The 144,179-nt window shown below is 29.9% G+C and overlaps 5 protein-coding genes across 10 annotated transcripts; all 5 read right to left on the reverse strand.

The window, feature by feature from the left end:
- Positions 1-5,318: 5,318 nt before the first annotated feature.
- Positions 5,319-38,325, reverse strand: LOC107440794 (choline/ethanolamine transporter flvcr2a). Of its 3 annotated transcripts, none has more exons than XM_043040617.2 (11): positions 38,123-38,321; positions 35,615-35,990; positions 25,588-25,766; positions 22,185-22,329; positions 18,091-18,219; positions 16,671-16,738; positions 12,405-12,508; positions 10,419-10,529; positions 8,636-8,741; positions 6,156-6,267; positions 5,319-5,588 (listed from the first exon to the last, which is right to left on the reverse strand). In XM_043040617.2, the coding sequence occupies exons 2-11, from the start codon at positions 35,961-35,963 to the stop codon at positions 5,506-5,508; spliced, it is 1,386 nt and encodes a 461-aa protein (XP_042896551.1). In that variant the 5' UTR covers positions 35,964-35,990; positions 38,123-38,321; the 3' UTR covers positions 5,319-5,505. The 3 variants fall into 3 exon arrangements, with proteins under 3 accessions (XP_042896551.1, XP_042896552.1, XP_042896553.1); XM_043040618.2 differs by having other exon boundaries at positions 35,615-36,014; XM_043040619.2 differs by lacking the exon at positions 10,419-10,529 and having other exon boundaries at positions 38,123-38,325.
- A 6,113-nt stretch (positions 38,326-44,438) lies between these two features.
- On the reverse strand, positions 44,439-69,094 carry LOC107440791 (choline/ethanolamine transporter flvcr2a-like). 2 transcript variants are annotated; one of them, XM_043040616.2, is made up of 11 exons: positions 68,943-69,094; positions 63,604-64,066; positions 60,967-61,145; positions 58,781-58,925; positions 58,530-58,664; positions 57,979-58,046; positions 54,153-54,256; positions 52,110-52,220; positions 49,031-49,136; positions 47,049-47,160; positions 44,439-45,453 (listed from the first exon to the last, which is right to left on the reverse strand). In XM_043040616.2, the coding sequence occupies exons 2-11, from the start codon at positions 63,938-63,940 to the stop codon at positions 45,362-45,364; spliced, it is 1,389 nt and encodes a 462-aa protein (XP_042896550.1). In that variant the 5' UTR covers positions 63,941-64,066; positions 68,943-69,094; the 3' UTR covers positions 44,439-45,361. The 2 variants fall into 2 exon arrangements, with proteins under 2 accessions (XP_042896550.1, XP_071034796.1); XM_071178695.1 differs by lacking the exon at positions 68,943-69,094 and adding an exon at positions 66,987-67,107.
- Positions 69,095-73,537: 4,443 nt separating this feature from the next.
- LOC107440790 (choline/ethanolamine transporter flvcr2b) lies at positions 73,538-98,992 on the reverse strand. The gene is made up of 11 exons (XM_043040615.2): positions 98,904-98,992; positions 94,570-95,011; positions 90,340-90,518; positions 84,826-84,970; positions 82,880-83,014; positions 81,621-81,688; positions 80,083-80,186; positions 79,860-79,970; positions 77,878-77,983; positions 76,120-76,223; positions 73,538-73,767 (listed from the first exon to the last, which is right to left on the reverse strand). The coding sequence occupies exons 2-11, from the start codon at positions 94,898-94,900 to the stop codon at positions 73,725-73,727; spliced, it is 1,326 nt and encodes a 441-aa protein (XP_042896549.1). The 5' UTR covers positions 94,901-95,011; positions 98,904-98,992; the 3' UTR covers positions 73,538-73,724.
- Positions 98,993-101,381: 2,389 nt separating this feature from the next.
- LOC107446231 (choline/ethanolamine transporter FLVCR2-like) lies at positions 101,382-128,036 on the reverse strand. 3 transcript variants are annotated; one of them, XM_071178696.1, is made up of 11 exons: positions 125,705-128,036; positions 114,443-114,912; positions 111,267-111,445; positions 109,660-109,804; positions 109,401-109,535; positions 107,698-107,765; positions 107,383-107,486; positions 105,894-106,004; positions 104,528-104,633; positions 103,833-103,944; positions 101,382-102,717 (listed from the first exon to the last, which is right to left on the reverse strand). In XM_071178696.1, the coding sequence occupies exons 2-11, from the start codon at positions 114,774-114,776 to the stop codon at positions 102,659-102,661; spliced, it is 1,353 nt and encodes a 450-aa protein (XP_071034797.1). In that variant the 5' UTR covers positions 114,777-114,912; positions 125,705-128,036; the 3' UTR covers positions 101,382-102,658. The 3 variants fall into 3 exon arrangements, with proteins under 3 accessions (XP_071034797.1, XP_042896548.1, XP_042896547.1); XM_043040614.2 differs by lacking the exons at positions 103,833-103,944; positions 125,705-128,036 and adding exons at positions 104,340-104,451; positions 122,966-123,381 and having other exon boundaries at positions 114,443-114,916; XM_043040613.2 differs by lacking the exon at positions 125,705-128,036 and adding an exon at positions 122,966-123,380 and having other exon boundaries at positions 114,443-114,916.
- Positions 128,037-128,157: 121 nt separating this feature from the next.
- LOC122268330 (choline/ethanolamine transporter FLVCR2) lies at positions 128,158-143,133 on the reverse strand. The gene is made up of 6 exons (XM_043040612.2): positions 143,020-143,133; positions 140,458-140,561; positions 138,954-139,064; positions 135,399-135,504; positions 133,113-133,224; positions 128,158-128,699 (listed from the first exon to the last, which is right to left on the reverse strand). The coding sequence occupies exons 1-6, from the start codon at positions 143,080-143,082 to the stop codon at positions 128,623-128,625; spliced, it is 573 nt and encodes a 190-aa protein (XP_042896546.1). The 5' UTR covers positions 143,083-143,133; the 3' UTR covers positions 128,158-128,622.
- Between the last annotated feature and the right edge of the window lie 1,046 nt (positions 143,134-144,179).

Genomic DNA, 144,179 nt, shown 5'->3' on the forward strand with positions numbered 1-144,179 from the left:
CATTAGTATTAAACTGTAAGTCAGATATGCTAATTGCACAGCTTAGGTAAAACTCTACCCCAGCAGCCAATTATCTGTCATGAATGTTATGAACGTTATGTGTTCACAATTTTGAGACTAATGACATGATAGGCAATGAGGTCAGCATTAAGCACCGGCCACCTTTACCGCCATAAACGCACTATTTGAATGGCCTTTTGAACGCCACCAAGCTGTTTAAAGATCCCTCAGATGAAACTGAGTCTGCTACAAACTGCTTCAGTAACCGAGATTCGATTTTAGCACTTTTTAGCCCTATTAAGCTTATATACTGTAGCCTTATTGGTCGAAATTAGTTTTTGTTATACAGGCATAATAGGACGGAGAATGAAGAATAATAATTGAGAAGAACAAAACATTATCACACTTACAACACAATTCATGAAATAATATTTTGAATTTCCATCAAAGTATATTGACTTGAACAATATTGTTCAATATTATAAGATCCGAATGGTTCTTTGGGAAATGAAAGCAGACGTACGACAAGAACAGTTAAAAAAAAAAAAGGCTAGGGGGCCTAGAGCAGACATTCGACTTGAGTTGAAAAAATGGTGAGAGTAGACTGTTGACTTAAACGGTAAAAAAAGTTTTCGTGGCTGAGAGCATGCAAATGACTGCCACAGTAAAAAGCAACTTTTGGTGCCTGAGAGCACACATACATCTAGAACAGTAAAAAACAGTTTTGGTTGCCGAGAGCATACAAATGACTGGAGCAGTTAAAAACCAACTTTGGTGCCTGATGGTGCACATACAACTAGAACAGTAAAAGATAGCTTTGGTGGCTGAGAGTAGATACACGGCTGTAAAAGATTCAGCATTTCGCTTCGCTTTTATTGTTTTTATCTGAAATATTTATCTCAGTATTTAAAGTATATGTTTTCTCACACATGACAGAATTTCGTCAAAACTTATGGTTTACCTTGGAAAGTATGAGTTTAAAAAGTAATTCTGATGTACGACTACTTATCAATAAACGCTGACAATTCATATCTGCTTTATAACCCTTTTATTTTAAAACTGCTTATATAACAAATGTTAGGACAGTAAGTTACGTAAGCGTGAAATATTACACGTTTTTCATGACTAAATTCGCCAAACTTGTCACTATAAATCAAATAAAAGTGATTTATTTCTATTTCAAATAATTTTTTTGCATGGATACAAAAGAACAAAGAAGTCTAACAGAAGAAAAATAGATTTATTTCGAAAAGAAATTTTGATAAATAAATTGTAGTAGCAAATAATCGTAATTGATTTAATGTAAATGACTTGAGCGAGTCTTTTATTCGATAGTACGGTCTAGAAACATTGATTTCTAAATTCAATTTTTGGAGATTCTGTAAAAGGTATAGAAAAAGAGAAAAAAATCACTTTTATTTAATGTTGAATACTTCTTAAAACATTTCAAAGTTTAAAACTTATAAAATAGTTTTTGTATTGACTAAAGAAAAAAATTCATATATTTCGATACTACCGGTTATTTAAAGCAGATTTGATATTTTGTTTAACTTTTGCAGCATGCGTTCCTATTCTTTATATCGAAATGTAGTAGTATCTCGATTATCCAAATATTTATGCAAACCTAAATCGTGGTCGCTCAAAAATTAAATTTAAATGTTATATAGAACTACCATAAAAATTTAAAATTCAAGAATCCATTCATGATTTTGTCTTTTTCTACCAAAAAAAACTGTCTATTTTAAAGACGAATAAGTTATTAAAAATATTACGAATTTGCATAAAGCTTGATTTATATTGTAAAATAAATTGTTCCTGAGTCTAATTATGCAGTAATTACTGTCAAAAAAAATTGTTTTTCTTATTTTTTAAGTAAAAACTATCTTAAATATATACTGTCCCCTCTGTTACAATTATTCTTTTAAGTTTATTTCATTCACTACACAAAAAACTTTTTAACTTATTATTTGGTTTTTATAATAAAGTCTATTAGTACAATCGTGTTATGTTATGTTTTTGAAAAAAAATTTTAAATTTTAAAGTTTCTCATATAACAGAGGGGACGTAACAGAGAGGACAAAACTAAATGTTCCCTCAGTTGCACAAAACTGATAGGTTGGCCATTAGAAAGAAACTGTAGGAATGTATACAAGTGCTAATGCATCCTGATTCAACTGGTTTAAACCAGTTCTTCCACTATTAGAGCACACTTTTTGTACAAAGCTGTGCCATTTTTTTAAATAGTGTGTTTAGTTTATAGTTAAAAGTTTTTTAAGAGAGTAACCAATGTGGGGAAAAAAGCTGCAGAAAGAATGAAAGAATATAGAACTGGAATGTTCCAGAAAAAAAAGATATTTGTAAGAAGAAAGATAAAGAATAAAAAACGAAAGTTTATGATAACAGAAATATTTTGGAGAAAAAAAATTTAACAGAGAAATAGATAAATTTAATAAAAAAGAAGACAAAGGAAAAATAAAAAGGCACTGATACAAGCAGTGCAAATTCAGGAAGGATATTCTCTTTATAATATTCCTTAGGCATTGGAGAAAATTAAAAAAGCAAACAGTGCATTACCTGTATCTCCAAGAAAACGTTGTACCGTTCTATGCATACCCTGTAACCTTGTTACTAAAACAAAAGAAATAGCCTAGTAACAAAGTTTCTGATGAAACAAAACAAAAAACTTGTAATAAATGTCTTCTCACCTGTTAAACTTTCTTACCACACTTCTGGTGGAGCTGAGTGCGTGATTGTCAAAGAAAATGGACAGAAAATCCACAAAGCCAAATGTGCATCATGATGGAAGCATATTAAGTATCAAAGCAGATGCATCCGAACATAAAAATTGGCAAATCTAAGTTTTGCTGTACTACGACCTATAAATATTTTATGCGTAGGTAAAACACCATATAAAATATATATATGCTATTGACGAAAACGTGAATTTTCTATTAAAATCACAGTTGTTTGCCTAATAATTATATATAATTACTAAATATAACGACTTGCGACAATCGCTCAATTGACTTTTTATAACCGTCGTTGAACAGCCGACCCAAATTTGTGACCCAATGAATGTCGTTGAACAGCCGACCCAATGTTCAACTCCGTAGCCTTGTAATTTTGAACCCAATCCAAAAGACATGGAAACTCCTCGATCAGTACCCTCAGAGGTATTGATTTGTTTTGAGAACATGGAGGACTTTGGGACCTGACATATTTAATGTACACCATTCACCCTTTAAAACACTGGGATTCTTTTGATGTTGCTATAGATAATTTTGCAAGCATAAAAAGTTCTAGGAAAAAATTGGATAGCTAATTTTGTTGCCCAAATAACTAAAATTGAGAAAGAAACAAACAATGCACTTGTTTTTTTAAAACAGGGTCTGGTAAAATAAAAACTTTCAAATATAACTACAGAGATGTAGCACGGGTTTCAATAATAGCAGTGCTGCTAACTCCAACTTTAAATACCAGAAGAGTCACTTTTAACAGTGATATTTCCCTTCAACTTTTTGTCCTATTCGTTACATTCCATGTCCTCCCTGTTACGGCGTATTATTTGTACTTATAAAAGGGGGGCTGGAATTTTAAAAGTCTTATAATAATTCAATTTACCTTGAAATGGGATAATTTAAAAAAATACTACACATAATGCTTAGGATGGTTCAAATCACAAAATTTAGCAGAAATAAAAGTGCATGTCAAAAATGATGGATTTCATTTGTCCTCTTTGCCACAAGTACTTTTAAATAACTTGCAATTTAATTATGAGGCTCTTTTATTATTTTATGCCAATTAATTAAGCATTGCACCCTAAAGTAGCATATTCTAGTAGAATTTTGTTTTCAAAAATATTTAATATATCTTTTAGAACAAAATACTTGTGTAATTTCCCCTCTGTTGTGCGTGGAATTCAACATAATTTTTTTCCAACTATTTAATTTCACTGAGGATATTAGGAGTTCAATTTAAATAATGAGATATCTAGAAATTCAAAAAACGGTTCATTATCTATAAGATTTACAACAGATAAAGGGTAGCACTTTTGTCTATTTTTCTGCATGATTGCCATTTTAGTCAATGCATTTTTGTAGCGGGAGTTTTTGCATGTCCATGACGTAACTGCTGTCCAACGCATTCTTCAGTTAGCATGCTTGATTAGGAGTGGTTGAAGCACAATCACAACTACTCGCTTACACTAAAAATTTCCCGGAATAAATTGCTGTAAAAAGTACCTGCACTCAGTGTTCTTGTACTTTTAACCGGTGCATGTTACGGAATAAAAATTTGACGCACCTTAATTTTTACAATAATAATTACCGTGAGCCGAGATGGCTCAGGGGATAGAGCATTCGCCTTCTAATGAAGTAAACCGAGTTCGATTCCCGGCGATGGCTGGTCGATGCGAATCAGCATCCGGATCGCACCGACCACAGTGCTGACGGTAAATAGCCTCAGTGGTAGACGGATCATCAGTTAGAGTCCCCTTTCCATCAGGCTAACCGTGGGAGGCTCTCGTGGTCTTCCTCTCCATGTTTCGCAAATGCGGGTTAGTTCCATCAAAAGTCCTCCACGAAGGTTCTCCCTATACTTGATCCAGGAATTTCCTTGTCTTCTGGATTGTGTTCAAAATTACAAGCCTACCGAGTTGAACATTAGTAGTCGTAAACCCAAAAATTGGGTCTTCTGTGCAACGACGGTTGTAAAAAAAATACTAATAATTACCTTCAAATCAATGAATCACTTTAATCAAATAAATATTACTGTATAATAATGAAAGGTAAATTGGATTTTACGTTAAAATAGATTTTACGGATGATGCATCTAAGGAGCTGGTACTTTATATCGTGGTTTTATCCAAAAGTTTCTACTGTGTACGTCAAGAAGTCGTTCTCCTGCTGCGATTTCAATCAGATATTTCCCCAACCCACCCAATAGTTCGATCAGAAAACCTAGTGATCTTTCTTTAAATTGGCTTTAACAGAAATGTGATTCAGCTCAGGTGACCAGGTGAAGAGGAAAATAAGTTCAATTCTCGCTTAAGAATATGGCGGGGAGCTGGCACGACACGGGCATACACTAACTGTCACAGAGTCTGCAAAATTACTTCGAATGGTAATTATGTAAAAATTTAAAAACTTGCTTATTATTGCATATTGTAAAAAATAAATACATTTTTTTTATCTTTCTAAATTATAATAAAAATAATAATAAGGTACCTTATTTCATTGCCCTAGTATAAGAACACCAATAAAGAATCATTTTTTGTATAAAAATCCTTATTATTTATTATATAAATAAATATAAGTTACTGAATGATATTTTATTTATTATATGAATAAATACGATTTCAATGACAGTATATTAGATTATTAAGCATGTTTTATTTACAATAAATGAGGGATAAAATCAGCATAACTTAATAGTGAATATTTGAACCAAACAAATTCAATATTTAAATTGAAATAGTCGTAAGTTACAGAATCTTGTTCTAAATGTTCAATGATAAGTCTTTTCTTGTTCATGTTTCAAAGAATCTTTGATGGGACGCTTATTTCTTTTATATTCTGATGAGATGAAAACTAAAATAAAAAAAAAAATTACATTGAACAATTATCATTTCAAAATTCAATAGCATACGAAATATATCTCTATATAATGCGTTTCATACTATCAATTCAAAATTTATCTAACTATTACTATTCAAAACAACGATATTTATTTACGTTTACTGTTTACGACTATATTAATTTAACAATTGCAAGAATACAAAACTTTTTGTAAAAAATTCTTCACAAAATTTCGGTATAAATTATCCAGCTCTCACAGTGCCAGTACTTTTTATCGTGAAATAAATTTTTACCGTAAAGTTTTCTTTAAAAAAAACCCATACTTTAAGTACTTTTTACAGTAATATTTGCTGAATCACTCTAATTAAGTGAATACTGTAAGAATTAAGACAAAGATTGTACTGTAAGATTTTACGGTAAAAAGTATTGGCATTTAGGACTTTTAATCATAATTTTATGATGATTTTTTTACAGTGTACTAACATTAAAAAGTGATGACTGATGTTAGAAAATCCAGAAATTCGTAAATTTAAATTACACAAAAATTGTTTTACAAGAAGGTAAAAATAAAGTACCTACTCGTTATTAATGAACTCATAAATAGGAATACAGCAATGGCAATATTTGATGATCTCTGTCCCCAAGCATCCAGCAGGCGGGAAGCAATTTCAGTTAATATAAGACCAAATAACTGAAATAAGAATGTATGTAATCAATTAAAATTTTCTTTAATGCAATAATAAGTAAGAATATAAAAATTTATGTGTTCCCACTTTGCGCAAAAAGCAGTTATTCTGCAAATTATCTAGATCAGCGATTCCCAAAAGGTGTTCCGTGAAAGGATTACATAGGATCCGAAATTTAGGATTTTTTTCTAACCAGTAATAAGTATACAATTTATGTCTAATCAATTATCCATTATTTATTTAATATTTCGGTCGCAAAATGTCAATTAAAAATAGCAATTTTTTAAAAAGAAAACTTTGGTAATCTATTGAATAAATTATAGAAAAGACATGCATTTATAAAAAAAAAAGCTTTCCAATTCAAAATAGAATAGCTAAATTCAAGAATAAGACATTTATAATATTAAAATTTCTTTCATTTCATTATTTCCAAACTAATTAATAGTCTTATTTTTTTTTTGGTTAGTATATTTACAGCTGCTAATGAATTCTCGCCGTATCGTTTCAATACCGTCCATCCTTTACGATTACACAGTCGAAAAAAATTGAGAACCGATGATCTATATAATGTGCAGATTAATTAGGGTGATCACGCAGTGTTTCCCAACCCTGTAAGGCCGCTGACCGGTCAACGTTTGATAACTTTACCACTGCCCTCTGAGTTGGGGGGGGGAAGACGTTGATTGTTAATGCTATAGATTGTTTTGATTTAATAACTTTAATTTTATTGTACTTAAAAATTCCCTTAAAATAAAATACAATTAAATGAGCAGTACCAGTGTGTGGCTTCAAGCAACGTCTCTCAGCCTTCGCTCAGTACCATTTGATCCACGAACTGGAGCGGGGTTTGGAGACCACTACATTAAAGTAACGAGAATTATTTCGTTTCTCATATTACCTTAGTAATCAGCATATTTTCTGATCACTTGAGTAATATAAGCACTCGTTAAAGTGAAAATAAGATCTTAGATGAAACAACAGCAACGTTTTGTATGTTTAAATTAATATAATTTCCTTTAAATATCTGCTGAATCAAGTTAATACAATCAACCAACCAGAGGATTAATTGATGAAATCAATCAGCTATCAATTTGAAAACCATATTACAAAGAAATAATTGGTTTAAAATGTTATTAAAATTATGAATGTTTGAAAAATGCTGAAAACACTCGATATCGCACTTCAATGGATTAACCTAGTTACCTTGCAGATAAGTTAGGTAATGTGCACATTTATTTATTTCGAGCTTATAATGGTAGCTTAAATAGTAAATAAATGTCCTATTTTTAAATGCAAGAACACTAATAAAAAGTAAATAAAATAGTAAATATATCATATAAATTATTAATTTAAGTTATGAGGTTTTTAATTGTTTATCTCAATATTGCAGCACTCGAGATATAAATGAATCAGTCTTGATTGATTTGTCTAAAATGATTATGAATATAGTAATTTACGGTATTTTTGTTGAAATAAATAGAATTATTGAAAAAATGGCTCATGTTTGAAACAACTCGCAATTTTGAAACGCTCAAAAGATATATTTCTCATAAACTTTCTTTTTCAAAAATATTTACGTTAAAAGCATTTTATCAACTTTTTTTGTCAGTTATATAAATTATTATTTCTTCTTTTTAACTTTTCTTCAATGTTAAAAAATTGTAACTGCAACTGTTTTAGGCTTTCAATTTTTAGATTTTCAACACTAAGAAACGTGTAAATATCAAGAAGTGTATAAAATGTATAGGAAGTGCAACGAGATAATAGCAAAAACTAACGCAGAACATACTGCTGCCCAGAAAAATGCAACCAAAGAGTTAAATTTGTCACCTTTCATACGTATCAAATATGTAATTTTTTCAGTCTCTCACTCAAGGTTATTTGTATTTATATTTCTTAATGCAAAATCCATTACTTTATATTTTAACATCTTTATTCATTTACAGTTGCCGAATAATATTTGTAATCATGAGGGAAAGACGCTTTCAATTTCTGACCGATCTTTATTGAGGTTAATAAGAGCAAAGGTGGGACAAAAATATTCTAATATTGCTTATTAGAGGATGTAGCTTAAACACGGTTCATAGGGAAAATTAAATGCTTTTTAATTGTGCCAGGTAAATAAATTAGTTTGCGATAATTTTAACTATTTTTTTACCTCAATCATAAGTCTGTTTTTTTACCTCAATCATAAGTCTGTCTCAATCATAAGTCGGTCTGTCTTCTGGAATTTTAATATTATTATCTTAAATTGAAAAAGCATATTTTTTAACAAATTTTTCTTGAGGGGTTTTAAAGCAATGTGAAATAAGTGTGGTCCTTACATATTCTGATTCCAAAGCAACAAAGATTATGTTACATAATGGTACTTACATTTGAAGAAGCATTCAGTAATGATGCACTTATAATTTCAGGCTCTGGAAAAGTCAATTCGATACCATACTCTAAACCAACTGGTAAAAAGCTTGTCAGAAAAAATCTGTCAAAAAGAAAACATGTTTCATTACTTATTTTTACATTATTCTAATGTGAAGTTTGACATCGTCGAAGATTCATGTACCATGCGAAATTCATTTACGCAGTTATTCTAACATTTTTCTCAGTATGGGAGATAGCCTAGCGTCTTGATCTTGAACATATCTTTTTTGTTCCTTAAGAGGAATTTTAATGCTGAATTTATTATTTATGTATTTTATATATCATATATTTTTATACACTGCATTTTATATGCTATTTTCTTAACTGATGTTTGCAGTGGCCCCCACCCCCCAAGNCCCCCCCCCCAAAAAAAAGGTCCTGAAAATGGCCAGTTGCTTCTTTTATTTATGTACTTTAAAAAAAATTTTCTCGTCTAAATTCCCCCCCCCAAACTATTCGTATTATTTAGTGTAAAAATTCTCCCTCCCCAATCTTTAAGTGGGAGCATCGTGTTCCCACCTTCCCCCCTAATGGGGGCCCCTGGACGTTAGTTTATAACAGTTACTCATTTACTGTTAGGTCAAGTTTAGCCTATCTTAAGCCAGCGCTCCCTAAGTTTATTCTGAAAATGGCGCAAAACGTCAAAATAGAGAAAAGCCACAGTTTTGAGAAAATAAAAAGCATTTGTGGTCTAATTTTTTAATATTTTGAAACTTACTCCAACGCTGCATTATCTCAGTTCATGGGAATAAGACATTGATTTTGATGATTTTCATCCAGATGGAAAAGTGTCGCCAAATTGGCGATTTTTTAAAAAGTTAAATAACTTCTGAAATATTTTAATTATTTGTCCGTTCTAAAGCCCAAATAACTCTTTACAACAAGATGGCACATACAGTTAAAAACTATAGGTTTGCTATAAGTCTTTTAAATTTTCCTTGGCGAAAGAACTTCGAAAAACCCTTCGACAAAAAGCTAAGCCTGTCTTATCCAATATGCACAGGATATGGCGGTGATAAGGAATTTAAATATCCCAGATATTATAATCAGAAATAATGTTTCTTAAGGTTAATGAAATTTAGTGTGTAAACTGAAGAATAAACAGCAAAATCAATTTCTAATTTTGATGTAATAACAGGAAGTAATCTAATTAGTTCAATTTGGATGAGATATTTTATGGAATTGCGAGAATACTTTTCTAGAGAAAGAATTAATAATTTACTGAAGGAAACTGATTATCAACAGTGAGTGCCTTTTTAATGAGATTACTATTGGAACGAATTCGAGAGGCAATGTGAGCAACCTTACGATAGCCAGTCGTCTTTTGATATGGGTGATTAAAGAGGGAATAAAACTGCAAACTGTTAACCCTAAATTTAACTCTGAAATTAATTAAACTGTTTAGCTGCAATTAAATAGTTGAAGACATAGCAAAAATGAAATATTTTAATTAAAACTAATATCGTTTATTCTTATTGAATTTACGTTGCTGTTTTATTAATTTTCCAAATTATATTTCTTAAATTAGTTTAATTCAAAACTGAAAAAAAGTAAATGTCTTATTCTTCGACATATTTTTAAGCCTGCGAAGTAATAATCGAATAAAAAAAATGATTATTAAACATTTAGCACTAAAATTAATGCTATTATGCATATAAAGTTAATGTTATAAAACTAGATTGTATGAAAAGAAAATCAAAATGTATCCAAATTTTATGGAGAAAAAAAAAACTCTTACCCAAATATGCCAATCGTCAAGAATGTGACCCATAGAGATTTAATCACCAGTAGCGTACAAAACAAGATGAAAGTAAGCATACTGGCAATGCATATTCCCAAAGTAGTTTCTCTAATTAAAGTAAAATAAAAACGATCAGACTTTTAAAATTTCAATAAATAAAGTTGAAGATGAGTGCAAAAGCGAGTAGTTGCGTGTCGGGAGAATTTTCAAAACAATAATTTTCCTTTACGAAATTTAATACTAGTTTATTTTTTTAGTTAGTAATACTTGTTTATTTTTTTATAAAGTATCACGAAAAAAAAATATTTTTAATTCAGTTATCCCGTAATAATTATTATATAAACATAAAAAGATTTAAAAAAAATAGAAATGTGACAAGTGTTTTAAAATGCAACTTAAGAAATCATAACATTTTAGATTTAATAATAGTTAACGATGATGACAATGGGCTATTGAACATGACATATTTGAATCCTTTGCATTAGTTTAAGTTATTTATTTTTTTACAATATTTTTTTTTATAAAAAAGTATTTTTTTAAAATTTTTTTAGCAAATTTAAAACAAATTTTTTTTTAAAGTGCTAAATTTATGCCACAAATATTTTGACTAACAGGTTAATTTGAATGTATGTAAGGTCACATCTGGAACCTTATAGATATTAAGGCATGCTATTACATGACATGCTAATTAAATGTTATACATTTTGTTTATGCTTATTTTTATTGCTAATTGTTAAGGTTATTAGAAATGAATATCATATTTTTCATTACAACCTATTCAAATTTCAAAATTCGCAAAAAAGAAGGAAAAAAACTTAGAGATACTTAATGAACTTAATAGAGTGACTTAATAAACTTTAAAGCTCTTTAGCTTACTGCTTCATATAATAAATATTATTAAATTGACCCCTTGAAGATTACATAGTATTGAGCCAAAAACAAATGAATAATTTGTATTACTCTTTTTCCGTCATATACAGGAGAAATATGAAAAAATTATGTCAGCATAAAATTACTACCCCTCGAAAGTATTTTTTCTCTATACGAAGAATAGAAGTCTAAGTTTCAGTTTTTATTTAATTTATTTATTTGTTTTCTCACGGTGAAAAAGTATTCTGGGGAAATTTCCAGTAAGAAATCGATTATTTTTATTGAAAAAACCCAAAATATACGGTAGTTAAACCATTAATTTTCTAATCTTTTTTTTATATATGGTTACGGGTATACAAGAAATTATACTTCTTATTACCATGCATTTATTAAAAAAATACAAACTGAAAAATAAATTTTGCCGAATAAATGATTTTTATGCCATGCTTTAAGGTGTATCATAAAAAAATTAACTCGTATACCAAATTTTACCAATTTTTTGTTGCTGTTAATTTGACCATAATCATCATTTGTCCAAGTAAGCAATTCAGTAAAAATTACCGAACTTATTAAAGTTTCCATAGAGAAACAAGGTAAATTTTGCCATATTCTGAGAGTTTTGACTATACCTTTTTACTCAATACAGTAATCAATTCTTTAAATACAATATTAAAAGCAACATATCTTTTCTGAAATTTATATTTTGATAGTTTTTTTATTATTTATTTACTAATTTAGTTTTTTTGGGGGGGGGGGATTTTACATTGCATATCTAAATTTCGTGAATTTTTCAATTTTTTAGAAAGAAAAAAAAACTTAAACAATATTTTTTAATTAACTTATCGGTTGATTTATATCCAGTAAATATAAAGAAACAGTAAATACAATTTTTTTGAAAAATTGTGGCTTTCAAACTTAGATTAAGATAGAAATAATTTTAGTTAATCTTAAGACAGGAATTAATTTTTTTACAATTTGATTTAAAAATATGTATTAATAGCGATTATAATAATTTCTCGATCAATGTGAATTTTTCAGGGAGAAATTTCCAACGATAAAAATGCTTTTATGCTGAGTAAGATATTTTGACTTTCATGGATTTGATTTACTCACTTAAACCTATGGGTGTAATCAAGAATCGTACCAGCAATCATGGAACCTACGAGGCCAGAAATGATAAAAAGAGTACCCATCCAACCAATTTCAACTTCTCGGTGCTAAAAAGTTAAAATTTAGTCAATTTAGAAAATTAAATGAAAATATTATGCATAAATTGAAATTGATTTAGAAAATTAAATGAAAATGTATTGCATGATTGAAAAATTCTAAGAATACTAAATAAAATATAGAGGAGAGTCGGGTAGCCCCGCCCACCTAAGGAGTTTTGCTTATATTTCTGTATAATATTGAGTAATAATCAATATTTTTGTATGTTTCTATTGTTTTACCATCTAGTTAAATAATGCAAAAAGAATAAACCAAAAAAAGAATAGTTTAACTTAAAAAAATAGAAATTTAAAAAAACATGTTTTTTAGCTCCTTTCAAGATGTGTCGGGTAGCCCCGCCCAGNTTTTTTTTAATCGATCGATCCAGCCATTTGATGCACTGAAGCCTTGGAGTTTAAGCCTTTCAGCAATTTCAAGCGCCTTTTCTCTCAGGATGGATCCATTTATAGGAATCTTTGCTGCTCTGGCTTCCTTGAACCAGTTCATTAAAATTTTTTCTAACTCATCATACGGAGATGTTTTAAGGGTTTTTCTCTTCTTGGCATATTTTCCGAGTTTTTCAGCGTTCAGTTCTACTGAAGCTTCTTGCTTTAAAATCGTTTGCAAAGTTGAATAAGCAATACCCAAAGATTTAGCAAGATCAACTTTAGTGCCATGAAATTCTTTAGCTTTATCGACGATTTCAGCCTTTTCGGCCAGAGAAAAGCATTTTCGCTTTGACATCTTCTTTCGAGAAAAGAACACGATGACTGAGTTTTCGAAAATGAGAAAAAATTCTATGGCTTTCAAACTCAAACAAAACAGACTGAAAATCTCATTTGGTATGCTAGTACGGAAAAATGGGTGAAACCATTTCTCATGGGGGAGAATTGAAGAAACGACCACACCTCTCTATTCAAAGTGACTTATCTTCGTATCGCAAATAAACAGCGTCAGTAAGACGTCTGGAGTACATATGAAACTCGATCATTACTGACAGTTGTCTCTTTAATCCCCCCTCTTTTGTCCATAGGAAGCGGGGGGGGGGAGAGTAGAAGGTGTAGATGTCATACTTCCATCACTTGTGGTTTTAGGGTTCCAGTGAATTGCGTCTTCCCCAACCCTTCCGATAGTGACCAGAGAGGAAACTTAACCCCTCCCCCCTATTGACAAATAGACAAAACGGAACAGAAAGAATGCAAGAATTGCTCCATACAGCTGAAAAACAAGTCTCTCTTGATCAAAAAACTAGAAAAATATTTGTGTGAGAATTGTAGAATAAAAAAATTATTTTGATCTGTTTGTAGAAAAACGCATCAAGCGGGATTTTCATAAAAGGGGTTACGCAAAATCCGGGATTTTTTAACATTAACGGTATAGGCAATTTTCACGGATCAGCAGAAAATGACGTAAGAAGCGGGATAACGTACGAAACGGACAACGTAAAATCGGGGTTCCACTGTATATTGAAAGAGACACTTTCAGTTTTTTCCCCTCCAATTTCTCACTTAATACTAGGGTTGTTTTTTAATTAAAGGCCGTTTGAAAATCAAAACCAAATGGAAGAAAATGTTCCAGAAGCAAATTTATTTTCAAATTCTTCATACGTTTATCTTTTTTTTCCCAGCATAGTTGCCAAGTTTGTTTAAACACTTATCACACCTTACAGCTAGATTTAGAATACCCTCTTCAGATAAACCTTTTGCCAGCTCCGGGAATCAAGATATCACAGGCATTTTCACGTATTCGTCATCCTTGTAGCGATTGCCCCCAAAATGATGTGTGAAATATCATAAAAGATGAAAAACACTCAGCGCAGGGTTCTGGCATTAGAGAGGGGTGGTCCAAAGCCTTCCAATCAGAAGAGTCCAATAAAGCTGGGATCTGAGTTGCGGAGAGAGTTAGACAGGTTTTTTACCGACTAAAATCACATCACTGACCGTATCTCGAGAGTGGTTGGTGATTTGTTAAATTTGAACATTTAAAGATACAGAACTGATCATATAGTTTACCCACAAAGCTGCAAATGATCACAGTTGTTCCCAAGGAATGCCGGGACACGACACAAGCAATAAAATTAAACAAAAGCTTCGGGGAAATTTTTAATGAATAGCAAAAATATCATTTTATAACTCGAGAAACAATTCCTTAAAAGTTGTGCAAGATATAAGAACGATTTTAGAATGCGCATGCACGGGTAATATGAAAAATATATTTTGTCATTATTTTGTTGTGAATCATACTTGAAAAATACCGATTTGAATAACTTGAAAATGTAAAAAGTTTCTAGCAATTTTCCAAGTAGCTTTTGTATTTTGATAATGATAAAGAGTTTTCCACTACTTTCGTTTTGCATTCGTTTTGCATACAAAACAATATTTAACAACAGATGATTATACCTTATAATGATTGTCTGTTCAACAAAATGTGATGGTATAAGGAATGAAAACATGTGAAATAAATCATATTTTAATAAGGAATGGACCTCTATTGTCGGTGTCTTTTTTTAATTTTTTTAACGGTTCAAAAAGTGGGGAAAAACCATTATCATTTAGAACTTTCTTTAATAATTTTCAAAAACTGCTTAGGAAATTGCTAGAAACTTTTTTAATTTTTCAGCTAATCAAATCGGAATTTTTTTCATAAGTTACCAAACACGGTAACAATATTTTCCAAATTTCAGAATGATATTTTTGTTATTAATTAAAAAGTACCCTAAATTTTTTTAAAAATTTTATTGAATATTTCTACTCATTAATATTCTTTGTTCAGGCTTCATATTAATATTCTATGCTCATATCATTAATTCTATTAATGATTATTCCATGCTCATATCATCATTAATGCTCTATGGTCATGATTCATATTAAAATCGTATGCTTACATCTTGCGTAAATTTCAATTGGTATTTTTTTCAATTTTCCACTAATTTTATTTATACTATTAAACAAGATTTATTAGAAAGTACACCAATATTATAAATGACGATCCTGTATTAAAGTATGTTTTATTTCACGCGTTTTCTTTTATAATACCATCTCATTTTGTTGCCTGGACAATCATTGTAGGATATTATGATTTGTTGTTATATTTTGTTTTATGTTACAAAAAAAGTAAATTTGCGAAAAACCACCTATCATTTTGAGCTTTTCTTAAATAAGTACAAAAGCTACTTAAAAAATGGCTGGAAACTTTTCACATTTTCAAAATATTCAAAGCAAACTTTTTTCTAAGTTATAAAATACGATTCACAGCAAAATTATAAAACTTTTCTTTTTAAATGTTTCCTGTGCATGTGTAGTATGAAATACTAATTTGAATGCTCCTATTTTGAGCAATTTTTAAATTTTTTTTTTCAAATCTTATAATGATATTTTCGTTATTAATACGAAATTACTCCAAAAATTTTGCTTAATTTTATTGAATGTTTCTACAGTTTTTATAAGAAAACTTACGGCAAAAAAATTGTTTAAAAAAATGCTCTTATGGCCACTTAAGGCGACATTTACAAAATTTTGTGCAGTAATTGAATTTAATAAATAAAGTAGTTGATACAAGTTTCATGCTTATTGCAACATTTTTCGGCATAAGTTGTTCAAAAACACTCTGTTCCACTCGTAATTTATTGCCAGTGCCTCAAAACGCTGAAAGCTTTTAACTTCATTGACACGTATGAGAAATTGCATGACCTAAATACCTCAAAAGTTTTAAAATAATTCTCTAAGTATTTCTTGAGAAATTCGAAAAAAAATACCAAAAACTGAAAGTGTCTCTTCCGTTATTGTAAGGTGATGTATGTTACTTAACATGGGAACTGACTTTCCTTTTATTAAAAATTTCTTACACAAAGCTTTTTTTATGTTAATAGTGCTCGAACATTTTCAAAGATAATGAAAAAACCTTTAATATAAAAGTTTTTTTTGATTAAATATTTTTTCGCTCGTTATAATAGTTTCATATTTCAGGTAATTCAAAATATTCTGCGTCTATGAAAAATGAAAAAGATACTTTATAAATTTTCTTTTATCTAAAGCTAAATAGTAACTAATATTAAAATAATAATTTTTCAGATATGATTCTATTATTTCCAAATGTTATTTAAAACCATTTTTAAGGAAATAAATTGTTTTAGCAAAATTTACTTTTTCTCTTCAAGGCAGTTGCTATACTCACTGGGAAATATCGAAGTATTAAATTGTTCAGAATGGTGGTAATAGCAAAATAGGTTCCAACAGTCAAACCTAAAAAGAAATATTAAAAAAGTATGTTATTTGTTTGGATCAAAAGGGTAAAAGGAGAGAACGAAATTGACTGTTTATTATTGAACAACTATGAATTGTTTTTTTTTCTTTTACTTTATCTCTTTCAATATTAACATTAATATTAATGTAACTTTAAATATAACTTTAAATTCCTTGCATAATATATCTTTGTAGTCTTTTTAACTCTTTTTTTAAATAAATAAATTACTTTGATTCTCACCTTAAAGTTTTCTTTTAAAAGAAAAACAAAGGCATTTGGCTACAAATTTTCTTAAGAGATTATATTACATATCAGAACATATTACATATCAGAATGATTTGATCATGATAAAATGGTATTCTTCGTATTCAATAAAGAATATTTGGGAGCTTGAAATTACTTTTTTTTTGCATCCAGTTTAGTTAACGAAACATGAATGCTAACTCAGAACTGCACTCATTAGCTTATACTAAAATTATTATTTTTAGATATGTTAGTGACTTCATCGAATAGCTTCGATTAAATTAATATTCAATACCTTTCCTAACGATAATTGTTTGGAGGTTAAAGTAAATGCATATAAAGATAGTCTATGTGAACAATGTAACTTATTTTGTTTCAAGTGTGAACTATTCATAGAGCAATAAAAAATGTTGTTACAGACTAGATAAAGTGCTTTATCATTTAATACATAATTAATATGAGTATCGCTAACAGCATCTCTTTTAAATATATAAGAATTAATGTTACAGGGTGACATTAATTCTTATATATTTAAAACTTAAGTAACTTAGACACACAATACACTCTATTTTTCTTATTAATGCCAAACTTTCAAATAAGCATGAAAATATTACTACTTGTAGCATTTATAAATTTTCGACGTAAACACGTATGGCCACAATAAAGAGCCGCAAACAAGTCACAAAACTTTCTGCTATGAACCCCGATTCGCCTACTGATATTTTATCATATTCCTTGATGAAAAACTACTTTCAAGATGTCAAAACGTTATATGGCTTAGCAGAAACTTTTGTCTCCATGATAGACCAAGCAGTTAAATCCATTCGATTTCAAGTCTGGTGAGTAAAGTGGCTGTAAAAGAGTCGGCAAAATATGTTTAGATCATTCTTTCGTGGCTTTATGTGAGTGTGCTGGAGCTGAATCCAGTTGAAATGATCATTTTTTTTTGGTTTCAAAAGGACTTGAACAATAAAAAGGAGTTGAAAGCATGTTCCGGTAAAAATATTTTGTTTTAAGCATTGCACAAGTCATTTCTTGTTGCTCTCTAGTTATAAAATTGCTGATATTCTTTTTAACTGAAATCATAAATGAATATTTGTATACTTACCGTACATAATGAACAGCAATACGAAATTCAAGTTCTTAAACATAGTAATCACACTCTTTGTATGTGACTCTGAAGGCTCTTTTTTAATTTGTGTTTGAGTTGGTGGAGACTTTGGCGCATTTTGGAAAGCTGAAAAATTACAGGAAAATATACAATAAGTTACTTGTAAGAAAAACAATGAAAATAAAGTATGCCATCATAAAAAGGAAGTTAAAAACTAGATGATTATTATTTAACTGAAAACACTTTATAGATTAGGAAAAAACATTTCAGCTATATGCAAAATTACTGCAAATAGCTGAGTAATTGACCATTTAATACATGAAACTACTCAAAGGGATATTTTTGGATTACGCTAGGATTCGTCAAGTTGTCAAAATTTTTTGGATTATTACATTGAAGTTAGATAACTGAGAATAAACTCACTAAAAATCACCTAAAATTGCAATAACTTTCAAACTAATAGGAATTTAGAGAAAAAAAATTACGTTTACTTCAGCAATAAAACAGCCTTCTTCAGCATATCAAATATATATTTATATATATATATATATTTTAATTTGTTAATGAGANATCTATATATATATATATATATTTTAATGGCGGGCACTTGGGATGTATTGTCCTATTGGCCAGGAGTGCCAGAACTACTTCTCTCTTTTCGTTACCCAGTGGGCACCAGTGGCGAAGCCACGGCTGTGGAGCAGCGTCACCCACGTCACACAACCACAAACACGTTTATAGGACGGGTCACATTCGCACAATCACACACAGGAGAAAGGACATAGAACACAGAGAGAAAGAAACAGCCATGTCCTGAGCGGGACTCGAGCCCGCAACCATCGGATTCGGCTCATCAAATATAAACTCCGTATTTGCGTTTCAGTGGGCTACAGATTGAACCACATGGTATTTTTAACTTTTAAAAGTTGAACAGTTAATAATTCCCGAGCTAATTTTCGATTGTAAAGCTCTTTTATCCCATCGTATTCCCCGTACATTCTCTTACATTCCGTCGTAATTTCAAGTTTTTAAGTCTTATAGTTTTGGGGTAGCAAAATAAAATGTAATGCAAAGGAAAAAAAGCAACAAAGAAAAATCTCGAAAAAAATCCTTTTAAATCTTTGTAACTTTTGAATAAATTGCAATAGTTCAGCAATTTTGAAAAAAAAAAACTCGTTTCAAGTTTACAAACAAATAGCTCATGGGCTGTAATAGCGGCACAACTCAAAAAATCATGTTTTGAGATAAGTGGATTTAAAGTTTTCATTGCTTAAGAAAATGCATAAGAAATCCTTTCGTTTACTTAAACGAAGATTACCTTCAAGTTGAATTATGAGTTGTTGAGTATTGCTACTGAAAAGAATGCATATTTTCCTATTTACGCCTGCTCTTAGTCCAAACCCGTGTTTTTTGAGTTGTGCCACTATTGCAGCCCATGAGCGAAATAAGACCTCCTTTCAGCTCTTCAAATTTCCCCACTGTAGTTGCAATTCTGCGGCCTATGAGGCAGCTCTCATACGATTCTTTGTAAGAAGTTTACTAATTAATTTTTCATTGTTTTCTTGATTTATTTTTAATTATAATTCTATAACTAATTATCGAATGTTATTTTTTATTTCATCGTATTTCTTGTCTTTTTTACACACACTTGCGTTTTTTTTAGTTCATTAGTTCAAAGACATTTTTTGCATCGAAAAAAATTTAACGTTGAATTAAACCTCCAAACTGTTTCAACGACACATACGATTTCTTAAGATAGATTAATTATGGGGAAAATGTTAAAAAATAAGAAAGCAAAATAATTAAAAAAAAACTGTAGAGAGAGGAGAAATGTATTATCAGAAAAAAAAGTTGTTAGTGTAAATAGGTTTCATCTTTAAAAGTTTCTAAAATTAATTCTTAATGGTTTTTTTGTCGGTTTATACATAATTAATAATTTTGAGGACTGAGTTTGAATATATTATGACTTCAAATTACAGGTTTAATAATTATCGGTCCTAAAAGTTTGAACTGAAACTAAAGATATTATTTTGAATAACTGTGGCAAAAAATAAAAAATAGTAAGTTTTACGTTCGGTTGAGCTAAAAATGAAAAATATCTTTTCTTAATTACTGTATTTTTCATACCTTTTTTATCATCTTTGACTGCTTTTATTGTAAAAACATGCAATAAACGTCGTATTTTCTCTTCAGATAAACTTGTTATTACGTAAAGAAATATAAATGTGTTGCCTTCTTTTTTATTAATTCTGAAAGCATTAAAGGAAAGTTTTATGAGTCATTTTTAAAATAATTCTACTTTTGATGATGAAATAAGAAGTAAAAGTGAAAGAAAGAAGGTTTTGAAAAATAACAAATATTTTATGACATTTAACCGGGGAAAAGACAAAATATAAAAAATAAAATAAATCCCAGAAACTAATTGCTGATAAATCTCGAAGGTGGCATTTTTGTCAAACAGGTTGTGGTTTCCATTTCACTATTTTTAGAACTGATCTCTCTTCTTTGAATATATAATTGCGAAAATCATACCCCATTATAATACTTTTCTAAGTATCCTGAATCAGATGTAATTCACTTTTGTACTCAATCAGCTGTTATTGTGTCAAAAACATCTTTAATGGAAAGGTTAATGTTTTTCTTTCTTCACATAACTAATAATGTGCGAACCCTAATGCGAATAGTTTTTCGACTTCATATTTTTTAATGATTCTAAAAATATACATTAAAAACAGTCATTCTGGCAGTCATGAGTAATAATCTCTGCCCTCCCAATAAATTTGCAGGTCTATACTCTTATTAGACAGTAAAATTTGTCAATGATATCCTATGTCAGAATGATATCATACAGTTAAAATTCTTTTTGTTGTCTTCTTATGCCATTTGTCAATACTCACAAGCCTGTTTTTAGCAGAGCGGTGAACTTCTTCTTAATTTCCAGTGGCGCCATATATGGCCAAGAATTCGACTTCTACCTCATGCACGTCATAGCCCATAGGAGACATTCACACACCATCCATCTATTCGCAGGTAGTAATCTTCACCTGACCCAGACCTCGATCGATTTCCGATTCAGTACCCCCAGAGGTATTGATTTGTTATGAGAACTTCGAGGACTTAGTGACTCCAACAAATTTGGCGTGTACCAGTCACCATTTTGCACACGGGAAGTCTACGGTCAGCGAGAATCGAACTAATGACCTCTTGAGTATGGGACCAATGCCCTACCAACCAGGCTATCCCGGTTCTTTTAAAATTCTTAAATAAATGCCTAAGCTATATAAATCTGATACAGATTTTCCGGCATTTTTTCGCCATTCGATCTGAGGCTAGTTCTTTTAATGCCCCTAGCCTTAAATGAAATAAATTATTGATTTTAAAGATTTTAACTTACATCACAATTTTTAATTAAAGGGGTGAGCTGGTAAAAAAAAATCTGAAAATAGAAATACAAAAATGCTATGTGCAAAACACATTTTGAATACCTGCAAAAATGCCTAGAATTTGAGAAAAGAAAATGAATGAAGGAAGAATATTATAAATGTTTTAACAAAAAATATCGATGCGTGATTTTTTATTATTATTATAAGTGAAAGTTGTGAATACGAATCCCGATTCATTGATATTTCTCAATCGCCCATTGATATTTTTTAAATCGCGTAAAATACAAATTCTGATACCAGATTTTTAAATTACATGAACATGAATCCAGATGCGTATTTTTAAATCTCATGAATACGAATCTCTACTCACGATTTTTAACTCACGTGAATAGGAGTCTCCATTTTAATCACAGTTTTAAATCATGGGAAAACGAATTAACTATGTTTAACTTTAAATCGCGGGATTACGGATCGTGTGTGTGATTTAAAAGCACGTGAATACGAATTACGATGTGTGTATTAAAATCTCGTGAATGAAGTTTAAAACCGCATTTACATAAATAGGAAAAAGCGAAAAAATTTTTTTTTTGGAATAATTCGAAAAACTTAAACTTTTTTTTTTGAAAAGACGTAAATATTCTTCTTAATAAACAAAATCATCCTGGTAATTACTAAAATGTTATATTGAATGAATTGAAAGGAACATACTGAAAAGAACAAGCATCAACCAAATCAAATTTAGTATCGTCAGAATTGTTGCCACTTTGAACTTTCCATTTTCTATCAGAGGTTTATCTTCACAGTCGTTAGAAACCATTAGAGGGGAGAAGAGATAGCCCAGCGCTATTCCTAACTTAAGTAATGTTTTATATTAGTATAAAAAAAATAACAAAACAAGAAAATAGAAATCTATACTAAATAGAAACATCCTTGATTGATTCAAAAATTTTATTAGCTTCAAAAATATGCAGATGGTAATAAAAGTCAAAATTTTTCAAGTGCTCAAAAATAAGCACTCATTCCCCAAGGCTTGCTGGATGTGAATGTTAGTTATAAACTATTAATAAAGCACTGTTTTTTTTGTCTAGTTTGGCAAGTCCAGAGCATAATTGCCTATTTGTAATCACTTGTAACATGTCTGTTATTTTTCATCTGCATATTTTTTTTAACCGAAATAAATTATTATTAACCGGGATTCGAACCCGGTTCACCTCATTGAAAGGTGAACGCTCTATCCCCCGAGATATCACCGCTTATACTGACGATTTAAAGCAAATGAAGATTTCTCTAATTCTTGATAACGGACATAGCAATCGTGTTCCTTATGTCTAAATTTTAAAGCGCGTTTAGTATGCTCGATTTAGTCGAGATAGCAGTGAGAAGGAATGTGGTAAATACCCTAGCGATAATTAAAGCCAATAGGATTTTAAAGAAACTTCCATTTGAATTTGCTAACAGTTCTGTATATAGCTTTAAAACCAAAACGATAGAGGATGTTAGTAATTTTAAAACAAAAGGGAGAAAAAAAAAACAGTAAATTGCCAAGTGAACTGTATGGATTAGAAGAAGAGAGGCGATGGGGTTTTGTGAGTTAAGCAAAAGCTGAATAAACTATAGAAGGCTTACATCCACTGTTAGCAGCAAGTGGGCGGAGAAAGTTAAGTTTGGAGTTTAAAGAAGAAGAGCCAGAGCAACGGAAAGCGAAAGTATGAAATACAGACATTTTCTGACCATAGGGTGATTAACATGAGGGGACAAATTGTTTATGATAAACAGAGGTGGAAAAATGATCAGGGTGTTTGGTAACAAGGACATCTAAAAAAAAGGTAAAGTAAAATTAATTTCAGTGTCTACAATAAATAGAACGTTGGGATCAACTGAGTTGACAACAGAAAGTAACTCTTGAAGATTAGTATCGCTGTCAACCGAGACAAACTTATCATCAGCTTATCTTTTCCATCATGAGAATTTGAACAATTTAAAAACTTTTTCTTCGAAATGATGCATGAAAATGTCACAAAGAATGAGCAAGAGTGATTGGTCATGGCTCATGGCTTGTAGAATTTGCGAAAGCAGTTTGCTAAATACAGGAATTCATAAAGAAGATAATATCTTGAACCAGGTATTTGGTCCAGGTACCTGGGTCAAGCCCCAATACAAAGTTACAAGTTCAAGGTTACAGAGTTTGACATTTCTAGTCGTAAACCCGAAACTAGGTCAGCTGTTTAACGACATTTATAAAATAAAATTATTTTAATTGATCCGTGGAGGCTCGAAGGATAGAGCGTTTGCATTCCAATGAGGTGAAGCAGGTACAAATACCAGCGATTGCTGGTTGATACGAATTCCGCACCTAGCTCGCTCCGACCACAGCGCTGATGTAAAACATCCTCAGTATTAGAGAGATCATGGGTTAAATTTCCTTTGCCGCCAGGCTAACCGTGGGAAGATTTCGTGGTTTTCTGCTCCATGTAACTCAAATGCCTGCTAGTTCCATCACAAAGTCATCCACGAAGACAAATTTTCTCTAATACTTGATCAAGAAGTTCCCTCATCTTCTGGATTCGGTTCAAAATTTCGAGGCTGTAGAGTTGAACAATAAGTCGTAAACCCTGAAAATTGGGTTGTCTGTTCAACGACGGTTATAAAATAAAATAAAATTGCTTGAATCTTGGCTATAAAGTCGATTTCAGCAATGCTAAACTTATTCCCCCCCTAGTCACATCAGCACACTTGATATCCTGGAATTTTGTTTTATTCCTTTGATTGCTGATTCCCTAGTTAATGACACCTCTCCTAGTTACTCCACCTCTCTATAACGCGTGGAGATGCATTTTCCCTGACTTGCTTTATGGCAGCTGCATTTTTCTTTTTCCTGTTTTATTTTTCATCCTTTTTTCTGATCCTTTCTTCTGTGTTTTTTCTTGCTTTGTTTCTCCCTTTTACTTTTCTACTTTTCGTTGGCGACTTTGCATTTCTTCATATCATTTTGCTTTCGAAACATTCATATCTGTCAAGTGTCACAGATTGGCGCATATTTTTGATGCGTTTTAAACATGTCCTTTGAAACATTTTTATACAGTTTTGAAGCGTATGAAGTTTTCTATCAGGTAGAACTATATCAGATTGACCACAACCAAATTTTGTATATGTACTCTCATAGGTAAAAGAGTTCATTTTTTATATAAAATGAATAGGAAAAGAACAAAAGCTAAGACGGAGAAAAATAGCACTGCTATTCTTATATTTTGCTGTAAAAATTTCATGAACTAATTTTTTCCATTTTCCTGTGATTTTTGGATCTAGGAGATGTATATACAATCAAATAATAATAAAAATGTACTTTAGAGAAATAGCATTACTTTTTCAGTCTCCAATATTGATTTTTAAAATCTTAAATTCGTTGTAGCCTGTAACGACGCAGCAATGACAAATGTTTTTGGACAGTTTTAAATAATAGTCTATAGTCGTTTTCATTAAGTACAAAATGATATTTTACACTGTGAATATCTTTCAAATGAGTATTTTGAACTTTAACCAAGGAAAATGAAAAAAAATCTCTAAATTCGAAGCAAATTTTTTACTATGAATTATGCATCATCTTGCTGAAAAGAATGGGCTGGAGTTTAAAACAAACAAATATCTTAAAGTTTTTAAATAAAATTATTAAGCTTTTAAAAAAATAAAATGGGATTAATAGATTGAAAAGATTAAAATCAACGAGGCATCATCTATTTTTGCATATTTTTTCAGCCCAAACAATATAACCGTGGTGTAATTTTTCCATATTATAAACTAAAATCACAACTGTCATTCTTATATATTTTTTATTTTTTGAAACTGAGGTTTTTTTCCCAATTGACATTTTGTACCATTTTTTATATTAGCATGAATTGAAATTAACAGTCAGGAATAATTGACACAAACATACAACATACACAAAAATGCCATATCATTCTACATAATTTGTTATTTTACGTGATGACTGATCATCGAAGAACGAACTCATCAAACCGAATCAGAACTGATCGATGTGCAAAAAAAAGCTAATGTGATGATCATGTTTTGTTTAACAATGATTTATCCTGCATGCATAAATTATTAAAACTACCTGATTGCCAAATACTCCAGCCGAACAAGCGCGCGATAGCTCATTACTCGGAAACCATGTGGCAGCCAAGAAAGGTGGAACGGCTAAGACTAAGATGTTTGATGCAGAGGTGAATGCAGTACTAAGTAGAATGAATGAAAATCCATCCGGTTTTAAACCAGTAAACTGTAAGGCACAAGCTAAGCAAAAAAGCAAAAGAAAAGTATAAATTTCATCAAGTTTAAACATTTATTTTATAGAACTTTAAAGTGTTCCTATCCGTTAGTGAGTCAAAATGTAAATTGCGTTTAAATCTTATAATATAGTTCATATCAAACTTTAAACTAATATTGTTTTGTTTCCTAATTAGATACTGTTCTTACAATTTACATCATTTAGATGTAGTTAGTTAAGGTAAGTAAACTTATCGTGACATTCTAAGTAAGAAAAATTGTTGCCGAAATGTGTCAATCATTAATTAAAGAGGCTAACCAAATAATTCTTTTTAACAGGACAAATTTTGTAGATGAACTACATTCGTGTAAGGAAATAATAAATCTTTGCACAAATCGGATAAACTTTTCCACCTTTTACAAATTTTTATAGCTTTTGCTCCCTTTTTTTAATTTCCGTATCCGAGTATAACAGACTCCGGCTTATGAATGTTTCCTTTGTTTTAACATCATAAGCTTCTCTTACGCAAAGTTTACTTTATTTCATATAGCATTCATTACCCATGTACTTTATTTCATATAGCATTCATTACCCATGTACTTTATTTCATATAGCGTTCATCATCCAAATAAATGACAAATAAAGAGAGGAGAAACATATTTCAGAGCAAATTTTTATCAGTTACTCTCCTGAAATTAAAAAGCAAACGATAATAAATATGAATAAAATTTTTATGTTTCTTCGATCTAAATAAGTTATGTTCTTGCTTCTATTTAACGTTTAATTTTTTTCTTGCGAATATGTCGATCAATATTTTGAATCAAGAAGAACTAAAAGATCTTTTAATTAATAGCTGCATTTCTGAAGAAGATGCTATTTTACTTTTTGGTAAGTAAATATACTTTCTTGTTCTTATTTTTAAAATACTATTATTTAGATTTTGTTATATACACTTTCCATTTAAATTAGCTGCTTTTAGCGTATACACTGAAAAAAATTCCTGCTAAAATTAATTATATTATAAGTAATGTGTATTATTACTTGTTAACACACTAGTTTTAATCAAAAGTAATGTAGATAAAATCCAGAATTTACCACATTACTTTTCACCATAAAATCCATTTTCATCTGATCATGTATGGAACAAAAAGCTTGATATATTGTAATTTTTACAGTATATCCCTAAGTTTTCAGCATTGATCTGTAGGTCATTGTCTACGCACAATAGATAATATTCAAAGTGAGGTTTTAAAAAAGTTACTGTGGTAAAAAATCCTTGAAAACAAATTATTGAGAATCAATCATGTTTGAAAATCAGGGTTCTGTGTTCAAAGCGATCTACCCAAGACGTATGGCATTATTACAAAAGTACAACGATGGTTGATATTGTCACTCATATAATATAGATTATCTGAAATTTTACACCAAAAACAATAAGCCCAAGTGATATTTGAAACAATTTTCTCAATTATTACCGTGTTGAAAATCATTAAAAAAGATAACACAGTAAAGGGAATGTTAATTCCATAAGTTGATGTTAGTTTTGTTTTTAGACAATTAATATTTTTCATTGAAAAGAAAATGAAAACATGATATACTGTATTTTAAATTTTAAAGCAGATTCAAGAGTTAAAATATTAGTGAAAGTTCAGATATAATCAAAGATTGATCCAAGTAAAAAAATATACCTGGTGTCCCGTAAAGTCCTCTCTTTATTATTTTTTTTCTTCTTTTGAATTCTTGTTAAAAATTAAATCTTAAAAAGTAATCACTTTAGTGGTTAAAACTCATTTTCAAGGAAAGAAAAACTTCATAAAATCACTATTGAGGAGGGTATGACTAAAACATTAAAACTCGTTTGATTGCCCAAGAAAACATAGAGAATTTGTAAGCGGATTAGTCAAATACCTCCAATCAAACTGGTATTTATTTTTTCCACCTCAACTTTACCTTAATTTTTAACAGGTATTCTAAAAGAGCCCCGATGGCTCAAGGTATAGAACGTTCGCCTTCCAATGAGATGAACCGGTGTTCGATCCCGGTGATGGCTGTTCGATAGGAATTCCGCATCCGGGCTTGCATGCTGACGTGAANCACATTCACAGACCATCCATCTATTCGCAGGTAGTAGTTTTCACCTGACCCAGACCGCGATCCATTTCCGATTCAGTACCCCCAGAGGTTTGATTTGTTATGGGAACTTCGAGGACTTAGTGACTCCAACAAATTTGGCGGGTACCAGTCACCATTTTGTACACGGGAAGTCCACGGTCAGCGAGAATCGAACTAATGACCTCTTGTGTATGGGACCAATGCCCTACCAACCAGGCTATCCTGGTTTTTTTAAAATTCTTAAAAAAATGTCTATGCTATATAAATCTGATACAAATTTTCCTGTATTTTTTTGCCATTCGATCTGAGACTAGTTCTTTTAATGTCACTAGCCTTAAACGCAATAAATTATTGCTATTAAAGATTTTAACTTGTATCACAATTTTTAATTAAAGGGGTGAGCTGGTAAAAAAAAAATCTGAAAATAGAAATACAGAAATGCTATGTCCAAAACACATTTTGAATACCTGCAAAAATGCCTAGAATTTGAGAAAAGAAAATGTATGAAGGAAGAATATTATAAATGTTTTAACAAGAAATATCGATGCGTGATTTCTTTTTATTATTATTTTAAGTGAAAGTTGGGAATTCGAATCCCGATTCATTGATATTTCTCAATCGCCCATTGATATTTTTTAAATCGCGTAAAATACAAATTCTGATACCAGATTTTTAAATTACATGAACATGAATCCAGATGCGTATTTTTAAATCTCATGAATACGAATCTCTACTCACGATTTTTAACTCACGTGAATAGGAGTCTCCATTTTAATCACAGTTTTAAATCATGGGAAAACGAATTAACTATGTTTAACTTTAAATCGCGGGATTACGGATCGTGTGTGTGATTTAAAAGCACGTGAATACGAATTACGATGTGTGTATTAAAATCTCGTGAATGAAGTTTAAAACCGCATTTACATAAATAGGAAAAAGCGAAAAAATTTTTTTTTTGGAATAATTCGAAAAACTTAAACTTTTTTTTTTGAAAAGACGTAAATATTCTTCTTAATAAACAAAATCATCCTGGTAATTACTAAAATGTTATATTGAATGAATTGAAAGGAACATACTGAAAAGAACAAGCATCAACCAAATCAAATTTAGTATCGTCAGAATTGTTGCCACTTTGAACTTTCCATTTTCTATCAGAGGTTTATCTTCACAGTCGTTAGAAACCATTAGAGGGGAGAAGAGATAGCCCAGCGCTATTCCTAACTTAAATAATGCTTTATATTAGTGTCAAAAAATAACAAAAAAGAAAAATAGAAATCTATACTAAATAGAAACATGCCTGATTGATTCAAAAAGTTTATTGCCTTCAAATATATGCATATGGTAATAAAAGTCAAAATGCTTCAAGTGCTCAAAAATAAGCACCCATTCACAAGGCTTGCTAGATGTGAATACTAGTTTTAAACTATTAATAAAGCATAGTTTTTTTGTCTAGTTTGGAATGATTGCCTATTTGTCATCACTTGAAACTTTTATTTTCCATCTGCATATTTTTTTTTAACCGAAATACATTATTAAATAAATAATCCCAAAGAAACAGAAGCGGTAAGCCTATTATGTAAGAATTACCTGATTGAAAACTTCATAGGCTTCAAAAATATGCAAATATGAAATGGCTATCGAAATGTTTCATGGTGCTCTCATTTTCAAGATTTGACAGACGTGAATGTAACTAAACAAAATTGATTTGAAAAAACGCAAAGTTACCCCCCTCCCAAAAAAAAAAGGAAAAATAAAAGAGAAAAATGAAACTTGGAAACCCACAGAAGCCGAAATCAGATGAAAAACAAAACACACAGAGACCGAGAGGCATCCGGATAGAATGCTTCTCCACGCATTATGGAGAGGTCGGGAGGAACTAATATCGTTAATTAGTGATTCAGCATTCAAAGATATAAAACAAGATTCCAGGGTATCAAGATGAGTTGTTATGACCAGGGTAGAAATATTTTCAGTATTGTCGAAATCAAATTTATATGCCCAAGATTCAAAGAATTTTATTTTAATTTATTACCGTCGTTGAACAGCCAACCCAATTTATTGGGTTTACGTCTACTAATGTTCAACTCCGTTGCCTTGCAATTTTGCACCCAATCCTTAGACAAGGGAGTTTCTGGATCACGTATAGGGAGAAATTTGCCTTCGTGGAGGACTTTTTGGTAGAACTGATTCAAATTTGCGTTACATGGAGAGAATTCCACGAAAACCTCCCACGGTTAGCCTCACGGCAAGGGAACACTAACCCATGTTACGTCTACCCCAGAGGATATATTCTACGTCAGGATTGTGGGCAGTGAAAGCCGGATGAGAAATTTATGTCGAACAGCCATCCTGGGATTCGAACCCGGTTCACCTCCTTAGAAGGCGAACGTTCTATTCCCTGTGCCATCACGGATAGATTCCAACAATTTTATTTTATTTTACAACCATAGCAGAACAGCCGGCCCAATTTTGGGTTTTAGACTACTAATGTTCAACTCCGAAGACTTGCAATTTCTAACCCAATTCAGAAGGCAAGGGAACTCCTAAATCTGGTATTAGGAGAAATTTGCCTTCATGGATGACTGTTTGATGTTACAAGCCAGCATTTGCGTTACATGGAGAGGAAAAATAAGGAAAACCTCCCATGGTTAGCCTGGCTGCAAAGGGATTCAAACCCATGATTCATCTAACACTAAAGTCTGATGTCTTAAGTCAGATCTGTGGTCGGTGCAAGTCGGGTGGGGAGAGCGTATCGACCAGCTACTGCTGGAATTCGAACATAGTTCACCTCATTGGAAGGCAAACGTTTTATCCCCAGAGCCATCACTGCTTATTCTAACAGTTTTGTAATCGTCGTTGAACAGCTGACCCAACTTTCGGGTTTACGACTTCTAATGTTCAATTCCGTAGCCTTGTAATTTATAACCCAATGCAGAAGATAAGGGAACTCCTGGATCTAGTGTTGGGAAAAATTTTGCCTCGGTGGAGGACTTTTTGATGGAACTAACCCGCATTTGCGTTACATGGAGAGGAAGACCACGAGAACCTCCCAAGGTTAGCCTGACGGCAAAGGGACTAACCCGTGATCCGTCTACCACTGAGGATATTTCACGTCAGCACTGTGGTCGGTGCGGATGCGGATTTGTTTCGACCAGCCATTGGTGGGATTTGAACCCGGTTATCTTCATTGGAAGGCGAGCGCTCTGTCCCCATAGCCATCACGGCTCTATTCCGACAACTTGAAGCAAATGAAGATTTTTTCTAATTCTTAATAACGGACATATCTATCGTGTTCTTTAAGTCTAAATTTTAGAACGTGTTTAGTATGCCTGATTTAGCCGAGATAGCACTGAGAAGGAATGTGGTAAATACCCTAGTGATAATTAAATCTAATAGGATTTTAAAGAGACTTAAATTTGAATTTGTTAAAAGGTCTGTAAATAGGTTTAAAACCAAAACGATGGAGGATGTTAGTAATTTAATAACAGAGCGAAAAAAACCCAGTAAATTAATAAATTAATTGTAAGAATTAGAAGAGAGGCTCTTGGGTTTTGTGAGTTAAGCAAAAGCTGAATAAACAATAGAAGGCTTACACCCACTGTTAGAAGAGCCACAGCAACGGAAAACGAAAGTATGAAATACAGACAATTTTTTGACAATGGGGTGATCAGAATTAACATGAGGGGGCAAAATGTTTATGATAAAGAGAGGTAGAAAATCAATCTGGGTGTTTGGTAACAAGGGCATCCAAAAAAAGGTAAGGTAAAATTAATTTCACGGTCCAAAGTGAATGGAATGTTGGGGTCAACTGAGTTGACAACAGAAAGTAACTCTTGAAGATCAGTATCACTGTTAATTGAGACAAACATATCCTCAGCTTATCTTTTCCATCATGAGGATTTGAACAATTTAAAAACTTTTTCTTCGAAGTAATGCATGGAAATGTCACAAAGAATGAGCAAGAGTGGTTGGTCATGGCCCATGGCTTACAGAATTTACGAAAGCAGTTTGCTATATACAGGAATTCACAAGGAAGATAATATCTTGGCCCAGGTACCTGGTCAAGGTACCTGGGCCAAGTCCCAATACTTGATCACGGAGTTCCTTTGTCTTCTGGATTGGGTTCAAAGTTACAGAGTTTGACGTTTCTAATCGTAAACCCGAAACTAGGTCAGCTGTTTAACGAAAGTTATAAAATAAAATTATTTTAATTGATCCGTGGTGGCTCGAAGGATAGAGCGTTTGCATTCTAATGAGGTGAAGCGGGTACAAATACCAGCGATTGCCGGTTGTTACGAATTCCGCACCCAGCTCGCTCCGGCCGCAGTGCTGACGTAAAACATCCTCAGTGATGGACTGATCATGGGTTTTAATTCCCCTGCCGCCAGGCTAACCATGGGTGGTTTTCGTGGTGTTCCTCTCCATGTACCGCAAATGCGTGCTAGTTCCATCAAAAAGTCATCCACGATGGCAAATTTCCCCCTATACTTGATCCAGAAATTCCCTTATCTTCGGGATTCGGTTCAAAATTACAAGGCTGCGGAGTTGAAGATTAGTGGTCGTAAACCGAGAAATTGTGTTGGCTGTTAAACGACGGTTATAAAATAAAATAAAATTGTTGGAATATTGGTCATAATTTCAATTTCGACAATGCTAAAATTATTTCCTCCCTAGTCACATCAGCTTATCTTGATATCCTGGAATTTTGCTTTTCCTTTGAATGTTCTAGTTAATGACATTAGTTACTCCACACCTCTCTATAACGCGTGAGCGTGGAGATGCATTTTCTCTGATTTGCTTTACGGCCACTGCATTTTTCTTTTTCTCGATTTATTTTTCATCCATCGAACAATCTATCGAATCCTATTTTTGCACATTTTTTGAGCTCAAACAATATAATCGTGGTGTAATTTTTTCACTATTATAAACTAAACTCACAACTGTCATATTTTTTTTTTTAAACTGAGTTTTTTTTTTCCAGTTGACATTCTGTACCATTTTCAATATTAGCATGAATTGAAATTAATAGTCAGGAATAATTGACCCAAACATGCAAGTTATAAAAATGCCATATGTAGTTTGTTATTTTATGTAATGACTGATCATCGAGGAACAAACTCATTAAACCGACTGAGAACTGTTCGATGTGCAAAAAAAAGCTAATGTGATGGTCATGTTTTGTTTAACAATGATTTATCCTGCATGTATAAATTATTGAAACTACCTGATTGCCAAATACTCCAGCCGAACAAGCGCGTGATAGCTCATTACTCGGAAACCATATAGCTGCCAAGAAGGGTGGAACGGCTAAGACTAAGATGTTTGATGCAGAGGTGAACACAGTGCTAAGTAGAATGAATGAAAATCCATCCGGTTTCAAACCGGTAAACTGTAAGGCACAAGCTAAACAAAAAGCAGAATAAAAGTATAAATTTCATCAAGTTTAAACATTTATTTTATTTGAACTTTACATTGATATAATATGGATAACTAAATCATCGTATTTATCAGCTAACACAACAAATTTTTTAAAGTGTTCCTATACGTTAGTGAGTCAAAATGTAAATTGCGTTTCAATCTTATAATATCAAACTTTAAACTAATATTGTTTTGTTTCCTATTTAGATACTGTTCTTACAATTTACAACATTTAGATGTAGTTATTTAATGTAAGTAAACTCATTGTAACATTCCAAGAAGGAAAAATTGTTGCTGAAAAGTACCAATCATTAATTAAAGAAGCTAACCAAATAATTCTTTTTAGCAGGACAAATGTTGTAGATGAACTACATTCGTGTAAGGAATCTTTGAACAAATCAGAGAAACTTTTCCACCTTCTGCAATTTTTTATAGCTTTTGCTCCCTTTTTTACTTTCCGTATCCGAGTGTAATAGACTCCGGCTTATGAATGTTACCTTTGTTTTAAGATCATACGCTTCTCTTACACAAAGTTTACTTTATTTCATAAATCATTCAATATCCAAGTATCAATGTAAATCCAATAAATGGCAAATAAAAAGAGGAGGATAAAATTTCAGAACAAATTTTTATCAGTTACTCTTTTAAAATGAATTCCCCTACTCAAAAAAGTGTGAAACTTCCAAAAAAGTATGATATGGAAAAGAACTCAACTTGAGTTTAATACACCTATGTTGAGTGAAATACTTGCTCTGCGTTAAATCGAACTTGATTATTTAAGGGATACTTGAGTTGTTTTCATTCAAGCATGATTTTATTAGTGCGTTAGTTACTATTTAATTGTGTGCGAGCTATAAGCTGGAGTTTGTACCGTTTTATTTTAAAAAGCAAACGATAATAAATATGAATAAAATTGTTATGTTTTTTCGATCTAAATAAGTTATGCTCTTGCTTCTATTTTGCGTTTAATTTTTTTCTTGCGAATATGTCGATCAATATTTTGAATCAAGAAGAACTAAAAGATCATTTAATTAATAGCTGCATTTCTGAAGAAGACGCTGTTTTACGTTTTACGTTTTGGTAAGTAAATATACTTTGTTGTTCTTATTCTTAAAATACTATTATTTAGATTTTGTTATATACACTTTCCATTTCAATTAGCTGCTTTCAGCGTATACACTGAAAAAAATTCCAGATAAAAATAATTATATGATAAATAATGTTTATTATTACTTGTTAACACATTAGTTTTAATCAAAAGTAATGTAGATAAAATCCAGAATTTACCACATTACTTTTCGCCATAAAATCCATTTTCATCTGATCATGTATGGAACAAAAAGCTTGATATACTGTAATTTTTGCTGTAATAATTTCCTTAAACTCACTGAATCACTCGAATTAAATATTACTGTAATAACTGCGGTATTATATTTAACACTAAACACGGATTTTAAAGTAAAAATAGATTTTACGGATGATGTCCACAAGTTGATTTGTAGGTCATTGTCTACACACAATATATAATGTTCAAAGTGAGGTTTTAAAAAAAGTACTGTGGTAAAAAATCATTGAAATACAAATTATTGAAAATCAATCCTGTTTAAAAATCTGGGTTCTGTGTTCAAAGCACTCTACCCAAGACATATTATGGAATTATTACACAAGTACAACGATGGATGTAAGTAATGGTTGATATTGTCACGTATATAATATAGGTTGTCTGAAATTTTACAGCTAAAACAATAAGCCCTAGTGATATTTGAAACAAGTTTCTCAATTGTTACCGTGTTGAAAATCATTATAAAAAATAATGCCGTAAAGGGAATGTTAATTCCATAAATTAGGGTTAGTTTTGTTTTTAGGTAATTAATATTTTTCATTCAAAAGAAAAAATGAAAACATGAAATACTGTATTTTAAATTTTAAAGCAGATTCAAGAGTTGAAATATTGGAAAGAGTTCAGATATAATCAAAGATTGATCCAAGTAAAAAAATATACCTGGTGTCCCGTAAAGTTCTCTCTTTATTTTTTGAATTCTTGATAAAAACTAAATCTTAAGAAGTAAACACTTTGGTGGTTGAAATTCATTTTTAAGGAAAGAAAAACGTCATAAAATCACTAATGAGGACGGCGTGACTTAAACATTAAAACTCGTTTGATTGCCCCAGAAAACAGAGAGAAGTTGTAGGCGGATTAGTCAAATACCTCCAAACTTTTCGAGTCAATCAAACTGGTATTTATTTTTTTCCACCTCAACTTTACCTTCATTTTTTACAGGTATTTTAAAAATATATATTTATGACGGTGATTACAGAAAACCCTTAATTGAAAAATACTCACCTATAGTATTAGTCACAGATACAGCTATAATAGTCCAACGGAGACCGATGTAGTTCATCAAATAGGACACAGGAAAAACAAACACAACATACACCACCATCAGCATGTATGCTGTCCAATTTAACATGTTCATAGAAATGTTATAATAACACATATTGACATTGGCATTTGACACATATTGGGGAAAAAGCATTCCGCATAAAAGGGAGAGAGAACTGAAGAGAAACAATATCCAGTACCGTTTACGGTAAACTTTTACCGCTGATTCTTTTTCTAGATTTACATTAAGATGTGTTGAAGGTTCAGTTTTGGAACATACAAGTTCAGAAATACTTTTATGGGATGACATTGTGTTTTCACTTCCTTTACACTTCACCTGAAGAAATAAAATGTTCTTTATCTATAACAAAAAGATAATGTATCAAAAATTTTGAAAACAAATATTAAATTATAATGCATATTTGTATACATTATTGTCATTTGGCTGAATTGGGATATTCGTGTACCGGTATCTGTTCGTGCTGAGACACCAAAGATTTTTGTATAACTTTCCAAAAAGTTAAAGGAAATTTTTTTTCGTGTGTACGGGGTTGTGTGTGGCTACGATTTATACCTTTCGAGCTGGTCCCCTTTTATAATGTTTTTTTTTTAAAGTTTCTTTCGGGGAGAATTTTTCAATTGATAATTGTATTCTCAGTTTTTGCAGATTTTTATGAGCCCGGGAAATGCAGCATTGAAGTAAGTTCTTAAATATTAAAAAATTAGACCACAAACGACTTTTATTTCACAAAACTGTGTCTATTCACCATATTGACGTTTTGTGCCATTTTCAAAATAAGTGTAGACAGCGCTGGAGCTAGATTGGCTAGACTTCGTTAGAGAGGCAAACTAGATAGGCAAACTCACAGCAGTTATAAAAGGAGCAAATTATTCGCAAAAAAAACATCAGCTCATAAGCCTTCGAAAACCAGCCTTAAAGAAATAAATGTTCGAAATCTTTGATACAGTGTCAGCATCTCCTAGAAGAGACAAAGCCTTCCCAATGGGTTACCATAAACGAGAAACAATACCTGTTAGTAGTTGGAACATCTCTCTAATTTACACCCCATTTGTGCAGCTTATTTTTGGCACATCGGAGTATGAAATTGATCCGTGTGGAGGCCCTCCCTCACTTAAGAACCGTTGGTAGAATGCAACCTAAAATGCTCCAATTTTTAGAATGTAAATAATAGTTGGACTGCTAGCTTTTTGCTTAATCTAGCTTTCAAATCCCTCATAACAATATAATTCTTCATTTAATAATAGTCACTTTATCAGTTTTTTCAAATAATTTTATTAAACAAATATAAACTATATAACAGAACAGATAAAAATATTAAATGATAGTATTTGATGCATTTTTTTAAACTTATGAAGCATTCTGACTGAATCTGGCTCGACCGGTGTACCGTAATTTCTCTAATAGATTTCCAATTTCCAATGCATATTTTATGTGAATTTTCGCCCACTTATAACAACCGAGCATGCATCTGTTTTTAATATATACTATTCAACATTTCTGTATTTTGATTGATGCACCATTCTCCTCTTCACTTATTCGTATTATTTAATAACTAATTGTGATTGCTTAATCTCGTTTTAGCTTATCTCACTATTTATCAGCAACTAAGAAAAATTTATTGGAGTGATACTGTTTCATTTATTTAAATTAGGTGAAGTCATTGGTGATTGCATGTGTGACGTAATATCGATCATCTAATTATTTTTTTAAATATATTTTAGATAGACAAAATGCTCAAAAATTACCAATTTAAGAGGAAAATTCTTAGAACCATTATAAATGGCGAAGTGAAATATTACCGATATTTTTCTGCGTGCTGCGATTCAAATAACATTTTTAAAAAAACTCCGAAAAGTTTATTGTGAAATTAATTATTGAAAAATATATCTAACTTCTCAATACAAGCGAAAATTTTATTCCTTTTTATTTCCCTACGTTGTTAAAGCTTCGAAAATGCCTCTTTAAAGTTATAGCAATTCTTTAAACTTAATAAGTTCATAATTGAATGAAAAACGCTTGATTAAATAGCACTTTTGAAGTTCATTTAAAGCAGAAAATTTTATTCAATTTGTATTATAGGCTGAAAAAATGTCCTTTAATTTCTTTTAAAAACTTTATAGCAATTTTTAAATCCAGAGGTGAGTATACCTAAGAATTATAAGTATTTGACCCGACAGAAAATGCTCCATTTTAAAGCACTTCCAAAAAATTTATTGTAAAAATAATTTTTATAATACAAATTTAACTAATTGACACAATAGAAAATTTTATTTAAATTAATTTATGACTTAGAATTTTTTTAAAAATTAGCTATAATTCTCGATCTATTCACTAATTTACTATATCTAAAAATATGTCATTCCCCAAAAAAGCGATCGATTAATTAAATGTTTTGAAACATTTCGAAAACGTTAATTACAAACATGAAAAATCAAAATAAATCTTACCTCAACAGTTTTAAAAGCTCTGATTTGAATAAAGCAGCAAAGAGTTTCTTCTAAGTCTGAACTTTCTTTGCAAACATAATGTAAGATACGCAGCCCAGATAAGAAATAGCATTCGTGAAGTAATTACTGCTATTATACTTTACTATCAATGCTGGAATGTTCTGAGAATTTATCACTTTTTTGACTCATAAAATTGAATGAGTTTTGTACGAAACAAAGGGAAAAAAATTATTTTCCTCACGTTTTATTCTGATTTCCTTACAAAATTCTATAGTTTCAAATTTAAATTGCAAAACAATTTTATTGCTATTGTAGCGTAATATAACTAGCATAATTCTTTTACTGTTGACTTATCCTCAATACTTATCATATTTTAAAAATTGAGAAATGAGCTTTACATAAATTTTATAGCATTTTTGTAATAAAATATTTTTGTTACTCAAATGTTTGTTTACTATGTTCCGAAATGTATTGTCTTTAAATTTATATTTTAATCTAAATTGTGGATTTCTTTTATGTATAAATATGTAACAATTGATATTTTTATTATTGGCAACTAATTATCACCAACATTAAGTGAAATTGACATTATGTAGACGCTCGTAAAATGCTAAAATATTTACTTTAAAAAGAACTTCAAAAAGATTGAAGAATTGTTTTTGAAATCGAATATTTCAAATAATAAAGGATTTAATTTTGAAAACAAAATCTTGTTTTTAAAAGACAGGAAAAACTTCACTTAAATAAAGGAAATTTATAAAAAATTAGAGGAAACAAAAAATTGATCTCGTTTTGAAATTTTAATGTTAATAAAAAACTGATTAACCTGAGATAAGTAGAACCTGAATAACATAACTGTTTACCCATTAAGTTTCAAATTACATGCCTGAAAATTTCCATTGGAGCAAATGTATTAATATATTTTAAAAATATTAACATTTATCTGGGTAAGTTCTTATTCTAGTCTTAATTAAAACTATAACATTCGTTTCTATTCCTGAATCTATTTGTTCCAAAGATACTCCGTGGAAGAACCAGATAAGGAACATATTTAAGTATTCTTCGTGTGGAAGTGATTTGGCAACAAATAGTCCATAAGTAACCTTTGAAAATCACTCGCTGGGCATTGAAAGGACCTTGGGAATAAAATTGAAAACGTGAAACATCAGCTATCATATATTAAGTTGGAATTTAAAATGCTTTTTTACGAATCAAAACTAGAAGGAAAAAATAACCCTTAAATTGTTTTAGCGCATAATTTGAATGTTTAAATGGCACCCCTTACCATTACTCCAGGTGATGGGCAAGTATGACAATGTCAAATGCAAGTTGCCAATAGGCGTTCTCCACGATCTCACCAAACACGGATGCGGTCATCATGATGCTGTATACAGAACCTGGATTCGTCTGAAATGACAACTTCATGCCATTCCTGCTTCCAGGTTCGTCGTTGATCACACTATTGGAGGCACTCCTGCCTGTGATGCAACGTCAATGGTAGCCGACGCCATGGTCGCCATGCTGACAGTCCATGCTGCTGCAAACGTCGTCGAACTGTTTGTGCTTATACTGCTCACTTGTCTTGCAAATGACCTCATTTGTTGACTCTGGGTTCGTGACGTAGCTGTACGATCCGTTAAGGCCATGTGAATAACATGTCTGTCTTCTCGGCTGTTAATGATAGGAGGGAAGTTGAGATCCTGTGCGGCGTTCCATATGACCGTCATGAACCCATCGATTCCATATTCTGCTAACAGTCATGGGATCTCGACCAACGCGAGCACAAATACTTCGGCATGATAAACCACAATCCCGGTAGGCCACAATTCGACATCGATCAAACTCGGACACGTGCTCGGACATTTCTCCTTCTTGCACGAGACATAACAATAACTTTTTTACCCAAGAACAACGTTCAAATTCAATTTCTGTATAAGAAACTTACTGTCAAATCTCTTCTTTTATACACATTGTAGGTGTCGCTGCTGCCGCCTACTTTGCATGAATGCGCTGATAAGCTAATTATTTGCATGCTTTATCGCTTTCCTGGTGTAGCAATTTTAATTGCTGGTAGTGTATTTATACAGTACCTTCAGTAGGTATCGTGATACCTATATTAATATATATAATACATATTAAAACATTACCAATTAAATAATATTTTAAAAGCCCATTACAAAGAAATGTTTTTCGTATTATTATTTTTAAAATGACCTCATTCGCAATTTTAAGATGTGTGCTCACACTCAAAATATTAATTGTTAAATCCGAAATATTAAGTGTGCATCTTATATATCTGGCAAAACTTATGGCAACTTTTTCATAAAAATCGGCATTACTAAATGTAGACAAATTACGTGTACATACAAGTTAAGTCTGCATAAACGAATCACAGAGATAGATGGTTAAACTTCATTTTGTTCCCCTCAAGCAAAGATTGCGGATGCAAATTCTCCTTCTTACTAATCATTAGAATATTATTTCTTATCAACAGAATAATATAAATACTTTCATTATTTATTTAAAAAAACTGCACATTAATTCAAACATATCAGATATATATTATGAATAAATCATAATATATCTTGTAGATCAGATCAGGGGCATTTTTCAAAAATCTTAACTTTAAATGTCAGAAGAAACTTTAATTAAATAAAAGATTTAAAAAAAGGGAAAAATAAAAATAAAAACAAAAGATCGATACAGCCTTGAAACCATACTCACAATATAAAAACTGATTGTTATGAAACAAACATGCGTCAATTCATCTGCACAAAAAATATGCATTTAAGAAACGAAAATGTGTTATTTTCGTTGTGTTAAATTGAACGCAAATTTATAAACAGAATACTATAAGTACTTACGGCCGTTATTTAAACTTCTCACCTTATCAGAAATATTACATATGAAAAACTGATATCCATCTTATAAATATTTTTTTTTGTTGTAATGCATTATGAGTTATAAATGATACACGCAGTTTAGTGACTTAATCATGTATATTATTCAAGTAGGTGCTCCTTAAGTAGTTTTTCTATTGTCTTCTAGATTGAAAAAAAGTTTCATATGAGTTGAAGAATAAATGTGGGATTAGGCTCCTGAAATCTAAACATTTCTGATGTGGTGAATTAGAATATGAAGAAGTTGAGAGTCACGTTATTAAACATAAGCGTGTAGTTTAATACAAAACAAAATAGCCAAAAAATTTTCTTAAATATTTTATAAATTACAAGAAAATGTCTTTCCTACATGATACTGCCAATTTTTAATTAAAAATTAAAAATAACTAATTTTCTTTAACTATATCTATATATTTCTATAGATATTTTTGCATTAAAATGAATAAAAAATTTTTTATTCAATTTTAGACTTACCTTTAGAATTTATAATATGAGCTATTTATAATATTTGATTACTTTCACCTTAGTGGAAAAATGTCGCAAAAGCAACAATTTTTTAAAAAGTTTAATAACTTTTAGAATATTTAACTTATTTGTCCGTCTTTAACTAAAGCCCAGATAATTCTTCATGGTAAGATGATATATATAGTTTGCGATTAATGCTTTGCTTTATGTAAGGCTCTTAAACTGTAGATTTTTAATTTTCCTTGGCGATAGAGCTTCGACAAACCACGTCAAATAATTCTTTAAATCAATAATGACCTAATTCTCTCCAATTTAAGCGATAAATGTGGGTAAAGCTTCCATTTCTCGAAAATTGAGCACACGCTACCTCCGTATCACCTTTGGACAGTTTTCAGACAAACAAGGCTTGATAAAATTTGATTCCAGATTGTTACGAAGTGAGGTTTCTAAAATTTTATTTCATGAATATAAGCCTAAATACATGTATATATATTTTAGCTTTTGAAATAATATTCGTTCATAAATATTAAAAAATCTTCATGAAAGTAATCAGATGTCACGCACAAAAATTATTAAAAATCTTTTATTAGAGAGATAGAATCAAAACAATGAAAAAAAAAATCAAAACAAAAGAAAAGTTAAAACAAAAGATCTATATAGTTTTAGAACTATACTCATAATATAAAAACTGATTATCAGGAAATAAACATGCGTTAATTTGTCTTCTTAAAGACTTTAAATATGCATTAAAGAAAATAGTTTAAAGAACAAAAATGTGTTATTTTCATTTTTGTGTTAAAGTGAACACAAATTTATAAACTGAATACTATATGTACTTACGACCGTTATTTACACTTCACGCTTTATCAGAAATATTACGTATGAATAACTGACTATATGTACTTACGATCGTTATTTAAACTTCACACTTTTCCAGCATTTAAATAAATCTTTTTTTGGTTGTAATGCAGTATGACTTATAAATGCTACACGCAGTTTAGTGACTTAGTTATGCCCTAAAATTTCATAAAAAACGCACATATGACATTGAAATTAATGGTAAAAAGTAACTTTGAAATAAATTTGTCAATTATATCCACGGAGAAAAACATTGTGACTCAGTTGCAGCTCATTCGATATCATGATAAGGAGGAAATTAAGGAAATAATATTGTAATTAAACAAAAACTGACAAAATTGCTAGATAATGTGTACGGAAGGGATATTTTATAAAAAAATACATTACAAATTTCAGTTTTTGGAAATAAATAAAAAAAAACTATCAAAAACAGGAAGAAAAATTTTTGGTTAAAGTACAATACTGTATGGTAATAAAATTTTTTGTAAAAAAAATAATAAAAAGAAGAAGAAAAAACAGAAATTCTTGTGGATAAAACCAAAAGAAATCAGAATCCATTGAAAGAAAAAAAGGTATATTTATTTTAAGAAAGTACGTTTTTGATTCTGTCTTCGTAATTTAAAATATCGTCTGCACTATTTAATTAGCATTGTTGAGGTCACGAACCATTGAGATTGAGTCCTAGAACTTGAAGATCCGCTCAATAGATCAAAAGTTATTCTGGTTGGTCAGTTTTTTTTTTCTTTCGCACTGTACTTATTTTGTTTCAGAAACCTTTAAATAGTTCTTAGATAAAAAATTAAGATTCTATATTCAAATAATTCTAGGAAACTATACAAATCTTCGAAAAACAGTTTCGACGCAAGTTGATTAAAAGTTGTTTCAAACCTTGAAAAAACTTTTTTAATGAGTTCAAATCTGTTACCTGATATTTTTTTTCCTGCTTTTGGTTAGAATTTTTCTGTATCAAATTTTATTATACCTGAAAGTAACTTAGTGATAATTATACTGTTCTTTAAAAGAAGATGGTATTTATGTTTATATTTCATGTTGACCTAAAGCTAACGACTAGCTCGCTCTGCCGCGAAAAAATGTCTAGACAAACACAAAATTGAGTCTCTTTTTTTCTTATTCTGTAAAGAACCTGCTGGAAACTGCTCCGATGGTAAATAAAAGGGAGCTTGGAGTACCAAAATATGTATTCATCTGAAAATTGGCATCTGGTAAAGTTAGTTCAGAGAATCAAGAAGCTGGACGCCGAATTACTTTAACAGCGATACAAGAATAGAAACTTATGGAATGCTTATTGGATCATGCATAAACGAAAATTCAATTTCCAATGACTTTTAAGATGACAAATCGGGGTCCGAGGTGATTCAGGGATAGAGAGTTCAACACTCAATGAGGTGATCCAGGCTCGAATCTCAACGGTGTCTGGTTGAGGCACATTCTACTCCCGGATCACGCCGACCACAGTGCTGACGTAAAATATCATGAGTGATAGACTGGATCATTAGGTAGAATCTCCTACCTTAGGCTTAACGTGGAGTTTTTCATAGTTTTCATCTTCATGTATCACGAATGCGGGTTATTTCCGTAAAAAAGATGCAGGATTTCCCTAAGTTGGGTTCAAAATTACAAGAATATGGAGTTGATCATTGACAGTCATAAACACAGAATTGGGTTGACTGCTTACCGCTGGCTATAAAATGAAAAAAAGAAGGCAAATTACTGAGAGACTGGTATATAAACTTAATGAAGAGACATCCTCACTTATCATTGGAAAAAAAAAGACCGAGCATCATCTGTTTTTGAGTAGATCTAACAAAATTCAAGACATTTTCTACGGCTGTTTTTTACTTTTTTTTGAAAAATTTTTTAAATTATTTTTTAATATCAGTGTATAAGGAGAAGAAATTAGTATTATCCGATGAACTGTAAGATTGTCTGCTTGGGGTTAATACAAATGAATCAAGATTCATTCAGGACCCCTCTTGTATGCGTGGACTAGGTGAGAAGGAAAAATCACTGTTCAGGATGTCTGGTGGATTTAATAAAATGAATAATGAAAACAAAGCAAAAACTGAAAGAAGTCAGATTTAATAATTCTTTTTATTTTAGAGTTGATGATATAAGCTATACGATGGAGTAATACTATAAAAATAAAATAAATAAATTATAAACTAATATTTATAGCCTTTCTAAAAGGAAATGATAAAAATAAATGTACGATTCAATCTACATTAAAACTTATGTGAAAATATATTCTAAAAACGTCTTAATCCATAAGGGCGATTCCACGGCTTTGGTGCATAACTTATGCAATCAACTAATACAGGTGCTTGTTGAAAAATATTCTGTGAGTATGTATTCATGTAGGTTAATCTTATTACCAGGAACGAATACATAGAAATAATTTTACTCATAATCATATAAAAGCCGGAGTAAAATAATAATTTCTAACTGCCCCTACCTCATAAGTCCATTGTTCTATTGTATATAATTCGAGTTTATAGTTAAAATCATAAATTTGCATTTTCAGATTACTAATATGGCTGTAAAACTATTATCGAAGTATCCCAGCCATAACTACAAACATCAAAGTTTTACAGCCAAAATTTTACAGCTCGCAAATTTTTTTTATCGAAGTTTCACAATAATAAAGTTTAAATTGTAGTGATCCCACAAAAAAAAATTTTCCGCATGAATAATTATACATTAAGTTTATAATATATCACTAAATTGCTTCATCCGAATGAATATTAAGATGAATTATCCATTAAGATGAATTATATATGAATTATTAAATGAATTATCTGTTAAGAATTTTAATCCGTTATTAAAATTAACATCAGAAAGAAATTGAAAAAAAAATCTCCATATTAAAAAAAAGTGGCTGCAGCTCTTTTTCAGGTTGACTATCCACTTTATCCATGGTAAAAAAAAATTTTATACAAATATTTATTAAATTCTTTTTACGAAAGCACATAAATAGAACGATCACGTATATTTAGTTTCATGGAGAAGAATTAGTTTGGAAGATCTCATTTCTGCATTCCAGTTTCTTTTCGTTATCTTTTGTTCGTTTGTAATCTCTAGTTATGAAGCCTGTAAAACATAAAAAAATGTTACTTGTTTAACAAAATAATAATAACAATAATAATAAAATTGAATAAATAAATATAGCTTTAGCTGCAGTATTTTAGATTAATTTTCTTATATTTATAAGAATTTAATTTTTATTAGTCGTCTCAGGGGAGTTGTTGGCTCATATTTAAAGTATGTTGAAATTCTTCGACTTTCTCAAAGTCAGAAATTTTTTCGTTTAACCTTCCAAGCGTTGGTAAAATTGTATGGAAATTTGCTCACTATGCACTACTCATCCATTGAATAATATGGTAGAAACCAGCTTTTTAATGCACGTAAGCTTGCAGCAAAACTTTTAGGAAAAGCCGAGACTATCCCCCAGAGAGTTGAAAATGAAGCTGTAAACAGGGATAGCCTAGTTGGTAAGACGTTGGACCCGTGTTCGTGAGAACGAGTATGGTAAAATAAACATTTGTGATGTGACAAGGCTTCTCATTGCAACCATTAGAGATGTAGTTCAACAGATTTTGTTCAAATATTGTTTAGGGTGAAACAAACTCTGATTTTTTTTGGTTGTATAGTAAAAAAATAAGAGTATATAGAAACAATGAATAATATTCACGTTATACCAAGAGAAATAACCAGTTAAACATTTATTTCATTTTATTTTATAACCGTAACTGAACAGCAAACCCAATTTTGGGTTTTCGACTACTCTTATTCAACTTCGCAGGCGTGTAACTTTGAACCCAATCCAGAAGAAAGGAAATCCTGGATCAAGTATTGGGAGAAATTTGCGTTCGTGGAAGACTTTTTGATGGAACTAACTCTCATTTGCGTTACATGGAGATGATAACCACGAGAACTTCCCACGGTTAGCCTGACGGTAAGGAGACTTTAATCCCTGATACGTCAACCACTGGATATTTTACGCCAGCACTATGGTCAATGTGAGACGGGTGCGTAATTCGAATTGACCAGCCATCGGTGGGATTCAAACCCAGATTATTTCATTAGAAGGCGAGAGCTCTATCCCCTGTGCCACCACGGCTCAACCCGTTAAACAGTGTTCTTAATCTTATTTGGATGCCTGCAGGTGACTTCATCGTAGGTGAATCTTGGCATTTGTCAATTCAGAAGCCAATCATGTTCGGCACACACGCGTGATGTCACTTACAGGTATCCAATTAAATTTGATTTCAATAAGTTAGGCGTTGTCACTTTATTTCTTCTCAAGTTGCAAGTATCCAATTACAAGTAGAATATTGTGGAGAGCTAAAAGTATACCTGCATAAATGGGAGATAACGTGGGCATGCTACCCCGTCTTACATGTAAAGTATGAATGGTGAAGAACCAAAATATGTTTACATTAATAGGAGGCGCATCTTAAAAGCAAGACACTTCGTAGTAGGTTTTTAAAGCATTATAAAAAATAACACTGTTTATTTTATAGCCAAATTACAAAACATCGTTCAAAATAATTGATCGTATTGTTAAAACTACACGTAAAAGTTCTTCGGTAATAATTGTATTATAAAACTATTCTAAAACAGATTGTATACTAAAACTATTCTAAAACTGAATGTATACTAAAACTGCAAGTAAAAGTTCTTACTTGATATAATGCAGCTAATGAAGAAAATGATGCAAATAAAAACATTTGACCAAATTGGCCCTTTCGTATCTAAGATTGTTGAAATAATTTCCGTCAGAATAAGACCAAATAGCTGGAAAAAAATCGAATTTTTCACTATATATGAATAAAAAAAGAGCATGAAAGATTTACTAAGGAATTTAACTGATTTCATAGTTTAAAAAAATTGATAAATATACTATATACAGAAACTTAATGCAATTTAATTACATATAAGAAAAAAAATTTTACAAATAAGAGAATTTTAACTTATTGATTGAGTTATAGGTATTTTTTAAATGTTTGGCTCTAATTTTTAGTATAAAACACTGATCGATAACATATTTAAAAAAATTTAAACATTTAACATTTAATTTGGATTTTAAGATGATATTGCATCAACAAATAAAATGAATGAAACAAATGAACATGTTTTTTTTTTGTTTCTGTTGGTTGAGGAATATGTTTTTTTTTTGTTTTTGTTTCCGTGGGATGAGATTTTTAAACAGATTTTAGATAACAGATTTCGCTGCATATTACAATAATAAAGCCAAATTATTAGACAAACTATAGTTTTTTAAAAATTACATGTTTTGCACGAGTTTATATGCAATGCTTTTATATTTAAACATACATGTAATGGGTGCTTACTGATGAGATTTTTTATATACTTTCAAACGTATTGTATTACAATGTTAACCAATTAATACATGGACGTAAACAAGTGCAAACTAGTTTCAGTCACGTAAAAACAATAAAGCTGTATAGTATCACCTGATAATTAAGATTTTGCATAGAATCTTATAGTGCGTCTAATAATTTTGCCAGGGACTGTATAACAGAAACTCGAGTAAACGTTTTCGATTAAATGTTTTATATGGAATTAAGTAAAATAATATTCGAGTTGATAATATATTTGAAATAGTTTAAGTTATATGGGTTTTCTTCATAGCAAGTGCATTTCAAAACTAATATGTTTATACAAAAAAAAAAAAAAAAAAAAAAAAAAAAAAAAAANAAAAAAAAAAAAAAAAAAAAAAAAAAAAAAAAAAAAAAAAAACTTTATTTTTTGAAATATTAGCTTTTTTGAATCATATTTAGTCTCATAAGATAAATGAAAAAATGCATAGGAAACAATACTTCAATTATCTGCATAGCAATTTAAAACTCGCAAAAATTTCTACTTTTTGTACATTAAATACTACTTTTTGTAAAAATTCTACTTTTTGAAAAAAATTCTAATGACAAAAGTCGATTTCTCGGCCATAGATGGCGCTACTGGAAAAAAGAACAATAGCAGTTCCATGCCTTAATGGCCTACGACAACAAAGGAAGTACTTTTTATATGTAAAAACTCTTAAAAACTTTTGAAAAATATGTAAAAACTTTTGAACTATTTGTTCTCTTTACTTGTCCATAGTCAAATATAATTTAGTTTATAAATGTAGATAGGAAACATTTTGTCATTTATTTAGATAGCAATATCAGATGCTTAAATTGGTACAAGTGCAAATTTGTACTTCTTGTACTTAAAACTCTCTGAACTTTTAAACTATAATTTTGATCTTCTCAGGATTCGTTTATGTCTGCCAAAAAGAAAAACATCCCAATAAATGTCTATTTTGAATAAATACCCAAAAATTGCCCAATAAAAAATTCAATTCTTCCCCTAAAACCATCCCCATTTCCGTCAAAAAAGGGAGGAACTTATAGAGGGGAGTTGAAGAGTTCTTAGGTATCATTTACAATAATACAACAAAGCTTTCTATTTAGAAAAAAAAAGGATTTTTTGAAGAAAAAGTTTATTTTTTCTCGATTATAAATATCTTTACATAAGATTTAAATATAATTTCGAGAAAAAAATAAAGATTAAAACTTTCCTAAATAGTCTTAAATCTATTTAAGCATATTTTATTTTGATCAAAGTATGGGAAAATAATATTAAAAATAATCATAAATCTTACGTTGGTCGAAGTCATCAATAAATTTCCTGATATTACTTCTGAATCGGGATATGTAACTTCAATGCCATATTCGAATCCAATGGGTAATAAACTTGTGAGGAAAAAACTGAAAAGTAACTGTTCGTTACTTATACTATTTATAATTTTTCTTAGATACACTATAAGTACAACAAAAAGAAAATAAAGTTGAATTATGTGACAAATTGAGATATAAAAAATAAAAATAAACCGTCAGTTCATTTAATTCATTCAAATCAAAAGGTTCAATTTAAATTTAAGCTAATAAAGACAGAAAAAATTTAAAATTTTAGGTCATTTCATTTTTTGAAAAAATAGTCATTTCCCACTTACTTTTTAAAATTTTTTTGAAATCTACTGAGGTAAATAATTTGTAAGGACTGAGAAAAATATATGGTCAAATCCATCAGGATTTGGTAAATTTTACCGTGTTTCTGGTTCTATGGGAACACCATAGAGATCGGTAATTTTTACCGAAGAACTTTAGTAATGATTTCTGAAAAAATTAACAATAAAATATGGTTTTATAATATGTGATAAAATTTCATAAATTTGGTAATTTTATCATGAAACTTTAAACCAAGTCTTTAAAAACATTTACTCTGTTAAATGTACTTTTCAGTTTTGTATTTTNTCGATTAAATAGTCTTTGAGCAGAAGTGATGTACGATATTGTGGATAGATCCCGATTACAATATTAAAGTTCAGTTACTATTATTATTCAAATAAAAACATTAACAGACTGCAAATTTGAAGGAGATTTAATTCTTAAATTATGAATACACTTGCTCTCAATTTTGTTCCAGGTTAACATGTAAGCAACCTATAATTTAATATCAATCTTTGATCAATATTAATGTTTGTGTATTATATGGTTGTCTCAAGTAAATAATGAACTTATTATTGTTAGAGGATTTGGAACAGTTTCGATTTTCTATTTCTCATTTACCGTTTGAGAAATAAAACGATTCCTCCTTTAAAATCCATTTTGTTATTCTTATTATTCATTCAATTATTCTAATTTGTTTTGGCTAATATTTTATGCTTCATTAACTAAATTCTCTTAATTTTTTCATGATTTTTTAAAATAATAATCATTTGCTTAATTGTAATCAAGAGGTTTATTTTTAAAAACTCACATAATAGTAAATAAATTCAAACATATATTAGTTACAAATAAGAGATAAAATATTATTAATTGCACTGAGAAGAATCATTATTCAGAATATATTCCAAAAAGAAAAGCACAATTTTGTTACAGTATTATTAACTATTATTTTTATTAATAATACTGATCCTTTCTAAGTTTTGACTACATCTAACTATCCATGCATTTAATAAAATAAAGAATTTGTGTGTCTGCTTGTTGGTATATCGGATTGCGCGTATATCGTAATCACAAAAAATGCAGCGTTCAACATGAACCCCATTGAGAACAATTGTAAACAAATAACAAAGCCCGTTTTTTGATTTTTATTTCACAGACATTTTAAAAAAAATGGAGTTTTCTCATTGGCTTAGCAAATTTCATTGTTTTAAAATAAACAACAGACGATTCAGTCTGGTCAAATATTTTAAAGATAACATCAGCCATGCTTGCTAACTTATACCTCTAACCAAAAACGTCATTTAAGACTCTTTCTAAAATACTTAAATAGTTTTTGTTCGTAATGCTAGTTTATATAAATGATCAATGGGATGCTGGAAGCATAGATGGAATACGTCATCTAATTGGTATTTATAAAGTTATCTGAAACCACGTGCTTATTTTGTTCATAATTTATCCTTTTAAAACGTGTTACTGTAAAACGAAAAAATTTAAAATCAACGATAATTGAAATAAAAAAATAAGTTTTGAACTGAAAAGCAAAATTAATTTAGAAAGATGACTAATTCATGTAACATAAAGAAAAACACCAATATTATTATTGGCTCTATTTTGGTAATAGTTACTAACTAAATAATAAACGATGCACTGAAAAGGAAAAATAAATGGAGAAGTAAATGGAGAAATGGCATTTAGTTTAAAAGAGCGTAATTTGTGCAAATTTAATTGTTAATCCAAAGCAATTAATTGTTGTCAATTAATTTTTCTGGAGTTATATTACTTTATTTTCTAATTTTGCTTGATTTATTGATTTTCTATTGTTAATTATTATTATTATTATTGTTATTAATTTTGGTAACAAGTACTAATTGAAATGAAAAAAATAAATTATGAAAAGCAAAATTAATGAGGAAAATGTACTTATTCGTTACGGAGGATCATTAAAGGTCGCCATACTATTATTGACACCAATAAGGCTTAATTTTAATAATCGTCTCTACTGGCCTCATGGTAACTGGTGCAGTTTCAACAGGTAATAGATATACTTTATGTAGGCGCAAAGTAGTTTAAGAGTAAATTTGGTACCAACATCAACACTGTAAATTTTTATTATAGATTTTTTCGGCCCTATGAAGAAATAAGTACAGGTGTAAGAGGCTTGATTGTGATTAATATTAAATATCCTGAGTTGCCTAGAGCAACAGCATTATGCCGGATGATACTGAATACAGTTATTCTTTAATTTCATAGAAGAAACTGCCAAATACGTATTTTACTTAATCTAATACCGTAAAGCTAACGAGGGGAGCAACAAATAAAAATAAAAAAATATTTAAAAAAAATATGTAAATTGTTTTAGCTTTATTATTTGTCTCTGATTTTGTTTCAAAGTTTTGTATACGATTTTGTAGTGTAGTTCAGTACTGCTTGTTGATGCATATTTTTTTACCCCGTGTGAAGAATGGGTATTCGTAAATGTGCGTCACTGAAAAGAAACTGATTTGGTATTATTCTTCTACAAAAAAGTTTAAAGTTTAGAATTAGAAACATATTTCAGTTACCTCAAACCAATTCTTTTTACTCACCAATGGTTCATGACAATCTACCATGAAACGTTTTAGTCATTGGTTTTTCATGATTTACCAAATTATGAAGAACACAAGCAAGTTTTTATCATTGCTGAATTTTAAATAGAACTAGAACAAGTATGTAATGTTTCCAAACTCTACTTACCCCAGTAATCCTATCATCAGAAACTGCAACCATAAGAGTTTGATAAACAGTTGTATACTGAAAACGACATACAATACCAGAGAGAAGGTGCATATTCCTAAGTATGTTTCTCTGAAAAAAGCAATGTATAAATGATAGTATGAGAAAGCAATAAAAATACTATATTGCTAATCTTAGAAAATGACACGTAGCTTACCTGCTAAGAAAGGAGATCCATAAGAGTATTACTACTTCATTATTTATAGTACAGTTAAGATAACTGAGATGTGGTGACAAGACGGGTCTCAATAATTTCTGCGACAATCGCTTCATCAACAGGTCGTTTCATCAACACCTCTTCGATGAAAGGCCACTTCATCGACAAGGTCATTTCGTAGATAGACCAGTTAGTCGACAGGGTTGTTTCATCGGCAGGGTCCTTTCGTCGGCAGGGTTGTTTCTTAGACAGGTTCCTTTCTTCGACAGGCTGAAACGAAACTGTTGATCGACTACCTTGACGACAAAATGTCATGCCACTAAAAGACTTTGTTGACGAAATTGCCTGGTCAACGAATCACCACTGTCGACGAAACGATCCAATCGATGAAATGACCCGTCGGCAAACCGAGTCTGTCGACGAAAGTACCTTTTCGACGAAATGACGTAGTCAACGAAATGAGCCAGTTGACGAAATGACCTGTTGGTTTACCGACCCTGTCGTGGAAATGGTATGGCGATGAAAGGGCCTAGTCGATTAAATAGTCTGACGATGAAGTGATTGTCGAGGAAATGAACCAAACCCGAGAAAATTAGGATATCAAAAAATTCTACTGAATACTACTAAAACTTTAAGCAGCCTCTTCTTAGTAAACTGTAAAAGCTGCAGAACTTTTTACGTCGTTTTTTGGTAAGAGGAGGAGAAATGTAACTATCACTGTCTTCAGAGATGAGAAATTATTTTTGGTGTATTGTCTCATTCTTAATCCACTGAAACTCAAAAAGTAATATTTTCCAATTGTACATGTTTTCATCCTTTTTCTAAAGTGTTTGTTTTTATTCGATTCAGGATGAAGAGATACATAAGGAACAATGCCTCACCCATCTGGATAACGATTAGATAGCATTGACAAAATTGTGCAAAAATAGACAGATTTAAGTTATCTCCTTTACTACCCATTCTTCCTCCTCCAAAACATGAAGTTTGAGGTAATGCATCTTTTTATCTCTACTAAGAGGAGGGTACCATCTTATAGCTGGGTGGAAATGGGTTTCTTAGAAGCCAGTGCTATAAAAATTTATTATCAACTTTTATTTTCCAAAACAAATTTAACTCTGAAGAGCGGAAGAAATAAACAATCTATAAAGTTAATAACACTCTTGTTTTAAATGTCGCTCGCTTCAGAATGTTAAAAAATCATGTCAGTCAGACATCTAATTTCTTCCATACCGGCATTGTTGTATCTCAGTTATTGTTTTCGTCAACCTATAGCAGGTTGACATTTTAAAGTATAATTTGAGCTAAGTTGTTTTAACTGCATTGTTGAAAAATACTGGAGTGCTCGTGTACTGATAGTAACAGTTTTAATTTTGCATTTTTTTTAATAACCGTCGTTGAACAGCCGACCCAATTTTATGGGTTTACGACTACTACTGTTCAACTCTGTAGCTTTGTAATTTTGAACCCAATCCAGAAGACAAGGGAACTCCTGCATAAAGTATTGGGTGAAATTTGCCTTGGTGGAGGACTTTTTGATGGAGCTAACCCGCACTTGCGTTACATGGAGAGGAAGATCACGAGAACCTCTCGCGGTATAGCCTGACGGCAAGGGGACTTTAACCCATGATCCGTCTACACTGAGGATATTTCACGTCAGCACTGTGGTCGGTCCAAGACGGATGAGGAATTCATATCGATTGGGATTCGAACCCGGTTCGCCTCATTGGAAGGCGAACGTTCTATCCCCAGAGCCATCGCGGTTCTAATTTTGCATTTGTCATTTTGACATCAAATGAAATTATTGATAAAAATCTTATTACGTTTAACCTTTGTGAAATTCCACTCACTTGTATTTACGTGTGCTATCTAATATCCATCCTGCTATGATTGAACCAACTAGCCCAGTAGCAATGAAGATTAATCCCATCCATCCAACTTCAATTTGTTTTTTCTACACATAAAAAATACCGATTAACTTAAGTAATAAAAAAGTATGTATGTAGTCTTAGGCCAAAATTTATCAAATATAGAGGGTAGCCTAAAATAGGTAGAAGATGTTTTAAAACCCATAACCGAAAAAATATTAATTTTGTTTTGAAACAAAATTGCTGCAAATTTATGTGGTAGGTCATACTTTTCTTTTCAGAGCTCCTGTTTTTAGTTTAAATTTTTTTTTTGACATGTACACAGTAAAACTATATATAAAAGAAAAAGTAATTGAAAATCCCTTCTCACACAAAATTGATAAATCTTTCTAGAAATGAAAACCGCATTACGATAATTTTGAAATCGTTGCAAGTAAAGGTCATAATTAGAGGACAGGAGCTGAACAGATTGAAATGCCTGAGAAATAATGGTAGAAGATACTTGCAGCGCCATCTGTGGAAAAATATCTGAACAAAAGCAGGAATTTTGAGATAAAAAATTATCCCCGAGTAGTAGGCGCCGTCGTATAGGGGACGGAAGTGACGTCATCATGGAAAGTCAAGGGGTGCGTATTTCTGCCCGACCGCAAGTTGCTTTTTTCTGCTTCAACCGAAAGTAGCTTATTTCTGCCCGTCTGTAAACCGGAAGTTGCTTATTTCTGCCCGTGTTCTTATTTCTGACCTGTTTTAGTTTCGGTTTCTGTTTTTAATTTAGTTCCGTTTCTTAAATATTATTTTCATTTATTACTTTTTGAGGGTGGCAACAGTTATTATTTTTAATATTAGTTTTTAAGGATGCCAACACTTATAAACTTTGTTATTTGGGGGAGAAATTGTATGTTATTAAGTAATGACGTCATCTTTTATTACATAATAAATAAAATGATATCATGCTTTAACTCTAGTGGCGCCATCTATGTGGAAATAAAATAACTTTAAATCTATTTTAATATTTAAATCTGTTTTATTATTATTTATTAAATATTATTAACCCTTTGTATCACCGCGTTACATATCTGCAACATACATGAAAATTCAATCCTATAATGAGGTGGATTTACCTACAAAATCGAACTAAATTCAGGTAAAGAAAATATCCAACTCGCGGGAACCAAGTCTTGGTTGTTGTTGTTGTTGATGCTGTCCAGTGATGCTTGACTTCGGTGATCTGCTGGGAACCGTGCCTTAACGATCAGTCCACTGCGGGACACCAAGTCTTGGTGCAGCTGCCAATATTGTAATGCGTTTAGCAAGAATTGTTCCTCGACATAATTGCAGGATATGCAATTTTTTTACAACAATCCCCTTGATTGTATATTTGGCTAAGGAGGGATTGAAAAATGCGGTGTGAGACCTTGTTACTATAAAAACAACAATTTCAAAATTTTTCACATGAAGTTTTAAAAAATTTGAAGCATAAAAATAATAATCTTTGCAACCGTACATTTATCGACGAAATAAAATTGGGCGGTGATACCTGACATGTATGCGAGCGGGGCCACCCGAAATCCAATTGTTTTGTAAATTTGTAATTACTCGAACAATTTTTTACATACAAACTTCTTTCTCTGTGCAAATTAAACATAAGACTACATACTTTAATGCTCTATGTATAGAAAAAATTATTTTTTTAAATTAAAATGAAGTTTNTCTAGTGGCGCCATCTATGTGGAAATAAAATAACTTTAAATCTATTTTAATATTTAAATCTGTTTTATTATTATTTATTAAATATAATTAAGGCTGAGGATCGAACTGACGCCAATCAAAAAGCATTCGTGGGTCAGTGGTTATGATATCCAACTACTGACCAATTGACCATATGAGTTCGATCCTCAGCCTTAATTATATTTAATAAACAATAATAAAACAGATTTAAATATTAAAATAGATTTAAAGTTATTTTATTTCCACATAGATGGTGCCACTAGAGTTAAAGCATGATATCATTTTATTTATTATGTAATAAAAGATGACGTCATTACTTCATAATATACAATTTCTCCCCCAAATAACAAAGTTTATAAGTGCTGGCATCCTTAAAAACTAATATTGAAAATATTAAGTGTTGCCACCCTCAAAAAGTAATAAATGAAAATAATATTTAAGAAACGAAACTAAATTTAAAAAAAGAAACCGAAACTAAAACAGGGCAGAAATAAGCACACGGGCAAAAATAAGCAACTTCCGGTTTATAGACGGGCAGAAATAAGCAACTTTCGGTTGAAGCAGAAATAAGCAACTACCGGTCTGGCTGAAATACGCCCTCCTTGACTTTCCGTGCTGACGTCACTTCCGTCCCCTATACTACGGCGCCTACTACTCGAGGATAATTTTTTATCTCAAAATTCCTGCTTTTGTTCAGATATTTTTCCACAGATGGCGCTGCAAGTATCCTCTACCATTATTTCTCAGGCATTTCCATCTGTCCAGCTCCTGTTCTCTAATTATGACCGGGCACCGGATCCGGATAAGCAGAAATAAGCACCCCTTGACTTTCATGACGATGTCACTTCCGTCTTCTTCCGGCGCCTACTACTTCCCCGGTTACACGAATTTGTGCCAAGAATTCTTTTTTCTTACGTAAATTGTTTTTCTAGTGATGCATTCTTGAAAATCGTCAATTCGATTTTCAATATTCAAAATTCAAATGATTCTAATATTAGTTGTGAAATATTTTTTCGTAATACCTTAACTAAGTGCAAGTGGAAAGGAGATAGTCAAAAAGATTTCTCAAGTCAAAACTTATTAGCAAATTATAATAATGCCACGATACGACTCAAATATTCTCTTTAATAATCGAATGAGCGGCTTATTGTAATGCGCTAACATAGTGTTACAACGCAATATTTTTTTATAACAAACATAATTCTTTTGAAAAAGGAGTTGTAAATTCTGTTCTTATGGTATTTATTACATGGGATTAATTTTACTCTAACATTAAATATTTTGTTAATGAGTAGCAACTATACACTTCGGATAAACAATTATGCAATTCTAAATCAAATTTCAGATAACATCATAATTATTCTTAAAATATACTTCATGAGTTAAATTTAATATAGTTTTTTTGGTGACAAATTTGAAAAAATTCACAACATTTGCCCCCTCTTTTCTATTAGTGCCAAGCTTGAATTCTGTTGGGTGATTCAGCACAGAGGTTACAAAACTAGAGGATATAGATAGAGCAGATCATAAGATTGAGATTTGTATCGCAATCCATGACCAAAAATTTTACTATGGATTGATAGGGGTACTTCCATATTATAGACTGAACGTTCGCACTCATTTGAATTGGTTGAATTGGTACTTTTAAAGCAAACTTATTTTAATGTTTTCTGATACTACTTGAAAGTTGAATTCAAATAAAGGCACAAATTTATCTGTTTTAGTTTAGTTATTTGGAAACTAACAGATCTCGTTTAACAGATCTTGCCAAGTCAGTCAGTCATGATTAAACAGACACATGTGTATGCAATTTTTGACAATGATTAATAGAAAACATAAAATCAAGGTTATTCAGATAGACAAAAATAGCAGTTCAGATACGTCTATGTACAATAAAATCTAAAATTAAAATAAGCATTTTTAGAGGTTGCTATTCTATTTTCGGCCCTTTAATTGTGAATAATATATGTTTAGATTGTATCAATGTTTAAATTGTATCGATCCTTTAGATTCCTTTAGAACACCCTTCTAACCGCTTTCGGCTGAATCACCCTGAATATTTATTTCTAGTAATACTTACGGGAAAGTAGCGTAGTATCAAGTCGTTTAGAGTTGTTGCAAATGCCATGTAAGATCCACACATCATTCCTGAAATATAGTTGGGGCAATTGCATTTCAGAAAATGGTTCATTCATATTCTCTTAAACAACTTAAAAAGTATTTTGTAATGCTATTTTGCAAAGAAAATTAAATATTTCGGAAAAAAATCATTCAACTAAATTGCAAAATAAGTAAAGTTATAAAAGGATTTTTTTATTTATTTTTCTGCCATTATTCTAAGGAAATTTTCGTTACGTCTTGTTTATAAAAAGAAAAAAGTCCTCCTGTATAACACTTACTATAGTAAACATTACATCTTTCAATTCTGTAATTACATATATGTTGCCAATTAACTGCGACAGTAAACAATTTTGTTTTTATTAATTTTATGATAAGACATCTTCGCGTGTTAGTATCAAACGGATTTTTTTAAACTAGAATAAAGTTTTAAAAAAAATGAATAAAGCTGGTTTGTAAACTTCCGCATGCATAATGTGAATTGAAATTTTAAGTAATAAATATTTTCCTTACCGTACACTACAATAATCAGAATAAAATGCACATTCTTCAGCATTTTCAAAATAGTTTTCACTCTAGAAGTTGGTTTTTTGGATATTTTTTGAAGCTCATTTTGGTTTGGTGGATGTTGTGGGGCACTCTGGAAAGCTGTAAGAGATAAAACTCAATTTTTTTCTCAAAACTCAACTTAATTTTTGTAAAGTTTACATATATATATTTTTCATTCATATACATATATTAGTTTTTTGGTATAAGATACTTACTCAGTAATATTAGGATAAGCAGAGCAGTATTTAAGACAGTGAGTATGAGTGCTACATTGCTCTTCCCCTCTTCTATTTCTCCTTTCTTCTTACAATCACTGGTAACCAACATTGGTGAAAGAATGAAAGCTACTCCAATACCTAACTACCAAATAAAATATTTAAGGAAATGTATGATTGTAATGTAAGTGTATGATGTAGATTTTTTATGAAGATAGTTTCAAAATTCAGGAAGGTATATAAAGAATTTCCCCCATGATCGATAATACTTAAGGACTGTGGTGTCATAAATTTACAAAAATGTGAGCTTTACCAAATGTTTACAAAAAAAGCGCGTCAACGCCAGCTGATGCCGTACCATCTCCCTTTCCACGAGTAGTGATCTCGATTTCAACCAATAGCTTGATCCGGCGACTTTGAAATTATGTCGCTCGTCTTTCTTTCTTCCGCCGACCGGCCCGTGTAGGAGTCAGGGAACTGGCCTTGCATTAGAAATGTTCTGGGTTCGAATCCCGGGCAAAGCATGGATGTTCTTTCATTCTCTGCACTATATGTCCTTACTGTGGGAGCAAAGTTGCCCCTGAAAAATTGGCCAACAAATCTGCCCTCCAGATGCCTGTATGACGAAAGGTCATTCTCCAATTCGGCATTGAGAAATTTTTTTTTCTTCCTATGAGCTGCAGTGCCCTCTAGCTACTTACACAAAAAGGAAACGATTATATTGATTTGATTGGGGCATTATGCGGTTTATAATTGTCTTTGTCGTATTTGTGCCTATTTCTATACTATTATATTTAAAACATGAACAACTAAACATTTCCTTACGATTTATAATTCTGAAGTTGTGTTTTATTTTATTTATTTTAACAAAATTTTTTGAAATAAGATTAATTTCTGTTCGTGTTTGTAATCCTCTCTTTTTTGTACAGTTCATTTGTGTGGAAACTTAAAATTATCTAATGAATTCCTTATATTTTATCTTAGATTTTATTAATTCTGTTATTCTTATAATATAGATTAGTTCTATTATTTGTAAAAAGTGTTTCAGACATATTTTTATCTACTTCTCTTTATTTGTGCTCCATGATAAATTCTTTTATAAGCAGATAAAAGAAAAGTTACATTAATAATTTATCGAAAAACATTTATGTACTAACTAAATGTTTTATAGTTTTTAGAAATTCTTATTCCATTATAGGTGCCTAATCTAGGTAATCTAGGTTTCCCCACCCTCCGAAAGGGCTAAGTACCCTAATATCACCATGCAATGCATACGTGGCATTTAATACACAGCCTTTATTTTTTATTATTTGTTGTATATTCTGGTGCGGCTTCAAACTATTAGATTTACAATAACATAAGCAAGGAATCCAACTCACTGAAAGAAAGGTTAACTATGCATATGGCTTCATTGATAATTTCAAATTTAAATTATTGATTCTTGTTGAGTTTCCATTACTTAATGTTATAGAAACACGTTTTAAAAGCGTAAGTATAAATGTAAGAAACACATGGTTTCATATTTCTTTTAAAATGCGTGGTTTTATATACCTTTTAAAACAATTTTGGTGACGTCATCATAATATGCTGTAAAAATATTAACGTTTAGTTAACTTGTAATGACCTAAAAAAATGAATTTAAGGATAAATAATGAATGAAAGCTTGCGATAAAACAAATTTTTGATTGATTGAAAGGTACAAGTCATGCTAAAAATATTTATCAAAACTTATGGAAATCTCTTTCGTAACTAAGTAACGCGAGACGGTGATCGGAGAAAGTTTTAATGCAGATAGTTATACCCACTAGCTATTTCAGAGTTGCAGATTTATATAAGGTACATACAAGTATAAACATTCGACTTAATTTACAGAGATTTATCATTTGAACAGAATTAAAGAAAAATAAAAAGAAATGGCCGACATCAACAAAAATATGATGAGAGATACTAAATAACATAGTGAATGCAGCATTCCTCCGCCTTCCTCAATTGTGATTTATAAGATTCCGGTACTATTAAGACACTTGATTACACACTAATATTACTACACTGGAATATTAATTTGAAACCCTTGCTCTCAATTTTGACTCATGTGTAAACGAGTACATGATGTTAGAAACGGTGTGAATGAGAACTAGTGCAAATGGCTATATTTTTGAAATTGATAAAAGAATTGTAAATCTTACTTGGTTTCCAAACACTCCAACGGCGCATGCGCGGGACAATTCGTTGCTGGGAAACCATTTTGTAGCAACGAAAGGGGGAATGCCTATAAGTATTAAATTGGAGAGAGAACAAACGAAAGTACTCAACAACACAAAAGGAAACCCGTTTGGTTTCAGTCCACAAAACTGCAAGGCACAACCTGAAATAAAAATTGTCTAAATATTTTCTTCAGCTCATAATATTTTACAAATGAATGCATGCACAATAACCAAATTCAAATGCAATTGCAAGTAAAATGGTAAGTACAGTACAGAACCCGTTATCCGGAAGTCAGAAAACCGGAAAACCAAAAAACTGGAACGAAATTCGATAAATTTTCCCGCTATTTTTAAAATTTTTTTTTTTGCCTTATAAGATTTTAGGATTTTTCTTTCTTTTTGGAAAGATGTTTACCTTACTATCATTTTGGAAATAATCATTAGTGTATTACTTCGTTTTTTCTTCTTTTTAAGATTATTCCCAAATATTATTTTTTTTAGTTGGGTTTAACAATAAAAAAAACGGCTTTTTGTAGCGATTCAGAAAACCGGAAAAATAAGCTATCCGGAATAGCGATGGTCCCGATCGTTCCGGATAATCGGTTCCCTACTGTATTTCAATTTCACTTTTTAAGACTGTTAAGACTTTATAATTATTCTAAAATAGCTTTAATTGTTGTTTTTTTTTGTTTTTTTTGCTCTATTTGAAGCTTTCCAGCTTTTTCAAAAAAAAATTTCCATTTTTTTAAAAAGATTTTTTTTATTTGTTTTGCTACTAAGAATTTTACAGAAAAGATACATTTTCAACACATAAAAGAAATTACTATTACTTAAAACATGACTTCTAGTACACAAAATTTTTTGAAAATTCAACCATAGGTTTGTCTAGTTCTTTATTTTTCATACAAAGCAAATATTTTACTGATGAACACAAGATTGCAGAATACTATAAATAAAAATTACATGCTTCTATTAACTAACGTAATTTGTAATTAAAATTAATCAGACATCATATGCAGTATCATTCAAATGCAGAAAATTCATTTATTATAAGAAGAAGTAGAAAAGAGTTTCAACAAGAAACAAAAAGAAAAAAGAAATATAACAAAGACGACCAAAAGGCCAATAAAAAAAAGCGAGAATTGGAATTTGATATCTGCAAGGAATGTTACGTGGGGTTCAACCAATCAGGTTCGACACACACGCGTGTCGTCTCTTGCAGGTATCCAATTACATCTGATCCGAAAATTGATTCACCGTGATAATGAATCCAATTCTTAAAGTTGTAATGTTAACATGTTAACATACCATGCACAATTATGTGACTAGTGCAAGTTACCAATTATCATCCGGTCTTTCACTTTACAGATTCTAACTGAATTCATTAAACAATTTCACTTCAAACTAGCTACTTTTTATCAATATATAAAAATTTGATATTATAGACAGTTAACTATTGGTGTATAGATTTTAAAAATTCCTAATTTGCGCTGTTGGTCAAACTACCTTCAGAAGGTGTACGAAGTTTTGTTGAGTTTGTCTCTTAAAAAATTTATTATTAAAATATTCTATTATATATAAAATGGTTTAGGAACGATACTTTTCTTTAACAATTCAGGATTGAGTTTTTTTTCTGTCTGCTTGAAGTGAACCCCTTAAAACGTAACAATAAAAATGGTGATGGACATAAGTTTTGAATCTGTATATTTATTCGAATAAATTACTTCAATTTTGGAAGACCTAGTTTTCATAAAGAATAACTCAAATATTCATGAATATACAATTAATGAAAAAGATTTTAATTAAAATAGAATTCATAGTATCTGAATTACTGTGGTTTTTTAAACAAATTTACGCAAAGCAAACAACACAATAAATTTAAATTTGTGGTTAGGAACCACTTTTAATCTTCCCCAAACATAATTTCCCAAAATAATGTTAGAAAAAAAAGCTAAAAGTCCCATTTTTGAAAAATTGAGATTTTAATCTAGTGTTATTTAACTGTAAAACGCTAATTTATTTTATAAACTCTTTAAGTTGCTTAAATATTACCGAATAAAGATACTGATCCTTTAGATGTGGCAAAAAGTTCCAAGTGCATTTGGAACAAGCAGTTGACAAAAAATCTTTGAAAGACTTACTTTTGGCAGCAAATTAAACTAATGCTGTTAAGAGAATAACTAAAACCATTACAGTAAAATTAATTAAAATAATGGTAAATTTTGAAATTCTTAAAAAAGTTATACCCAGTATCAAAACAAGTACCATCTTCTTAATAAGTGCCGAAAAATAGCATGATTTGTGTGTCCAGTTTCAGAGTGTTAGGAAGGAAAAACTAAAATATTACTACATAAACAGATTAAGTATTGTTTCCGATACATAGGAGAAATGATTTAGAAGTTATAAGAGTTTTAATACATATACCCTACCTTCCCTTAAAGTTTATCCAACATTTTTGATACACTCTGTTTTTATAAAAAACTAAAACGTATTGACGTTTCTTAAATGGATCTTCTAGTTTAAAAAATAAGTCTTACGTTAGGGAAATAAAGAACAATACAAAAAGTAATTCTATAAGTAATTAGAATACAATGGGTAGAAGCATCAATAAATTTTTACCTATTGTATTAAAAAGAGATCCTAAAATGACTGTTTTTCTCAAGTCTATGCGGTCAATGATTGATGAAGTTGGAAAAACAAGAACTAAGTAGACAACCATAAACATCATCGATGTCCAATTCACGGCATGATTTGAAACTCCATAATAACAGGTGTTCATATCTGCCATTGCAACATACTGTGTATAGAGCAAACCACACAAAAATGACAGGAAGGAGAACAGAAATAGCATCCAAAAACGTCTTTTGTAGACTTTGATTTCAATTTCAGTTGTGTTGCAATTTTGGTCGAAATTAGCAGCATTGGGATCGATCTTGGATGTAAATTTCGCGACCATCTTAACTATTAATGACTTTCACTTGATGGATCTTCTTCAACACTTATTTAATAAACATGTTATTTTTTCGCTGCTTTCGGACTTAAGCATCTTTTAAGAAAAAAGTTTTCTCTGAAGTTTACGCACCTAAAAGCAAAGAAAATAACTATTAATGAAAACTGGATCAATTTTTCATAAGAATTTATCTTAGCATTTCACACATATTTAAATACACTGGTGTAAAAAATTAAGAGAATTTGCAGACTTGGTCGATTATCTCTAGAACTGCAGGACCGATTTTAATGAAATTTGATATGTAAATACATTGATGCAATACAAAGCAAATAATCATTCAACAATACACACTCGTGATCGTGCGTAACAAGTGTTGGAGCCGAAAGGTATGAAGTTGCCACAGGACAATTCAGGTCAATTGCCACAGGAAATGAACTGCCTTATTTCAAGTATGAAATCACGCTGCAAGGCATTGTATCTCTGTAAGAGGGGACCATACCCCCCATTAACCCTTTTTTTTGTTTTGTTTATTCTGCAACCTCTGTTTCATACCTTCCGACACTCCAACGATTGTTACGCACGATCATGAGTGTGTATTATAATTGATGAATGATTATTTGTTTTGTATTGTATCAATGTATTTACATATCAAATTTCATTAAAATTGGTCCAGTAGTTCTAGAGATAATCGACCAAGAATGCAAAGTCTCTTAATTTCTTACACCAGTAGGGGAGAGTGGGGTCAATTGTAACATTTTTTACTTAACTATTTTTAACTAACAAAAAATCCATGTGGTTATCAGGAAAGTACGACAGACGAGTAAAGTAGACTATCCTCTACAAGGAAAAAAAAATAAATACCTTATTTTAAATGTTATTATATTAGTTATTAACAATTTTTGACAGTCGTGCACTTGTTACAATTGTCCCCACTTACGGGGTCAATTGTAACAGTTCATAAATTCAACTAAAACATAGTTAATTATACATATTATCATAGTTGTGATATATTTTTTTATTGATCAAAATAGTAGTGATATTTTAGGAGTAAAAATAATAATGAGCAGAGACCTAAAGGGTTAAACTTTTAACTTTAAGGGGTTAAAAATTTTAATTTATGCTGTGAAAGGTGACAAATAAAATAATGCACATGCAACATAATATAAATGATATAGGAAACTATTGGTGGTTCTTAAAGAGTTAAGTAATGGTTTGTAAACATAAGATTATTTATTTTCAGCTGTTACAATCGTCCCTTTACTTATTGTTACAATTGTCCCCAAGACGCCATTTCAGCTTCATTTGTTAAAAACAATGCTAGTTAATTAGCAAAACTAATCTTTTTTTTATTGAAATGTTAATTAAGGTGTCCACTTACATATTCGGTTACTAATTTTTATTTGTTTAAACAAAATTACTTTGTTACAATATAATATTCTAATACCAAAAAAAGTACTTGCGTGGCGTGAAAATATCTTTTGTGATCTAACTCTTTCAAAAGTACATAAAAATGATTGCCATCGGGGGTGTACATGTAGATTTATTAAATACACCTTATGCGCCACCTAGGAACCAAATCTAGAACCCGACACTCGAAATTTTTGCTCTGTTACAATCGTACCCTGTTACAATTGACCCCACTCTCCCCTACGCATCTTATTTTTGTAATTTAATTAATGTTGCGACGAAAAAAATCACATTGAATTATTATAGAAAAAAACATTAACACTATTCAGTGCGACAAATATATAAACTTATTTGTGGAACTGTCGAATTCGGATTTAGGAGATATATTTTAAATAGCAATCAGGTGATATTTTGGAATTCGCTCATGAAATTTTCAGGCGGCCTCTCATAAGAGTTTTACAAAATTCCGCGACGGTTTTGGGGGCAAAATTGGGGTAAAAAGGTGCGAAACTTACACATGGATGTTAAGACAAATTATTTAAATATTGTTTCCGATATAATTTTTCACATTGAATGGAATAAACTCAAGCATGAGGCAATGCGACTAACAGATCAATAGTTGCAATTATATTTATGATTTGTAATTGATATTATAATCTGGTAACAAAAAAAAGTTTCTGATTGTAGCTTCTCTCGCTTGAATCAAACGAAATTAAACGCGAGGAGATGGGACGAATAGTATAGTCGGTTTAATAATTTTATGTTTAAAAAGTAGATCCAAACAAGGAAAGTTTCGATTTTAATAAATTTTAACGCTACATCTGATGGAACCAAACTCGAAAAAATAGTTCCATTAGATCGGAAAAGAAGATCGGATCGAAAGAAAAAGGAAAAAAACTTTTTTAAATTGTAATTTTTTCTCTTGTAAGGGATTGCTGCTGTTTCGTTCATTCAATTTAACTTTATATTTTGCTTTGCTGCATTACAAATTTGGAAATTTAAAGTTGCAAAGGAGTGAAACAAAATATTTATTAAATTTGATGGAATAAAGATAATTTTAAAATGTGAGAATTAGCTTGAAAACTCTAATTTTGTTGTTTGTAAGAAAAAAATACAATTTTGGTCACTTTGCAACTACAGCAATGAAAAGAAAAGCCCAATTTTAATTATAAACTTAGCACAAGCTGTTTTTTTTTTTTCAAAATTTCTACTTCGCAATTTTTTGCATTTTAAGTGCTTTTTCTGCAAAATTTCCTAGCTTATTTTGCTTTAAAAATGGCAATCCAATATAGCAGAAAAAGCTATTTATCTCTAGTTTGAGTTCATGTCGAAAGTAACAAGAAAGTGAGAGATGTTGCCAGATATAAATCTTATCATTTATATAGAAATTTTTAAAAACATTAAATACTTAATTCATGAGAGATAAAAACCATTTCTTGTTTAAAAACACATAATGTTAGTTAACGAGTAAAATTGCTATCTATTTATTTTTATTTATAATGCGTCCCACTTCCTGTTAACTTAAAATAAAAGAATTTCAAGCACGTTTTATTATTTTTTCAATTCAGGTAATCACTCATTTCGTTATTATTTAACAAAATGTTCTTATACAAAATTATAATGTATAAAGTTATAATATATTTACAGTTGACTAATAAAATGTTCTTCGTTTTCGTTCTTGTTCTTCGTTCTTTAAAGGGAAAAGCAACGTTAAATGCAAAACAATCACTGTATTAAAGAGCAAGGAATACAAGAAGCGAAATCCTCTAGAAATATTAAAAAAATATTTCAATACTCTTATTATCGCATTAAAATGTACCTATGAACAAAATATTTCTTTAAAATTTAAAATCTTTAAATTGAATTGAAACTTAATTTCGTAAAATAAATGAAATTACTGTTAATTTGTTTTTTCATTTTAAATTATCCCAATACAAAATTTTTAAATTCTAAAAACAGAAGTTTAATAACGAAAATAACTTTTAAAATGCTTTAGGTTCATAAATTAAAATTTCATAATTAATCACTCATAATTACAATCACATTTAAATTTTATGTTTCCATTGTAAGGAGTTTCACAAATCCTGCATCTTTTTGTGAACGAAAGAGCGAAAGATATTTTAAAATCCAAATTTTTAGTTCCTAAGACAATGTATATAAATGTGTGGGAAATATTAACTGTGTGTATAGAATTTGGTCATGTCTTTAATAAGCCGATTTTTAGGGTGAAACGATGATTTAAAGATAATCTATTTCAGTTTTTTGAATTTTACTTTCTCTTGAAAAGCAAAAACAACTACAACATTGTATCATAATATCAGTTTTTCGGACCATAAAACAGTACGAAGCAAACTTCATTCAACAATAAGGTGTTAAATAAGGTGTTAAATTTAATTTAATAATAAGGTGTTAAATTTAATCTTGTTTCCATAGTATTAGGTAATTAAGTTTAAAAAAGATTAATTTTCATGATATACTACCATGCTATTGAAAAAAATATATTTAAACTTGTTTCTGTTCCAATCCATCTATAGTATTAGATACTTAAGTTTAAAAAAGATTAATTTTCATGATATACTACCATGCTATTGAAAAAAAAAATATTTAATCTTGTTTCTGTTCCAATTCATCTATAGTATTAGGTACTTAAGTTTAAGAAAGATTAATTTTCATGATATACTACCGTGCTATTGAAAAAAAAAGAAAAAAGAAACGTAAGTGCTTCTTGTTCGATTTCGAGGAAAGTGGTTTGACAACTTTTTTCTTACCCTTGCCACAGCTATCAACAATAAAATATGAATTTCAAGAAAAGTGGCTAACTTTTTCTCAACCAAATGCTCTCCACAATAAAATAGAATTTCGAAAACAGTGGCTTCACTACTTTTTTTTCATTTTGTTAATGCTCTAATAAACAATAAAATATAAATTTCGAGAAAAGTGGCTGAATTTTTTTTTTACCTAATGCTGTCAACAATAAAATAGAATTTCGAAAACAGTGACCTCTCATGTTTTTTCTTGCACTTTATAATGCTGTCAATGATAAAATAGAAATTTGGAGAAAATTGGCTTAAATTTTTTTATACCCTTGCTAATTTTGTCAACAATAAAATACAATTTCAAGAAAAGTGGCTTAACAGCCATTTTCATACCCTTGCTAATGTTGTCAACAATAAAATAGAATTTCATAAAACTGATTTTAAAAAAATTATTTTTTGAATTTTTCTTTTAGCAATTTGTAGCTTACCATCATGTAAGAAAGCCGAATATTATGTAATATATCTTAATTGTAAAATAGTATTTGTCTTCTAATGTAATTGGTAATAGTACATGTTTAATTGTAATGTTTATGTTAATAGTATATATTTATTGTTATAGATCGTTTAATAGTATCTGTCTACAAGTAATTTAAAGATAATTTTTACAATTTTACTTTGATGCCAATTGACAGAGATCCAATTGATTCAATTGATTGAGAACAATTCTTCAAATTGTTTAATCAATAGTTATTTAATATATTTATTTCAAAATTTATTTTAACAAACTGATTTCCTGATTAAACTACATATTTCATACAGTTTTAGAATATGCATTGGAAACTTACCTAAGAAACGCTAGCATCTATTTCTGTAAAATTTATAAGAATAAGATGAGTATTACTATCGTGATTCTCTTGAAGATTACCTCCCAAATCAGATACATAACTTATGCATTACCATAAAAATTTCCATCGTGACTTTTCAGAGGAAAAATGAACGCACAAAAATAAAAATAATAAAGATTATGACATCACATCTTCAAGTACTTCCTTTGTCGACTCACCTTTTGTGTTTCTCAACTGCTTACATTCTATTATAAATATTTATATTTAATCTATTTTCTGCGAGTTTGACCATAAACTAAAGATTGTTATCTCTTGAGGTTCGAGTGCAAATAAAATCCATAAGGTAATGAAAATAATTTAACAAAAACGCGTTTTCCAAGTACACTAAGAAGAGGAAGATATATTTGTTTGTCCCATGTAAAACAAAAGCTTAAAGAGAATGTTTTTTTTTTTCGAAAAACGCGGGAAAATTTTAGATAATGATGCAAGTGAATCTCAATTTGTTTTGTTTTTGGTGTGACAAAAACTGATTTTCTTTAATCCCCTCTAGAAGTGAAATGGATAAGAACGTACGCTCATTATTATTTTTTTTTTTCATTTTTGTCACATATCTGTTATTATGCTTATGCCACGTTTGTTTCCAGGTTGTTGTCTTTTTTTTCCTTTAAAAAGAGGGAAGAAAAAAAGAAAAAAAAACTTTTGTTTCCAGGATTCCGAGCAACATTTGAGCACTCTACCTTCACGGAAAGTGGTTAAATCTTTATTCGTTGGTAAATTCGATTGGGCAATAAAATAATGATAAGAGCTGAAATTTCTACTACGAGATTTCACTAACACATACATAAGTTTTTTAAGTAAACCTTGATAAAATAAAAATAAAAATTTGTTAGAATTTCATTTTTTACTGTTCAAGTCATAAATTTTTTAACGAATAATTTCACCTTATACAGGAGTACATTACTTGATTATTATTAAGCGCGAAATCACTTATTTTAGGTTTTAATAAAAATACGCAAAATCGCTGATTGTCTATTTTTATATTTATCTGCTTTTGTAATTTTTAAAAAAAGTAAATACACATAAAATTTTTCTCAGCGTTATGCAATTAAGCATTTCCTGCAGGTATCATAAATATTTTTCTGATGTTTAATTTTTTCAGTTCTGATACGAGGTAATGGGCCGATTCCCGGCACATATCCCGCTCTAAACTGTACTGATGGTGTGGTTTGAGCATGAACTGAAAAGTTAAATCGGTTTTATTCCTAAGAGAAGAGCGTAGATTGTCTTTCAATTTTTTTTTTGTTATAAATATATGATTTTGAGTAGAATTCTAATGTTTTGAAAATAAATTTTTCATTTTAATGCCAAATGTTTTCCAACACTGCACCGGCAATATTTTTTATCACTTTTTCATTAAGAAAATTCAAATAAAATATACATTTAGAAATAGAGAATTTGATTGGGACATTTGAAGTACAACGATTGAGCCACATTCGGCGAAAATGCTTCCAAAGTTTTCAAAAATTTTGGATGGTAATTGATCAGATTTTAACTTTTTTATTGTAGTTTAATTTTCTGAAAGATATATTTAAAATATTTATAAAATAAATATTATTAAATACACATTAATAACGCCACGTTAAAGTTATGAATTGAATCAATTGAAAATTCAACAGCTAAATGATTTACAACTTTTAACCGTAAACGATAAACTTCTCAAAAGTTGAAGAAATTTGGAAGGGACTCTGAAAGCTCGGAGCAACCCCAATGATTAATTTATTTTTTTGGTTTACGAAATTTAGATCTCTTCTGTAAATGAAATATTTTTTTAATCTTAAAGAGATATTAAGGTAGCAATATTTAATACTTTAGTACTTTGGAAAGTTAATTACGTTTTGCAAATAATTAATTCTTCAAAAGATTTATAACACTTTAGACTAAGTAATAAACTAAGCTTTAAACTAAGTAATGAAAAGTATGCAATCGTGCATCGATTAAAATAAGTTCATTTAACATTTTTCTGACACATAAAATTATGATCCTCACGTTGATAATGCAAAAAAGTATGTTTTTTTATAGTTAAAATACGTGAGAATAAAATAAAATATAAAAATATTTCTCTCATTATTTTTGATGATTCATCTGTTATATTTCTCAGTTATTTTTTTGACATATTGCACTGAAAGTTACATATTCGCTGTTAACTTTATTACACTAAAATTCCATACTATGTTTCTCCAAGAAAGGTCGATGAATTGAAGTCTCATATTGTCTTTTAGTTGATGTTACAGTCCCAATTTATTTTCTTTTGAAAGAGTTTTGAATATAAATATTAAAATAAAATGAAAAACGTTTAGTACGTTTTTTGAGTATGCTAAAAAGGAACAAGTGAAACCAAATCAAAAACAGAACTCATTTAAAAGAAACGAATTTATCAAAACAAAAACGAAAAACGTCGGGCGCCTTATTTTCATAATAAATTTTTATTCTAGGTAAAAATATTCTATTTACGTCTTTTGAAAGTGTTTTTTTGTTCTATTTTCGCTTTATGATCTGAAAAAAAAGTAGAATTATTTTCTTCCTTTGAGTTCACCTTAAGAACGTAGCTCCTAAACTTTTCATTTAATTTATTATTTTCACTTTCTTTTTTAGTTTAATGTCACTAATGTGGTTCACCTCAGAGTGAGGACAAAGTTTCGATTAGAGATAAGATTTGCTTTCATCATTTAGAAAGTAAATGTCATTTGTATTAAAATTAAATACAGAGCTCCAGTTGAAATCTGATCACCCCAGACGCATAGTGCTTCGAGCTTTCAATGCAATTTGGCAACATGATGTTCAAGTTGCACCTTTTGCAAAACTTAAACACCGTGTTGCCAATTCAAATACCCATGGCATCTATCATGCTGGCAATCCCCATGAAACCGTCGTTGAAGATCACCATAGCCAAATAATTGGCAATTTCCACCACATTTTTGCCGTAATCGATGTGTTTTGGAAAAAAACATTGAAATAAGCCAATTTAGTGATTAATTATTGTTTTGACTGTTCGCGGCAACACATCTTTGCAATAAATTCTCATTTGACAGGTTTTCGTATGTAGGCTTTATTGCTTTCTGCACTGATTGTCTGCACCGCCATATGTGACGCCTCGACGATGCGAAATAGCTAGTCCGATGATCGCGTTTTTCAACTATATCATATAGTTTCCAGACAAAATGGTTTCGCCCACATATAGTATAGTATAGTACCCCATAGTATAAGGTATCAAAATAAAAATAAAATGGATTGTTGGAAATGTCTTATCAGAAAACCTCCTTAATCTCTCGTTTCTCAACTTAATCTTGTAACCACTTTATTTACAGCTAGCCTCCCTGTCATGTGCTATTTCGGGAATCCCCTTTTAAAATCGGTAGTTATAACAAGATTAGATTTCCATTCCTCTCCTCGTTCTGTGTGTAGTACGTATCTGCACGTCAGAAGTACGTACTGTATTAAAAATCACTGTCTGCGTAGTGATTCTTCTTCTTTTTGTAATAGTCTTTAATTATTGAAATTAAAAATCTCCTATGTTTTATTCTTGCCTTTTATTTTACAATAAATAATTGGGGAATTTACAAACTTTTTTCTTACATTTTCAAAGAAATTGGTTCAGTAATGAACTATAAAATCAGTACCTTGAACCACAATAGCGTGCAAAATTTTCTTTAACTTTAATAAGGCCTTAAATTCAACCATGGAACCATTCAGGCGCAAACATATTATAGAGCAATCATGTTTAAGTATAGTTACAATGCTCAAAAATATTGTTATAGTAATACCTAACTACTTCATATTTTCACCTTACAATTTTCACGTACTACTTCATTAAATTTATACCAAATGTAAGGAATATTAAGTACCAAAAACGTTACAAAATTTCTAACAGTGCAGGGTATAATTTAAAAAGTAGTGAATGAACAAAAATCAGATCGTTATTCAATCCTACCATACTTGAATATTCATGTGCTGTATCTTAACATGTTTAAACACGAACAGCTCAATCCTAAATGAAAATGAAACATGTATAAAGTTTGATGATACAACCGTGAAACTGTATAAAAACAAACATTATCTAGAATCCCTGATTTATATTTATATGATAAAAATGATATTATTCTGACAATTTTTCTAACGGGGTAGTTATGTAGATTGTAAAAAAAAGCATCATTTTTTATAAATTTGAATTCTACTTATTTCAAATGTTCGCACCCTCTAAAACTCAAACTTCAAAATAACAATAATACCAGATGAAGTATGTTTGATTACTAAATTCTGGTCAGGTGATTTACATTTTAAGGTCTTGGAGCAATTTAGTTATAAGCAAAATGGACATGTTTTTTTATTATATTGGTTTTTAGTATTGTTTACAGTTAGGCCCTTTTCCCTTCCTGAATTTCCACCAGATAACAAAACGATGCACAGAAAAATTTTTTGCGGACATAACAATTGCATTTTACCAATAAATGCTCCTCAGAAAAAATTGACAAATTTAAGATTTGCTCTTATACATCCTCCGTAACCTCAAGTGTGTGAAAGCAAGAAATGAATTATTATTTTTCATAAAAAATTATTTTTATTTGAATTATGTAATTATAAATTGACGGTCTTTAAAAACATCGTAAACAAATTACAAGTTTCTAAATGCTACTTTCAAAAAAGGAATTGAAAATTTGAATTAGATGTTTCTGGTGAGGTATCCACTTTTGACATGAAGAAAGGCTCTGTCAAGAATCAGGTTTTTCATTGCTGTTTTTCATTCGTCTGTAATCTTTTGTTATGAAATCTATAAAATAAATAAAGTTACAGAAACAGAAATATATAAAAAGTAAAAGTTAATTTTTATTTTATATAATTTTATTTATTTATTTTGTTAAACTTCTGCAACGTTTGATTTATTTTTTAGGTTCACTAAATGGACAACAAAAAAGCCAGAACCTGAAAAAGATAGACTTCTCCAAGAACGTCTTTTAAAGTTAAAAAAACACCTTATAAGCTTTTAAACTATTAAAAAAGCATTTTTATTTTACCAGTTTAATCAAAATAACCACCCTAAGCAAGCCTCTGCATCTGCCATACTTCGTGAAGCAAATTAAACAGCTCATTATGTTAACATTAAAAATAAATAAATAAATATAGTTTTAAGACTATGCCACAATACGATGTCATTATCCGGTAAGATTTTTAAAATGGTGGGAATCTTCGGGGAAAAATATATGTCAGTTGTACTCAAATTACACATACTTATTGTAAAGATGGGTATACTTTTTAAAAAGCATGTTATAAGGACTAGAATCAATTGCTATCTATAAATAAGAAGGCAAAAACAAATCGATAGTGTATTTCTCTTGTGAATTGCTATCGACAGTGATTTCTGAAAAGCGAATTTCAATTAATAGAATATTAATTCTTAAAATAAGGTTTTAACTATACTGATCTATTCATTTTAAAATACTACTAGGTGATTCTACTGAACTTTCTGGGCGAGATACTCGCATATTCATTAATAATTAGTCAAAAGAACATTTTAAAAATTAATATCTAAGCATGAAATATTTGTTCCAGTGATAAATATTATTTATGCCAGATTTTTAAGAAAACTTGAGATGTATAACAATTTCCTATTGCCTCACGCTTGAATTGGGTACTTGCACTTGAATAATAATAAGATATAATCGCGAATACCCACTCATGTGACCAATGACGCCAGCGCCAGCTGATCATTATAAGCAAAATGGTGTGTAAAGTTAAGATAAGTTACTCCACATAAGTAAGAATGTTAGAACATTTTCTAACGTAAACAAATGCCACGTTTCAACAACCAATCAGGATCAAGATACCGACACTATGTCACTTGCAGGTATTCTACTGCTCAATATCATTAGTGAAATTTTAAGAAAACTACAAATAATTTTGAATTCACATTCTGTCATGAAGTTGATAAATTCTTTTCCAATAATTTTCCTAGTAATCTCTCTCTTTTTTGAAAAGTTTTTAAGTAGGTACTCTACCATAAAAATATTACCCATAAGCTGTAATCTCTATCTTAAAATTACAATATTTTCATTGTGTAAAAACAAAAAAAAATTGGTAACTTGCAACTCGAGAAGAAGGGAAGTAAAGTTATTATGTCGAACCATGTGATTAAAATTAATCCGATACCTTTAAGCGATGTCACGCGAACCTAATTGGCTTCTAAATTGACAAATGCCACGATTTACCTACTATGACATTGCTTGTAGGTATCCAATTATTATTGGGAAAAGTGTTCAATGCCTTCTTAAAGAAAGAATATCTATTTATCTCAACTGGATCGGAACTACTAGTTGGTTTCTTGTATGTAGCAATAGAGAGAAAAGCCAGCTTTTAAAACCAGAGAACTGTATAAAGTTATAGTTTGTATTTGGGAGAAAAAGAAAGAACCATGGAATAAACAAACTGAATCCATATTATTGTTACAAACCGAATCTTGCAATACAATTAACGAATACTTATAGTTAATCATTATTCCGATTTGAAAATTACGGTTTCTGTGATTATCGAAAGTTGTTTTATCCAAAACAATACGTTTTTATTTAGATCACTTTTAATAATTTTCCGGTAGAACATTCTAGCGATGAAACTCGATATCACGAAAGTAATTGGATTATTGATTATTTCTATTTAAGGAAGTATGGTTATGAGTATGGTTGAACAGTTAATTAAATTTAATTAATTAATTTTAGTTTTATGTGGGAGAAAGTTTTTTAATTATTTAATGAGAAGTAACTAAAATAAAGATTTTCTTTGTTGGCCTAAGTTCAAATTGACTTTAGATTTTTTATATTACTTATTATTATTATTATTATTATGGTCAAACGTAATATGCAGAATAACGAAGAAAATTATAATTCTTTTCATAAGAAAACAAATAAATAAACTATTACACTTAAGCACAATTTTAAAAAAAAATATTTTGAATTTTAAGTTTTTCCAAAGCATATCGACTTAAAAGTATCAGCTTGGTTCTTTATTTAATTATAAATTCCTTGCTGTGGTGGTTGAGACCAGAAATACGACTGGAGCGATTAGAGAGCCTTGATGGTAAAAAGACATAAGGCCCCAAAGGATTAAGTACTATGCATCTCTTAGAGCTTACTTGATAGAATAGAGGAGATCAGAAGTGTACCACATATAAAACCATATGGATCCTTTAGAATCTAGTGCTGTTGATACAAGCATTGTCAAAATAAGGCCAAATCCCTGAAAAATATTAAAAAAATTATTTCAACGGCTCTCGCACTCTCAGGCTTTAATTTCTTTTATAAGAATGTATTTTTAGCATGATATAAAATAAACAGAATGTTCCTTAACCACCGCTTTTTATATATATATTTTAATCTTTGTCAAGAAATGTGTTCATTAAAAGTTACGAATTAATTATTAAGCGAAGAAGAAATATATTCCAATGAACCACAAACTGTTTGATCGTAAGAAACAGAGACAAATATAGTAGATACATCATCTCCAAATTTTTCAGGTTTTAAAGCAGGTTTTCATAGTTCAATTCATTTTTCTTACGCGTGATTTAAGAGTTTAGGTAGAATTTTTGCTTCTTCGTATCTAATATCGATTTGCTTTATATAATTTGTATATTTTTTTTACTTAATTTTAGAAAATAATAGAAAAGTTTTTTTTTAAATAAAGGCGGTGATTACGGAGCACTTAGCACACATTACCTAAATCTAAACAACACATATGTATCTCGTAAAATTTTACTGTATATTGCCTGCACATTTAGAAATGTTGTTTTAAAATGAGTACTGGTGGTTTAACAGCAATATCTCTTAAAAAAACTTTTAAAGCAGTTCTATGAAAACCATTATTTCATATAAGTTCTTAATACTATAGTTAAAAGTGTGCATTTAAGGACAAAAAAAATTGATTTGACTAAGCAGTTTTTCAAAAATTGAAAAAAAAAATAAACTTGTTAGATACTTAGTTACTTATTTTTTCCAGTTGTTTGAAAAGGATTGAATTTTTCGAAACTAAATAGCAAATCAGAGAACGGATTTGTTTGCTGTGTGAAATGTAGTCAAACGTCTTCAGAGCTGTATTTTTAGCCAAAAGAAAACACCTAAATAAAATAATCTTTAAAAACATCTCAAACTGTAAATAAACATTATATATGTATGTAAATACAGAAAATCAATTATTTATGAAATAAATAAATTTGCAATTTTTATTTTATTAATGCAGTTTTATCTTGAAAATGTAATATGCATTTAATACTGCTAAGCCAGTTTTATTTTCGCTAAACTATGACCGTTTATCACGAAATTAAGAAAAAATTACTATCATAAGTTCCTTAGGTGCTTCGAACTAACTATTATGTTAAGCAACAATAGTTTTTTTTTTTCAGTTTATTTTAATGTGCTGTTACTAAATTCGTAAAAAATGCTTGAAACTGAAAGAAAGAACATGTTTTGAATTTTTTAAGGAAACAAAAGAGCTTGCAACAATTATCGCAGGGATTTTAAATAATTTGAAATGAAAAGGAAAATAACAATGCATCGATAGTAGTGAAATGTTAATAGTTTTTTGGATGGGATATACTACTAAAAACACGTATTACTGAATCTAATAATGTAAAGCTACCGGGAAAGACAAAATATAATTATAAATAAATATATTTTAATTAATTTAGCTTTTTTAATCATGTTGATATAAGGTTTTCAGTTTCGAACCTGATTTTGCAGTGTTGTTCATTCATTACTAATTTAGTGATTTTTTTCACCCCTTACGAAGATCGGATATTCAGCTACTAAATAAATAAACAAGAATTCTTTACATACTGACAGCTTTATATTATTTATAATGTTTAAGCATGAAAAATTAAGTATTATAATAATTTTACCATAGTAGATGCGTTTAATAAACTTGCTGACAGAACCTCTGAAGCAGGATATGTAACTTCTATACCATATTCAAATCCAACAGGTAGAAAACTGGTAAAAAATATTCTAAAAGTGAAATTTATTCGTTAAAATGTAAAGCTGTTTGAGTACAGTGCACACAATGTTGAAGAATTAAAAACGAACAGCAATGTCGGAATATTTTTTTATGTTCTAAATATTTCTTTTCTTGCTTTTTTCTCTTTTGCATTTTTCATTAATTTAAATAAATACTTGGGGGTACACTCCAGTTTGTTAGGTGAACCTCCTGAGCTGCTTTCGCTGCTTCTTTCTGATGGCATCGATTTGTTGGATACTAATTCATTTCAGTCTAGCTTTGTATAAATTGGGTTCCGCAGTGGACTGATCGTAAAGACACGGTTCCTAGTAGAACACCGATTTCAAGCATCACTAGTTGAGGTCAGTTAGCGGGTGGGTGACCACTTTGATCACCCTGCATAGGGATCGAGGGTGCGCGGTATCGTTCCGCGATAAACAGTTCTACCGTAAAGTGCTCGACTTCACGCGCTGGTCATCGAGCTACCAATCCAGGGAGCCATCCCCTCTGCAGAGGATCAAAATTGTGATGGCATGTCTTCGGATCATCCTCAGGAATGTTCCCCCGGCCGTCGCCAATAGCCCATTGTGCAGCTCTAGTGCGACATAAATAAAGTACCTATGTTATATAAATTGGGGTCTTAGAAATATGATCCACATTTGAGGTCTTAGAAATATGATCATTGTTAGGAGATACAACAGTTTTAAGTCTTTATATGAACTCGTATAATACACAAAACTCAAAGTAAAAGGTTAGAAAATTTACTAAAAGCACAGTAAAGATGTATATAAAAAGGGAGACAGTATTCGAAGGATAAAGTATAAATTTAAGTTGTATCGATAAGCATTCGAGATAAGTAGCATAAAATTGGGCCATCCAGAAAATTTATAGGAGTTTAAGGAGTTTAGAGACGCATCTGTGATAGAATAGTGATAGATTCTCATCCCAGAATCACTTATTTTTCTGCAGAATTTCTAGCCAATTTTTGTTCATTTCATTCTTCTGCAGTTTGATTAAAATACCCTTTCATCCTGCTGAAATTTTTCAGCATTATTTAAATTAACCCATTTTAAGTAAAGTATTAAACAATTTATAAAATTTGTGGTATTATTTTCATTAAATTACATTAAGACACAAAAAAAAGTTTCGTGCATGAAAAATACTATTTTATGCATGAAATATTATGGGGCGTATATGCACCATTGGCCAAATCAATGGACGAATCATTTAGTTAAGCACTGGTTTTAATGACATTTATTTTTATTTTATTTACAAAAGTTGCAACTTCAATTCATCATAAGACCATATGATTAATCTCAAATAATGATACATTTTGAAAAAGTCAAATTTGTCAATAATCATTTCAAGTTAAGGAATTATCGTAGTTAAAAAAATTTTTTAACAGAAATGCTTACTCCAATTAAATTGTTAGTATTTTATAGATGTCTTCAAAACTTCTGACAATATCAGAAAAATGGAATTAGTGAAAAATATGCTTCCCAGTGTGAATAAAGAAATATTTATTGAAATGGTGCTTTTTCGCCTCTTTAGTCCAAAATGAGTTATAACAAGCTTTAAACTTTTAAATATTATGCATCTTGCATAAATTGATCGGTACAATTAAAAAAATGTAACACAGATTGTTGTTTTTATGCGAAAAGTTTGCTTTTCTTTTAGACTTATAATTCATTTTATTTCAGCACTTCTTTGGCCGAAAAAACAGAGATTTCTTCTTTTATCCTGCGCGAGTTCTGCGCGAACTCAATAGACAAGCAAGGTTTTGTGGAAACAGCGCTGGACAAATCAAATAAATTTCACCGGTTTTGTGACTACATATAAAAGTTTACGTTTATATTATATAGCCTTACATAAATTTATATTACTTACCCAAGTATTCCTATCATCAAGAACTGCACCCATATCATATTGACAAATAGTAGTAAGCTAAATGCAACATACAGCACCAAACTCAAGATGCATATTCCTGCGTAGGTCTCTCTAAAGCAAGACGCAATTTTTTAATAAAATTGGAGATTACAGAAAATTGTTTCAAGATTCATTGATTAAATTTTATTTAAAAAGTAATTATTTTATTCCACCCAAAACTTACTTGTATTTGTGTGTGTAATCTAATATGCAACCAGCAACAACTGAACCAATTAAACCCGTAAATATGAATACTAGCCCCATCCATCCAACTTCGATACTTTTGTTCTGCAATAACAGAAGTTATTCTTAAAAATAGTTGGACTCAAATTAAAAATTATGCAACTGAAAAACATATTTAAGGCAAATAGTTAACTATATAGGGCCCCTTTCATTTTTGGCGATTTGCAAACAAACGGATATACACTCTCTACCAATAAGTATTTGGACACATATGCAAATGACTATATCTGCGGTCCTGAGGTACGTCACGCCCTCCACCGGTAGATATTGTGTAGGGGACAACATCGGCATTAGTCCCATGCAAGATGCCTACTGCAGTATTTTGGATGACAATGTGCTTCCTACGTTGTGGCAGTTTTACGGGGTGGACCACTATTACTTCCAGGGCGACAATGCCAGCTGTCATGTTGGAAGGGTCACCAAGGCTTGGTATGGTACCAATGGGGTTAATCGAATGGCCTGGCCTGCCCAGAGCCTAGACCTGAACCCTATCGAGAACCTCTGGGACTTGTTAGATCGCCGAATTAAGGGATGTACTACCCGTCCAAAATCGGTAAAGGAACTTACATGTCTTCTCCAAGCCGAGTGGAAGAAAATACCACTAGCTGTCACACAAAGACTTGTGAAAAATATGCTCCGGAGGGTTCACGCTGTAATTGCCTCTCGTGGAGGGTCTACCAACTATTGATTATGTATAAAGTTTGTTTTTCTTTACAATCACCTGTGTCCAAATACTTATTGGTAGATAGTGCATATGTAAATAAACCAAGATACAATCATATAAAAGTAAACAAAAGTTGAGGCAACCCGAAGGTGACATTGAAAGCAAAGACAGCAAAATATATCGTGGTAACCAGAAATGGGCAAATTTTAGCAAAACTGAATGAAAATTATCAACAAACCAAGGAGCAACGATTCTACACTAGAACCCTATTTATTTAACGAAGACGTTTGTTAGAATGTAAAAATAAAATCTCATTAGTTTTCTTTTTTATTTAAAAATGCATTCTTTAGTTCTCTTCTAAAATGTCTTATTATTACTTAGAAACCATAATGGTTTAAGTTAAGAAATCATTTCCCAGAAATATACTTTATTTGAATGAAAATACTTTAAAAACAATTATTGTAAATTCATTGTTTAATTAAAAAGAATACAAAGTTAGAGCGTAACATTTTCGGTCACTTTAAATATTCAATAAAATTTCCCTTCTAAAAGCGGAAGAATTTGGCAAGTACGGCTTTTTTAAATACTTTTCTTCTTATATTTGGTCAAAATTGCTACAGTATCGCAGAGAAAAATTTGGACATAATATTAAAAGATGCCAAAACTGTTTTTAAAGCAATCTGTAAAGCTCCATGGGTTGAAGAAACTCTTAGAAAAATGTTATTAAAACACTTAAAAGTGATAATGAAATACTACGAATAATTTCATTTCAATAAAATACTATAGGAAATGGGATAAATCTTCACCTAACTTACGGGAAAGTAACGCAAGATCAAATCATTCAACGTTGTTGCAAATGCGAAATAGCATCCAGCCATTAGACCTATAAAGATATAATGTTTTAAGAAACAAATTTAAATGAAGTCTTAAAATTCGTACACTATAGCTCTTTATTTCCAATACAGCTTTAATATCTTTTTTTAATTAAAAAGTTTTCTTCAAAGTATTCTAAATATTATATTCTTACACTGGAAAAAACTATCAGATCAGAATAAGCTAAAATTTATTGTGTTTCTGCTTCTATGAGAATACCTAAAACCTCGGTAAATTGTACCGAAGAGCTTTGGTAATTATTTTGGTAAAATTTACAATAAATTATGGTTTTATAATATGTGATAAAATTTGGTAAATGTGGCCATTTTATCATGATACTTTAGAGCATGGTAAGAAAACTAATTTTTTGGTTAAAATTACTTTTCAGTTTTGTATTTTTTACTAAGCATGTAGAAATACGAACTATAATTTTTAATATCAGAACATTTGTTAAACCAATACTATAGGAACGGAAAAATTACCAAACGAATGGTTTAAATACCATATACTCGGTTTTATTTTTCAGAATTATGGGAGTGCTTTTTTTTAATTATCAGAAATGTAAATACCATACAATATAGTAATTTTACCGGAATTTTTTTCTGTCTATGTAGCTTTTCTTCGTAAAATTGCTTCTATTTATTTCTGTATTAAACATTCGACTTAAAAATGGTAAAAATATCTTTAGTGCTTAGCTCAGAAAAAAAACGTATAGATATATTTTGGTTTTTTTAATTTTAAAAAAATTACTTACATTCATTCGACTTAAAAATTACTTAATTTAATTTTAAAATAATTATTATTTTAAAATAATTATTACTTTTAAAATAATTATTACTTAATAATTTTTTTAAGAAATTACTTAAATTACATTCGACTTAAAAATGGCAAAAATATCTTTAGTACTTAGCTCAGAAAAGAAACGTATAGAGGTATGTTTTAGCTTAAGATTAAGATAAAAATTATGCATTAAATATTGATAAATCTTATAAATCTTATTTAGTTAGTAAGTTAGCCAGAAAATTTTATTTATCAGCATGCAATTATAATAACTATAATATTTAGCATTTAAAAATTAGCTATTTGTTTGCTTTTTAAAATGAAACATTTATGTATCTAAGTTCTGCTTACTAAAAAAAAACTTAACAGAAATAAAATAACTGAGATACCTAAAACTAGAATAAAAGAAATGCTATCTTACCATATACAAGAAGAACCAGAATAAAATTCAAATTTTTTAACATCTTCCAAATTATTTTCAATTGAGGTACTGATTTTTCTGACTTCTTTTGGCACTCATTGATGCTGGGTGGAAGTTTTGGCGCATTCTGAAAAGCTATTTTAGAACCAATTATTTTTACAAAACATTAAAAAATTAGTATAAAAAGGATTTAACAAGCAATTGAGAAACATGAAAATATTTGGAATATAGATATTGTATATTAAACCAATTTGAAATCTTTACGTTAATCTGACATGATTCTATTACGAACCATGTAAAAAATCCAGGTGTACAGTGCGCAAAAAAAGCGGACCACCTGGATTAACTTTTGTTCTAATAATCGGATCTTCACATTTTAGGACTCAATCTTAAGGTTTCGAGGGGGGCAAATTCAGATATACTAATAAATTATTGCAGACGATATTTAAAGATACGAAATCAAACACCAAAAGATTCTTTCTCTGAATAAACATACCTTTTTCAAACGGATTCGAATTTCTGACCCCCAAATTAATTCTGAACAGTCGCAATGCGGAAAATATGGTTCCAATAGTTTGGTCAAGGAGAACAATCCCCTTTGTTAATTTTTTTATTTTGCGTATTTTTCTATACTTCGAAAACTTTTTAAGGAATTGAAAATGTTTTGCACAATATTATGAAATTCGTTAATCCAAAAATAATTCTCTCAAAAAGTAACTATGAGTAACTATTTATAATTTTTTATTACGTTATTTAATAAGAATAAAAAATTATGAATTGTAAACTATAAAATTTTTACATCACTTAAAGAATATCATTTTATTTAACAGATTAACCGAATACACAATTTGTGCAAAATCGGCCGAATATTTCCTGACAAAATGAATTTTAAAAATAGAATTTTTAAAAATGCGATTTCTAAGGAACCATTCGACCGATTTATTCAAATTTTGTACTTTACCATTTAAAATTGTATTCTTGCAATGATATAAAAAAACTGTATACCTTAAAAAGTTAAAAATATTTTAATATTATAAAATAAAATAATAAAAAATAATAAATATTTACTCAAAGTTATATTTGCAGTGGAAATATCTTTGGGGAAACGAATTTTATAATTGTCTTCAAAAAATTTTCAATTTTCTTAAATAGTTCTGAAAAGTTTGTGAAATAAGCAGAAAGTAAAACTATCATTAAGGAGTCCAAACTTCGGACCGCTCTTTTGACCACAAAAATGGAACCATATTTCCCAGATTGCAGACACCCCCCTTATATTTGGGGGTCAGAAATCCAAATTCATTGAGAAAAAGATATTTTTATTTAGAGAAAGTACGTTTTTGCGTCTAGTAATATATGTATATATATACTAGCCGCCTAAGGCGGCCAGCTGTCCGCCACGCTAAAGGTTTCCACAAATAAAGTTTTTTAAAACATAGCAGGAAATCTGAAGATTAGTGGACAATTAAAGTGTTCCTGTCCTGCAATTTTGTCTTCATATCCAGTTCTGCTGCAGATGTGTTATAGCTCTTGAGGATGTTTGAAATTATATAGCTACAACGCTTAAGNGCAATTCCTTAAAAATATATATATACGAGTATTATTGTGTAATGCTAATAATATATTTATATTTTTTATAATATTATTATTAGATATTAATTTGTGATCCTAAATGAGTTGTATCTTAAATAATTTTAGAAAAGGATTCTAAAACTTGATCTTTACGGATGGGATAGGATCGCAAAAAACACTTTATCAAGTACAATAGAACTTGTAGTAGTAGATCAATTTTAGTACAAATTTAGTAGGAATAGTTCACTTTTAAATAACATGTCAACGATTATGCTATTTTTTTATATAATCTTTTAAAAGTAAGCTTTCATACTTATTTTATGAAAGATATAAAGATTTTTAATACATATAAGTAAGCAAAATGCACGCACACTTACTTAAAACTATTAATAAAAGGAGAACAGTATTCATAGCAGTAAGGATAGTAGCTACAGTTTCTTTACCAACTTCAATATCTTCTTTCTTCTTGCAGTCACTACTGACTAAGAGAGGTGAGAAAATGAAGCCTATTCCTATTCCTAGCTGTTGGATTAAAAAACTTTAATGACTACGAATCTCAAAGTGGTCATCTTCGAACATCAACTCAGTGTATGTATGAAATGCTACTAGGTAAGTTAAGGGATTCAAATTTATATTCACAAAAGAATATCATGACATGTTCGCTTTCTAAATGGGTACAGTGCGCAAAATAAAAAACGGTCCATCCTGAATACCTTTTGATCAAGCGAGCGGATCTTTGTGTCCTAGGACTCAATCTTAAATGCTCAAAGGGAACCTCAAATATGCTAATTAATTAGCGCAAATGATATTTTAATTTACGATATCAGACACAAAAACATATTTTCTGTGAATAAACATACCTTTCCTTCGACGGATAAGGATTTTTGCCCCCCAAATAGTAGAGGGTAGCCGCAATCTGGGAAATATGGTCTAAGTATTTTGATAGAAAGAGCTCTCCAAAGTTTGAACCCCTTAATGTTAATTTTACTTTTTGCGTATTTCGCCATATCTCGAGAACTTTTTAAGCGAATTGAAAACTTTTTGCACACAATTATAAAATTCCTTTATCTAATGATAATTCTATGAAAAAAGTAACTTTTATTTTAAGTATTTATTATTTTTTATTATATTGTTTAATTCAGTTTCTTTCAGTGATTTAATTATAGTCGAAAAAATTTTGAATTTTAAAGCAAACAACTTTTAACAGCATTTTAACAAATGTAATTTTGCATAGAAAAATACTAAATGTTTTCGAAATCGGTCGAATAGTTCCTGAGAAATCGAATTTTTCTTTTTTTAATTTTGACTTTTTCCATGCAAAATTACATTCCTCAAAATTATGTAAAAAAATTCCATACCTTACAATTAACAAATTTTTCGACTATTATTAAATAAAATAATAAAAAATAATGCATATTTATTAAGAGCTTATTTTTGCCTGAAATTATCTTTGGATAAACGAAATTTTTAATTGTGTGCAACAGTTTTTCAATTCACTTAAAAAGTTCTCGAGATATGGCGAAATGCACAAAAAGTAATGTTCACATGAAGGGGTCTAAACTTTAGACCGTGCTCCTGACTATTGGGACCATATTTTCCAGATTGCAGCTACTCTCTCTATTTTTGGGGTCAGAAATTCAATTTCTTCAATAAAAGATATATTTATTTAGAGAAAGCACGTTTTTCTGTCTGATTTTATAACTTAAATTATCTCCTGCTCTTATTGATTAGCATGTTTGAGTTCACTCCCTTGAACCATTAAGTCTTGAATCGTGCAGATCTGATCATTAGGTGAAAAGTTTTTCCGCGTGGCCCATTTTTAATTTTGCGCATTGTACATATTGAAATTTTGATGAAATGGAAAAATTAATTATTTCAATTCTAGTCTCTGCTGCTTGTTCACTTTGCACACCAGCCCTCTTGGCTTCTTCTTACTCATCATTGAAGATCAAGAGAGAAGAATGGCTTATGTCCCTTTTTTTCTTTATTTTTACAAAAATTACGATTGGATTGCATTTTGATGAGCTCTAAGTTTTGGCAAATCGGTTCTCACCCAGAATTGGCCGTGTTTTGTTATTGGGCCGGACAATGGAATGGAAGTTCCTGCATCCGTTAGTAAATTCTTTATTTTTTCCCTCCAGAATCAGTTTTCATGGACATAAGCTGTCATTCCCCTTTGATCTTCTTAAAGTTTTTTTTTCTTGAAAGTCGAAGTTCTTTCTTGATAATGGTATGAGGTCCCATTGATTTTTTTCCAAAAGTGAATGGATACATTTACCTGCAAGTTGGTATTGTTGGGTTTTTAAGCGATGATGCTGTCTATCGAAAAGCCTTTTAAGCTTATCTAAAAGAAAGGCTTAATAAAAAATGCAGGTTTTTCATTTTTTGGAAGTTTGATTGGCTATATCTACTGGAAGCATCAATAACCTAGGGTTGTGCTGGGTCACGGAACTTTTCTAATATTGTTCCTCACTAATAGTGCATTGCAATTCCTTAAAAATCATTTAAAGAATTGCAATGCTGTTATTTAACCAAGATTTTCAGGGTCGAAAACACCGACAAAGGAATTTTTCACTAACTTTGACACACCATAACTCTAAAAAGTAACAGTGCGTCATGGAAACGTCTGCATATACATAACTAGGGAGGGATAAACTAATAATACAGCAAAGATAAACTTAAGGGTGCTGTTACTTTCCTTAGATAAGCGCCATAAAACATACTAATATTTCCCTTTTAACAAAATTACTTTAAATTTTGAATTTTTTTACAGGGAAGAGAAAAATTTTAGGAACTCAAATTTGCAGAGTATTAATTTATAACCCACTTCACTATAAAATTCAAGCAAATCCAAAAATGCAACTATCAGAATTTCATATTTTTGTCTGATTTTTAAAATAATAGATTTCAAGCACTAACACATTTTTACTCTCACCACTTAGTTGGTATCGATAACAATAATACTAGATAGACGTGTTCATCACTTTAAAAAAAAGTTTTTTTGGTGACTTTGTCTATGTGTTTGAAAAGTGCGATTCAATTGTTCATCATTAATTTTCGACAAAAGCATTCGAGTGGTTTCCTTTCTCAAATGAATATAAAATAAAGTAACGTTCTCGGATAGTTATCGTACAATAAGTAATAGGTCAACCGAGCTGAATTTCAACAAATAGTCTGATTAGTTAAAATACATATACTTTTCTATTGCAATTGTCAAATCTGGATGGCGAAAATTTGGCGAAATTTGTTGTCCATTTATGATAATTTTGAAAAAACAATTGTTTAACTCAATATAATTACTAAAACACTTTTGATGTTTAAAAAAACAGCAGTTGGGAAAAGTAAGCTGGTGCAATTTATTACCTAAATACAGAAATTCTGAAATTAAATGTAACATGAAAACTAATTAATTGATTATGAATGAATTTTCCAATTTCTAAACATAAACCTAATTCAATTTAAAATTGAAATAGTCATCCAATGTAAGTGCTAAAAAAGTTTTATTTTTCATCAGCCGGTTTAAAAATGACGAGAAACAATTCAGCATTCGTTCTACAATTAATAATAAACATATTCATGTTTTTAAGGCTTCTATTATGCATAATATCACAAAGCATCGACACAACATACCTCATAATTTGATATAAACATAACATGACGAAACATTTGCATAACATGCACTGTTTATTTCTTATTTGTTCTTTTATCAAATACTGCCACTATTAATGTCTTATGAGCAAAAGTAAACAAATAAATAAACAAATAAAATATAGTAGAACTCTAATAGCATCAGGAGAAACATTATAGAAATATTACAAATAAGTTAAAAAGTTAATTCATTGATTAAATCTGACTGAAAAGATTAATTTTTCTTTGAAATAAATGATTAGATTAAAATCGGTTTGAAATTTTGAATGGCATAAAACTGCAGCATATAGCTCACATTGTGTATTTCAATATGATGTAGTCATGAATGATATTACTTAAGGACGATCAACTTTGATGTCATGACACTTTTCATGTAGTTTCTAATCGCCCAACGAGCCTATGCGGCCTCTATCAACACCGAAAAGGAGCTATTAATTGATACTTTGAATAGTTAATACTCTATGATTTATTATTTAGTTTCTTAATTAAATGTTTTTTAACTTTTTTATATCAAAGAGAAATATAAAAAAATGGTTTCACTCCTTTGCGTATATAAAAAGCGAAGTGTTTTATTTGAAAGCATAGTAGCAAAAGCTCTCCCAAATGGTTGCAGCGCCACGTTACGGTAACAAGCTTAACCACTAGTTTGATGAGTTTATCCTATTCCATTGTTATTTTTAATTAGATTTATAAAGTTTTCTATAATAGTTTTATTATATGCTTTATTTTAATTCCATAAAATGTTTAAATGTTAATTCCTTATGGATGGCATACGTTAATGAGGAAAAAAAAGCACATTTTATAAAGTAAAATATGACTTATTTAATATATTTCAGTTATTCGCCATCTTTTTTTTGTTCTTAAATTTATTTCAATGTTGAATAAAACATATATTTATACTGATGACAGTCCAAAAAGCGCTATTAATGTAGATTTTTTTCCCTATTTGTTATAAAATGTATTATATGACAGACATTGTAAATAAAACTATAACGGAAACACTTTTTAATTATAATAAATCTAATATCTGAGAAAAATTAACTCGCCTACTCAATTTTTGAGATGCAATGCGCTATTTATAAGCATATGTAGTATCTCTAAAGACCGGGAAAAAAAGGTTAACGTTACCGTTAACATAACATAAACGTGACGCAAAAGTTTTCTAATTATAGAACTAATATCATTTGGAATGGAATACCTGCAAGTGTCATAGTATAGGTATCTTGATCCTGATTGACTGTTGAAACGTGGCATTTGTTTACGTTCTCAACTGTTCTTTCCATTCTATTTTGAGTAAGCCAAGCCCGTTAAGTGTTAATTTTCTTAAGTGGCACATTTTAATTTATTTCACAAAGATTTAAACTCTTTCACGATGTGTTTCTAACTTAACACAAAGACAGGCACAAAGCCATGTAGAAAATAAACAAACAGATTATGCAAAGTTGCTAGGTACACTTAGCAAAAATATATCAAGGTTACAATAAAAAAATAAACAAATAATAAATATAAGTTAAGTAAAATACGTAGAATAGAAATAATTATATTTTAACAAACTCAATGCGCGATACTGCATTCTATTTAATTAACTTTACGTTAATTAACATTCGAACTTGTGTGGGGAGACTTAGCTCGACTTTAACACACCATTTTTTTTATAAACGATCAACTGGCAATGAGGTCATGGCTCCCATGTCTGTGTATCAGTGATCGTCTTCCTCTCAGGTTGCAAATACCCAATTGATTCGAAAATTTTATGCTTTTACATAAATTTATAAAATGGAAAAATTTCAAAACCTTTACATAAGTCCATGTACTTTTATCTCTCCAATAATATTTATTGGAATGAATCAAGAAAAATACAACTTTAAAACTATACACACACACTGTCACACGCAGAGAAGTACTTCATCCATTGATGCTATAAATAGACTTCATCATTCATGATATAATAGTGCAGAAATAAATGAAAATATGACATAGTCACTACATTATGAAACGCAGAATGGCAACTATTCCAAACTAGAATATCAATTAATCGTTTCATTTTACAGTTGGTGCGATATTGCAAGCATTATAAAAATTCTTTGAAGAAATATTAGATTTCTTTTTGACCAGTTGGATGTTTAATTTTGTGGGTTGTAAAAGAATGATAAGATTAAAAATTATTTATTATTTATTTTAAAATTATTTGTGAATTATGATTTATGACAGAAAAGAATGTTCGAACAATATTTGCAACTTACTTGATTTCCAAACACTCCAATCGCGCATGCACGTGACACTTCATTGGATGGAAACCATCTTGATGCTATGAAGGGAGGTATTCCTAAAATAGCTAAATTAGTGAGTGAAGCGGAAAAAGTGCTCACAATCACAAAAGGAAAGGAATTTTGCTTCAATGTCAAAATCTGCAACGCTGCACCTGCAATAAATTTGTATAAAACATTCAAAAAATTCCACAATTAATTAATAAAATATGCTTCATTTGGAAACACATTTTAAATTATATTTTCGAAGTTTGGGAGCAATGTTATCATATCCAGCAAATCTTTTGCAATGTTAAAGTTTAGAGTTGAATTATTTCCTTTAAAGATGCACTATAATGATGTTTTGGACCACACATCAGAAATATTAACATGAATTATTTAGCTGTGTCAATTATTTGCATCTTCTCCCTTCTTATGGTATCAATAAACTTATTTTCATGCACTTTTGCTGACGTTGACAACCAATTGATGCAAGGTTAAAAGGCAAATTTGGTAAAATTCATTCGAATGATCATCTGCTTAGACAAAATTATAAAACTTATTGGTTCTCAAAGTGCGAGATTTCAGCAAACCGGAATATTTATTAGTATACAAATGGATTACTTTCAGTTTTTTACTCCTGCACTACGTGGTTATCGCCATTTGATTTTTTAATCAGGATTTAAATATTAAAACTAGTTTGACTTGGAAAATTAAAAAAGTCACAATAATTTTGTTCTATGCCGAATACTTTTAAGAGTATAACACTAAAATTTTTCTTTGGATTTTTCTAATTATATGAATATGAAAATATTTTTTAAAGCTAATATGAAAAAGAGATAAAATTTAAGAAATATCAGTCATTTAACTTTAAACTAATTACTTCATTTCATATGGAGATAGAAACAAATTATGTATTTCATTTTTTTATTACTAGGAGGCTTAAACCTTGCTCGGTCCGTTCACCCCACTTCTCATTCATCACTGTTTTTTTTTTTTTTTGTTTCTTAAGCGTCAATAATTTTCATACATTTTGTTAATAGGTTAATCGTAACGAAATAGACGATTACCAAGATTTGAAAATAATTAGTCTAAAGAATACAGAATGTGACTCTAAAGGAAGAAACAAATGAGAAGTGATTTTACTCGTTGACGAGACTTATAACAACTCAAATAGGGAACGGTTTCTACCACTCTTTATAAATGTTAAGCCCAATATGAATGATAACATGCAATCTTTCTCTTTCTCTTGCTCCTTTTGATTGACATCTACTTAAGCGTGAGCTCATAAAACAAAAAAATGAAATTCTTGTGAAGGAAACGTAAATTTACTACAACAGTAGATGAATATTAAAAAAAATAAAAGCTCAAAAATACTTAATTTTTTAATAAAGTTTAAGCGAATTGGAATTTTAAAAAACAATCCCGTCAAGTTCATGAATAAAAATGGCTCTTTCAGACCGTCAAATAATTTTAATTCAGTTGTTGCAATTTAGTGGGCTACTGATTGGCCAAACATGGTATTTTTTCCTACAAGTTTAACGGATAATAATTATCTAACTAATTGTAGAATCTTAATTTTTTTTTATTCCGCAGTACCCTCAGTACTCTTTTTAACTGCCCATTATAATACAGAATTTCTAAATCTTATAGTTTTTGCAAATAAGCAAAATGTAACTTTGAAAAATATAGAAATGCGTAAAAAAATATTTAAAAATGCAATAACTTACAATAAATGCAGAATTAAAGAGAAAAACAACTCGTGTTAAGTTCATAAGCAAAGCTGACCCTTTCAGTACGTCAAATGTCAACTGTGTAATTGCGTTCCCATAGTCTGCAGAACAATTGTGTAATATTTTTGCACCAAGTTTAACAGCAACTTAACTATCTGTTATTTTTTAACTATCTGGTTTTAAACTATCTGGTTATTATTTATAACTATTCAAGTTATCTATCTGTTATTTTTTTATTTCATCGCACTCCCTGTGCATTTTTCTACTATATATCATAATTTGAAGCTTCTAAGTCTTACAGATTTTGCGCAGCAACACAAAATGTAGTGTTAAATTTACCACCCAAAACAACTTCGAGTATATCATTTTTAGTAGCAAAAGTATTTTTAGCAGCAAATGCTGCAATTTTATTATTCTGTACCAATACTCATCCAAAAAAATTAGAGACTTTGCTTTTAATCGCTTTGAGACTTTTGCCTTTGAGATTTTTTTTCTACGTTATTGAATGAGTATTTTGACAATTCGAATATGTTACGTATAATCTTTGTTTCACAAAATTAACTATTAATAAGAAATTTTACTTTTATTTAAAGAAATAATTTTTCGTTTAACTGAGGTGTAAGATATTGAAGATCATCTTATCAGTTGTCTCATAAATGCCAAAAGATCAATTAGTTGAATAGGGAGAGTTAGAAACATACGCTTTGTCACGTTCTGCTTGTAAGACTTGGAATTTATTTTCATTATGCTTTAAAATTAGTTGAAAAGTTCGTTCTGGAGGCAGCACTGTTAATTGAGAAAAATTATAAAATAATGTTTTTCTTACATAATTATCATTTATAATGTTTACAACAATGCAATCTGGTGACAAAATTATCAAGCATCCTGGCAAATATTTCAATTGGAATGGTTTGACACACAGCAAGAAATTTGGTTGTTTATTTTTTACGGTCATCAATGCCATCTGTTGAGGAACTATGGCCCAAATTTCGTTTGAAACTTTATGGGAATAAAAATTTGTTTCCTAAGCAGAACTCATGATTTATATCACCTTTAGTTTTTCTTTAATTGATTTTTCAAATTCTCGTTCACTTTTGGGTCACCCGATACACATGAACTTAAGATCAAATACAATGGAAGTAATTTTTGTTATCACATACATTTTACATCAAAAATAAAAGAGCGCAAAAAAATAAATGGACCATCTTGAGTAACTTTTAATTTAATAATCGGACCCTCATGATCTATTCTAATACTCAACTTTAATGGTTTGAGGAGGTGATCTCAAATATGATAATTAATTAGTGCAGACTATATTATAAGTTACAAAATCAGACACAAAAACGTACTTTATTTGAATAGGCCTACCATTTTTTCTACGGATTTGGATTTCTGACCCCGAAAATAAAGATGGGGGGCTGCAATTTGGGAAAATGGTCCCAATAGCTTGGTCAGGATAGCGGTCCAAAGTTTGAACCCCTTAATGGTAATTTTACTTTTGGAGTATTTCGCCATATCTCGAGAACTTTTAAGCGAATTGAAATATTTTTGCACACAATAATGAAATTCTTTATTCAATGATAACAAAGACAAAAATAACCTTCCGCAAACATTAATTTATTTTTATTTTTTTTATTTAATAATAGTTTTAAAAAAATTTGAATTGTAAAGTATAAAATTTTTTACATAATTTTAAAGTGTGTAATTTTATTAAGCAAAAAGTTGAAAAATTTGAGCGAAATTGGTCAAGCAGTTCCTAAGAAACTGAGTTTAAAGGAAGTCGTATTTTTAAAATTCAATTTCTCAGGCACCATTAAACCGATTTCACTCAAAATTTGTATTTTGGCATGTTCAATTGCGCTCTTTGAAATGATGTATAAAATCGCATATCTCACAATTCAAACTTTTTTTCGACAATTCTTATATAAATAATAATAAATATTTGCTAAAAAGTAATTTTTGCATGGAATTATCTTTGATTAACAAATTTTATAATTCTGAACAAAATTTTTTAATTCACTTAAAAATTTCTCAAGATATGGTGAAATACGCTAAAAGTAAAATTACCATTAAAGAGTCCAAATTGTGAACCGCTATCCTAACCAAACTATTAAGACCATATTTCCCAAATTGCGGCTGCCCTCTGTATGTTTGGAGTCAAAAACCCAAATCCGTAAAAAAAATGCATGCTTATTAAAAGAAAATACATTTTTGTGTCTGATTTCGTAACTTAAAGTATTGTCTACACTTATTAATTAACATATTTATTAACATATTTGAGATCACTCTCTCAAATCATTAAGATTGAGTCCTAGAACATGAAGATCGGATCATTAGATCAAAAGTTATTCGCGATAGTCCGCTTATTTTTTTGCGTACAGTACACTATCATCTGAAATCAGCCTTAAAAAAGCACTCTAGCAGTTACTAGTTAATCCTCATAATAATTCTACTGAAACGTTTTATAAAGTAATTCAAGGAATTTTAAACTTACTTAAAGTGTTGAATAAAGAGCCGCAAATAACAGTCCATCTCAAGTCGATTCGATCTATGATTGAAGAAGCGGGGAAAACAAGAATTATGTAAACAACCATATACAGCATTGACGTCCAATTCACGGCATTTTGTGTTACATTGTAGTAGCAAGTATTCATATCAGCCATTACAACATATTGCGGATATAGCATTCCACACAAAAACGACAGAAAACTGAACAAAAACAACATCCAAAAACGTCTTTTGTATACTTTGATTTCAGTCACGTTGTAGTTTGGATCAAAGTTGACAGTAGCGTGATCTGTCGTAGATGCGATCTTAGAAGTCATTGTTACAGTGTTTTTTTACAGTATTTGTGGGTATCTTTTACCGCACATCCATTTAATTTCGATGTTACAGGCCTTTCAATTAATAAAGGTATATTTCCCCAATCAATCAGCCTATGTCAAAAAAAGCAATGTAAATGTATTTTAAAAACTTTTTTAGGTTTCTTTGGAGTTTATTATATTCAATTTTATTTTGTAATAAATACACACATTTCAAATATTTGTCATGAAATACTAGTCAGTTCTATTAAAATACTAGTTTTGTGTACTTAAGAGGTTTATTAATAAAACCGAGCTAAATGAAAATTTCTTCAAAACTGAGTTAAAGCCATATTTGGTACACTTATAGCATATTTATTTTGATATGCTTGTATTTATAGTATATTTTGTATTGGTTTCATTGTGCTTTGGTGTAATAGTACCGATAGATATAGATACATCTGAAAACTACCAAAACATTACAATGCAATAGAAAATCAAATTCAATTTTGTTAATTTTCCCGTTTACTTGAATATTAGAAAATATTAGCTTGCTTGTTTTTCGTATAAATCATACATTTCACTGTGGAACAATTTTGTTTTTCTAATGCATGAGATTTTTTTAACATATCTTGCTAATAGCATCTGTAAGACCTGTCTTACAGATCTCAACAGATTTACAGATTAATCATATCTTGCTTTTCTTTAACCGTTAAACACGTATCGCTGATTTCAAATCTGAAACCGATTTCTCTCTCCGAACTACTGCCTTTTAAATGGCATTTTATTCTATTTTTCGAAGAGTACAAGTGTAACAGCGTTTGATATAACAAGGGATCGCATAAATGTTGCGACAAACTTCTAGTGAAGTTAGAGCACATCATCAGGATTAAAACTGCATAAGAACCCATGCTCGGAAATGTCACCATTAGCCACTATGGGCTCTTCCTTTTACAAACTGTTTTTTCGTGTGCTTCTGAGCAAATCGCAATAGGACGTACGACGATGGGTTTTTACGCGATTTTAATTCTGAAGATGAGACCAAACTTTCCTAGAACCTTGTCACAACCCTTATCTAACCCCTGTTATAGATACTATTTTTAAACGTTTACATTTCGACAAAAAAGTAGACTAAATAAATAGACTTTAGGAAAAAAATACGCAGCTCTAGGCGCAAAACTAATTTCAGATTTGAAATCCCTTTAACCAAATTAAGTAGGTTCAAGTATTTGTATAAATGCTGCAAGAAATTTGTTCTCCTGTGTTATTAATGCTAATATTAAGCTTAATGGAAGACGGCTCCAAGTAATACTGTTAAAAAGTGCAAAATTTAGCGTTAGTTGTGTGTTTTACTTTTTTTTCTATCTCCTAATACTCTATTATTTAATATCAATAGAAAAGTTGTGTTTTAATTGATCATATTTTAATTAAAATAATTATCATAATCATTGTTCGAATATAAGTGTTTAATAACAAAAAAAAATATTTTATACTTTTTGTTTATTGTGTTTTAATTTATTATTTGTTGTGTATAAAGTTCACAAATAAGGAGGCATGTGAAGATGCATGTGGAGATAAGGAATGTGAAACAAATTGAGATGGTTAATTTTAAAACTTTTCATATCTTCAAATATATCTTTCATGGCATTAATAGTGTGTTATTCTATCTTATAATATGTTAGGCAGGGCGTGGCATCAATGAATGTCTCAACTCATTAACTCAATCTGCATTATGTGAAACGCTTTTTTTTTGTCGTATGCCTGTTTAGGCAGTGGGGGAAGTAAGCCTGTGTTTCAGTGGCGCCATCTATGGCCAGGAATTCGATTTCTGCCACGCCATTCACACAACGACAACCCGTTTATATGGCGGGTCACATTCACACACAAAGGAGAAAGTACATAGAACACACAGAGAGAGAAGGAAACATCCATGCTTTACCCGGGATTCGAACCCAGGACCTTTCTGATGCAAGGATAGTTCCTTGCCCCCTACACAGGCCGGTCAGCATATGAAACGCTGCTATGTTAAATACATGGATATTTAAAAACCACCGTTTGTGTGAACAATTTATATTATATTACGAAAAAAAATTGCTCTGCATTCTTTCTTAACGAATTAAAAGAGAATAATTGACAAAGTTAAGAATGAAAAAAGTTTCCTCGGTAATAAATTAAGAGAAATTAAAACATTCCTTCATTTGCTGCAGTACCTCAATTTTGCAAACAATAAACACTTCGTACACTTTATGCAAAAGCATAAAATTCTAATCAGTATTAGTACTTGAACACGACTGTAAAATATGGGCGCATTCAATATTCAATCGTCAAAAGTAATAGACTTAAACATTGTTAAATAGACATAATGATATATTGTTTTTTAGGCAAATTTTTACGCTGAATTGAATAAAATCAAACACGAACTGATAAGACTGATAGTGTAGACGTTTAAAACGTCTTTCTGCATAAAAAGTATAGTTTTATTTTTATACCTATGCATGCGTTTTAAATTGTTATCTGGGAAAGTGATTGATTGTTTCTCTTGTATATGTTTGCATTGAATCAAATGAAACCAAAAACATCGAGAAGACTTATAATTTAGATGTCATAAGAATTAAAATTAAATTTTTATGCATCACAAGAACAATTTTTTATTTTTTTTAAATTACACGTATGGTATTACTATCAATATAAATGAGCATTGTTTCGTATGCACTTTATTACACCAAATTCATTAAAATCAAAATTAAGACAATAGTTCTAATAATTTAAATGAAATTAGGGTTTATATACGAAAACTAATATTTTTAACTTATACCCCTTTACTCATTAGCCCCTAGCAATTTCTAAAATATTAATTCTATTTATTTAGTTTTGATTTTATTGATTATATAGCAAAAAAAAAACAATGCCTCACTTGTTTATATAGCAATATGAGACGTATTTCTTATGCACTTTACTATACTAAAAGTCAAAATTAAGTTGATAGTACTAATAGGTTAGATGCAATGAGGTTTAGGTAACAAAATTAAAATTTTTAACTTATACCTATTTACTCATAAACACCTTAAAAATATGAAATTATTAGTTCGATCTATTTTAGTTTTTATTTTTCGGAATCTATCATAAAAAATTGGAAGAAACAATGCCTCACTTGTTTATATACCACTGAGAGACGCATAAGTACAAAATTGTTCTTCCGCGTAAATGCTTTTATTACGTTTTAAATATTAATGCTGGCAACTTTTTTTTTATTTCATTTGATTTACCATAAATATAAAAACAAAACTAAACTTTTCCTACATGAAACGTTTAATAACTTTTTAACTATTAGTTTTCTCGACTTCAGTTGGTGTCTTCAATTCAGCGTGAAAAAAATACTTGAAAAACAACACTTCGCTTGTCGAGATAGCAACATTTAAGTATATTTCCCTTTTATCATCTCTTATTCTCAAGTATAACCCTTACAGTGGTTACGTAAAATATCCTCAGCAGTAGACGGATCATGGGTTTAAGTCCGTCAAGTCCCCTTGCCGTCAGGCTAACAGCGGGATATTTTCATGGTTTTCCTCACCATGAAATGCAAATGCAAGGTCGATCCATGAAAAAGCTCTCCAGGAAGGTAAATTTCTCCCAGTACTTGATACAGGAGTTCCCTTGTCTTCCGGAATGGTTTAAAAATTGCAAGACTACAGGTTTGAATATTGGTAGACGTAAACTTAAAATGGATACGGCTGTTCAACGATGGTTATAAAATTATAAAAAGCATAATTCTTATTGAAGGAATATAAAGTGCTTCAATAATTTAAGGGCTATTTCATTACATTGTACTAACAGTGATAAAAATGCCATCCTGTAATTACAAAGTACACAATTCTTTTTTACTAAGCTGCCTTTCTATAGTACAATATTTATTCTATGATTTTTATTAGCATAAAATATACTCCATGCTATAGTAATTATCTATAGTAACTATCTATGTTGAATCATCGTTATAACTTTACAGTAACTGTCAAGACATTTGACTCACCTAAGCTTCTATAACGCCTGAAACTGTCTTTATAAGATTGCGCTGCAACCACGTATGGATTGAAAAAAATTCAAAGATTTGAATTGAAATGTCATGCTACTTTATTAGCATTAAATAACAATCGTGTCTGGTCGCTGTATAATGTAAGGAAATTACAATGCATCAGCGGAGAAATCAAGTAAAATTACAGAGACACATTTACTCTTAAATCAGTCAGTTTTAGGTGAGCGATTTCTTTGTTATATTTGGTGGGACAAAATATGCATAGTCATTGGAATAAAATATAGTAAATAAATGTGTCTTTGATCAGATATGTTTAACTAGCTCGTTATGGGTGTAAGAATTAGAGTTTTTTTTTCTAGATTTATGCACATTTGAGATATCTTAAGATCGGAAGGGGGGGGGAAGTAAACAAGTACATCATAAAATCGACATTTTTTATTGTTGTAATAATGAAAAATAGGATGAAATGTTTTATTAAAAATATGCATTATGTGTAATAGATTTACGCTTCTAAGGAGAACAGCTGGTAATATTTAAAGTAGATCTGTATAATATTAGATAAGAAAACCGAGGTGATTATTTACATAATGACAAAAAGACGTAATCATTTAAAAATTTATCGTATTTATCTGGCCTTATTTGTGACTTGATGAAAGAGTTTCTAAATTATTACAATAAAACAAGGTAATATAAATATTATTTGTATTTACTTACATCAAATATTGTATCTAAAAAATAAATAAGATATAATTGGTTAACAAATAACACGGGAGAAAAAGTAGACCATTATGACATTAAGTTAGCTAACCAAAAGGTAATCAGAATAATCATTAAATATAGCACTATACACTATAAAAAATAATATTATTACTAATAAAATTAATACTACACACTGTTAAAAATTACACTATAAAAAAATACCGAACCAAACAGCAGTCAAAAGTACTGTCATTGCGCGTGCAGGTACTTTTTACCGTAATATCCATTTTTCCGGAAAATGTTACGGAAGAAAAAACTGATATACCAATAATCACAATAAATTGACTTTATTTTGACAAATGTAGGTACACTTATGAGGTAAGAATTATAATTTTATGTATAACTTTTGAATCTCGCCCAATCGCGGATTTTTCGAAATATCCTCCTTTAGCAAGAATCACAGCAGCGCATATTTTTGCCATTCTTTCTTTTAGTTTTTGCAATGTTCTAGTTGAGATCTGGTTCCAGAAACTGAGTAAAGATTCCGAAAATTTGTATTGGTTTTCACATCGCATTTTTATCAAGCTCATCCCACAATAGCTCAATAAGATTAATATCGGGCGATTGAGGGGGACAATCCATTTTTTTCGGTATTTTTCTTTTCTTTTGATGCAATGTAGTTTCTACACTATTTAGATGAATGTTTTTATCGTTTTGTTGCTGAAATATAAATCCTTTACCAACGATTCTCTGTCCACGCGGAAAAGCGCAACGTTGCAATATTCTGTGATAATATTTTTAATCCATAATTCCCACTATTCTTACAAGATCTCCAACTTTGTCACCGGTAAAACATCCCTGAAGCATGACTGAATGTCCACCATGCTTTACAGTTGGTAATAAGCATTAAGTTGTCATACGCTCACCAACTAACTGCCTTCGTTTGCTTCCAAACAACTCAAATTTTGACTCACCAATAAACAAAACATTTGATCACTGTTTTAAAGACCAGTTAACATGTTTTTAGCCTATAGCAGTCGTTTAACTATGTTCTTTTTTTTCAAAAAAGGTTTTCCAGCAGCCACACAACCTTTTAAACCATAGTCACGAAGTTTCAACGTTGTACAAACGTTACTGACACAGTTTTCTGCCTAGTAGCATTCAATTCCTTACGGATTTCTGGTGCTTTAAGAATCCTCTGCCGCTTACTTTGAATGCAGATAAACTTATCCTCACGTTTGGACGTTATTACAGGTCCCTCTGATCGTTGGAAGCTCTTATTTTGGCCAGTTTCTCTTTCCTTTGCAAAGTTCTGACAACAGTAGTCTGGGAAACATTAATTTCAAATAGGTCGAGCAATTCCCACAGAGGACAAAGGGAAAAATATTTTGCTCTTAATTAATGCATGTTTGAGCCAAAAATAGATTTAAGGACAGGATGTGAATTCAAAAGTGTGAGAAAGTGTTTCGATTAGATTAATAAAATAAAATAAAAAAAAACTAGCATAAGAAGATTAATTGAAGCTTTCTGTGTTACATCCCCCCTCATCGAAAAAGTTTAATTACAATCCAAAAATTTTAAAAAATTATCCATTTGCAAAATCTTCACTACGGTAAAAGTACCAATAAGAATGCATGGACCGGTCATCATTTTCTGCATATTTATATGCATATAGCATGACTAATAAGATTTTATAGCACAACTAATAATGTTTGGACTGAAATTCCATGTTCTTGAATGTATGTATGTATGCTTAGACTGAAATAAATTTTAAAATTCAGAAATTTAGAAGAATTTATTGACATAAATTTTTCTGATGACCAGTTACGGCTTCAGAAAATTGATATGCTTATTATGAAAATACTGAGTACATTTATGACAACATTGTGAAGTAAATGTAAAAGATCAACAAGTTGTTCAAAAATACTGTCTGCAGTTGTGAAATAGTAGTAAGAAGAAAAGATAAATAAAATGCCACTGAGAATATGGTTTTTGAAAATGCATATTTACAGTAAAAATGTTATAGATTAGAAGATATTGTATTGCCTTCCTAAATTTACTTATTTTAATGCAAAATTTCAAAAATCAAAAATAAATTTACATAATATTTTTTTTCTTTGAAAAGGATGTTCATGAATTAGTTTAATGAACCCTAACATGTATGTACATGTTTTACAAAATGTGTCATTTTCAGCATAGGGCTAACATAGACTCCAGCTTAATAGAAGTTTCATTTTAATGTTTGCCAAATTAATTTAAAATAGACGTCTTGATAACGTCTCTAAATTAGTACATAAGCTGATGGTCCCGATTATAATCCATTTCAAACTTGAATAATATTTACATTGAAACAAATTATAAAAGCTGTTAATGAAACTTCATAAACTCATTATGCTATATAAACTTATATTGCATATTCGAATAATTTGCAGTGTTGGGCGAGTTTTATGAAACACACCGAATCGTCAAAATAGTTGTCGTACAAAAAGTTTTATTTATTTAAACACCAAACAGTTTAGACCTCTCCCCCCTGTTCTTGATTTTATTTAAGCAAACAATTTAGAGTTATATAAAGTGCTTTAATGACAAACTGTTATTTGTAATAGAACATATTTTATAGTTCTACACAAGTTGTATTTTCAAAAAATATTTTTCATTTCAATAAACTTTATATGAAATGTGCATTGGGATATTGAGAAGTTGATTGGGGCAATATAGTTAAACTGATGCAGTGGGAATAATCTCTAAGTTTCGAAGGATTATGCCCGGATAGTAATAGTTGTAATTTTTTTTTATTATTTACTGTCTTAGTTTTCCTTAATGGAAATTTGGAAACTGAAACGTTTGAAAAATCGACAGTCAAGCAAATGTTGCAACTTGAAAATTGAAGAATTTCACATTCCGCTGGCTCCGTAACAGCAGCAATTTTATTCCAATTAAACTGCAGTCAGATGGGAATCTTACAAATGAAATTCCTTGTCATCATAACGGTCCTATCTTCGTTCAATCCGACAAACTTTAATGTTAGTCTTGTTAACGCCTTTAAATAAAAATTATTTCTCCAAGGTTTCTTTATTCTTTTTCAGTCTTTTGTACTCTGTCGTGATGAAACCTAATGGGAATAAATTTAAATATATTACAAGAGTCAACTTGAACAAAAAAAAATTTAAACATTCGGTTTCAATATTATTTGCATAGATAGATTAATATCAAGGTAAGTCACTCATTAAGGAATGTCGTTGCCAAAGTTTTGGTTGAATCTGGGTGTATATCTGGTTTTCATTTGATATTTTTATGTCAGCATTCATTAAGTCTGAACTTCGAAGGAATAATACTTAAGGACGTTCCACTGCAACGTCACCACAATTAAGTTTTTAAAGTTTCTTCTCGCCTTCATCGAAGGGAGGTATCTAACACTGAAAGAAAATGGTTAGTTCATAACGGTTTTATCTTTGTAGAACTGTTATGAGCAAGCCATAATTACCTTATATGTTATATGTGGGTATTTAAGCTAATTACAGAGCTGTATACGTTGTTACTTTTACGTGCTATGAAAAAATTTCTTATCACTACCACTAATGTGCATGTTCTAGCAATACAGAAGAAACTTTTCTCAACGGTTTGAACCTACCTTATATGTCAGATACAATTTTGTTAAAAGATATACTATGTAAATTAATTTGTAAACTCACTAACATGTAAATTGGTATTTCTAGCAACACCAAGGTACAAATTATTAATCCCCTTTACACCTTGTTTTTTAAATCGCTGAACAAAAGCAGTTCTAAATTAATTACTAAAAAGCACTTAAAAAATGCAACATTATTTTGTAAAATTTTTATTTTGCATTGACTTAAACATATCAATCGAGGAAAACTTAATTCTTTATCATTTAAAATTTTTCACGTAACTCCAGCACTATTATGTCACCCTTCCGAATTAAATCAGTAACCCAAATGCTACCTTGAATTTCAACATTGGCAATCTGTAAAATTTAGCGGTCAACTCTCATAGTATTAGTTTAGTTTCTTGCGAGTGTAGAAAGCATTAGGAGCACAGGTACGCATTACAGACGAATTATACATCAAAGAGCTCGAGTCAAAGGTTTTGTTTGTGGTTAAATTTATCGAGTTGAAATTTACAGAAATAAAAAGCAAAAATTCAAATTTAATAATTTTTTTTAAAATTACAATTTAAATAAGTATTTATTCGCATTTTGATACTTACTTGAAATGATGCAACACAGTAAAAGAACGATGCAAAATGACGCATTTGACCAAATGGGTCCCTTAGTGTCCAAAATTCTCGAAACTACTTCAGTAATGAGAATGCCGAAGCCCTAAGAATAAGTAATATATTTACTATTAAAATATAAGATAGGAAATAAGATTACATACCAAAATATAATACCTACCATACTTGAAGCATTAAGTAACATTGCNTACTTGTACTTTTTACTCGTTACTTTTTAAAATAAGAACTTTTTACTTTTTACTCGTTACTTTTTTTAAAAATACCTGTACTTTTACTCGTTACTTTTTAAAAGTAACGTTGCCATATTTGGTTATAGGTACGCATTACAGACGAATTATTCATCAAAGAGCTCAAGTCAAAGATTTTGCTTATTTATTTATCGAGTTGAAATTTTATAGAAGTAAGAAGGAAAATTTCAAAATTAATAAAAAAGTTTTAATTATAATTTAAATAAGAATTTATTCGCATTTTGATACTTACTTGATATGATGCAACACAGTAAAAGAACGATGCAAAATGAAGCATTTGACCAAATTGGTCCCTTAGTGTCCAAAATTCTCGAAACTACTTCGGTAATAAGAATGCCGAATGCCTAAGAATAAGTAATATGTGTTCTATTAAAATATAAGATAGCAAATTAGATTACATACCAAAATAGAATTACCTACCATACTTGATGCATTAAGTAACATCGCAGATATAATCTCAGATTCAGGAAAAGTAACTTCAATACCGAATTCAAATCCAACTGGCAAGAAACTCGTCATAAATAAGCTAGAAAATATGTAACTCAATTTGTATTGAACAATTCAAAAAATCTTTATAAATAAACGCCAAGCGAAATTAACTAAAGAATTCAAATATATTCAAAAGTTTGTAAAAGCTCAACAATATATCTGCATATTTTTAAACCTTTCACTATTTCTTTACAAATTATTCCGTTACCTTTGAAACGTTTTTTACGATAATTTTTAAGAGCTAGTTTTGATTTACTTTATTTTTGTTCATATTTATATTCACTCTTTTACTAATTTAATGTAATTTTATATATTACCTTTTACGCTATGACGGGTCTTATTATGGTAGTATGCCCTTTTTATAGGGTAAGACGAAATTCTAAAGGCCTATTACTTAGCTATTACCTTCAGAAAAAAAAGAACATTGTATATTTTTAATAGAATAGGCCAAATATAAACGTTAAACTAGATCACTTGCTTATTACTGTTGAGAAACACAGCTGCCCAGAACAGCAGCTCCACCTACTCCCACAACAGATCAGTTTTAGTGCTTATACAGGGCTGCCATTTTCATCTGTTTTTCATTTTGTTTATATTTCTAAAATGCTTTCTTAAACATGTTTCCTCTAATCTGTAATTTAATATATCTAAGATAAACCTCACATATCAATCGATCATTTATTTTCACATTGTGGCTGCCAAGGGCAACAAACGCAGTAAGTATCCAATTATAATTCTCTTATGCCATCGCTCATTTGTATTGTTTGATTTATAATGAAAATTTTAATCAAATTCAGACAAACAATTAGCATGCTCTTTTTTCTTCGAAAACTGCACAATGCTATTTCATAAAGCATGTGATATCTTGACCATGACAAAAATAAACAGCACTGATCAACTGGCAACTGATTGATCATTGATGCATGTCTAGAAAGCAGGTAAGTAATGTAAAGTCAATTTTTGGTTAAAAAAAATTATTATGAAACGGTAATTCTCTCTTTTTAAACTATTTCATCTTTTAAATATTTTGATATTATGTAATTATTGCATTGAATAACAGATTAATGATGAACTAAAGCAACTATTCAATGCAGCGCTAGATTCGAGGTTCTATGTCTCTAAAGTTTTAAAAAAGCCTCTTGAACAAGCAAGCTCACTTGATAATTTACTCGTTGTTATTTTTTATCTTCTTATAACTTTCGAAATAATTTCTAAATTTCAAAAACTTTTCTTGCTTGTGTTATTTCATGTCAGCAGTTATATTGAAAAAAGTATTTTAGAAAGTTGCAATTCTTACCCAAGAATGCCAGTAATTAAAAATTGAACCCACAGCTTATCCACTAACAATAGAGCGCTGAATAAGATGTAGAGTAGAAACGTCAGTATGCAAATTCCCATGTAAATTTCTCTGGAAAAAAATTGCATTATAAAATTAAAAAATGCGGGATGATTTTGCAAGGGAACGTAAAAATAACACATTTATTTAATTAATGTATATCTTTTTACTAATTTAAAGTATTTAGTACTAGATAACATTTTAAATAAAACTAGAAACATATACACTGAGTGGCCAAATTATTATGACCACCTCAGAGTTTTACGCAAATGAGTTATTGCGTCACAACGTTGCCGCTAGAGGGCAAGATAACCATAACAGGGGAATGCTGGACAAGTGAGTCATCAGTTATACTGTGTTGCTTGCTCAGATATGGGAAGGAAAAGTGATTTAACTGATTTAAATCGCATGGTTAGGCATATTCATTTCCCCTCTTCTCGAGTTGAAAGTACCCAATTGTCCAGTCTCACATATCACCCGACTTTGGCTCCATTTTGAGGGCTATCTTTTAACACTCGTGGTAGGAATGCCACCATGTAATTTTGACAATTGTCAGACGACGTGAACAGAACCTGAGCTGATATCCTTCGCTGAAAACTTCTGCACCCCAAGCAAAGAGAGGACGTTTAGCCACGACAGGACTAGTATACAACTTGCTGCGTATACACACCGGTTTTTCACTGGCTGTCAAGATTGAACATAAGACCCTAACCAACAACTTTACCGTCTGTGCCAACAAAGAACTAATCCAGTCTCATATTATCGGTGCTTTGAATCACTACAAATGACCAATCACCATCTGAGTGAGTCTATGCCATGAAAAGAAGAGAAAATATAACCTAACAAGATATTCGAATAAAGATCAAAAAGCATAAAAATTTTGACCATCTGTAATCACTCTGATCACACATCAAAATGGTCATTTTGACAACTCTTTGTATATACAAAATGCTGTGTGTTGCAGAATGCGAAGGAAAGTCATTGCCCTTTTATCATCTTTTTTAAAGAAATGAAAAACTTATAAAGAGATTTAACATCATAAATCCGAAAAGAAGTCAATGCCGATTTGAATAGTCCAGATGCAGCTAACATTCATAAATGTTCATGTTTAATTTACAGGGTTGATTTAAACGTAAAAACAAATATGTAAAAAAATCAAATCTTTTGAAACAAATTTACTCATTATAGTCTCATCTGTAATAAATAGTTTTTAAATTTTATTTTTAAATCCTATTAAATAAATCCTATAAAATTGAAAATTTTCCTTTATCTTTAAGTTAAAGTGTAATATAAAAATTCCGTTTAAACTCATAACTCAAAAGGAACTCAGTTTAAATTTTTATTTTCATAATAATAAATTTCAGTTCGGTAAATATTGTAATTCTCTTATTTTCCGAACGATGTACAAAAATTTAGTGAGTACAGATCAAGATGTTGAAAAATATCTTACTTATATTTATGTGTGACGTCGAGTAACCAACCAGCGAAGATTGATCCCACTAAACCTGTTGCTATAAAGAGTAAACCCATCCATCCGATTTCCACACTACAATTCTAAGAAAAGACAAGAGAACGAAATATCTTTATAATATTTTTTTTAATTTGAAATGTTAGTCAATTTAAACTAATAAGCTTTTTTTTCATGGAAATTATTTCATAGATATTTAAAACATAAAGGAAAACAATGCTAATGATTATATTTTTTAATATTTAACAATATTTTATAAGTTCTTTAAGTATTTAGAAGGAAAAACTTTTTGCTTACTGGAAAATAATGAAGCATCATATCATTCAATGTAGTAGCAAAAGCAAAATATGATCCAGCCATAAGACCTGTAAAAGTTTTGCAATACTCTTATCTGCTAAAGGTTTTAGTAAGAAAAATCAAATAATTTATTTAGGATAAAAATCAAGAACTGATATAAAAACTCTTTAGTTTAACTGGCCTACAAGTTTCGATGCTACACAGTTTCATTATCATTTCATCATGCTTGGAAAAAATGCAACATCGAAATTTGCATGCAATAATATTTGTGAATTTTCTATGAATATACAATAATATTTTGATGCAATTTATTTTTATCTGCTTTATATATAGATTTACATTAAAAATTATGTTTTTATGTAGCATTTAAGCTTCTATGCTTCGTTATTTTAGATTTTATTTTACATTTATATTATATTTTGTCTTATAAAATTACATTCCTTAAAATAATGTAAAAATTTGTACCTTACAATTCAAAACAATTTTTATTATTAAACAAAATATCAAAAAACGATAAATAATTATTCAAATTATTTTTTGTGGGAAATCAGTTGTGAATAAAACAAATTTATGATTGCGCTCAAATATTTTCAATTCCCTTAAAAAGTTTTTGAGATATGGCGAAATAAGCAAAAAGTAAATTTAACATTATGGCGTCCAAACTTTCAACCTATCTCCTGACCAAATTATTTGGACCATATTTTCCTGATTGTGGTTACTCCAATACTTTGCGGCTCAAAAACTATAATCCATCAAAACAATATCCATGTTTATTCAGAGAAAATACTTTTTCGTGTCTGATTTTGAAATTTAAAACGTCACCTACCCTGATTAATTAGCATATTTGATGTCATCTCATCAAACCATTAAGATTGAGTCATAATACGTGGAAATCTGATCATTAGAGTAAAAGTTATTCAAGGTATTTCATTTATTTCTTTGTCAACTGTACAACTGTGTACTGTTAGAAATTTTTTTGGGGAAGACGATTAAATAACAATTGTATTGTTATTTAACCATAAATTCTTATTTAAAATAATTATATTAAAATAATTATTATAATGATTTTATAGTTATTTAAAATTATTAAATAACGATTTATCTAATAGTTATTTTATCATATTAAAAAACAGAAAAATTACCATAAATTACATGACATTCAAACTGTTAACTGTGAGAAAAATCATTCATTAACTGCTTACACGTAATGCGGTTAAAAAACCAGAATTTTATCTCGCCAACTAGGTCCGCCTAATTAAGCCATTCTTTGTTACTGGGTATATATAGCTGAGAGGGCTAATCTGTCAATCTTATGTCCAAGAGAACGGGGGTTCGGGTACCAGCGTTGACACCACAATATTCCCTTCAACACATGAAGATTTCCCAGTGTCCTGTCCTCCCCAAAATTTTATCCAATACTATTGGAATAAAATACTTTTATTCACAAATAGATGGCAGCACCATAAAACTGCGTAACACAAGAAAATCCAACATTACCCATCTCGTACGATAGGAGAAAAAAAAACAGCACAATTAAATTTTATGCACAATTAAATTTTTTTTCTTTTTTTCTTTGTGATTTTGAAAAATTGATTTGATTGATTGACTGTGATAGCTTTTTTTACAATTGAGAATTTTAATATAATATTTCAATCAAAAGTAATGACCAAAAAAAAGTTTTTTTTATAAAATTCAATACTTACCATACACTACTAAAACTAGAATGAAATGTAAATTTTTCAGCATTCTAAAAATAACTTTCAACATCGACTGCGAAGCTTCTGACTTCTTTTCCATTTCGTTGAGACTCGGCGGATGTTTTGGTGAATTTTGAAAAGCTACAAGAATGATAGTTAATTATTGAATTTAATGATTAAAATTAAAAATGATGCATTTAAAAGCAAACAGTAATTGTTCCCATTAATAAATATGAATTATATAAGTTGTCGAATGAAGGCTTACTTGTTATAGCCAGAATTAATACCACAGCATTGACCGCAGTAAGCAAAATAGCCTCATTCCGTTTACCAAATTCTATTTCTTCTTTCTTTGTACAATCACTGCTGACCAGAAGGGGAGATAATATAAAGCCTATACCAACTCCAAGCTGAGGAACAAAAAAGTAAAGTATATTAAATTCAATTTTAACTTCTAAACAATTTTCTCAACCTCTTAAGAGTTCGTGATAAAATTATATTGCAGAACTTGAGAGAAATCCAGAATGTTAGAGTATTTAACATTAGAAAGGTGAACAGATTTTTTTTCAGGTTTTAACTCTGCGAATATTTTCATTCATTACTTTTCTTTACATATGCGGCTGGGTGGCGCAGTAGGTTTGTCGTCTTCCTTCTGAGCCCAAGACTGCGAATTTGATCCCCGGCCCAGACACCGGATTTTCGGGATACAGAAAATCCTCAGCGGCCGTGTCGTATGATTATGCGGCATGTAAAAGATCCCTGGAGTGCCTTATTGGTTCTTGGCATTTCCGGCAAAATTAAATTCCTAGTGCACTTTAGTATCCAAATAGAGTCTCAGTGCTGCCATCTAGTGCGGCAGAAACTAGACGTCCAAATTAACATGACCAACGGTATCTCACCCTATCACTATCACTGTGGTGGTCCTGAAAGAGTGGATACCACCTCTGGAGAACGCACTAGGTCTGCTCATCGGTAAGACCGATTGTGCAGCTCATTGGAAATGAAATAAAAAACTTTTTTTTATATTCATCAAAAATAATTAAATATTATTAAACACTTTATCCGAACATTTGGCTGAAGTTTGAAAAAAAAAAACAATTTTATCGTTTTATTTTTTTCTAAAGTATTAATCACTGAATTACATAAAATTTCTAAAGTTTACTAATCTCTAGTGGAAAGTTTTAAGTTATATCAGAACTTATTCACATAATATTTTCCTTTTTTAATACATTATACATTGTGTAATGACAAAAAGTTTACAAAGCTATTATTGTGCAGTATAAATTTCCTTTTAGAATATTCAAAGAGAAAAATTTTTTATTACTAATATCCGCTTCCTTCATTAAGAGATAACATTTTAGTTTCTATTACACTCATGTAAGAAATTAAGAGAATTTGGTCGATTATCTCTAGAACTACTGGACCGATTTTAATGAAATTTGATTGAAACAGCGGTTGCGGAATAAACAGAAAAAAAGGGTTAACAGAGGGTATGACTCCCTCAAACAGGTGGAGCAATATCATACCTTCTGAATCCAACGAGTGTTACGCACGATCATGCGTACGTATCACAATTGTTGATTGAGTATTTGTTTTGTATTGTATCAATGTATGTACATATCGGATTCGGATGAAAATCAATCCAGTAGTTCTAGAGATAATCCAGCAAGTCTACAAATTCCTTGATTTCTTACACAATTGTAGTTCATGTGCTGCACAACTAAAATGTAACTCTAATAATGTAAACTCTTGTGATTAATTTCGTAGAAATTCAAATGCAACTATGAAAATGTTAATTAAAAATATATCTGAATCATAAACATTTAAAAAAAATTTAAAAAAAATTCAATTGTTTAAATCTTCGTTCCTCACCTGATTACCAAAAACTCCAAATGCGCATGCGCGAGATAATTCATTGCTTGGAAACCATCTTGATGCAATAAAAGGTGGGATACCCAAGACAGCTACTTCAGACAAAGATGCAAAAAAAGAACTGACTAAGACGAATGGAAATCCATTTGGTTTTAAAGTTGCCAACTGTACAGTACTACCTGTGGTAAAATAAGAAGCATAAAATTGAGTGATAGTATTAAAAAGTATAAATTCAAACTATTATGTATTGCACCTTTTTCAAAGAATCGCTCAGATTTTTGAAAAAAATCACTCAAGGTTTTGTTTTATCTAAAAGTAACTAAGAATTTTTTTCTTCCCTCTTTATTTTCTTCTATATTTTGATTGTTTGACTTGTTTAAAAAAGAATCTTTTAAATTGTCTGAAAAAGGTTTGAATACACACTTTGATTGATATCGATACACTATAAAAAACTTCGGATAAAATTATAATAAAAAATACCAGCACTCAGAGTATCGGTACTTTTTACCGTAAAATTTATTTTTACCGGGACATGTTACGGAGCAAAAAAAAATCAGATATACCATAATTTTCACAGTAATTATAGTACTAATTTTTACCAGTTTTTACCAACACTTACTCACTCTATTTAAATAAATATTACTATACAATTTATGGTAATTTTCCAGTACAAACTTTGAATAAATTTTTTAACTACTTATTTCTTATTTTTCTTGTTTTTTAAAACGAAAAAACTAAGAATTTCAACAAGAAATAATACTTCAGTACCTACAGTTAATTAAGTATTTTCTGGAATAATACATTTTGCTGTAATTTACAAGTAAGTTTATGCTTCACAAGCAAAATAATACATTTCAAAGAAGAATTTTTTTTAGCAATTTTCCAATCATTTTACTATACTTGATATTTATACGACTTCTTGATGAATGCTTTATAAACTTCAAATGAATTGATGAAGTTTACTTTATAGCATGAACTTTATAGCATTTAAATACAAAATTGAAAATGCTCCTTGAGTTTCAAAGGGGTAAACAACATTTATTTACTTTTTATTGAAGAAGTCAAGCGAAGTAAAATGGGAGAAATTTAAGTTTAGCTCTTAAATTTGTCACGACGCAAGTTTTTATGTCTCATTGTTTATTTTTTATTATTTTTTGTCGCAACTCAAATGACGAAACTTGCGAATAATAAACAATGATAAATTCATTCATGCAATTGAATCAAGATGTGTGGATTGCTTTGCTATTCAAAAAGTAATGATGCATGGCTATATTTTAAGTATGATGGTACGTGGATGGACGAACCGTGATTGCAAATGCGTTGCTTCATAATTTTAGCACTTACTGTATTCCTCTTTTTTTTATCTATAGAATAAATGAACAATTTCATGTACGAGCCAACTATTTTAGATTCTTGACGAGTTATCCATTACATTGTTTGATTGCACTAATTTATTGGTAAATTGTAGAATGCAAAAATACATTTCCTAATTACGAAACAATGACAATTATCGGGATAATACTAACCTAGGGATAGCTTTTTAGTTATGTTTTGCGCGCAATTTCAGAATCTATAAATTTCTATAGTTTTGCACACCAATTTGTAGAAGAGAAGAAAAAAAAATATCGATGAAACAGAAAATGAATAAACTTTATATTTAACTTTTACAAAAATAATCTATTATTGTTGTATTGCAATTTAATTTTGTTGCAAAATGCTCAAGAATTACCCTTGTATTTTTAAAATCCATATTAAACTCAAAGTTATAAAAACCTGCATATTTGTGGTTGCAATTAAATATTAAAATGGATAAAAAAAGCCGTTATCTAAACTAAAGAATTACTGTTGAGAACGGCCAGATGAAAAAAGGAATTAAAATCGTGAAAACTAGTTTATTTGTCTGATAAATCTAAAAGGCTTCCTGTTCCTAATGGAAAGAAGTTCCTAACTCCCTATTCATCCAATTAATAAAATTATTTCAAATTTATTTAAAATTACAATAGATAAGATAATTCCACCTTTGCTCTGATTAATGTTTTGAAAACTAACTTAAAGACGAAATCTGACACGAACTTGATTATATATCCTATTATCGTATTTATATTTTTCTTTCTTTATTTTTAACTTAGAATGTACCCCAATACAGAGGCTCCCCATTTTTTCTGTCATGGAACCCTAAAAGATCGAGCTTCTTTCGCCGGAACTCCGACTTTATGTATAAACCATATCAGGACAATTGTGAACGTATGAACCAATAAAAGGCATTTCAAAAATATTTATAAAGAGGAGCACAATTTTTTCATCATTTCATAGCTAAATTCAGTTTTATGACCGACAGTTGATTTTGCAGTCCTGGAGCTGAATCTATTCTAGTAAGTAATTTATTTATAATGTACATGCATGAGCTAAAAATGATTAAAATAAGACGAATTATGGTATTCAATGAAATGAAAACTATAAAGGATGATAGTTGGAAAATAAAAGGAAAGGCCAAACGTTGAAAATGTTGTGTCTTTCTCAACGAATTTAATTATTTCCTTTTGATTTGAAAAGCGCGATTAGAAATAAATCAATTTCCCTAAAATGCAAATCCGTTTCATTTTGTTATTAGAAAAATTATATTTTTCAAAAAAAATTGTCATTTCTACATCATAGGTATTTTTCTTGTCTAATTTCGCAGTAAATGATATGTATTATGTAAATATTAAGTAAATGATTGATTAATAATTGGATATAAATATAATTACAGGTTACAAAAATATTTTTAAAATAACTTTAAGAAAATTTAACACTCTCGGAATCCCTTTGACTCTTTCACAGAACCCTCTGCTTCCGCAGAACACTGTTTGGGAACCGCTGCCCTAACAAATTCTCTTTACTGGAAAAAATAACACCGCATTGTGTAGAGTTCTCTATAGAGTCTATGGTAAAGGTTTTCTGATAAAAACTCTACCATAGACTTTACTAAAAAATTGCTAATAAAGTAGTTTTTATGTGCTGAAAAAATAGTTTATCATATATAGAGTAATTCATCTTTCAAAATTAGCAGGCATATCTAATTTTGCTTTTAATCAAAGAAGTACTATATATTCCACAACTTATTATAAAATGTTTAATTTTGAAGAACCTCGCAAACGCATACAGCTAAATTTATAGGAAAAAATCTATTATATTACTAATTGTGTTAAAAAGTGCTCCAAGGATTACTGTCCATCGTAAATCGATGTAGTTGATGATCACAGAAGCTGGTAACACTCCCACCAAGTAAACAACCATAAACATCATCGATGTCCAGTTGACCGCGTCTTGAGACACACCGTAATAACAGCAATTAAGGTCTGCCATACCAACATACTGGGTATAGAGTACGCCGCAAAGAAAAGACGTGGTACTGAAGAGAAAAAGCATCCAGAATCGTCTTTTATAACATTTGATTTCAGTTGTATTGCAAGTTCCATTCTCCATGGTTGAGACTGAGCTCTCACTTCTTGTGCTCGCGTCAATGGCCATTGTGACTGCTATTTTTACAATTCATTCCTTTATTACTTCAACTAATGTATTTTTGTAGTCTCATTTTGTTTAGAAAGTAACTTTTCACAAAAATAATCTTCAAGTTTCTTCATTATTTACTTTCATCGAACATCAGCTACCTAAAATTTTAAAACAAAAATATACACTTAGAAATTTTACGGAAAAAATTGGTTAAATAACAATTTATTAGCTATTTTATCATATTCTAGCAAAACAGTCAAATGACCATAAATAATGTGGTATTGAAACCGTTAACTGTAAAAAAAAAACCGTTTAATAACGGTTTTAACCTGATACGGTAAAACAACCAGAATTTCATCTCACCAACTAAAATCACCTTTTGAAGCCACTTAGTTCGTTGCAGATGGGTGCATGCTTAGCCGAGAGGTCTAAATTGTCAATCCATAACCGACAGAAGGTTCCAGTCCCAGCGTTGATATTTCCCAAATTTACAATACTTTCCCCATTACCTTCAACATATGAAGAGTTTCCAGTGTCCTCTGCACTCTCCAGTTTGTGATTATGGATTATTAGAATATGATTCCCTTCATTTCCCCCATTACCATCAACATATGAAGAGTTTCCAGTGTCCTCTGCACTCTCCAGTTTGTGATTATGAATTATTAGAATATGATTCCCTTCATTTCCCCCATTACCTTCAACATATGAAGAGTTTCCAGTGTCCTCTGTACTCTCCAGTTTGTGATTATGGATTATTAGAATATGATTCCCTTCATTTCCCTCATTCCCTTCAACATATGAAGAGTTTCCAGTGTCCTCTGCACTCTCCAGTTTGTGATTATGGATTATAAGAATATGATTCTCTTCATTTCCCCCATTACCTTCAACATATGAAGAGTTTCCAGTGTCCTCTGCACTCTCCAGTTAGTGATTATGGATTATTAGAATATGATTCCCTTCATTTCCCCCATTACCTTCAACATATGAAGAGTTTCCAGTGTCCTCTGCACTCTCCAGTTTGTGATTATGGATTATTAGAATACGATACCTTGATGGCTAAGACCATAAAACTGCTAAACCATCTCCAATGTCCAGTTAAATTTCGTTTATTTCAGTTCAGCCATGCTAGTTGTAAATAGTTAAAAAAACCGTATAGTTTTATATTCAGGGATATTTTTAACCCTATTAGTTGTAAATAGTTTCAAAACCGTAAAGTTAAAATACGAACTTTACAGTAAACTTTACTGTTAATTTACGGACGGACTGCTGCCGATTATTTTATCGTAATTTTGGAATGAAAATTCTAACTCTGTAGTTAAATCGCAAATAATGTTCCCAGTTTATTCAAATTATAGAAAATTACTCATCAATTATTGTAATTTTTTTTATTTACTTAATTAACGTTTTTTCTACAATTTTATAAATTTAATCTATCGTTTTTTGTTTGATTTATTATCATGACAATCAATATACTTTTTACCCCGTAATAAAGCAAAAACATTTACGCACAAAAAGTGCTCAAAGTATTATGATATCATGCAGTGTGATATTATTCAAAAACTCAGAGTTAATTTTAAAAAATTGATGTTTTTATTTTTCATAGTTTGATACTCGGTGTTCTATAAGAATGCTAACATTATTGTAGTTCTTATGAATGCAATCAACTGGCTACCCACATTTTGAGAAGCAAATTAATATTTAAGCGAGGAAGGAACAAAGTGCTGTAGAAAAACATCAAAACTAGTATGAATGTCTGGTGAAACTTTGAGATAGTAATCAACACCCTCCACCTCCTCTCTGGTTTCTAACAATCAATCAAGTTTTGGTTACTTTATCTGTGATTCGTTAGAATTTGATTGCATTTTTATTTCCTGCATTAAATATTATGTTGTGTTTAATTTTTTTTCAGTTCGTTTCCTAAGAAAAATTTTTAAAATTCGTAAAATAAAAGTTAGTTGTTGCAAAGCAACTTAAATACTGATTTTAATTGCTTTAAATTATGTAACAATTAATAAATTAATTATATATTGAATTGCATATGTGTAAATTTAAGTAATTTGTATATAGTGGTTACAATATATTAATATGTAATTATTTTCGTAAGAAGTTTTTTTTTTGCAAAATTGTTGTTAAAATATTTAATAGTATTATATAGGGTGTACGAAAATTACATCAACAAATTCAGAGGGGTAATAGAAGGTATCGTGAAGATGGAAACTTATTAATTTAGGATAGAGTCTCAAATCTGTAAAATATGTAGAGTCGAAAGGAAAAATTGCGAAAACCCAATGCAGGTTACGACACCGCTTTGAAAACAGCTACAAAAGAAACTACAGACTTGCTAACTACGAAATATTTATTTGATTAATTTTTGTAAGAGTTGTTCGAATTGGCACTGTCTGATGTCATTGCAACGTTGATGTCTGCAACGAAGTAAAAACAATTCTCGGACTCGATAGAAGATGCCAGATGTGTTTCTGATGTCTGCTGAAGCGACGAGAGTCTTCGTTATGTGTCCATAGGCGTCGCATAAAGTAGTGATTTAATGTGACCTCATGGGAAAAATTCCCACAAATTGAGATCCGGCGAACGTGGTGGCAGTGTAACCAGCTCTGCGTGTCCAATCCATTTCCTCGGACATGCGTTTTATCCAATTTTCATCCTCTCGATGTGGATAGTGATCCCATGTTCCACGGTGACTTTTCATCCTCTTGTTGTCTTTCATCACCCCTCTTAATTTGAGGATTACATTTTATAATTTTATATTTTATAACCGTCGTTGAACAGCCGGCCCAATTTTTGGGTTTACGACTACTAATGATCAATTCCGTAGCCTTGTAATTTTGAACCCAATCCAGAAGACAAGGGAACTCCTGGATCAAGTATTGGGAGAAATTTGCCTTTGTGGAGGACTTTTTGATGGAACTAACCCGCATTTGCGTTATATGGAGAGGAAGACCACGAGAACCTCCCACTGTTAGTCCGATAGCAAGTGAACTCTAAACCATGATCCGTCTACCACTGAGGATATTTCAAGTCAGCTTTGTGGTCGGTGCAAGCCGGATGCGAAATTCGTATTGACCAGTCATCACCGGGATCGAACCCCGGTTCACCTCATTTGAAGGCGAACGCTCTATCCTCTGAACCATCGCGGCTCAGGATTACATTTTAGAACTAGCCTGTATGTTTTTTCTTGATGGACTTTAAAGAGGATGAATTTTTAAGTCACAGTACTACAGTTGACCTTTTGAGATAACGCTTATTTAAAGAATAAAGTCCAGCAATGAAGTTTCACAAACACATATGTTCCTTGAAGGGCCCTTTTTTTACTCCAATGATTGTTTTCCAGTCATTTTCCTCTTTGCACAGTTTCTGTATTAGTACACTTGCTTTCTGAATCTTTTGCAAACTCTTGGATATCATCTTTGATTTAATTTTGGCTCAAGATAGACTTTGTATATATTTTCTTAGTTTAATGCAAAGGATTACCGCAAAAAAAATTTGTACGTAATTCTTTGCGTGAAGAAAAATTTTAATTAAAAAAGATTCGCCAGAAAAGCCAAGTAAATTGGTCATCAGATGCAGATCAGCAATGAATGATTTGCTTTATCTTTATATTTGCTTTGCGATTTGCTTTTCCTAATTATTATACAATTTGACAAATGAAAACCAAGTTGTTTAAAAGATAAAGACTAACATAATTTCAGAGGTTTATTGACAAAAAAAGTTTGTTTGAAATAAAACTAGACCCAAAATGATAAAAAAAATAATATAGTGAAGGAATCCTGGGGTGCCTTCTGTGCATTCAACAACTGTTAAAAAAGATTCGCCAAAATGATAAAAAAAAATAATATAGTGAAGGAATCCTGGGGTGCCTTCTGTGCATTCAACAACTGTTTTCTAAATTTAATTCAACATTGATTTTAATTTACAAAATATTGAAGAGAAACTTCTGATTGATTCTGACTGATTGAAGTGAAACTTCTGATGAACAAAATGATAAAAAAAATAATATAGTGAAGGAATCCTGGGGTGCCTTCTGTGCATTCAACAACTGTTTTCTAAATTTAATTCACCGTTGATTTTAATTTACAAAATATTGAAGTGAAACTTCTAATGCGACTTCCAACAAGGTTGCGTTAAACGTTTAACGCTACCATGGCAACGAGCGGCCTCTGATCCTCGCAGGAGATTTTAATGTGAATTTCTCGTTATCTGAAGCTGAAACATTATCAACCTCCTTAAAGGCAAACTTGGATTGGAAATGATAAATGGTAGGAATGATCCAACAGGTGAAACTACCATTGATGCAGTTTTTGCAAGAAATATTGAAAAAATAGAACTCAAACATTTCGTATCTTACTTTAGTTATCATAATCCAATTGTAAATGTTATAGATTTGGATATTTCTCCACTCGAAAATGATTATTAAAAGATGCGATCAATTGTGAATTGTAAGCATTGTTAATAAAGTTTGTCTTAAAGAAACAATATGATTTCACTAAAAATCAATTTCTACCCCTTCCTATCTTCATTTCCACATTACGAAGTTTCACTTCTTCCGCACGGAGAGACTCCACGCACTGTTTTCTTTTTTTTTAGCTTTTTTCTCAATCAAAATATTTTGCAGCCTTTATAACTCGTAGTTACATGCTTAACTATTAACTCCGCGTCTAAAATATATCACAGATTGTGCTTATTTTATTTATATGGCATATTAATACAAAACTACTACGAGGTACACGTGAATAAAACGATTGGCCATCATATGTATTGGGTTGGTTGGAATAGTGAGAGTATTTTCTGTCTCAATGGACTAAAATAGTGAAAACTGGACTAAAAATATCTAAAACTCAAACATTTATATGAAAAAATCCCTAATTTTGTTTATTGGTTTGAGGCAACTTGCTTAAAAGTTACCATTTCTTGAAAGCAATACGAGGGTTGCTATTTATATTTCTGGCCTTGACTTACATCGACTCAAACAAAGGCATTTCTGACGGAGCGGAAGATCGAACTGATGGGTCATCCGCCGTACAGCCCTGATTTGGCACCCAATGACTTCTTCTTATTCCCACACATCAAAAATAAATTACGTGGACAACGATTTTCGACCCCCGAAGAAGCGGTTGATGCATTCAAAACGCATGTTTTGGAGTTACCTCAATCGGACTGGAAAAAGTGCTTTGAAAATTGGTTCAAACGCATGCAAAAGTTTATGGATCATCATGGAGAATATTTTGAAAAACAATAAAATCAATTTCGATCCTACATATTTGTTTTTTCATTATTAGGCCGGAAATATAAATAGCTACCCTCGTATGTATACAAAGTTTCAGGACTGTAAGTTAATATCTTTTGCCGCATCAACGGCATCGAATTTCGAATATTATACTGCTGTATTTGGATTATATTAAAATTAAGCTAAAGTGATATACATTCTTCATTTATGTATTTAATATTCAATTCAATTACATATATGTATTAACCTTTAAGGTAAGAAAGCATTTTAGACAACATTTCATTTTTTGATTGCCTATAAGAGTGTCTGAAATTCCTGCCTAAACAAGTCGGATATCATTTTCAGCATTTTCGATGTTTTTTTTTTTTTTTTTACGTTAAATCAAATGAAAGCAATTTGATAAAACTAATACCTTAAAGGTAAAAAACAAATTTATGTACAAAACTCAAATCAACGGAAATAATATTTCAGATAGATTTAGTAAAAGTATAAAGTATAAAAAAAATTAAATTTTGATTACCTATAAATAAACGTGTCTGAAATTCCTGTCAAAGCAAATCATATATCATTTCCTATGTATTTTTTTACGCTGAATCTAACGAAACCAAAGGAAATTTGATAAAACTAATAACTCAAAAGTTAAAAGGTTTTATGTACAAAATTAAAATCGGCAGATATTCGGCTGATATAATATTTCAGATAGATTTAGTAAGTATAAAGTATAAAAAAGTACAATTTTGATTGCCTATAAACGTGTCTGAAATTCCTGTCTAAACAAGTCAGATATCATTTCCTATGTATTTTTTAACACGTTGAACTGAATGAAACCAAAAGAAGTTTGTCAAAACTAATAGTTCCAAAGGAAAAAAGTTTTATGTATAAAAATTTCAGTTCTGCACTTATACCTATCTACATCTCTCAGATTGATATGTAGACAAACAAAGTACTGAATCCTATACATTTTTAAGTTAATTTTAAAGAGATCAAAACCCAGTCGAAAGGACTTATAATTTAAAAGCTGTAAGAGTTATAAAGGTTTCATACATTAAAGTATAACATTTATATACCTATTTATGCGGCTGGCATTACTATCAAGACAAGAGACTTTGCTTTATGTATATTTACGTTAAGTTCAATAAATCTAAAATTAAATTGGTAGAACTATTATTCGTCAAAACTGAAAGTGTGTTTAGATCAAAACAGAAAAGGGAAAAAAAACTTTTCAGAAAATCATCTTAATAAGCTTGTTTTCGAAAAGATAAAGATTAATTAAGATTGAATCATGACTACCAAAATTTTTTATGAGTTATAACAGATATATAGAATTGCGTTTCTACCCAATAAAAAGTTAATAGTGATGAATAGTTTACAATTTAGAACAATAAAAGCTTATCTTACCGTCTAAAATCAAACTCCGATATTAATTTTGAAGTTATAATGAGTTTGTGCACAAAAAAGTACAAGTGAAAAATCATATTTGTTATACTTCAAACTACCCTATCTTTTTAACCATTAGTCATATCGACTTACTTTTTACCTTATTCTACTCAGCAGTAATTTTTGCGTTAGGATTACAATGTGTCTCTTGTTTACATTTTAATAAAAGATGGATAGGTAGGTAGAGATAAACGCAAAACTGCTCCTTATGCTATATATATATACTTTAATAACTTTTGAACTATTTGTCCTATCGACCGACTTTTAATTCGTCTCATTTAATACAGTTAAGAAAATTGCTTCTTTCGTTAAGTATTTCTGACTAGAAAATAAGTATTATCAAAATTTATATTTTTTTATAATTCATACTAACTAAATTCTTTATAACACCTTAGTTCTATCAACTTTATTTTGGTGTTAATTGTTACAGCATGAAAAAAAGAAATGCCTAGTAAACAATTTTTCACCAGTCGTCTACATAATAAAATTTAAGAATTCCCCGGGCCGTGATAGACTGGTTGGCAGGACGCTGGACTGACGCCTGTGGGAGCGGGAGTTCGAATCCAGCTGGTGCATCAAATAGTGACCGGTTCACGTTAAATCTGTCCGGTCACAAAATCCTCCATGTTCCCATAACAAATTATACCTCTGGGGGTACTGAATTGCAGATTGATCATTCTCAGGTTCAGGTCAAAATTACGATTGGTGGATGTATGAATGTGTCCACCCTATAAGCGGGTGTGACATATGAGTGTGGCAGAAGTCGAATTCTTGGTCATAGATGGCGCCACTGGAAAACAAGAACAATCCCACCCCTTGACTTAATGACCTACGACAATAACAACAAATAATCCCCCTTTTGAATCCGCCTCCCCCAATTCAGGATAGCGACTTAAGCTCAGCTCGGAGAAGGGGGTAAGCTTCAATTATCAGTATTTTCCAACAACTTTCACTAAGAAAAAAAAATATTATCAAAACTACAAGAATATTGTAAAATTTACCGTTCTAGCTCTAAGGAAACACCAAAATCTCGTATATTTTCCGAAGCGCTTTGGTAATGATTTTGGTAAAATTAACTGTAAAATATAGTTTTATTATAAGTTGTAAAATTTGGTATATTTGTCACGATATCTTAGAGCATGGTATAAAAACCATCCATTCGGTTAAACTTTCGTTTCAGTTTCGTATTTCTTTTTTCTAAATGTATAGTAATAAGAACTACAATTTTGAAAAACAGGATTTCCGGTAAAACGTTACCATATGAACGTTAAAATTATCAAACGAATGGTTCAAATAACCTATATTTTGTTTTTTAGAACTAAAATTATGTTGTTTTTAACCGGAAATGTCATTAACTTACAGTACGGTAACTTTAACGGGTTTTTTTTACATGTAGGAATTGGTCAACTAGCAGCTTAAAAATAAGTTTTACTCCAAACATATTAAGAAAGAAAATTAAAATCTTTTTTTAAAGTTATAATTACAAGAATGACCTTTTTAATAGTTTTTAAGAATAAAAAATTGTTACCTGCTATCTGCTGATGAAACAAAGTTTAACTTTCCAGAAAAATACTGAGACATTTTCTCTTAGTCATATAATACGAGAAATAAAATAAATGAGATTCAGACGTAAGAAATCTTTTATTGTATTCTAGGCACTTATGGTAAATAACTGAATAAATAATGAGCCCTTCACACAATACAATATAAAAAATCATAGTTCTACAAACTAACTGTTAAGAGACAGTAAAGAAACTTGCTTCGACAAAAATGACCTTTTATTTCAGTAGAGTAAGATGAGAAGACTATTATAATACAATGGTTATTACACCTTACGTATATCTATCTGCAAGCTCTAGACAATAATTCAACAGTTTGATCTAATAATGAAATATTTATGTGTCTCTCCAATGAGGGAATTTCGAAGATGCGAAATGACTAGTAATTACGTGATTTACATATCATTGTTTCATTCTTACAAGAAAAGTAATCGAAATTTTGCTCACCAATCGAGTGGAAATTTTATATAAATTGATTTTTAAGATTAGGACATATTCTGTGAGAAAATGCTATAGTATCTTAAAGGTAGCCATAATATCTTAAAGGTTAGATTTTAAAGGTTGGGGCATACTCTGTGAGAAAATGCTAATATCTTCCACTATCGTTATGTTAGTGCCACTTATTTTATTAATTTTATAACCGTGGTTGAACAGCCGACTCAATTCTGAGTTAACGACTATCGATGTTCGATTCCGTAACCTTTTAATTTTGAACCCAATCCAGAAGACAAAAGAACTCCTGGATGAAGTATTGGGAAAAATTAGCCTTCTTGGAGGACTTTTTGATAGAACTAACCCGAATTTGCCTTACATGGTGAGGAAAACCACGAATGTCTCCCATGGCTAGCCTGACGGCAAGGGGACTTTAGCCCATTATTCCTCTACAATTGAGGATATTTTACGTCAGGCCTGTGATCGGTGTGAGCCGTGTGCGGAACTCGTTTAGACCAGCCATCGCTGTGATTTGAACACGGGTTACCTCATTCTGAGGCAAATGCTCTGTTCCCTGAGCACTACGACTCAACGCTACTTTTTTTGCAAGAATACATGATATTCCGTAATCACTTTTTTTAATTAGAATTTTTAGAATCCTGACCCAAATAATAAAGTCGGCCGAAAATGTGCGCACTAGGGGTAGCAAATAAATATAATAATAATAATAGAAATATCTACTATAGAAATCTAAAGAATCAATTTTGACGAAGATGGGACGAAAGAAATTAAAACCTGATTGATTGTTCAAATAAACTGTTGACAATGAAAAAAGTTTTATTATAAGCATTTTCATGGCAACCAAACTGGTTTTAAAGGTTTTAAACGAACCTTTTTCGCTGGTGATCAACAATGCTTTAATAAAATATTTTTGCTTTGTCCTCATCTTCCTCTTTTATTTAAAACAAATTAGTCTTAGTTTTTAAATTGCGATACACACACACGCAATTGCGATAATATACGCTTAATTGAATTAATTGCTCACCGTATAAATATTTTTAATTCACATAGCAATATCGGTATTTTCTTCGTATAACAAAACCCTATTCAAATCATTTTTCTGTTTGCAATTAATTTATTTTAATAACTTGTAATTTGCAACAGTTATGACGTCATGTTAAGTATTCTTATAAGAAAAATTACTAAGAATAAAATAACCTTTAAAACCAGCTTATTCCTTTCACTTCATAACAATTATGTTTGGTAGCATATGACAAGGTGACAACGTAATTATTGAATACAATAACTTTTATGGTTTAAAAACCTAATGACATTAAATAGATAATGCAATTCATTCACCTATCAATATCTTATGATTAATATTTCATGATTCGCCAAATTTGATAACATTAAGTAAGCAAGACTTCGTTTTTTTTTTCCTCGTTTTTTTCTTTCTTCTTTTTTTTTCTTTTTATAAAAAGTACTTTGTTGCCGTTGTCCTCTTATTCGTAACTGAGTTGTTTCATTGTAAAAAAAAATAATGTTACTTTAACCTTTATATTAAGGAGTAACATCTGTGCGGTTTTGAAAAGAAAAATTTATGTTTTTCAAAGTGAATGGATTGCATATTGTATTAAAACAAATTTATTTGATTCGCATTTATCCAAGGAATTTTTAAAATAGTTCTTGAAATAAATGTGGAGGTGTTTAGTTAAATATAATCATAAAAATCTAATTATATCATAAAAATTTAAATATAATCTTTGGAATTTTTCTAAGAGACTCTATATATATTTCTTCAATATTCATTCGACTAACGTGATAAATTATCAGCTTATTGATACCCTTTATTTTGCAGGTAAACATTTTTTAAGAATTATTTTTGCGAAAATTGAAAATAATTTATTAAAAATGAACTTAAAATTTAGTTATACCTCTTAAATCTTCAATAACTGTGAAAAACATTTGAAACAATTTTATTTGCAATGAAGATTAAATTTGTTTAGCATATTCTGTTGAAGTTTCAATTAAATCGATTATAAATGATAAGAATTTTCGAGTTCACGGTTTTAGAAGATGTTTTGAAATAACGTTATTTGAAGATTAATGATACGTATTTATTTATTTATTTATAAATTTATTTATTTTTCGTAATGTTATGCGAATTACAGAAAACGTGCTATTTCTTTATATTACTTAGCCAAAACTACACAATTTTTTTTTTATTTTAATGCAAAAATTTTAATTGCTTTTTTTTAGTAAGACCCAAAATGAACTTACCTAATTTTATTTCTAACTTTTCAGCAAATAGTTTGAATGCCGAATGATAAAAAGGGTATAAAACTGGACTTGGCTGCAATTTATACTCACATAATAACACAGGTCACTCGTGAAAATGTCTGGCGCGTCTATTTTGGGTAAAATATATGCAATTCACAAAGATATAAATATAGAAAATGTAACTCATATGCATATAATTACGTCTTGTCAGAGTTTTTATTTCAATTACGTACAATAGAAAGAAGAACAATCATGCTATTAATCTTTTATTTCAGACTTATATAGGTATTATATATACTTCCAAATTTAATATTTGTTTATTGTTTTCTTTACTCTTATGTATGTTACATTTTATGAAAGGTCACTCAGAATTTTTGCATTATATGTAGATAATAAACAAAAGCATTACACGTGTGTTTCTTTTTTCGTATTAAAATGCCTCTTTTATGTTTTCTTTTGTCGTGTAGTGGACTGATCGTTAAGACGTGGTTCCCAGCAGATCACTGAAGTCAAGCATCACTGACTGCGGTCAGTGTGCGGGTGGGTGACCACTTGGATCAGTCTGCGTAGGGATTGAAAGTGTGCAATATTGGTCCTCGTTAAACTGTTTTGCCGAAAAGTGCTCGACTTCACGTCCAGGTCGTCGGGCTACCGAAGCAGTGGTGCCATCCCTTCCGCTGAGAATCAAAATTGTGATGGCATGTCTTTGGATCATCCTCAGAGATGTTTCCCAGACCGTCGCCAATAGCTTATTGTGCAGCTCTAGTGCGACGTTAATGGGCTACAACAGCAACAATGTTAAATGTAATTTTTAAATTTGTTAAAATTGGATTGTAATCATTTGAATTAAATGCCGGATCAAAGCCTCAGAAATATTTAAGAAAAGATATTGTATAGTTAGATTAAAATTGTACGTGGTAAGATTCATACTCGTATCAAGTATCTGGTTCGTGATGCTCCAAATGATCTCCGGGGCCCATACCGTAAGATTCAGTTCGGTTCATGATGGTCCGATTTCCCGACTCCGTTTGTCCGACGGGTACGTTTGCTCGACCGCTCATTTTCCTAATTGATACGTTTGCAAGACAGGTTCGTTTGCCCAACTCATTTGTTGGAAAAAAACGAATAAAAATGTTTAAAAAAATCGAGAAAAAAATTCTAACAAGTAAAAGGAACTTTTGAAAAGTTATAAAACAAAAGAATAAAAAACTAAATCGAAACCAAAAAAAAAAAAAGAATTAAAAAAATAAAGGAATAAAAAATCAAATGAATAAGAAAATTGGTAAATAATTAAAAATTTAAAAAAAAGAAGAAGAAGAAGAGACTAGCCTTTTAGCACTACCCAGTTTTAACTATAATTCTAAAATATTCGAAGTCCTTTAAAAAGAAGAGGAAAAATGCACAACATGAACAATTACTATGTAAACAGTCATTAAATATCGCTTGCACTTTCTCATCATAAGAAGTTCAGCCTTATTTAAAAGGTTAAACAGTTACCAACGGAGACCTTATCTTGCACTCATTTTTCCTGTATGTCGGACCCGTCGGGCAAATGTAACGGTCTGGAAAATAAATTGTCAGAAGTTGTCGGAAAGTGTACCTGTCGCGAAAAAATGACCACATCGGTTCGTACGTCCTATTGAATAAAATATTGCAATAAAATGTTCGCGATGAACCCGTTAGCTTATCCTATAATAGCTTAAAGAATCTACACAAATACTCAGCTAAGTTCATAGTATAGCACCGAAACATGCAACAATAATTGAAAGAGGCATATTTTTAAATATATATGTTCTGGAAAATGTACTAGGTTTGCTTTAATTCGATAAATTAAAATTTTATTTTGCAAGGGAAATTTGACAAAATTCCCAGTTATCTTTAAGTTGACTATTTATTCAAGAAGAGTATTGGTTCAAAATTTAGCAGCAAAGAATTATTATTCATAATTTCTTTAAAGTGTGCAGTAAATATTTTTTTAAACTAAAATTTATGCCTAATAAGAAAAAAGGAAATTAACTCATAAAAATATAATGGAATGATTTTTATATGTCTCAATTAATAATTATCATATTGAGCAAATTTGCTGGAAATTTAGCAAAATATTAAGCTGAATATTGCTTACATTCAAGCTGAAATTTAGTGTTGCAGAATTAAGTTTAAAAGTGATCAACTTGCACAATAATATAGCTCAATTTGACACCTAAATAAAGCTGAAGCTAACAAGCACAATAAAATTATTCAACCTGTGCCAATATTTCTATCACGTTTATAAGAAAAGAAATTATAAATACACTATCCAACTTTTCTAAGCAAAAAATATATAAAATGTGCAAATATATTTTCTGCATGCTGATATGTTTTTTCTTTTTTTTTTTTTTTTAAAGTAGCATATTTCTCATGTAAGTCTGTTTTATTAAGATTTAGCAAAAATAATATGATAAACAACACAAAAGAATAAACATAGGTTTTATTGTTAATAAGCATTCTTAAGACTTCTGTTAGTTTGGTTGTGTAAAAAAAAAGAAATATTTTACTATAAATAATTAATTATCATGCTTTTAAATTTGTCTTTTTTGCTAGTTAATTATATTTGCGTTTAAGCCGATGATTAGAACTAATTTGCATTTTAAAACACTGATTCAAGAATGTTTTGTACAGTCGATAAAAAGAAATAACTTGTAAGTCAATGAAAGCATCTAAATTTTACCTAGATGCAAAAAAATATGACGCATTTTACAAATCTATACACGAAAAGTGTATAATAACTCTATAATCATTAAAACTATAAAAATGTACTTAAACAATTGCAAGACTAAATATTTGACAAATGAATTATTGAAATGACATAGTTGAGAGAAATCCTCATAAAAAACAGTATATAAACATAAATATATTTGCTATATTAATTTAAATTTTAAGTTTCAATCTTTGGTTTATTTTCAAGAGGAGGAGCTGATGCAGTACTTCTTTTGTAATTTCTAGTCAGAAAACCTGCAAAATAAATTTGAAAAATGTTTTTTAAATAACTATAAACTATAAATATTAGTAACTTTGTTTCTTTAGCACAAAAACTCCTATTTATGTATCAGAAATATTTTTTGATACAGTTGTTACCCTGACAAAGCGTTTATATTTGCTTTCTAAAAGGTTGAAAGGTTAATTTGATAAAAAAAATTTCTGCCTTTATAAATGAACATTTATTAAGGCAGACATTTATTAAGACATTCACATACTTTGCGGTGATAAACATGATAAAACCCTTCGAGCAGACATGTTAATTTAACAAAATTTTGCCTTATGAATCAGTGGAACAAAATAGGACATTCAGTGCAAATTTTAATATTATTTTAATGCTCTTAACTTTTCAGTTTTAAATATGGGGTTTTATAAATGATTACTATGAATAGCTAAATATCTAGACATTTTAAAAATAAACAGAAAACTTCTAGCAGCATTTGAAATTTTTTTACATAATTAGCGTTTCAAAGTGTTGGTTGTTTTACAATTAAAAATAAATCCTTCAGACAGCGCAAATGATAACCAGAACGTAAAAATAAATAAATTGAACTAATAAAAGGGCACAATAGTTGTACTTTTTAAATTACGATTATTGAATACGTGTAAGTAATAATAGCAATCATTCATACTAAAAAAGATTGTTGCATATTAGTTAGTAAGTCTGTTGCATATTAATAAGAGTCAAAATATTTTAGATTATTTTATTATACAACATATATTTTATTATACAAAATACGAGTTTTTATTATACAAAAATTAAATAAATTATATAAATTTTTGTATGATTTTAAAGTATGTAATTTTAATCAATCAAATGCGAAATTTGAACGAAATCCGTTATATAGTTTCTAAGTTATCCTTTTTTTTAAAAACTTGTACATTTTAAATTGGATTTCCTTTATTTTCATACTATGAATTCTTAGAAAAACCAATGGGAACTTATATATCTTTTAACCTAATGTACCGATGAACTTGAAATTACTTGCAAAGACAGCTTAAAATTTAAAAAAGTTGACTAATCTTAGTAGAGAGTGAGCTAATGTAAATATGGAGCTGATGTGGATAGCTGGAATATTTCTTCTATTTATTACTCAAAATATTTTGATAAATTTTAGCAGGTTAAGTTAACTGTGTTATATTTTTATATCTAGCTGCATGACGACATACTTAATTTTTTAAGCAGCAAATTAAAAAAAGCTATATATTTATAGCGAGAAAATAAATTCTTAATTTACTTTTTAATCGCGACTTTGAACTATTTGTATACAATGCTTTCAATAATAGAAGACTTTATGTAACAAGTTACGAATGCCTATTGCGTGTTTTAATATTTACTTTGGAATTGCCTTTGCTTAGCAAACTGATCATATGTTTAAACGAACAAATTACTCCACATGTCTAGCGAGTATAAACTGTAAAAAAAAATCTCGAAACCTTTCTGAATATATGGGGCAGCAACGGTGCATATCATTTTCAAAAACTTTTCTACATATTTCGGAAACCTCTTGTGGGGCTTGATTGCCAGTAATGTCAACCGTCATCTATCAAAAGATATCTCAAGTCGAATTAACATATTTTATATACAAATGAATTGGAATTTAATAGTTGTAGTGGTATCTATGTCCTACTACTCCGCCACCAGAATTTTATCTGCAGTATAATTCGATGAATGGATACTGTGATGCCACAATTGGCATTACATATTTATTTCCTATCTTTTAAAATATCTTTGATTACTTAAGCTGATTTTTATTAATAGAAGAATTATATTTAAAATAAATCACAAACTTAATCTTTTTAAACGAACATAAAATATTTATTTCTTCTCTTTTAGATCAATGCAACGGATACTTTTTATTTCATTACTAATCGAAAACAAAAATCTATTTATAACTTTTATTCTAAATTTTCTAACCGAAAATATGTTTCAGTTGCATGGTTGTAATAATTCTCATAAATTTGTTGGCGACTCATGATCGCCAAGGTATTCTTTTAAACCCAATATTGATATGCTGGTTGGCTATGTTATAATTTAATAAATCGCCAATTTTGGATCTTCTACCTATGCTTCTGTGTCCGTTGGGAACAAATTACATGTACTTTTTAATTTTGTTTTCGATTAGTAATGAAATAAAAAGTACGTTGCATTGATCTAAAAGAGAAGAAATAAATATTTTATGTTCGTTTAAAAAGATTAAGTTTGTGATTTATTTTAAATATAATTCTTCTATTAATAAAAATCAGCTTAAGTAATCTAAGATATTTTAAAAGATAGGCAATAAATATGTAATGCCAATTGTGGCATCACATATACCACTACTTGATTCATGGCTGTTTTGCGAGAGGCCGGGAAAGATGCATTGAGTGAGAGCTGCATTAATATCACAGCTGTGAGTGTGGTTGCTCCTGTGTTGCTATAAGCAGCCGAGTGTGTATGGGTCCCCGTTGTGTGTGATCGAGACTGAGTAGCAACGACGCGAGAAGACAATGTCGTAGTTACAAATAGCAAGTCAACAACTGTTCACTGCGAATCAACCAACGAACTAGGTGTGTTTAAATCGAAGTGGGAGTTTCTGTCGAGGCAGGCGTGTTCAGATTACGCCCCCCGTGTCACACTTGGGGGGAGAGGCTACCAACAATGTCAACCGTCATCTATCAGAAAATACCTCCTGATAAATTGGAGTTAACACTCTAAAACTGAATCGGTGTCAATGCGATTCCGCTTCCTACTTTCGAAAATAAAATAAATGTTTCTCAATTGATCGAAAACATGATATTAAATAAAGTATCTCTACGATTTTTTTAAACATTTTTGTTGAGTCGAAATTAGTTTCTTAAATTTTTTACACTGTGCATATTTTAAGGTTACTGCAGATATGTCAATATTGAGTTTTCTGTGGCATTTCTGCAAGTTAATTAGTAACACATCTCTAATTTGAGTATTTAATTATTAAATTAGATTAATTTCGTTAACTTTTAATTAATTATAAAATTTTTTAACTATTAGTCTCTTATTTATTAAAACTGATTAATTTTTGCACATTGATAAATTTCAGAAAAACTCTTAACATTTTAAGTTTGTTTTTTCTTTTTAATCAAAATTTTTAAGATTACTGTCAATATTGAGTTTTCTGTGGTGATTCTGCGAGTTAATTAGTAACACATCACTAATTTGTATATTTCATTATTAAATTAGAGTAGTTTTGTTAATTTTTTAATTAACTATAAAATTTTATAGCTTTTAGTCCTTTATTTATTAAAATTGATTAATTTTTGCACGTTGAAAAAATTTAGAATTATTCTTAACATTTTAAGTTTGTTTTTTCTTTTTAATCAAAATTTTTAATATCTATGAAATTTTATTATTTTGTGAAAAATATGTAAGAAATAAACTCTAAAAATTCTTTTTATTGACTAAAAAGTTAGCATAATAACATAATAAACAAAAATAATAAAACAATTTTTTTAAATGAAGTCTAAGAGTAGACCTTTATTGTATGAATCGCCTTCAAAAAAGCTTTTTGCATTGTTGATATCTAGTTCAGCTATTAATTATAAATTTTGTTTCTTAAGTTTAAACCTTAATTAAAATATGCATTTTTAAGATTATTTATGTAATATTGCGTATAATTTTTTTACACAATTTATGTATTTTTGGATAAAAATTAGTTTCTTTGTTTTTTTTTTATGAGTAATAATATAGTAAATGAATAATTTCATAACTTGTTTATACTGACCCCCTATTGTGGAGCTAGGATGGGCACAAAGAGTTTATTTATAGACTTCATAAAATATCCAAATTATTTTATGCACCAGAGAAATTGAAGATCAATTTAAATAAAAAAAGTACTAGATATGTTGCAAATAAGGAAAAATAATTTTTTGGCACATTTATGAAAATAATCCATACTAGCTCCCAATTTCTCGATTAATGAAAAACAAATTTCCTTATTACTGAATTTTAGAACTTTCTAAACGATTCAGATATTAATATGCAGTCTCAATAAGATTTAAAAATATCTGTTTATTAAAAACTAATAGTAAGAAAATTAAAATTAAAAATAATTAAAATTAAAAATAATTAAAATTAAAAATTAACAATTATTAAATACAATTAAAATTGAAAAATAATAAATATTAAAGTAATTATAATAGTACACTATATTAAAAAACAAATATTTTTAACTTAAAAATCAGATTTTTAATTCCACATAATTTAAGTAAATGAAAGTTGAATTTCTTTTTGCTGAAAAAACGTTTTCATCAATTTAATTTAACTAACCATTAATACAAAACTTTCTCATACATAAGACAACCTAAAACTGAATTAATAAACAAAATTAACATTGTCCAATATAAAAGAATAAATTTCAAAATAATACTTACATGTTATAACAGAACAAAGTAGAAGAAGACAAGCAAGTACAATGTTTGATGGGATAGGACCGTAGGCATTTAATAATAATGTGACTGTCTGAACAATAACTAACGAAAATCCCTGAAAAAAACATTTACTTAAATCGTTTGCTTTTATAATTTATTAAACATTTTCATAACATATTATTTTCCATTAAATTGTGCATTTTTTATAAATTACATATTATCAGGCATTCGAAAATGACGACATGCTTCATAAAAACAAATGTTTTTGAAAGTTAAACTTATTTAAATTTCTAACAATTAGATACTTTTATTTATTCCGAAATTTAGTGACACCTTCATATTTCTTAAGAACATAACATATTTCAAAAAATCAGACGTTTTCAAAGTTTGTTATTGTCATTTTTTTTAAAAACACAACACATTTCATAAAGTTGGAGGTTTTATGAAGTTTAAATATTCGTATTTCTTAATATTTTTTATATGTCTTCAAAAGTTTTCGAAATGTATTGCTAACATTGCAGGAGGCGAATCACTTTAACCTTTTTTACTATGACATCGTGATTAATAATACGAAAATATTGTTGTTATCATTTATCAGTAAAAAAATGAAAGAAAAAACTGGGGAAAGATTTAAAGTTACGGCATTAAAATTAAAATTAATTTTAAAACATTTAAATTTTATTAGCTTGAAAAAGTTTTAATTGCAACTATAATATGATTCATAAATAAATAATAAGTTTCACAGTGAGAAAAAAGCATGGTCAGAACTACCAGAATATGGTAAAAGTTACCGTGTTTCTGGCTCTATAGGAGCACACATAAGCTCAGTAATTTTTAATAAAGTGCATTGATAAGAATTTTAGTAAAATTAACAATAAATTACGGTTTTGTAATATATGATTAAATTCGGCAAATGTATAAAAATTCGATAATTTAATCATGATACTTTAGAGCGTGACATAAAGAACACTTATTCGGTTAAATTTACTTTTCAGTTTTGTATTTTTTACTCAGTGTGTGATAATAAGACCTATAATATTAAAAAACAAAATTTCCGGTCAGCCGTTGTTACATGAATGAAGGAAATCACCAATTGAATGGTTTAAATACCTATTTTTTTCGTTTTTAATACCAGAATTATATTTTGTTCTTTTACCAAAAATGTTATTGGTATACAATATGGTAATTTAACCAGAATTTTTTCTCCGTGAAGGCTTAAATACTTATACGATATTCAATTGGTAAAGAAAAATTCGAAGTGAAAATTAGCATCTTTTTTGCACGTTAAACAAGTTTTTATGAGAAAAGAAAAACAGATTATAAGAAACTTAGCAACGCGTTATTTTGAGCGAACATTTCTTTAAAAAAAATTTATAAAATAAATTTTAATGTTGGGAAAATAAACGAAAATATTGCAAGGCACTTACTTGTTCACTGAGCAGCCACTTCATAATGACTACCTGACATTTTTATGCGAACGTAATAGGTGCCATTAATGTACTATAGTGTAAGGCATGAATGCTTTAGGATAGAGACGGGTAAGTACTATTTTTTAAGTCTCAGTTACAAACTGATACTTATATAACTGGGGATCAGCTACAAATATACAGGATACTTTTACTTTCAGATACATGTAAATTCTAATTTGCATGAGGGATAAAAAAAGTACTATGAATTAAAAATTCTCTTGTTATTTTAACATTGTTTTCGATTATTGATTTAAATCGAGTACAAAATTACAAATATTCAGTTAAAATAAATTATATAATTGATATGTGTTTATTAACGTTGTTTTTAGTAAAGCTATAATAAATCAACAAAAAATTTTCCATAGTGGTTAACTTTTTAAGGGGCTACCGGATAAGAATTGTGCATTTTAAGAATACCCAAAATATAACGTAATTAATAGTTAACACTCAATATGAGAACAATTAATACATTCTTTTGCCCAAACTTTACGGAATATAACTGTTTTAAGAGCATTCTTTTAACTTTTAACTCGTTTTAAAAATCTTATCAAAAAATAAATAAAAAAAAATTAAGAAAATGGTTTTAAAAGACTGGATAAAATGTTTTTGGAAAAAAAATTTCAAAAAACCTTTTTTCTTAAAACTTTTTCGAAACAATTTTTTTTCACAAAATTTTACTTAATTAAATAAAAACTATTAGAAAAACATTTATTCTAATACTGCATTTTTAATACGTTTTACACACAAGACGATAAGGAAAAAAATTTGTTCCAAAAAAGGTTTTAAGTGGCAGTTATGTGGGCAATTACAGATAACTTACTTGACAAGATAAATATTGTAAATTTGAAGAAATCATTTCAGATGCAGGAAATGTTATTTCTACAGCATATTCTAATCCTACTGGTAAAAATCCAGCTACACAAAACCTAGAAAGGAAAAGTATTTAATAAATTATTCTTCAAAACTAACGAAACATTTTTTTCAAAATTTCCCTCTCCTATTACTCTCTTTCAAAATTAACAAATCTGAAATCTTTCGAATCAAACTAAAAAAATTTCTTTGTCTTTTTTATTGCTTAAAAATTATCTGTAAAAGCTAATGAGAACATATTTCATGTTACACTAGTTTTATTTATTCTTTATTTTAAAAAATTGTCAAAATTAAGGGGATTTGTTTGATTGAATAGAGTAAATACTAATTAAGTATTATTAGATTTAAGTACAGAATAAGTGAGAAAAAAAAATATTTGAATATAAATAAAGAGTACAAGATGAGTGTGAATTTTTTGCTTTTCTCAAAAATAAAAATATCATTTTTTTTTTACTCAAATGTCTTAAAAGTCAATTATATGAATTACGGCGTCAAAAGAATTGAAGTTGAGTCGCAGTCCTTTTAAAGTTGTCAACATAAACTCACGAAATTGAGGTCGACGTATGTGAAAAAATCATGTACAGTGCGCAAAATAAAAAATGGATTTACCTAAATAACTTTTGATCTTTTAATCAGATCTTCATTTCTGGAGTGACCTCAAAAATTATAATTATTTGGTGCATACGATATTTTAAGTAACAAAATTAGATACAAAAACGTACTTCCGCTGAATGAACATACCTTCCTATTAATGGATTCGAATTCTTGACCCTCAAATTATGGGGGGTAGCCATAATATCGGAAATATGTCGAATAATTCCTGAGAAATTGAATTTTAAAAATACGATTTCCTTAAAATTCGTTTTCTTAGGAGTTATTCGATCGATTTCGCTTAAATTTTGTATTTTGCTTGGCAAAATTGCATTCTTTAAAAAGACCTAACTCTTCAAACTTTTTTTTAATTATTATTAAAATTATTACTATTGTTAATTATTAACTAATATTTTTAACTATTATAATAAAAAGTAGCAAATGTTTATCAAAAGTTATTTATGCAGTAAAGTATTTTTGAGCAAACGAATTTTATAACTGCGTGCAAAAATTTTTCAATTCGTTTAAAAAGTTCTTGAGACGTACAAAAATGCTTAAAAAAAATAAAATAAATATAAAGAGGTCCAAATTTTGGACCGACTCTCCAGTTAAAACTATTTGGACCAGATTGAAGATTTGGACCAGATCTATATTTTAGGTGTCAGAAATCCAAATCCGTCGAAAAGAAGGCATTGTTTACTCCAAGAAAGAACGGTAAAGGTGTCAGATTTCGAATCTTAAAACATCGTCTGCACTAATTAGTTAGCATATTTGAGGTCACCCCCTTGAGATATTGAGTTTGAGTTTTAAACCGTGAGTATCCGATCATTAGATACTCACGATTCGATTAGATTAAAAGTTATTCTTGGTGGTCATTTTTTTATTTTGCGCGCTGTACATTCTTTAACATTCTAGTATATTAAATTGAAAAATTCAAAACACTTTTTCTCAAAAGTATACTTCAAACTAGTATCAAAAGTTTCTCAAGCTCAATTAATCAATTAAAAAATTGATTAATTTCTTATTCAATGAAAACTGTTTGAAATGTTTTAGGAAAAAAGTGGTAAATAATGTCCAAAGTATTAAAACAAATAACTTTAACTGTTGGGTTTAAATTTTAAATCTTGAATGATAGAAACTTTTTTTCTTGAAAAAGTTCTTTATTGTAAAAAAAAACATCAAAAAAAGGGAACTATAATATGATTACTCCAAACTATCATTCTTAGTAATTTTGATTCAGAATTAAGAAGTAATTTATATCAACCATGCTTCCGACCATATGATATTACTCTGGACTTAATATTTAAAAATTGAAGCTAAAATGTATTAATTTTCACAGTAATGCATTTCAACTTGTCAGCTTTCTAAAGTTGCAACAAATTAGCGTGATAAAATAATTCAACCAGTACCAAAAATTATATTAGTTTGTTATCAAAATTGACATCCACGATTACAAGATGTAAATAAAAATTCAGAATATTCAATAATATTCTAGATTCTATTTTAGACTAAGCAATATTTATTTATTTTACGTGTTTTTTTCCCCTTAATTCTAGAGAGTGTTGAAAAATAATTTGTTCATTTAAACTCTTAATTTTTCTTTCTCTTTCAACAGTTCCTACAATTACAAGCATAGCAAGACTTTTTTATTGAATAAAAAGTTAGCAGTTAAACTTCAAAACACTTTCCCTCTTTTTTTAGGAAATTTAAATATTTCTTAAGATAATACTTTTTACATATTTCTTAAGATGTTATGTTTAAGATTATGCATTAAATGAAAAAAAAAAGCGAATATTTATCCTCAGAAAGTTTTCAATCGCTTATTCGAGGTATTCTGCGGATGAAATTATTATTTTTGTTTTTTGTAATTATTTATATGAAAGGCATTCTGTAATGCCAGTCCATAATATACGAGGTGTCCAAAAAATATGGGAATGGTCAAATATCTCAATACGCATGAGAGAGAAAATTATAAGCTGGTGAAAATGTTTAAAAAAGATGCACTCATTGCTATAAAACTCAGCCTCCTAATATCACCTTTCGGGGAAAAGGTGGTCAAAATCTTAGATAGAGCCCCCCCCCACCCTCCTTTTTTTATTGCAGATTTGGATTCTCCAGAAAAAAAGCTCTCCAAATAGATAATCAGTTTTTTCATCTTGGTTCCCTGTTTTGGCACTACAATCACGACATGAAAATGACTATCAACGTCTAAAATAGAAATAACTTAAGAAATACATTATTTGGTTAGAAAAAAACTTTATGGGCTTTAATATGCAAATGTAAATAAAAATATCTTAATCAAGTAATATCTTACCAATTCAGTTCCTTGGGATTATTTATTCCATTCGAAAAATATGAGTTAGATTAAAACATATACGTATTTGAAATTTTGAGAAACTTGCATTATAATGACATCATACTCGATGCCCTGCCGCACGATTCTCTGGTCGAATTAATGTATTACATATTTTTATCTGGTGAGTAGTTCACAAGATATTCAACCGTTTTCATACTTTTCAAACTACAAAAAAATAATTTCATTTGAATTTGTAAATTAATTTTTAAATAAAAAAATTACGTGCCAATCAATATCAAGACTAATTAGAATAAACAAAATCTTGAATTAAAATAGACGTTTTTTACTTTCTAATTAACAAAATGAATTCGTTTTTGATGACTTTAATTCCGCTATTGCTGTGGTTGCTCTCAGTATTGATTGGCCATTTTGTAATCATGTTTTACTGTTTTTTACTCATTTATATATTTTTTGTGTACTCATAAGTAGTCATTTTTTAGCTTAACTTCTTACAATGATTCTAAATGTATATATATATTAAAAGCAGTCATTACAGAACACCTTATTTACATGAAATGATACAAGAAACTATGTGGATAAAAATGAACACATAGTTACCCGAAACCAGCTGCAAGAATGTATTGGACCCATAATGTTTTGAGGTAGAGAGTCGTACTGAACAGAATATGAAATACCAAACTTGCCATACACAGAGCAACAGCTGTTTCCCTAAATGGTGCGAAAAACAATACTTATTTTTTAGTAGTTATTAACATGCTTTAAGTTTTCATTTGATAGATTGAATACAGAAACACAGATTATCATTGCGAGCTCTAATCTAGTTTCTTAGACGCTCTAAAGACAACTTTTATTCATTTGTTTTAAAATAAAGAGGTTAATACATTCATATGTCACTCTCTGTAATAATGAACAATGAGCTTTACAAAGTTACAAATGGTTAGCATTCTAAAAGTAATAATTAAAAATCATATTTTGAATTATTAATTTTAAAACTAAGAACCTTAAAAATTAATATTTTTCAAAAATAGTTTCAATATTTTTTCTTTGTCTTAATTATAATCTACTTCAAATATTACATCTATATTGTTAGAATTTTCATTCTGAAATTACGGTGAAATAACCAGTTGCAGTCTTTCCATCCCATCAACCGTAACAACATCGCGGTTAGGAACATTTTTTTTACCTTAAAGAGTTTTAAACCATTTAAGACTGGTATGATTTAAAAACAGTTAAACCAAAACTATACAGTTTTGTAACCTTCTACAACTAGCATGACTTCAAAACTATAAAAACGAAATTTAAGTGGATCGTTGGTGTTATGTTATGTTGTGTAACTGACATTGGAATTAGGTTATGGTTTAGCTGTATTTTATCAAGTGAACCGTAGAAAGTGGTTTTATTAGTTTACTTAGTGGTGCCATCTATCATGAAAGATGAGAAATACTAGACTTTTAGTCTTAAGCAGCTCTTTATGCTGCTATTTAAGAGTGAATCAGAGTTTCATATTCTAACAATCCAGAGTCACCAATTGGGGAGTGCAAGACAATTGAATCTCTTCATCAGTAGAAATATTGTGTTGTCAACTCTGGGATTCGAACCCACATTCAGTCTGTCATGAAATTGACAGATTAGCCTTTACGTCTGTTGAATGTTCTCAGCTGCAAGGAACTAAGTGGCATCATAAAAATAGGCCTAATTAGGGCAGAAAATTTTAGATTGTTTAACTATATTATTTGAAACAGTCAATAAATGATTTTTTCTTACAATTAACAATTTGAATACCATTTTTTATGATTATTTGACGGTTGAATATGGTAAAAAATAACAATAAGTTGCTATGTAACCATTTCTCCTAGAAATTTTCAACTGTGTATAATGAGGAAAGATACTCGGAACTTTTCAAAAATCAACATTGCATCTTCTTTGCAATTTTCTAAAACTTACAATATTTAAAATTCATGACAGGAGAATTGCATATGTAGGAAAAGAATTTTGAATATTTAAACTATACATTTAAGACAAAACAAAGAAAACTGCAACAGTGTGTACTGAAAAATAAAATTATGAGTTGAAAACTATTCTAAATGCAAACTATATTTACTTAAACTTATGTGAATAGTCCATAAAACAGCCAGCACATAATGCCCCAACGACGCCGATGAATGCACAAGTTGTAGCAACTCCTGCAATCGCTACTTCCTCATCCTGGAATGAAGAAGGAAAAAACTGCTTTAAATTCAAGTCAAAATATAACATATAATATACTGCTATTTGTATACTTATGTAATTTTTGTTATGTCTTTACGAAGTAAAAAGCAGCAATCTTTCATATTTATGAACAATTTTAAATTCTAAATGAGAGATTTTAGATGACATTATGAGGTATTTCACAGGACTTCTGATGTTACAACTGTGTTGTGAACCCGACAGTTCGACAAATTATATAATATGACATATTTCTATATTAGTTATTTATATTGGCCTTCAAGAGTTAATTCAGTGTTTCATATCTAAAAACTAATAAAGACGGGAGCAACAAATTTGGTGAAAGAGTTCACTTAACAGAAATTTACCCAAAACACATTTGGCAGAAACGCCCCTTCTCAAAGATTACAGTATATCACACTTTCATAAAGAAAATAGTCATGGAAACACAGCAAAAATGTATTTTATTAAGTAATGTGTCCTCCCCTAACTGATATCTATGATATGGGAATAGATTTTCTATGGCGACAATTAATTTGTTGGTCACCGAAATAGATAGCAAAGACCGGACACTGAGTAGCCCTTGTTCCAGCTTATACGGCGACCGTGGAAGAGGACTCATAGTAGAAACTTGTATATCAAGGTTAATCCAAAACCTTTTCTATTGAATTTGGCTGACCAATCTGTTCGGAAAATATCTTCACCATTACAGGAAATCCGTGATATGAAATCGGCGTGGCAGTGCGCTATCGTTCACTTAAATGAAATCAGAGCCAACTTTACCCCTGAAAGAGCTAAAGAACATATTTCTATATTCATACTAGTAACAGTGTTTTTTTCAACAGCATGGATGATCTTGCGGTCATCCAACACGAGGTCTTCTTTAGCCATCTAACTTCCACTTTCATAGTGTCCGAAATCTTGGACATCGGAGGGCAAGTAGCGAAACCCTGATACATAGTTTAATATGGAGAGAGCAGATCCTTTACCTGCCCGAGAAACTGATCATTATGGAAGCGAAAGGTTGATAGTTGTCAGGCGCTAACTCGAACAAAAGTGTCTGCTCGGAGTTCTCCTCTACGTTATATGAACTGAAACAAAGGAACCCCAGTCGCTTAACCAAATATTTTTATGTCGGGTGAACATGTCTCAAAACCAGTTTAAACTAAGAATGCATTTTCCGAACTATAATTTGCGTCAATCATTTTGCGCAATACTATTACAAAACTATTTTTCCATATTATGGGTATTTAATAAATCTGTAAAAATAAAGTTGCAAAAAATACTGTGTTTTAATAAATACTGTGTTTAATAAAGTTGCAAAAAATACTGCGATAAAGTAGCTGTGAGCTCCACAGGAAAAAAAAAAATATTTTTCACAGAAAAAAAACTGCTTAAGTAAAATGACAGATTTTTTTGTTTTTCACCGTTATCCGTGAAATGTAAAAAAATTCCCGTTTTTAGTACGAACTTTCTCTGTATATTTGACGGTTTAAAGCTGTTTTGTTGACAAAACGGTTTTTCTCTGTTTTTCACCTCAACCACAAATAAATGAAAACCATCAATTAAAATTTTTGTTTTTGCCATTCACTTCAGTTTCCAGATTTGATATAACTTTTTCAAATCATTTTAACAATTGTTTACTACACTTGCTCTTACTTTACAGTATATTTTATAATTATTTTATAATTAAAATTATTTTATAATTATTTCATAATTAAAATTATTTTATAATTATTTTATAATTAAAATTATTTTATAATTATTTTATAGTTATAATTATTTCATAATTATTATTTTATGGTTTTGAATATCGTATAAATAAAACTGCGCATCGATTTTATTGTCGAAATGATACTCTGCCAAAGTATTATGTTATAATATGATTTTTGTCAGACTATTTTATAATGGTGGTATATTTTTAAATATTTTTATACTTAAACAGAATTTCAATAAGACTAAGATAGAGCCAGTTTTAGATTTATCTTAAGTAGAGCTTCGATAGCTCAGGAGACAGATCACTCGCCTTCCTATGAGGCGACACATTTTGCAGCATTGACCAGTAGTACTGACCACAGTGTTGACATAGATATTTCAAACATTTTTTTTGTTAAAATAGCACAGTCTTTTTGCTAAAATAACAGAGTTTGTTTATTAAAATAACCAAGTTTGTTGGTTAAAATAACAGTACTTAATTGCTTAAACATGTGACCGTCTTTAAATGACAGATAAAACAGTTTATTTTACAGAAAAATTCTAAGAACCTCATCAGACAGTTTTTTTTCTCCATAAATTTAACAGATTTTTTTACAGTGCACATAACAAAATGAATAATTTAAACGTGATAATATATTAGAACAATTCAAATGAAAATATTATTTTCAGATCATTTTTGTTATTATAATTACACATGTAAAAAAACGAACATTTCAACTTCAATAAAACAATAATCACTTACTGGAAAAAACCTGATCATTAAGTGATTGGCGTTTGTGGTGAAATTGAAAAATGATCCAGTCATAAAACCTGCATATAGGAAAAATAAATTATAGTATTTGCAACCATTTATGAATAAAAAATAATAGGAAATAGTAATGGCTGACAATAATGGGAAACCATCTGTATCGAAACATCATTGGTTCACATATTACAACTAATATTTGATGGTAAAATGTTTTTTCATTGAAAACAATATCATATGTATTTTGATAAATTTGTTTGTTTGTTTTAACAAACATGGGCACGCTACTTTGCTGTTAAACAGCATTTTTATTACCGTTATTCTTACTTCTTTGCTCCTTTTTTTTTCGCTTACTATTTTTTCAAAAAAATTTCCGCGTAGAATTTAGCTAGCGACCAAAGCAAAAAATTAATATTATTATTATTATGGATTTCTTCTGTCTATTTATAAAAAAATACAAATTAGAAAAAATATAACAGAAATTCATTAAATTGAGAAAAAAAATGGAGTGCTTAAATAAAAGTGCTCCTTGTTTATTTATAAAATAATGAAAATAAAAAAAAAGTGTGATTGAAACTTTTTTTTAAAAAAAATTAGTTTTTCACATTATTTTAGCTTTTATTAAAAAAAAGTAATTTCTTTATTATCTCAAAACTTTCCAAACGCTTAAAAATAAAAAAAGTAAATATGAAAGAAAAAATGTTTCACTCAAATTGCAGACAGAAACATACAGGATTTTCTCGTATTAATATGCTGGTGTATATTATTTATTTTTCGAAACTTCGGATCGTGATGAAGAATAATATAGTTCAGTTTTGCTAAACGGGTTAAGCTGAACCATATCCGTACCCGTAAAAAAATTTATGCAATATTATTAATATTATTCGACAGAGAACCAATTTTTCTGAGAGTTTAAACAACTTTCTTAAATGGTTGTCTTTGATAAAATACAGCGAAACCTCTAAGAAAGAACAACTTTATGTAGCGACCTCCTCTATTGGCGACCACTTTTGGAAAGTACGAAATTTTTTCTATAGACTTCGGGCTGAAAACAACTTTTACGAGACACCATAAAAACCTCTCCCAGCTAATGGACAAGGCTCAGCACCAAATACGGGAAAAAGTTAAATGAGAAAACACAAAGAAATATCAAAACA

This window comes from Parasteatoda tepidariorum, chromosome 3, assembly GCF_043381705.1.
Source record: "Parasteatoda tepidariorum isolate YZ-2023 chromosome 3, CAS_Ptep_4.0, whole genome shotgun sequence".
NCBI classification, from domain to species: domain Eukaryota; kingdom Metazoa; phylum Arthropoda; class Arachnida; order Araneae; family Theridiidae; genus Parasteatoda; species Parasteatoda tepidariorum.

Excerpts from the sequence above, each read along its gene's own strand:
- LOC107440790 (XM_043040615.2), bottom strand. The coding sequence starts at position 94,900 with ATGACTTCTAAGATCGCATCTACGACAGATCACGCTACTGTCAACTTT. Across the intron at positions 90,519-94,569 it reads CTCTTTATTCAACACTTTAA|GTGCAGCGTTGCAGATTTTG; the intron begins GTAAGTTTAAAA and ends AATTTATTGCAG. Across the intron at positions 77,984-79,859 it reads TTGATGATAGGAATACTTGG|AATATTTTTTACCAGTTTTC; the intron begins GTAAGTAATATA and ends TTTCACTTTTAG.
- LOC122268330 (XM_043040612.2), bottom strand. The coding sequence starts at position 143,082 with ATGACTGGATCATTTTTCAATTTCACCACAAACGCCAATCACTTAATG. Across the intron at positions 140,562-143,019 it reads TAATGATCAGGTTTTTTCCA|GATGAGGAAGTAGCGATTGC; the intron begins GTAAGTGATTAT and ends TCTTCATTCCAG. Across the intron at positions 139,065-140,457 it reads GACTATTCACATAAGTTTAA|GGAAACAGCTGTTGCTCTGT; the intron begins GTAAATATAGTT and ends CGCACCATTTAG.
- LOC107440791 (XM_043040616.2), bottom strand. The coding sequence starts at position 63,940 with ATGGTCGCGAAATTTACATCCAAGATCGATCCCAATGCTGCTAATTTC. Across the intron at positions 61,146-63,603 it reads ATCTCTTTTTAATACAATAG|GTTGTGCCTTGCAGTTTTGT; the intron begins GTAAAAATTTAT and ends TTTTTATTTCAG. Across the intron at positions 49,137-52,109 it reads CTGATGATAGGATTACTGGG|TTTTTTCCTCACAAGTTTAT; the intron begins GTAAGTAGAGTT and ends GTTACTTTTCAG.
- LOC107440794 (XM_043040617.2), bottom strand. The coding sequence starts at position 35,963 with ATGTCATCCCATAAAAGTATTTCTGAACTTGTATGTTCCAAAACTGAA. Across the intron at positions 8,742-10,418 it reads TTGACGATTGGCATATTTGG|ATTTTTTCTGACAAGCTTTT; the intron begins GTAAGAGTTTTT and ends TCTTTTTGACAG. Across the intron at positions 6,268-8,635 it reads TACTGAATGCTTCTTCAAAT|TTATTTGGTCTTATATTAAC; the intron begins GTAAGTACCATT and ends TTCTTATTTCAG.
- LOC107446231 (XM_071178696.1), bottom strand. The coding sequence starts at position 114,776 with ATGGCCATTGACGCGAGCACAAGAAGTGAGAGCTCAGTCTCAACCATG. Across the intron at positions 103,945-104,527 it reads TACTTAATGCATCAAGTATG|GGCTTCGGCATTCTCATTAC; the intron begins GTAGGTAATTCT and ends ACTTATTCTTAG. Across the intron at positions 102,718-103,832 it reads ACTGTGTTGCATCATTTCAA|GTTTCATCACGACAGAGTAC; the intron begins GTAAGTATCAAA and ends TATTCCCATTAG.